Below are 144,179 nucleotides of genomic sequence, written 5' to 3'. Positions count from 1 at the left end.
TCCTCTGTAACTTCGCACTTGTGATCAACTACAGCCATTGTCTGTAACTCATTTGTGCCCGGAATATTAGAATCTTTGAATGAGCTGTTCATCCTCTCCAGCCTGTATTCAGATAACCAACATTCTCGCTACCCGAAATTAAACGAACACGCGGAGGAAAAAGCTCATCCTCCAACAATATCCAATGAGGATGAGGCTGATGCGTGACATCAACTGCAAAATGAACTTTTATCCCAGTCACAAGTTTAGCTGTGTATATGTTGTGTATGATGTTTAAATAGTGAATTGGTGGGAGGAAGATTTGTTTAGAAGGTGTAACTCACATTATGGTTGTAGGCTAGCGGGCTAGCTAGCAAGAAGCTACAGCAGCTACATTTTTAATAAATGTACCTGTAACCTGATTACAGTTTTTTACCCCTATAACTGTAATGGAATACAGTTTAAAAAAAATTGCAATCTGATTACGTAACGGCGGTACATGTATTCCGTTACTCCCCAAGCCTGGTTATTTGTCAAGACAACTCAACTATTTCTGCATCCTCATACCAAAAATAATACCCCAAACCAAAGCAACGGTTAATGTAAAATACATCCAAACTGTCTTCACATTTTGTAGCTATCAAAAGTTCTCTTCTTTGACTTGTTAAGTTAGTTTGAGAAGCATGTGGTGTTTTGCACATATTTACTCCCATTCTCTGTCTGTTGATTTGAACTCGTGCGCTATCTTTAGGGTGTTGATGTTTGACTGATGCAACACATGACCAACTGTGTGCTGCTTCCTTCCTAATGGGCTGCAATTAGCACAGCGGCAGAGACGTTCTGGAAACATTGTCACGGGAGACAATGCTTTTTCTTGAGTTGTTGTTGCACTGTAACCAATTGTTGTAATATCTAGAGTAAAAAATTACAATCACAATGCATTATGGGTTAAACAATGTGCATTATGGGTAAAAACAAAGTATAGTAATCTGCTGTATAACTCTGTGGTGAAATAGCCTACTGTAAAATTTACAGCAACTATGTTTTGCCATGTAGATTATGTGTGTTGCCTGTAAATGTTGTAAATAGTTTTGTCAGGTAGAACTTGCCAGAGAAGAGTCCCTGTAATGCCACCACACAGTATAGACAAGAATTCAGCAAATTGTTGATCATATTTTAACGTGAGGGCAGTCTGCATTGTCTTCACATCGCATTTCTCTGATAAATAGGCAACATTACAGCAAAAAAAAAAAAAAAAATCTTCTATCTTTCATTTTGCTAGATGAGAAATGTATCACTGCAAGCAGAGTGCCCATGAGAGTAAAATTCCTACCTAATTTAAATTCTTGTAAATTAGAATACAATAAACTAGGGGTGTCAAACTCATTTTAATTCAGGGGCCACTTACACTCAAATTTGATCTTAAGTGGGCCAAATCAGTATGTCTAACAAATATAATAAATAATAAAATATTTTCCTTTTTTTGGTTAAAATAATTGTATGTAAATTCTGAAAATATCCCCTATTTATTAGTAATAAAAAAAAAAGTGCAAATCTTTACACCAAATCTGAGTAACAGCCCAATTTCAGAATGCCATGTAAGTGGTTGTCAATGCACCCTCCAGTGGATAAAAATAGCAACAATTAATTTTAGTTAAAAACTGCAGTTCATATTCTGTCCTCACGGGCCAGATTTGACTATCCCAGCTGGCTTTGGGGGTAGTTGGCGGGGTACACCCTGAACTGGTTGCCAGCCTATCGCAGTTTTTTGTAATTGTTATTGTAAATTCTACAGTCAATGTGTTACAGTGTGGCCTAGATTTCTTCCACTTACAAGCTATATTGTACAGTCAAAGTTGTATGCATGCCATTCTTTTGCCCTTTAAACACGTTTGGACATTCGAGGTCCCCAGTGAAATGTTTTCTCTCTAGGCTGGATGGCGGCTTTTGAGGACACCACCAAGGGGAAGGGGGTGGGGGGGGCTGCAATCTTGGTGGGGGTTGGCGGGGCGACATTGACTAGACTCTTCTCTCGAGCTTCCAGATGTTCCCAGGTGTGCCTCGAGCAAGATCTCGCTCCGAGGTCATTCATCAACTGGATCAGCAGCAAGATTAATGTGCACTTGATGCACCGCTCAATGGATCGTCGGCGCTTGCCGAGATCATTAGCGCCGGCTTCCGTGTGAAAGGAAAGGTAGGAGAGGGCGGGTGTGGTTGGTAGCAGCTTTGCATGCTAAGTGAATGGGCCCATCACTGCCTAATTAAGGGATGATAGCAGACACTTGTCCACATCGGCGATATGGGCAAACTGAACACATACAGGTAAGCTCCACCTGCTTCAGTGGCAAAGTGCAAAGCCAAGGAAGGGCTGACAAAAAGCAACACGCAGGAGAAGGAGATGGTAACGAGTCATTGGGTACATAGCTTAGGCCAACAGCATGAACGCTTCGAAGATGATTCACATTCTCATCCTAAAGGTTTGGAACAGTCACACAAATTCCTTAGTTTTGCCCTCGGTTTGACATCAAAAGATGAATATGAGGCGAGCACCATGTTGGTGACCTCAAGGAGTAACTCGCAGGCCTGTTCTAAAAATAGCTCCTCAGTGATGGGACATTGTGATTTTCTAAGAATGTTTTAGAAATCATTTGAAAATGTGAACATTAGCAGAGATTTATAGAATTCTAAGGTTGAATATTGACATTTATGTGTGCTTGTTAGTGTGACATAATTGTCACATAGATGAATATCGTTTCCTAATCATAACAATACAATAACATTAATCAAGGTCATTTGAGCAACCTTGCTATTTCAAAAGTGTGAACTTTAACCTTCACAATTGTTTTTCATCCAGCCCGTAGAAGCAAGGATAAATGGTACTCTACAAACTACAAACCTCAAAACACGTTCAGCGCTATCGATTATTTGAAAATGAGGGTTAATAAGCATTGTTGGGAATATTTTTTTTCATAAACGGACTAATCTAACTAATTATTCTCCCCATATTTGAAACGCCGTTATCGTTGTTGTATGAGAAATGCTTTGCGTTATAATTTATTTATTAGATTCAAGGTTCGAAGTAAGCTTACAAGACATTGTGCGGTGACTAGCTCTGAAAATGTCCTTTGCGCACAGTTAGAGGCAGTGTTGTTGTTGGACCTCGTCACAATAAAAGTGTCTTGACAGCTGAAATATAGAGTGACTTTTATTTGGAGGTGCCGCAGGAAGTGTCTCTTGACGTGACGGACGTGTTGTCCTTCTTCCTTCTGGACTTTAAGGCTTAGCATATTTTAGCATTTTATCAAAAAGTCCACGTCCTCGCCTGGAACTGGTTTGACATCTTTGACATTAATCAAAAAATTTGCCGAAAAACGGCCGCCATAAGGAGCGTTTTGTTGACAATCGTGTTCCATCAAGAACCATTTTGCGACTCCACAAGCACCATAAAAGCGATAAAGATACCGGTAAGTCATAGCGACACGCTCGCCTAGTCTAATTAATAGCGCCAACAATTGTATTTCTCTTATTTATATTTATAGTGCTAAACATGTGAAAAGTGTTGAAAGAAATATACCTACACTCATGGAGGTGATGAAGTGACATTTGTATGTGAATGATGCATGTTAACTCTTTTGCTGTCAAAAACGTTAAATGACGTTTAGTAAAAACCTACGGAGGGCCGCCAAGGACGTTAAAAGACGTTCTCCAATTTTTTAATTTTTTGGGGGGGAAACGGGTGGAGGAAAGCCTTGGCCAGCTGTGGTGAAAATTTCAAGCAGATCTAGTTAGCCTAATGACTATTTTTGGCCCCTAGATGGCAGCGATGACTCTCATTTGACAAGATTGGGTAGGCGTCAGTAGAAGAGGTGAGTTGGAGCTAGAGGGGACAATGGCTGGGGATGGGAAGCGAAAATGGCGACCGCAAGCAGCTCACGCTTGAGCATTTTTTTCAAAGACGAAAAGCATCGACCAGTGCTAAAGAGCACATTGATGACGACGATGATCATCATCGATGATGATGATGGTGACTCCGAGGTTGGAAGCGTTGACGCGGCAGTAGAAGACGTGAGGCGGAGCTAGATGGCTGAGGAAGCAAACAATGGCGACCGGTTGCAAGCAGCTCATCGACCAATGCTAAAGAGCACAGTGATGACGACGATGATGATGATGGTGGCTCCGAGGTTGACGCCGAAGTTGGAAGCGTTGACGCCGAAGTTGGAAGCGTTGACGCGGCGGCTATGACCACGTCATAAAGCCTCACCGGCTAGCGATGCTAACACCGGAAAACGCGGAGCACAACCGAGCACGCTCAGGCGGACGTTCAATCGGACGACGAAGAGTGCCCCGAGTCCAATGCATATTTATCGGAGGAGTGGGTACAGTCTGCTACTTGCTATTCCCCGGAAAAAAAGGCCGTAAAGAAAGTGTTAACGTCTGCACGCGAAAGGGGCAATCGCAGTGAAATGAATCTGTTGTGCAAATCCTGCTCCGTCTTCTTGCACGCAGGGCAGTGTTACAAAAAGAAAAACTGTATTTGAAACATCCACATAATTGTAAATAGTACCACAGTTGCACACATTTGTCAAATTGTTACACTGTTGAATGGAAATAAACGTATTTTGCAATTTAAAAACACTTTTTCATTGTTGGTGGTGGTGTATTACAGAAGTAAAGTACTATTTAGGTGTTTGTGGCATCATTCATGGACAAAAAGAAGTGTACAATTCACAGTGCATGAAATAACATCGTTTCACAAAAAGCTCTTTTTCTCCTCTTTTTGTTTCAAAACAGAGCATTTCGGTGAAACTAACCATTTTCTATTGTTGATTACTGAAGAACGGAATAAGGTAGAAACAAACTTTTTTTTCCGATGAAAGATGAGAGTTCAATCTTTCATTTGGTAGTATGTGTGTTTGCATAGTCCAAAGACAACATTTTCTGTGGACCTTGAAAGATCAGTCAAAATGCTTAAATCGGCTGGCACTGGCGGCATCCCTTTTCTGAAAACGTCTGGCAGTCAAAGAGTTAAGCCTAGAGTTGGGCAGTTTTCTGACGTAAATCAATCATTAAACACGTCTTTTTATGTGTAGGTTTATAAACTGAAGATGTATCACCATACTCTCATATTTGAAAGTGGACAAAAGTATGTGTTTTTCAGGGTCCAGTGGAAGCTGATGATTCTGAGGAGTAAATCTAATAGTAGTTATGGCAATGATTAGCATGAAGCACTGTATATTTTAATAGGATTGGCAATTTTTTTTATCTATTATTATTTTAGCCCTCAACAATCATAAAAAAATGCCCGGGAAATCCTGGTGGGACTGTCTAGGACTGTCTACAATTTACCTATAGATGACATAGTGCCATGAAACACCATCTATCCAGTATTTATTTTATTTGTATTATTATTCTGATTGCTGTAGTAACTGGAAGTGGTAGAACATACATCACCACTCCAAATTTAATAAAATATTATTATTATTATTATTATTACTGTATGATGTGTCATGTTATGGAGTAAGACATTTGTGTGACATAAATACTCACAAAAATAACATAATTTATTTATTTATTAAAATATATATATAAAAAAAAAAATCCAAATAGTTTGATATAAAACTTTTTTTTCTTTTAAGTAGTGAAAATAGTTACTTTGCCTGGTAACTAGTTACTTTTTGTCATGATAAGGGGTGCGTTGGAGACGGTGGACCCAAATGCGGGGAGACAGATTGGAGGAGACAAGAATTTTGAACAAAGTGAGAAGCTTTATTAAAGCTTGTAGGGACTGGTGAGAGGACGAAGACTGGCTGCCGTGACTGTAGCTGGCAGAGCGTTGAGAACTACAGGACAGTGACAAAGATGACGAGACGACGAGGAGAGGGGCCAGACTGAGACAAAGGGAAACTTAATGGTGAGATGGAGGACTGGATGGGAACTAAGACAACTAAATGAAGACGAGGGTGACTAGACTGAAACAAAGATGACTTGCATAAACTCGGGGCTTGGCTTGGACGAAAAAACACACGCACGGATTCCAGACAAACTGCGACAGTGACACCTGACATAGACAATGATCCCACACCGACTGGACAAAGACAACAGACTAAATACATCAACACTAATGAGAAATACCTGGGAAACACAATAGGGTGTTTGGTCAAACACACAGGTGGACGTAATCAGACATAACGAGACAGGGGAAACATACAGGAACACAAGACAAACACAACCAACCCACCGAAATAAAACAAAACCCCAACCCCTACAAAACCGAAACGTGACACTTTTATTATGAAGTAATTCAATTACTCACTCAGTTACTTTTTTAAGCAAGTAATGAGTAACTATAACGAATTACTTTTTTAAAGTAACGTTCCCAACACTGTTAACAAGTCACTTACAGTATGTTACCAAATATGGTTCCTTACTTTATATAGCTGACCTTTCAATGAACGACATTCTTTTCAAGGCTTCTCCTCTAAAGTATTTCCACTCCTCACGGATGACAGGATGCGTTTTAAATGCTGGCCGTGTTCTTAAAAGATAAAAAGAGTTGGACGTCTCGGGGCGGGGAGCTTAACGGCGCACACAAGGGGGGAAGAAAAAAAAAAGAGCATCACACACGGTCAATGAATGATTGATTGAATGAATGAATGAATGAACGAAAATCATGAAAATGCTTTTTTTCCACAACCAGTATGAAGTTTCTTTTGGACTTGAGATTTAATTCAATGTCAAAGAGTCCACAAGGACATTAGATGCATCTTTACTTTTCCACCTAGAAGTGAAAGGGAAAAACGGGAGTCATGTTGGGGATAAATGCACCTAAGGGAGAAGCCCAATGTGTTTTTGTAGTTTTTTCCCCAGCTGGTCTGAAGGCGGCAATAAACACTGACCCTCTTGTTTCTTTCTGACATGTGCCACAGCAATGTGTGAAAGTAAATCCCAGCGCAGCAGTGCAAAAAGCGAGGATGGGAGAGAGAAATTCTCTCTGCTGGCTAAATCAGGTACGGAATCGCAGACAGCTGCCTCCGCCGCCGTCGCAATGCTGATGATATTTTACATTTCATTGCGCCATTGTTTGTCTTTTCCGTGGCACTTGCTCCGCCTTTCTTTCCACCGCCTGTGCCAAATCTTGTGTTTCATTCTGGATGACTAACCACCTGCCTTTGAATCAGACTAATCCCACTTTATCACTGACGTGAACTTCTTGTTTATCATAAGATGTGCAGTCGTTAATTATGCTGCCCAACAAGAGTCACAACATTGCAGCAGGCTGAAAATATACAAAACATCTTAAATTCTGCAGAAAAACATGAAATATGTCCGACAGGCAACACAATGAAGCCATAAATTAATAGTTTAATCAGCAGCCGTTACCACGGAACAAAGTTGACCAATTGGATTAATGCTTGGGACCTGCACTGTGTAAAAATGATCATGACGATCGTGTTGCCATCTGTCTTTGGATACTTGCTTGTGATTGGGGCTCATTTGGATGAATTGCTTTCCTTTCCACCCAATTTTTGTCCAATGTTGAAAATGGTATTGGAGGCTTTATTATTATTATTTTTTAAGTATTTTCCAGGGAGCACTACTGAGTGAGTTTGACTAAAATGCACATATTTTCATAAAGATAAACACAAATTGCTTAGTTTTCAGGTGTGTTGAATCCTTCGAAAAAGTGATTCAGTCACTTGAAAAGTTCTGGCATCAATCATCTTTTTGCAGTTCATCCAAAACAACATCAGTACACGCAGCCTGATGATAATGTATGCATTTTAGCGATGTGGAACATACAGCAACTTCTTCAAGAACTTGCTCAGCCGTGTTCCTTAAAAGTTTGAAAAATGTTGTCCGCATCATCAGTTTCACCGATCAACACTAACTTGGCTGAAATTGGAAGTATCCTAATCTGCACCAAAAAGTCTCAAGCGCTCAAAGCCAATCCAGTCTGAACCTCACAGCAACCGTCACCTCCGTGGTGGCAAATAAGCTACGAGCCATGCTAATAGCTAAGCTAACCTACGAGTGACATGGCTAGTGCATTTAATGAATTAATTAATTAAGTGCTTGGGTGATTTTCACAGGTGTCTAGCTGGAACCACTTTAAAGAGGAGCGTCCAACTTTGTACAAAGAAAATTGCAGGCAAATTAATAAATGTCTGGACTGTGGAGACAAAATCTACTCACTAAACAGAGCAGGAAAACGGAAATGAATTGCTGTACGTCACGCTACAAACTCTAAAAACAAACAAACAAACAAACAAAATTCCTCTTTCAAAACTAATCAGTGGTGCACCCAATATTTTTCGCCAAATAACCGTAAGCGTCTAACCGTTCCTCAACTGTTAGAATAAGAGAGTAGCATCTGATTATCTGTAGCGGACCACCACTGTAGCTGAAGCGCAGTCACAAGGAGGGAATGTGCATGCACGTTGCCATGAAAACAGAAGGCAAGCTCAAATGCTTGAGAAATAACTCCACTTTATTATTTTTATTTATTTTTTTTTTTTTTTCGTGAGCTTGTCTAATGAGTAATGCCTGCCAGCAGTCACTTTCATAAAAAAGAAAAAGAAAAAAGCTTACAGGCATTAATAACAGTAATAGTTTAGGCCACCCTGCCTGGCCTATCCAACAAATCATTTCCATGTGTTGGAGCAAGGAGAAAAAAAAGAAAAAAGATTTACATATGGATGAGTTTTTGAATGCAGACGCGTTTCTCCGGCAGCACTATTAAGGGAGTTCTCCGTTGGCTGCACACGCCTGGCGAACTGTATGGCATTCTAATCTAGTCATTTGAAGGGTTACGGTGCACACACATGCACAAGATGGGAGACTCTGCCAATCATCAGCTGCAGGAGGAGCGGAAGTGATCTGTTTGCCAAACACTTGAAAGTCAACCGGAAGCACCTAACAGTAAGTTAAGTTGTCACTTGGCTTTGTGATTTCGTCTTCTTTTCTTCTTCAAATGAGTTTGACATATGGCCAGCCCGAGACTGAGTTGTTTGTTCACAGTGTAGAAATGTACACTTCCTGTCCCTTACGTATTACTTTGAATGTACCGTACCCAAAACTACAAATGCATACAGTTACACTTTGTGTACATGCTGAATGTTTTTCCTTTAGGCCGCTCCAAATCAAGAATTGGAAATTGGGGCTGACGAAAGATTGCCCTCACCCTTGCAGCACATCACGTCACTGCAATGACAGCTGTTCTGTCAATCAGGACCCAGCGAGGAGGCTATGAAGACATGCGCCACGACAATCAGGGCCAGGAGAACTTTCCAGCTCTTACTTTATCCCGTACTGTTGCAAACAATTGCAAAGTATTTCATTAAAACACTGAATGATGAGTGTTACATACAGTATATTTTACAATCTTGGCATGGAGACATGCAAAAAAAATGAGGTTTAGCAAAATGACTATTTATTTATTTATTTATTATACAAAACATCATTTCTTTGTGCATCGAAGAATACTTTGACGTTAATCAAAAGTGAACATTGCAATTTTAAAGGGAATATTTTTCGTCACGCAAATATTCTCTTTAGGTTTTTTTCCCATCAGAATAATGAAACGAGCTTGCATTTTTAATTTTGTGAAATTGCTGTGAAGAAACCAATAAATACTCTTGTAACACCTCTATCTTCTTTGCAATATGGACACGAGCCAGTGAAGGAATCTGACACAATTTCTCGATTCAAAATCATTGTATGTACATTGCTTGTAATGTCCAAAGCCAATCAGTGATCATTAAAATGTATATAGACATCTTTGTTATGATCGGGGGGTAAGGACCAAAATGCAGGACACTGGGAGGGCGAGGCAGGCTTGCAGGAGGTTGAAACAAAAAGGGATTTTATTTCCCAAGGAACAAACCAAGAGGCAAACAAGGGACGTGGAAAAACTACTGTTAACCAAAAGATCAGATACAAAGTAACCAACAAAACTCATTAGAATAAGCAGGGCAAGGATGGCACTCAGAAACTCAAACAAACACCTACGAGCAAACGATGAACCAACAAGAACTGAACAAAAGACAAGAGACTAAGGCCCCGTCCACATGAAAGCCAGTTTCAATGTATCCTCAAGTTTCTTACCGCTTAAGCCGTTCGTCCACATGACGGCGCGATGAAACCGATCACTTTCGTGACCGGGCTCAAGAGTGGAAAGATTTCAATACGCGCCCCGTACGCGTCCGTCTGGACACCATATGCAGGATACTCCTTCAGCGATGACGCATTGACGCACATTGATGACGTATGCGCCAATGCTCGCGTCAGTCTGTCAGCAACAATGACGGATAGCCGTGTCGTAGTCGTTTTGCGCTGCCTTCTTAGCTTGCTTATGCTTTTTCAGCAAAATATTTTGCTTCTTTATTCAACAAGCGGTGTTGTACTTGAATCACCCGCCATTGTCACTTCTCCTGTGTTCGTCTTTTTCATGTTGTTTTTATACATGCAAAGCCATGTTTGTTCTGTAGATTGCAATAAAGTTAGGGGGAAAAAAGTCTTCTACGCATTCCGTTAACTCCCTGTGGCTGCGCTACAGCGCCACTTCAGACTTGGCATATACATTACAGCCGTTAAACGTCCTCAGCGTCTTCTTCTACACCGGGTGCGGCTTACCATGTGTAACAAACTCGAGTATTCCCCAAATTTAGCTAGCGCGGCTTATAGTCTGGTGCGCCTTGTAGTCCAGAAATCACTGTAATTGTGTGACTGATTTGGGCACCACTGGCAACAGGTGTAAACTTTCTTTCTCTCTCTGGCCACCTGTCTCTTTCAGTCTGCTGTATGTGTAATGATCGGATCATTTGCATATAGGAAGGTATGAACATCCAGCTTTGAGACTCTCTCTCCCTCTTGGCCCTGAGCAGGTTGCATTAGTCCATGCAACAAGTCATAGTTAACACTGCCCCAGCCTGAGTGGGTGTGGAAAGTTTAACTCTTTATGCTCCAACTTGGAGACACACCCCAACCATGAATGGCGTCATTCTTTTGGAATGCAGGACGACAGTTGTTAAGATGCCTTGCTGAAATGGACTCTGTTTGTCAACAAGAGACGTTGGGTGAAAATGCCCTCATGAATATTCAATTTCCACAAAGCTTTTGTAAATGTTACCAATAAAGGTTGCAAAATAAACCCCAAAAAATTCAGCTTGTGTTGGGAATAACTAGTCATGTTTCCGTCCACCTATTTTTATTCGAATTTTCAAGAATTGCAAAAAAGAAACTGAATGGAAACGCTAGAAATTCGCAAAAAAAAAACGAAATTCGCAAAAATGTTTTAATGCTTGGAGGGCGAGGATTTTAAAGTGTATTGAAAAAAGGGAAATGGGCATTTTGGCTATTCAAACAGCTTTTGCGAATAAGCGACTACAAGACCGGATATACGTCGCACGTTTTGACCGGATATTGCGTCACAAAGCAATGGCGGACGATAAAGTAAGGCATGTTTGGGGGGAAGACGAAACAGAAATCTTTTTGGAATTAATTAACGAAGCAAATATTAATGCTATTTCAGATGGAAAACAGCAAAGAAACGCTACGGTTTATCAAGAATTCTCAAACTCATACGACGTCATCGCACGGCACAGTCGCCTCCTGTTGTTCTTCTTTTTTTAAATTACTGGTGGATATCCAGGAAAAAATAAAAAAATAAAAAATTACTGGTGGATCACATCTCTATGGTGTATACCGCCACCTACGGCGACGGAGTCCCCTCCCAATATTCGCAAAAGAACAGATAGAAACGGGCATATTGAAATGGGTCTTATCAGTCACATGAAAAATGGGAATCTGATACTTTGATAGAATTAACAGGTTTGTCTTCTTAGTATGAGCACTGTACAAATTCCGAAAAGGAGGAACCACATTTGCTGGACTCAACTCAATAGTGGCTCAACACGCCCTCCACCACAGGACAATCAATCAGGATAACCTTTTAGAGGCACCCGACAATCGGACGGTTGACATCATTGATAGAAAGGAGGCAATCGGGATGAAATGAACCCAATTATTGATATTGGTGCTCACTTTAGAGACTTCTGATAATTGGATCTTTGTTGAGTTTGATCGGAAAGGGTGAAAATTGCTCCAGTTCGTTTTAACATGCATAAAAAAAAACAAACCTTAATGGAGCCATTTCAAAAACCATATTATTCTAACATTTAGAGGCAAAGCCATTCAGTCTCTAGTCACTTTTATGGACCATTCGTGCTCTTTTGGTTGGTAAAAGCTGCAGAAATGTTACATTTTATAGTCGTTCACGCTGCGCCGAGCGTCTGATGTGCTCAGCCGCCAATTTGTTTATGTCTCGCAGACGGCGTGTGTGTGATTTATCGTCGGACTGGTGGGGGCGGAAGCAGAGGAGGCCGTTGTGTTCTTCCTTCTTCTCGCTCTCGCCGCAACGTTCACCCAGATACGCAGCCTCGGGCGAGCGTGCCTTTCATTATTTCTTTTGAAACTTTCATCTGAAGTCTCTGAGGGATTAGCCCTCTTGATTCCTGACACAGTCGATGAAAAACAAGCCTCATATACAGGGAGGCTCACAGCCGGAAAAGCCATGCTGAGCACCCCCCACATCCCCCTCCCTTCTCGCCGCTCAGTGTGAACACACAGAATGGCTTATACAAGTGGGCAACTCCCCCAACCCTTCATCCCCCTCATTTTTGAACACATTGGCTTATTCAGATTTGTCTTGTCAGTGATATCAAGCAACGGCGCGGCAACAAACAAGGGTTGCTTTCCCATTTAGGATGCAATCTTACACCAAGCGGTTCCTATGGAAACACATCACAAATACAACCGCACAACCCGATTGGATACACGACAAGCGCTGCATAGAAAATGCTGCCTTTATAAAGATAATAATACTGACTATTGAGTGACATGGCTACAAACTGTGAGGGAAAGAGGGCTGTAGTGGCCAATAGAAAAAGCCATTCAATTTTGGTAGCAATTTTATTGTCATCATAGTTCGCTTGCATTGAGGGAACACTCAGAGTGTGCCATTCCCAAGCAGGTGTGCTGTGGGAGATCATTAGAGCCACGACAAATTAACCAATTTCACGTCATTTGTCTGAAAATCATCATAAATTACAAACACAGTGGTGCTTTGAGATACAAGTTTTTCCATTTAAGTTTGTCCCGTGAACATGGTTAAATCTAAAATCAAATTAACTTACACCATTCAAATAGACCTGAAAATGGAAAAGCAATTAATCTGTTATAGCACCTGGCAAAAAAGACTCCAAATTAGTATTTTATTTTATTTATTTATTTATTTTTTACATGTAACACACAGTAATAACATTTGCTGTCTGTATAACCTGCAAACACAGAACATGTGAGCACAAAACCCGACTGTTTGTATGTTATGCATTGTCTGTCCTTGTTCTTCTGTTAGATCTATTGGCAGTTGGCAAACTAGCTAAAATAAAGTATTCAGTTTACAGTTACAGCTCTAAGATGTCCTTTTAAAAAAAAAAAAAAAAATTGTTGAACACAATCTACTTTATTTTGGTACATTAAGAAATGTGCACCATGTTAAGTTTAAATAGATAAATGTTAACATTCTTCTTCTCTCTTAATCTTTCTTAGTAAGTTAGTGTCACTGTTAAGGTACACTGTAGCAAATTTCTGTAAAATCTACAATAAAAATTGACAGCATTATCTTGTTATTGAAATTTACAATATTTAACTAAATACCGCAATGCATTATGAGTAAAACAAAGTGCATTACGGGTAAAAAACAAAAACAAAGTACAGTAACTTGCTGTATGTTAGCGGTCAAATACTATAAATTTTACACCAACTATGTTTTGGCAAGTATATATTTGTAAATACTGTCAAGATTGTCGGATTTTGGCGGGTATATAGAACTCTCTAGAGGAGAAGAAGCAAATATACCGTTACGTTGGCCGTAACACGGACCATGTATTGTCGCCGGAGCAAGAACAAAAATTGAGTAAATTTTGGGAGTAATATTTTAGCGCGAGGGCAGTCTGCATCGTCTTTACATCCCATTTCTCCCATAAACAGGCAACATTACAGCTAACATTCATTTATGCACTGATTTTATAACGAGGGTGGCACGGTGGATTGCTGGTTAGCACGTCCGCCTCCCAGTGCTGAGGACGTGAGATCGAGTCCGGGCTTCGGCTTTCCTGGTTGGAGTTTGCATGTTCTCCCCGTGCTTGCGTGGGTTTTCTCCTACCACATTCCAAAGACATGCATGGCAGGTTAATTGAGTGCTGTGTCCATAGGTAGGATCGTGAGTGTGGATGGTTGTTTGTCTCTGTGTGCCCTGTGATTGGCTGGCAACCAGTTCAGGGTGTACTCCGCCTACTAATCCCAAGCCAGCTGGGATCGACTCCAGCACCCCTGTGACCCTTGCAAGGAATAAACGGTTAAGAAAATGGCGGGATGGATTTTACGACGACACACTGTGTTATTTAGTTACAGGAATTTAATTCCTGTATATTAGAATACAAGAAACAGTTGTAAACTAGATTACAGCGAACTGCTGTTTTCTTTTAAAAAATATATGTAAAAACAGTAACTGTAAATTATGTACAGTAAATATGTGTAAAAATACAGTAATATACTGTAATAGATTTCTTGAGTAATTAAATGAGATTTTACAAGAATTAGCTGACAATTTTTTTGCCAGTTCTCTCATAAATTCTACAGTCAATTCGTTACAGTGTATTTTTTGCACAGACCCGTGGGCTATATATTATCAAGATAAAAAAAAAAAGGTATCCGTGTTGCTTTGCACAATGCCTTTTGCCTCCCTTCTTCCCGTTTGTAACTGCTCACCTCTCCCCTTTCTGCTCACCAGAGGAGCAAATGATCTCTTCTCAAATTTTTAGCTCATCAAGCAGCCAAATATATTGTGCCCTGAGTAGAAGTCCTGCTCAAAAATGGAAACATTTGAACGTAGCCTCAGTTTAGTCCTTGCCTGCCCCCCTTGTGCCCCATCAAGCATGATTTGTTCATTATGGATTATTGCTAAAAATGAAATGTGACTGCTTTGATGTAATGTTTTGGAATATCCAATTATTTCAAAATATTCAAGAGGTGTTACTGACAACCTACCTGACAACCCAATGAGAACAATAACGTTGCCGGCGGTTTTCCAAGTGTGTTGTAGGCAGCACATGGAAACATTTGTCCAGACAAGAGAAAAGGAGGTTCATGTCCACATGGGCAAGAAATATGTTCCCGGTTGCTACAGTATGATAAGCGCTCGATGCAGGTCAAGTTTATCCATTCTGTCTACAGATAAAGTTTCTGCCGCAGGTTTTTCTATATTATGTTCTTATCTCTGCGGTGTGACACAGTGTGTGTGCAGAATGGAGTTGGGATTACAACAACATCTTTGTCATAGCGGATACAGTATATGCCTTAATGATGAGTCGCTATGCTGGAGTCCATTTTATCACAGGAAAGTTGCTTTTCCCATCGGAAATAATGCCAAAGAAATATCAGGCTGTACAGGCAGTGTGTTTGCGAATCTTCCAACTGTCATTAAGTGTAAGAAGATTTAAACCACTGGTAATACAATAGTAAAAGAAAAAAACACAACCTTAATATAAAAATTAAAAAAATGCACTGTGATGATTGATGATTGAGTCTTACTTGTTCTATGACTTCATTTAATTTCCTGTGTTGTACTACTACAGGACTTGGTGGTTCCTTACTTTTGCAGTAAACAAGAAAGCCAAGAAGTTTTGAATAACGGCATTTTTTTTCTTTTTTAATGACATACTCAAATAGAATTAAAAAATAAATAAATAATAATAACTAATAATTAAGTTTTTGTCACACTTTCACCTACAATACACCTTGTGCTGTTCATTCTGTTGTGTGTGCCTTGGCCACCTGGGGGCAGTGTAACAGAGACATATTAATATACACTTTTCACGGGTGTTGCGTTCCAACCCCCTCAAAGTGGAGGACGTAAAAAAAGGGGGGGGGGCGGGGGGGGTGTTGAGTTCCACTTCTAAAGAACCATAATGAAGCCACCTCACAGTTCCCACACTTCTAAACACTTGTTAACGTTGTAAATATAAGAAAAATAGCAGCATAAATGAAGAATCCAGTAAATCCGGGAGGGGTGGGGGGTAATCTCTGAAAAATCCACGTTATAGCGAGGTACAAACCAAGATAAACCCCGTAATATAGGAAATATACGCTTATTGGTTTCGTCCTGCCTAAACAACGCCTGATTGGTCCGATCGAAAAAAAGATCGGCTTCAAACGTATCAGTGGGAGCGGTACAAGATGTATTCTCCGGAGTTTGTGAACTCACAAATACCGCGAGAATTTAGCTTGCTGGCAAGGTTAGCAAGGGACTAGTGTACCGTGCTGGAGGCTCAAATCTTCAGTACGGCAGGTTTAGTCGTTTTTTTTGGGCAGAAATGCTGTATTGCACTATTAAAGAAACAATATTTGAAGCAAATGAAATTTTTGAGTGTTTTATGGATGTGAACATTTACCCCCAGCTAACTTTTAACACTAATACATCCATTTTAAATGAGGTGGACCCCTAAATGAGTGCGAATAAAACAAGAACGCCATTTTGCAGTCGCCTGAAGGTCACCAGGAGAGTTTTATTTTTTTTAATCTATTCTTGCCACGTTTTGAATGAAAAGCGACCCGAGCCCCCACTCCATCAATTCACGAGACTTTCAGCCGTCCTGCTTGGCCTTATCTTGCCGCCGCAAGAGCACAGAAAATGTGTCATTTGACAGAAAAATGGGATGAAAGCGTATGAATGTAGCCATCCTCAGAACCCACAGTGGAATATATCATCTATTTAAGAGCTAATTGCGTAATAATTCCAGCGCTCTGCTTATGTCAGGTCCAGTTTTATGCCTGATTGTTCCCAGTAAAAAAAGGTAAAACCAAAGATTTTGATTAAAGATGACATTTCAACTGCGAAGAGCTTTGTCTTGTGTGGCAGCAGGTGTGCATTTGGGAGCGGAATCAACCCCCTAATGGGACGCAATAATTAACCAGCATTATCAGTTTTATTTTTAACAACAAAAAATAAGACAATCGTCTCAACTCCTCCATTTATCACAGCGCGAGAGGAGATATTTGATGTTGGCAGTGATCTTTGAGTTTGATGTGTTCCATCACATCGGCCCGGTGTTACATCACCTTTAAAAAGTGGTGAGGAACTACTGGTGTCAGAATGAAATGAAATCATATCCAGCTGCATGCAACCTTTTCATGCTAAATCTTCAAAATGATCAAACTTTTGTCTCCATGCTCAGCCCTCATTAGATGGCGTCGGCAAAAAAGCTTAATAGCTAGATACAATTTGCGCTCATTCAGAAACGGAACACAAAAAGGCTGATTCAAACCAAAATGGCTGACTGCTAGGTGTGTAACAAAAACTGCTTTTAGCTGGACAATTGTATTTTAATTTAAAAGTTGTGAGTTCATCAAATCGAACCGAATCGTTCAATTAAAAAAAAAATCAAGTGTTGAATTTGTGTGTTTATACATCTTAGACGATAATGGATAATTTACAATACTAACAAGTTCATTTAAGTGTATGTAAAATGAACAGAGCTGGGCACTTCCTTTAATCGTCAATTCCCGTCGATGACGATGCCCACCGCATATTTGGCGAATGCTTTATGACGCGAAGGCGTGCAAAATTACATGGAATGAGAGGGACCGAATGTACTCACCCCGAACCACAGGCGTGAACGTGCTTCAGTCGGTGCCCAGTCCATGTGTTTATCTGACGCTTCGTGTCATTGTGTACTTGCCGCAAGATGGCCATCATCAAAGACGGGAATTGCCGATTAATGGAAGTGCCCAACAAAAAGTAATTGCATCATACCCTCTCGAACTGAGCCATACCATGTCGAATCGAATCGGAATTGCACGAGTCAAACAGAATCAAATTGTTCCCCTTTCAAACCGTATCATCCTTGAATGGTTTTGCACCCCACGTATCGAAAACCGCATTGAATTGTCTTTTGTGGAGCGATGCACACCACTACTGACTTCATGTTCAATTTTGGCATTGGAGTTAATGTCCATCAGTGTAATTGGTATTTTTTTCCATTCCATTTAGTATTTTTTTCCCTCAGCATTTGCTACATCTACTGTGGCAGTGATCTCTAACTGTGTTTGCAGCTAGGGATGGAGAAACCGAGGCTTTCCGAAACAATGAACCACTTTTGAGACAATTGCCCTGAAACGATGCACTGCTTCGAGGCACACTGCAAAAGCGCTATCTGCTGGTCAAATCTGCCCACATGGAATTTTCAGGATCACTATTTACAAAGCTTCATTCCTTTCTATCATGTATGAGCCTCAGCATTTCATAAGTTCAATAAAGTTTCAGTGGATGTTCTCTATCTTTTTCAACTGTGGGATCGTGTTGTCCTTTTAAAGTGTGATTTACACAAGTAAAGTAGACCTTTCAAGTCTGCGCCATTGTTTTTGTCTGTGGTGTTCAAAACAGTATTTTTAGAGTAGGCTAATATGTATTTACACTTCGAAGAGAATAAAATAAATAATTGAAAAAATTAATAATAAAAGCCTCTCATTGGTTGAGGACCGAACTCACGTTCTTCAGCTTTGGAGACTGCCACACTACCACCTAAGCTGAAATATCGTTTTTGGTCTCTTGGAGTCAGGAAGATTTCAGCTGACATGAGCTATATACTAATGCACATCAGGAGCTGCGTGGCTGAGGGTGTAGATCAGCTGTCTCCCAAGCTGAAAGTTCTGAGTTCCTTTCTCACCTTTTGACTTTTATTTTTTTTTTCAATTCTTTATTTTAGTCTCTTTCAAATGTAAATGTTACTCTAAAACTGTCTATTTGGTCCCACTCTAAATAGAGTCAAATTGACTCTACAGAATATAATGTATAGGTGCAGTGCTTGTGAACAGGGATATTGTTTTTATATGGTATACGTATTTCCATAATCCTAAAATGGACGAAATATTTGAGCCGAATGATCATAACCGTTCCTATTTCGTATCATGTAAATGGGGCTTTAATTACTGCAGGCATGTTTGTCAAACACCAAATTCATTTTTCCCGCAAAACAGGGTGAAGTCGCTGACACGTCTGTGACGTTTGAGGCCTCGTTTGATGGTCACGTGATTTTCGACATCTCTGAAGCAGTTGTCGGAACACTGCTTCAACACGCCTACGCTTCATTTGCTCGAATCAGATTTGAGCAGGAAGGCTCGAGCGTATTTGCAGCACAGTGCAGTTTATTTTACAGTTCAGTAAAGTTACAAGTTACAAGTTACAACACGTTTGCATTTATCATTAACTCTTTGACTGCCAAAAACATTAAATGACGTTTAGTAAAAACCTACGGAGGGCAGCCAAGGACGTTAAAAGACATTCTCCAATTTTTTTTTTTTTGGGGGGGGAAACGGGTGGAGGAAAGCCTTGGCCAGCTATGGTGAAAGTTTCAAGCAGATCTAGTTAGCCTAATGACTATTTTTGGCCCCTAGATGGCAGCAATGACTCTCTTTTGACAAGATTGGGTAGGCGTCAGTAGAAGACGTGAGGCGGAGCTAGAGGGGACAATGGCTGGGGAAGGGAAGAGAACATGGCGACCGGTTGCAAGCAGCTCACGCTCGAGCAGTTTTTTTCAAAGACGAAAAGCATCGACCAACGCTAAAGAGCACATTGATGACGACGATGATCATCATCGATGATGATGATGGTGACTCCGAGGTTGGAAGCGTTGACGCGGCAGTAGAAGACGTGAGGCGGAGCTAGATGGCTGAGGAAGCGAACAATGGCGACCGGTTGCAAGCAGCTCACACTTGGGAATTTTTTTCAAAGACGAAAGGCATCGACCAACGCTAAAGAGCACATTGATGACGACGATGATCATCATCGATGATGATGGTGACTCCGAGGTTGACGCCGAAGTTGGAAGCGCTGACGCGGCGGCTATGACGACGTCATAAAGGTTCACGGAATAGCGATGCTAACACTGGAAAACGCGGATTGTTTTGTTTTGTCAAATTGTTACACTGTTGAATGGAAATAAACGTATTTTCCAATCTAAAAACACTTTTTCATTGTTGGTGGTGGTGTATTACAGAAGTAAAGCACTATTTAGGTGTTTGTGGCATCATTCATGGACAAAAAGAAGTGTACAATTCACTAGAGTGCATGAAATAACATCGTTTCACAAAAAGCTCTTTTTCTCCGCTTTTTGTTTCAAAACAGAGAATTTCGGTGAAACTAACCATTTTCTATTGTTGATTACTGAAGAACGGAATAAGGTAGAAACAAACTTTTTTTCTGATGAAAGATGAGAGTTCAATCTTTCATTTGGTAGTATGCGTGTTTCCATAGTCCAAACACAACATTTTCTGTGGACCTTGAAAGATCAGTCAAAATGCTTAAATCGGCTGGCACTGGCGACAACCCGTTTCTGAAAACGTCTGGCAGTCAAAGAGTCAAGAACGGCTGGTTTTGAAACATGGTAAATGGTACTTCATTTAAATAGCGCTTTTCCACCTTACAAGGCCCCTCAACATCAGCATCGGGAGCAACTGGGGATTCTTGCTCAAGGATACTTCAACGTGGTCACAATGGCACGGGATCAAACCCACAACCTCTGGGTTGAAAGGCATGTACTGTAATTTTGAGGAGGTGGTAAACAACACCGAAAGATTTTCACAGTTTCAGACGAAAAACTGAATCGACATTTTAGAGGTTTACTGGAGCCAGAGCGTGCTCTCATCATCTCGATCGTTTAGTGCAAGGTGGTAATCTAAACTCTTTTGGATCAGTCTTTTCCTAGTTTTGGCCATACGACAATATCAAACCTATTTTTAATCCTCACTTCGGTCCACTGGCCTAACTGATGTAATTATGTAACTTGATGTCAACTTACACTTCTCTAATACTTCCATGTCATCCAGATTGTCAAACAGCATCATATAAAAGGCCGCAGTTTGTTTTCTGATTCAATTTACGGCCGCAATAAAATGTGACCGACCGGCCATCTGGACGCGCTGCATTAACGCACCGATTTGAGCGCGTGATGGACGTGTCTGGAGCACGTCCTGTGCAGATGTTCGCCCGGCGTTGAGCATCAAGGACGTCCGCGGAGGCGCGGAACAGTCCAAGTACTCCTCTGTCCAGCTCTCAAGTGTGTAAATCATACATCGAGAAGGCTGTCAGGCGTGATGACAGCGCTCATAAACAATGGCGACGTATGTCTTCATCAGCAAACGGACGGCGGGAAGTCTCCGGCATGGCGGCTCGTAATTGTCGTGATGCTGTAGGCCAAATCTGATTGCAGCGACTTTACATCATGCCGCAATGTGGCACAAGCTTTTATCATCATAAGCACACACTGGCCCTACTATGACTGGATACTTTTTTTCCAAGGCTATTATATTAATACACGTGAAGGAAGACAACATGGGCGTCATGCGGTAAAACGCAGGGTGACAAATATTAGGCAAGACAGACGCAATTTGATGTAATAATGCCGCTTCGGGGTTACTGACTTGCATGCTTTTAGTGAACAATCAAAGCAATTGTGTATGGATAAGCTGCACTATTTATCAGCAGCATTACCTGTTCAAAAGATGTATATAGTAAATGTTAGCACTTATATTAGACTACAGGGTGACATTTTATGATGAGTTTCAAATTCACTATCATCTGATATGTGAAATCTTAATTTGACTTTTTTTAACCTTTTGTGTTCACATCCATCTGATCAGTGTTTCAGTACTTTTTGCATAACTTTTGGTTAAGTTTTAAACACATTGAAAATGAATTTGAACCACCCCACAAAAAAAAAAACGAAGCAAAAAATGTATAGAAAATCTTAATACGGTACCTGTGTAGATGCATGTGCTTTTAAGAGGTGGGGCTTGCTGGGGGTGGCGTGTGACATTGAGGCCGTTCAATGCCAAATCACCACCCCCCAATTTATTTATTTTTTTTACCCAAGCATATTTTGATTTTAAAGAAACTTTGTGAACTTGTTGATAGTGATGGCACAACACTAAATATCAAATTTCAAGTCAATTGGCACGGGAGTTTGGGAGCTATGGCCTGCTAAATGTTGACATTTTCAGCAAAAAGTGTTGTGGTCGGCTTTTTTTTAACTACCGGGTCAATCTTCACAGAACCAGGATTGTTGGAAAAGGAAAACATCAAGGATGCCAAATCTGCAATCATTTAGAAGATAAAATGAATAATAATAATAATAATAATAATAACCAACCTGACCAATCCAGTCCAATAAGGACAAAAAATGTTGGTTGATTGATTATTTGATGGTTGTATAGGTTTGTGGTCTACCTATAAACACTTTAATACCTTTATTCGTGACACAGTTATCCGACGCAATTGTGACATAGGCCTTCAGTAAGCTAATTACATGCTTACACGTTGAAAATCCATTTGGGTTGTTTTCTGGCTGGCTGCTTTGGAGCGCAGTGAGAAGAGAAATGTAGAAGAGCAAATACTGTATTTGTCTATAAGTGACAGTTAAAAAATAAATTATTATCATTATCAATATAGCAATTTATCAATGAGTGTGAGTGTTTTTTGTCCAATAGCCACATTCGCCTGTACAACTTCCCAGTTCGGACTAATTGCTGCATCCCGATCAGCTCAGCAGTCAACGGGCATCCGCGTCCGATTATAAAGTTGGGATTCAAAAGGTCAACAGGAACTGGGACAAAGCCCAAAGGAGTCGGCTTGAAGGCGCTTGGCAACTGAATTTAATACACATCCATCACTTTTATCATCTAATTAGCGGCCCGCGTGGCAGGCCGGTCAACACTGCGGGGAAGCGGGATTATTGATCGACGGAAAGGACGGAATCTATCACCGCACCTCGCCATCGACGTGTCTTGGACGGTGCGGGGCGGATGTGCGGTGGTCGTGGCAGTGTGTCACAGGGTGAGTCACCGGGGTGACATTCGAAAAGGCGAGCGCATGCGCGTATCACAACTACGAAAACAGCAACAACAACAGCAGCGAATTGTAGAATGATTACAATAATACTGTACAACGTGTAGACTACCATCCTGCATTCTTAAACACGGAGCAACTCTAATTAAATCATATTTTGCAGAGGACACTTCATTAGGCACACCTGAACAATTCATTGAGATCCAATTGAAAACCATTGCAAAAAAAAAATCTCCCATTTATCGCAGACGATGTCTTATGGGGTAATCCAGGTATTGGTAGTATTTCTTCATTACTAATTTTTGATAGCACTTGCATTGGATCTCACATTCTTTCTTCCCATTGAAAATTACATCCATCCATCCATTATCTACCGCTTAATCCGGGGTTGGGTCGCGGGGTCAGCAGATTTAGCAGGGAAACCCAGACTTCCCTCTCCCCAGCCACTTCACCCAGCTCCTCCGACGGGATCCCAAGGCGTTGCCAGGCCAGCCGAGAGACGTAGTCTCTCCAGCGTGTCCTGAGTCATCCCTTGGGCCTGCCACTGGTGGGATAACCGGAACACCGCTCTAAGAAGGTGTCCAGGAGGCATCTGAACCAGATGCCTGAGCCACCTCTGTTTCCTTTCAATGCCGAGGAGCAGCGGTTCGACTCTGAGTCCCTCGCGGATGGCCGAGCTTCTCACCCTATCTCTAAGGGAGAGCCTGGACACCCTGAGGAGGAAACTCATTTCGGCCGCTTGTATGCAGGATCTGCGATTGGCTGGCAACCAGTTCAGGGTGTACCCCGCCTACTGCCCAAAGCCAGCTGGGAGAGGCTCCAGCGCCCCCCGCGCCCCTTGTGAGGACAAGCGGTTAAGAAGATGGATGGATGGATGCAGGATCTTCGCCTTTTGACTTAGCTCCTTCTTCACCACAACGGACCGATACAGAGTCCGCATCACTGCAGACGCTGCACCGATCCGCCTGTCGATCTCCCGCTCCAACCTGCCCTCACTCGTGAACAAGACCCCAAGATACTTGAACTCCTCCACTTGGGGCTGGATCTCATCCCCGAACCAGAGAGGGCACTCTTTGAAAGTTGTGAAACCGCTTTACACTTGGCTGTGAATTGCTCCAGCGAGAGTTGAAGATCACGGCTTGAAGAAGCCAACAGCACCACATCATCCGCAAAAAGCAGAGATGCAAAATAGGCCACCAAACTGAACCGTCTCAATGCCTAGAAATTCTGTCCATCAAAGTTATGAACAGAATCGGTGACAAAGGGCAACCTTGGCGGAGTCCAACTCTCACTGGAAACAACTCCGGCAATGCAGACAAAACTCTGACACCGGTCGTACAGGCACCGAAAAGCCCTTATCAGGGGGCTCGGTGCCCCGTACTCCCAAAGAACCCCCCACAGGACCCCATAGGGGACACAGTCAAACGCCCTTTCCAAGTCCACAAAGCACATGTGGACTGGTTGGGCGAATTCCCATGCACCCTCGAGGATCCTGCCGAAGGTGTAGAGCTGGTCCGCTGTTCCACGGCCGTGGAAAACAACACTGCTCTTCCTGAATCCGAGTTTTGACTTCCCGACGAACCCTCCTCTCCAGCACCCTTGAATAGGAGGAGTGTAATCCCTCTATAGTTGGAACACATCCTCAGGCCACCACCTTGGTCTGCCAATCAAGAGGCACTGGCCCGATGTCCATGCGATCAGTGTTGGGAGGGTTACTTTTAAAATGTATTCCGTTACAGTTACAAGTTACCTGCTAAAAAATGTAGTTAGTAACGTAATCCAAGTATCATAATATTTAAGTAATGTAACTTGATTACTTTTGGATTACTCCAATACCGAGTATGCTCATGAAGACAAAATAAAAATAAACATCACCACAATATATATTCCAAACAATGTGCTATTTGCGGGTGATAGTAACCCTACAAATAGGAAAAATCCTTGTGTAATTAAAAAGCATGTAGGCTATGAATAGGTTGATTGATTGACCATATGGCCATATGCTGTTTTCGAACTGTCACTCAAAACAACCACACCTCACAGTTCAGACAGACCGATCGATCATAGATAGATAGATAGATAGATAGGTAGATAGATAGAGTCATCCAATGAGGATGAGGCTGATGCGTGACATCAACTGCAAAATGAACTTTTATCCCAGTCACAAGTTTAGCCGTGTACATATGTTGTGTATGATGTTCAAATAGTGAATTGGTGGGAGGAAGATTTGTTTGGAAGGTGTAACTCACATTATGGTTGTAGGCTAGCGGGCTAGCTAGCAAGAAGCTACAGCGCAAAGCATGCCGCTGGACTCTCAGCTCAAACTTTCGCTCCTTCAGCAATCCGAGTATGTTGCAAACAGTAAATACCGGTCGCCATTTCCTCTACCTGTCCGTGAAGCTTTTTTAGACTGCCCGCGTGTGGAGGACAAGACTAGCCAGCCAACATGTACAGCTCCAGGCAGTAGCAACTAATTAATTACAGTGACAGTCCGCCGAGTGTTTTCTGTCATTTCCGGATGCAGTCTCTCCTCTCAGTATTCGCAAAACAGTAAAAAATGGAAACGGGGATAGTCGCATGTTGGTTTTGTGCATTTTCACTAAATTCGCTTAAAAAATTTTAAACATTTGGATGTCCACCATTTTTCTTTTTGGAGAATTGTTGACAATTTGCCAAACTGCTGCTTGTTATGAAGTGAGCTGATTTTATTGCACCATCTCAAATGTTTGCTCACAAGTCAACGCAAAATTAAGTTATCTGAAGGCACCACTGTATTTGTATACAAGTGATCAATAAGTTCATTTGATACCTCCTGTAAAAGGGTTCGCATGTCATCCATTTCTCTTGGGTGTGATGAGAAAATCATGATCCCATCCCTCTGCCTCACTCTATTAGCAGACATCCTCTGTCAAATAGCTGGCTGATAGGCCATAACTGCTGCTGTCAGCTTTAAACAGAGCTGCACGCTTCAATTACACTGAGGTAGAGGAAAGTAACACGGGATGCTTCGAGATGCTTATCTCACCCCCGCCACAGACTCCGCACAAGACAGAGTTCACCAGCGGGGCTGTTTTTTCTGCGAGGAGAGCCGAAAATCAAGGTGGCAGCGCTGCACCTCGCCTGCGAATGTGTTGCCAAAGTGCCAGCAGTCTGACGTATTTTGCCGTGACAGCGCGAGAAATTGTGCAGGTCCACTTGAGAGGGTTTTTGACAAGAATTGTCTCACAGTCTTTGGGGGTTGTGGCATGTGGCGCCCCCACCTCATCCCCGCGTCGCCTCATAGCCAAGTCTTGGCAGGTGTTGTGTGGGATGGCGGGCAGTGTTTAACCTCCGTACCTCCACCGACAGGCAAGCTTTGTCCCCAAGTGGAACACAGGCAGTGGTTGGCCTCTTTACTTGGAACAAGTCGAGAATAAAGAAAAAGTGATTTTCAAGTTTGCGGTGGCTTTTACAATAAGCAAAGACATTAATGATGAATGTTTGCCATATAGTTCTACAAAAGGACTTGAAATATATCGATATTTTAGTTCTTTTTTACTCAAATATTTTGTTTTCTTATTTTTTAGGGCTATTTTTTAAAATGAAATGTATATTTATATTTTATTTTTACTAGGGCCTAATCAAACATGCATATTGTATTTCTGGAGTGCATTTAATTTAATTTAATCAAATGCATTCAATTTACTGAAATACACGTATACCTGATTTATTTACATTTAGTTGAACTCAAATATTAACTAATAGCTTATTTAATTTTTGTTTGTATGTATGTTTGTTTGTTTTTAAATCTACTTGATGTAATTTCTTATTGGTCTGGTCCATATTTAATATGAACTTTATGAAGTTTAATTTTAAAAATACATTTTCTGTAATACATTTTTGAATGTTCAAAAATATTGGTCAAGGTTTTCTATTTAATCAAAATTGCACTTACAATTTAAATGCACTCACATATTAGTGTAGCAGCCTATATTATTTTTGTTTATTGATTTTAAAAAAATTGACTCAAAATAAAATTAGTGGTGCAATTGAAATTGCCAGGAGACAATTGGCGAGGTCTGTCGGCTGTTTGATCCCCGCTCTCCCGAAATCACATGTCGTTGTGTCCTTGGGCAAGGCACTTCACACACATTGTCTCCAGTGCTACTGAAACTGGTGTATGGAAGGTGCGAATGTTTGGTGGTGATCGGAGGGGCCGTAGGAGTACACTGGCAGCCACGCTTCCCTCAGCCTGCCCCAGGGCAGCTGTGGCTACTTGAGTACCGCTAGGGCTGTGCAATTAATCGATAATCAATTACGATTTTGATTATTATCCTCCACGATTACAAAATTGGCATAATCATACAAAAACGATTATTAATGGTAGGGCTGCAACGAGTCCTGGTCATTTCTGCCTCGGATACCCTCTGAGATAATCGTAGTCAAGCTAATGGCAGTATGCACAACAGTACACAGGGCTAACGCTGAGAGAAAACCAATTTCAAAATTAACCTGACAGACGTCAGTAAGACAAAGTCCTGAAGTCACGTTCAAGGTCCAGTTAAGAGTGCTAAGACATAATTATGTTGACATTGTATTGTACGGCGCCTGTTGCCAGCGTTTAGCGGCGACTGCTAGCTAACAGCGAGCTACCAGCAGCAAGCTAGCCTCGCGAGCTACCAGCAGCAAGCTAGCCTCGCTAGCTGGCAGCGGTAAAGTGCTCCAGCCATCTGATTACTTTTCAAAGGCATAAATACTACAGTCCGTACTAGACAGCTGGGGTAGGCTCCAGCGCGCCCGCGACCTTTGTGAGGATTAACGGATCAGAAAATGGATCGATGGACTGCGCACACTTTGATACTAACAGCCGGATTAATTTGCCGTTCCTACTGATCACTTATTAACAAACCAGGCTTACTCAAATGTGCTATTTATTTAGCCGACAAAATCGCTATTGTGGGTCTGACGTCACTTTAGTTCCATTGACCAAAATCTATGGGGAGGGATTTGTCTAAAATCTCACTGTTTCAGAGAAAAATAGTTTGCTGACAAGCACAGTTTAAGTAAAAAAAAAGAAAAAAAGTTGATTTTCTAAAAATGAAAACCAGTTGGTTGTTAATTATTACATGCAAATGTGTTTTTTGCCGTCTGTATTTATAATTGTTCTTTAACCAAGAAAGTATATATAGGTATATTTTTTATTTCTATCCAAATACCCGATTATTCGCTAGAATTTTCTGTAGGATATCGGAATACCAAAATATTCGATAGCTGCAGCCCTAATAATATTAATTTTGAGTTGTTTTGAGGCACGCCCACATGAGTTATTTCACCACACACAATTGTCAAAACTAGCTTGCACCCCACAAGCCATACTGCACACGATGCACCCCAACTTCAAATTTTTGCGAACATAAATAATATATATCATTATGAATTCTGTTTGGTCCAAAAGGAACTTACATAATTATAGTGTTTTAAATAATTTTATTTGTCTTAATATTTTCAAATGTTTAAACATTTTCTTGTTTTGAACAAAAAAATAGTCGTTTTGAATAATCGTGATTTCAATTATTATCAAAATAATCTTCATTTTTTTTCCCTTCCATAATCGAGCCGCGCAAGCCACCACAGTCTGAATGTGTGAATGCATGAATAATGTATCCATTCCATTATAAAGCATCTTTGAGTGTCTAAAAAAATGCTATGTAAATCCAATGCGTCATTATTATTATCATTATTAAGATGCGGGAACAAGAATCTCCCTTTTTGCCTGTTACAATCCACTTGCATTGGGGATCATGTGGGACAGTGACCATTCAGATCCAGCAGATGGAGGAACTAGAACTAGAACAAAACAGAACAAATGGATTGTTGCTCCATGGTGGTTTGACTGAAAACAGTCCAAGCTAGAGATAACAAAGTGGAGACCAGTTAATCATTCCAAGTGTAATATTGATAATTTATCTTCTAATAAGATGTTGTCTTGAGGTGAATGTTAATGTTCAGTATGTGACTCACAATAAAAGAGGCTCACATGGGTCTACTTATGAATGTAGACAGCAACAGCGCCATAAACAAAGAGACATGCTTTGAGCCATTGCACCTTGGCAAGTTTAAACACAATAATCATCCAATAACATTCACTACAAGAGCTGAATGAAAAAATACATTGTGGTAAACTACTACCTACTCAAATCAGTGCAACTATCGATTTTCCCTAGTTTTCACTATTTAAAATGGTCATAGTCAATCTTAATAACAAGTCTGTGATGTCAAAATATTCAAAGAATCAAGAATTGTAGCTCATTTATACTCTCTTTTAAAGCCTAGCTGGCCCCGTTTTGCAAGTCAGCCAGCTGTTCTGTACAATTCAGCTACTCACACCTATCTGCATATTTCTGTGACTTCTTCAAGGCCCTCATGGCACTCAAACACACTGCCCCTGGTTAAAACAGTCGTTAGCATTGGTTGGACGGAAGATTCCACTCAGCAGAGGTTTGACAGGTTAGCATCAGAACACACACACACTCATATATATATATATATATATATATATATATATATTAGAGCTGTCAAATTATATTTTTTTTAAATCAGATTAATCACATCTTAGAATTTTAATTAATCACGATTAATCGCTTAATAAAAAAAGGCTTTTTAATCAACATTTTTTTTCCCGCCAAATTTGAAGAGCACTGGTTATGTGTTCATCTATTTGACATTTAATGTTATGAGGACGTCTTCAACATTTTTTGATCTGCTACACGCTCATCCTCCTCTTTTTCTAATCAGTTAATTACTTGCAGAATTTAAAATAGAAAAAATGACCCCAATATTTTGACATGAACAAATCTTCTGAATGTGATACGCAAACATTTATTATATGCTTTACTTTAATGCATGCAATTCTGTTTATTGCTAAAACACAACCTGTGCTAAATTAAACGTAGTCATCCGCTGTCACGCTAAAGGATAATCTATGGTCAAAATTAATAATGAATTAATCTGCGTTAATTTATGATTAATGCGATAATTTTTTGTGATTAATTAATCAGTTTCACGCTTTAACTTTGACAGCACTAATATATATATATATATATATATATATATATATATATATATATATATGTTAGTGAGTTAATTTTTAGTTACCTTATAGTTCTTTTAACGCTACTATTTTTTGGGCGATTAATGACCGCCCCTTACTTAAAAAGCCTGTACTGGGGGAATTCTAATCACAACGCAGCAGACACGTCCAAGTCAAAATTAAGCAGTAATAAATTTAATAATAATGCATATATTTGTGGAGTCTGGGGTAAAGCTGTATTTTACATTTTTAAAAATGTGCAGAATTTCACAAGTTACTTCATGTCAAAGATTAGATAGCTCTTAATATGAAAGAAAATGCACTGAGCTGTCACCAATGTCTTACAAATGCAATGATGCCATCTAGTGGCAGAAAAACGACCTCAAGACATCAATATCACACTTGTTTTTTTACAGTACAATACATCTATCTTTTCAATTTTTAATTTAATTTTATGAATTATTATAAACTTACTGTATCAATGACTAAATGATGCAGCCACATTTCTATTAGTTTACCATCCCCCCCACACTTTTATGTTAACAAGAATAAAAAAAAATTGTAGATTCTCACTAAAGGCATCAAAACTATGCCGCCAACTATGACAACTATCGAACACATTTGGAGTTATGTACTTAACAAAAAGAAGATGAAAATAATAAAATGAATACATGAATGACCCTTTACACCGATTACTTTTTTTGCACATTCTTGGCATTCTTTTGATGAGCTTCAAAGGTTTTTGTTTTAAGTATTTAATCATGAATTGATGCTGCTGCTGCTGGTGATAATGATGATTGTGCGTTATGGTTCCTTTTCAAAGTTTTTTTTTGCACTGGCTGTTGAAATAAAAGAAAGTTGCTGTGAGAGACGGACAAGTCACAACTAAGTATGTAAGCATTTTTAAGTGCTATTTTAATGCTCAATTCTTTCCTATACAGTTGTGCTTATAAGTTTACATACCTTTTGGGATATGTAAACGTTTGAACACAACTGCAAATGTACAAAAGCTAAACGCCACTTATTGGCACAAAAATGCTATGAATCGTCACCAACATTCACACGCACATCCCTACTCATGTCAACTTCAACCTTTGAAAATGTCAAAACAATTACCACAGTATTTTAGATTGTATGGGCATTAAGCTTTTGTCTCACCATGCAGTACGCTCATAAGCTTTCAAGCACAACTGTATATACCTCCTAAGTTCTTGCAATAAACACGGTGTGCATGGAGCGCATGCAGAACTGTTGCTCCCCATGCATGCATGGTTGCTGTCAATGCATTCAAGTGCTTCAATGGGACACCAGCAGGGTGCAGACACGAGCTTTTGTGCACAACAATGTGAAGGAGCTTTAAAAAAAAAAATTTTTTAAATAAGAAGAATCAAATCTGGACTTTTATTGAGGGGTGTGTGGGTGATTTTAATGAAATTGACGTCATGGGAGCAGCAAGGGGTACTCGGGGTGTGATCCCCCTCCTTCAACTAAAAAATGAAGGCGTGTGTTAACACGCGTGTGAGTGAGGAGCGAGGAGCGAGTGAGTGATCTTACGCGGCGGACTGCGCTCGCGTCCACAGATGCCTTGGCGGCGGGAAAGAGTGGATGTGTTCCGCACCTCCTTTTGACTTTTTTTTGTTTTGTTTTGTCCCCCCCCCCCCGCCCCACCCCCAAGTGGCAAAGATCTTCTTACGGCCGCTGCTGGAGGAAGGATTGCTATGATGAGATTATTGTGTGGATCAGCTGTTCGGAGGTGGACGGATGAGATGCGCACTTGACCAGCATCACTTCTTCACTCTCTCTCTCTCTTTCTCTTTATTTCTTTGCGTGCGTGCGTCCACGCTCTCATTTGGAAGGACGCCAGCAACCACCGGGACCTCGCAAGTTGGCTCCGATAAATTCTGACATTGTCTGTCAAGCATCATCTAATCGATCCTCAAAAGAGAGAGGAGGGGGGGGGGGGGGAAGAAGGGAGGGACTCGGAATTTTAACGATCCCCCCTCTGTCTCTCCTCTTATAAATATGCAATTCGGTGTGTTTGGCTCGGCTTGGTCCAGCTTCACGCCTCTCTTTCTTTTTTTAAACAGCAGGAGCTGCAGCAGGGACTGATTCTTGCTGATTTCCTCTTTTTTTTTTGTCCATGCAAGACCTGCAGTGGAAACATGTCTGGCCACTTCCCTGAGAGGACCCCCGCTGTCAGAGATGGCATTCTGGTCCGGCACTGTCGCCTCTAAAGTGCCCCGGAAGATCTTGTTCATGTTCACCCTCTCCCTGTCTGTCACTTACTTGTTCTACAGCTTGATGAGCTGCTACAACTCACTACAGTTCCCGCTGCAGGACAACTTTGCCTACCAGGCACGGTCGGCCGGCACCGAGGAGACCACGCTGGTGAGGGAGCAACTTTATTCCACCTCGTCGGGCTTTGCCAAGGCTCAGTTTGGCCATAAGAGCACGGTGGTTTCCATCGTGGACCGGGAGGAGGGCGAGGACCATGCCTATACCGGGACCCAGCGGGCGTCCGCCACCGAGCCCACCCGCCTCCGGGCGGCCATGGAGGACGACCTGCGGGTCAATTGCACCTCGGATTACGGTGAGAAGAAGCTGCCCCAAGCCATCATCATCGGGGTGAAGAAAGGGGGCACCCGAGCACTGCTGGAGGCGCTCAGGGTGCACCCGGACGTCCGGGCCGTCGGGAACGAGCCGCACTTCTTCGACAGGAACTACGAGAAGGGTCTGGACTGGTATAGGTGAGTCGTACCCCAGACTATTGAGGCTACGATGGCTTACCACCTGAGTAATACCCTAAATGGCTCATCATGGTGTACATTAGAGTCGAAATGGTCCAAACGGTTACCTTGAAGTAAAAGCGTGGGGTCCATTTGTTTAGACTACCTTGAGAGGGACAATGTCATGTGACAAATGTGGAACCCCAAACAAGCAAGCAGCCCTCCTTTGACATGTAGCTTTTTTTTCCTTCTCTCACTCGAGGACATACTTGTACCTGCTTTGCTTGGAACTGTTACAAAGAGTAACATTGAAGACACATAATATAATAATAAACACTTAAGGAAGTACATTTATGTCACAATGTCTTGCCACCAGGGTGGTACCCTGAACCATTACACTTTCGTAACATACTATCGGGACAAAGTTACCATTGGAGCGCAATCAAAGTGTAGATTTTACATTTAGGTGTGCAATGTCTTGGTTCTTGAAAAGCTCTACTTTGACACTTGACCTTCTGGACTTGGTGGACATACTTTGACCTGCTTTGCATAAAAATGAGTTATCTTTAGATTGTATTTAAGGGGTACGATGTCTGCCGCTAGGGTGGGACCCTGAACAATTTCTGATCTGACACTTGGCTTCTACAACTTGAGAGAAGCCCGTACCAGCTTGGAATCAAAATAGTGAAATAATTATCCCTAAGGGATACATGAGTGTAGGCTGTGCCTTGGAGGGGTACGATGTCTGGTGACCAGGGTGCTATTGTGAACGAGTGCTAGTTTAAAACTCTTGATTGTTATAAAAGTACTTTGAGAACATACTGTCAGAACCAAGTTAATGTGGAGTGCAATAATCAGCCTGAAGGGATATATTAGTGTAAGGGTACAATGTCTGATCATATTTTTACACTCTAGGAACATTCTGTGCCTCGCCCATTTTGGTCCTGCACAAAGTTAGCTTGGATCCGAGTAATTAGCCCAAAGATGCGTATTATTGTAGATTACACCTTCTGAGGTACAATATCTCATCAATAGTGTGGCACTTTGACAAAAAAATTCATCTTTGACACTTGACTTCAACAATTTGGGAACATTCGTGGCTGGGAAAAGTTATAAAGAATTTCACGTACATGAGTGAATACGGTACTTTTAAGGGTACTGGGTCTACTTCTGCTTTGACATTTCATACAGTATTCCTGACCCATGGAAAAGGTACAAGGAGTTAAAATACACTCCAGTAATTAGCCCTAAGGGAGACATTAGTGGAGGCTGCACCATACATGATATACCTGCAACATAGCTCAACAATTTTGGACACTGGATAATTAGTCCTCTGTGGTACACGAGTGTCGATGGCTAGAAATAGACTCCTACTGTAGCCCTGACCCTGATACTGCATGTTACCGTTTTGGGGTCATCAATGTGGTGTGATGGAATCTCTGCAAAACAGTAAAAGGAAGCCAACATGGTTTCTTTTGTGCTTTTTTTGTCCAACACAGTCAAGAAAGGAAGCTTTTTTTTTTATTTATAAGGAATCGGCATCTCCTTTGAAATAAAGTGAGCTTTGTTATGTTTACTGCAAGTCTTGTGTAGTTGCTGACTCTGATATTATGCAGAAAGACACACAGTATGATGAACTTGAACTGCACCGCGCACACAGATAAGCCGACATAAGTCTATGCATTTGCATGACATTTGGAAAAAGTTAGGTTGCTTAAAACTACAAAAAAAATCTATATAATAAAGCGTTCTTAACAAATACAGATGCCATTGTACTGTAAGTTGTATAGTAAGTAAAGATTTTTTTTTTTGCCTCATAATGTCTCAGCCATATATAAAGCATTGCTCCTGTTACATTGATTCAAAGTTGTGAAATGAAACCAGCAAGTACATCTTTTGGGATCTGCCTATTGCTGAAAATCTGTCTATGCGCAACCCTTTCGGCACTTCCACCACAAAATTACGTCATGACAATGTATCGTATTTATAATTGGTGATATGTCTGCTGCATGCACCACAAGCGCGGAGCTACTAGACTAATTGACAAAGTGTAATTCAGCGGCTTAGTGATGAAATAGTGCGTCCATTTGGGAAAATACAATCAAATCTTTATGGGGATGTACAAGCAGCAGTTTGGCAGATGGTGACCAATTCGACAAAATGAGACTTCAAGCTGTTTATTGTCACTCCCAATTGAAGGGTATTGTCAAACTAAACATCAAACAAAGAGAATTGCACCTTGTGTATTTAAAACAACCACATAGATTATCTTACGAATGTCCCTTTAGGCTAATTTTAACAAATAACTCAAAATAGCACAGACAGGATATTAATAGGGATGTCAATAGCCATTGACATCTGAAACACAAATGATTGCACATGCATGACAATACTCACAGGAAAAAAATCTTTATCCTCTGCGAAGAAGAACTATTACGGTAGCTTACTGAAATGCTGTGACCAGGTCCATGTACGTCCTTATGTTGGTGTTATACTGCCCTCATGTGGCCATGGTGCACACACTAGAAGGAAAATAAAACCTTCTATTTAATTGTGCGATTACTGTATGTTTTAATAAAGTCCAATATTATAAAGTATTATTTATTGCATTAACCCCCCCACACACCAAAAAAAAGTTGGTTGTTTTTTGGGAAGACTGTAACTGTTGGAACAGATTAGTGGCATTTCCATTGATTTCAGTGGGAAAGAGGATTTGAGATATACAAGAGTTTGAGTTACAAGTGCAGTCACGGAACAAATTAAACTGTTATCTCAAGGTAGCACCATGGCAAAATCACTCAATTGCAGTTTTTCCCAAAACGGCATTCATTTGCAGTCTGGATGTGCAAAGGTAAACATCAGTCTCCAAATCTCCCCAAGTCTCAAAGTGCACCACACAAATTTGCTAGATTTGCTTTTTGCGAAACAGTCGCGACAGAGGTTGGAAAAGTTGCAAAGTTGGCAAGACTGAGTAGCTGTTTGCTTCATCACAACACCCAACTCCACCACCATTCAGCAGCATATCAAAAGATGTACTCAAGAGACAGAACTGCCACCTCAAAACTGAGTGATTTGAAATTGAGTATGGGAGGATATTAAGTGTCCTGTTATTCTTTATCCTTTGTGTATGTTGACAAGAGAGTGTCACTTCAACTAAAATGATCTTAAATTGCGGGCAAATAAAAGCATACCATGTCACCTTTAAAGGATACATTCATTTAGCCATTTTCAGCAAAAAAAAGTTAATATTTTCCTAAAAAAATAACTTCATTATTTTTCATAAACAATTAATACTTTAAAAAACGCATTTCCCACTTGTTTTTGACTGAAAATGACTTCGCAGGTGCACAGAGCTCAGGTAACGACCAATCAAGGCTCACCTGTTTTCTGGGTTTGGTCATGTGACGTTAGCAAACGGATCCCTGAGGACACGTGATGTCATTTTCAGGCAACAACAAGAGGCAAAATGTGCTTTAAAAAGTTTTACAGTGGATATGTGTTTGTGAAGAAAAAAAACCTTCTCACATTAATTACAAACAAAATATTACCTTCTTATTGATAAATGGCTGATTGAGTCAAGCATCCCTTTAAAGTATAAACTTTTGCCTCGATAGCAACCCTCTTGACAAAATCCTCCACATGATCTTCAAGTTATTAAAGTATTTGACATCCTGTACAGTATTTTCTAAAGTTGGGCCAATGCTTTTCTGACTCGAGTGTGTTTGTGTGTGTCTGAGTATGTGCGCGTGTGTTTACGCTGCCTTTCATCAGCCTCGCTGCCGCCGCTGCTACTGACATTCCCCCTGACTGCAGCTTTATTAGCCAGAAAAGAAGCCTGTACATCATCGGCGTGTTTGCCAGTGAAGAGTGGGGGGGAAATCAATTTGAAGGTTCACCCGTGGTCAGTCGGTCACGGCTCACTCGGACGCCGCTTAGGCTTTAATGATGATGTCGGACCGTGGGAATTCAACTTTTTTTGTTTTTTTTTTTTGCAAATGGAGTCAATGAGCTGTCGAGAATGGCTTGTTTTTATTTATTTATATTTGTTTCCTGAATAAAGCTAGATTGCTGCTGCGGATGCCCAAGCATCTGTTTGGTCTTCCTGCTCTGACATGCTTTTGGCTGCACATTTAGCCTCTGTTGAAAGCAGCGTTTTTCTTTGGGCGCATGAAGAGAGGCTCATTACGCAGAGAACATGACACGCTTACATAAATACATGTGACTTTTAGCGCTCATCAAATAAATCCATTTACAGGCCTCCATTTAAGTACAAATCTGTCTTGGCTCTGCACGTATTGTTCAAGTTAACATAATGTTAAGCATAACCCTTTATAGGCGGAAAAATAAAATATGTACCGGTATACCAGGTTCTGCGGTCCTTGGTGTATGGTGGAGTTCTATTTTGTGCAGTGGCAAAGTAACAGTAATTTGTATACAAGTAGTAAAGTCCTAATTGTTGTAAGTACTTGCATTGTAAGCATGTTTATGCCAATCAAATATAAAAATTAGGTACGGCCATTACTAAGCGTGCCGATTTCACATTCTGCACCAAATAATTCTTTGTGCGCTTTTTGTAACACGAAATCTCATATGTCGATACCGCCCTAATTTGAGGACCCACTGTTTGTCATTCAAGGTATAAGTGTCATGGGTCACCTGTTGCTAGGTAGAATTTGTGCTTTTTCTTTCGCTTATTTTGTATGAAAACATTCCAATAGAAGGACCTAATCTGCCATTATTCACTGAAAAACGTATCTATTCAATTTTTTTTTTTTGCTCGGGCCAAAGCCATGTCTCACAAAAATAGTGCTTTGCCGCCATTGTTTGGCATCTACCTGTATAGGCAGCAGTCTTGTGTGGGTGTCAGTCACTTATGGATTTTCACTATTCACCAAAGGGTTAGCTGTACTATCATGATGCATTCAGGAAAGGGAGGATTTTTGAGCGTCTTTTGTTTAAATGCTCGGTACGAGCAGGTCAGCGGATTGCAGCATCAAGGAGAAGAAGTTATGCTCTCGTATGAGTCACCAATGAAGATAATTTATGCAGACCACATTACGGCTTGTTTGTGAATAATGCATTTTCACGCACATCTCCACGCCTGCCGACACCCGGGCCAATGTGCACTTAACGGACGCGGAATTACGATGGGTTACAGATGTTTGCAACCATTTGACATTGGCGCTCTTAAAAAAAAACTCGTAAATTTGAGGCGCCAACACCTGCTCGTGACGCCTGTGATAAGTAAAACTGCATGGAATAGAATGCCGACTCGTCAAGGCATGATGAGAGTGCTTATCACACGGATTGTGTTTCTGGGTTAAACTGGTGTTACGGCGAGAGTATAGTGATGACAGGTCCTTAACCCTTTCGTTCAGGTCAAATTTCACTCGTTTTGACATTTGACAGCAATCATCATTCCCTAAATGATTTCATTCTAGAATTGACCTGACCTGGAGTCCACAAAAATGAGAATACTTCCAAAAGCATTTTTCATTACATCTATATTTTTGCAATGATGGTATGAAGGTTATGTTATAGACAGTTTATAGAGAATGTTTCTTTTTTTCCTTCATTGCCAATAGGGAAAACAAAAGCTGAATAACTCCAGAATAGACCGGTTTATATTATAAGTATTTTATTGGTGGGTACAAATAAAAAGCCTTACATTTCAGAACTTATAAAACAAATACTGCTAATGACGGTAGAATCACTTCACTGTCCAAGTGAATTAAAATCCACTCATTGGAAAATAGTGGTAGATTCATGAAGTTATTTTAAGCTTCACACAAGGCTTGGAGTGGTTTGGGCCTTCTCAAACGGGCTTATCTTGGCGATCGTTACCTTTTTTTTTAGTCTTTTTATTTTAGCTCTCATGGACACGTCCTCCTGTGTGTTTTGGGATTAATTAGCAATGTAGCTCTATCTTTACTATGCACAGAGGACTTCCAGCCAACTGGCACTTGGAACGTTCTAAGAGCGGAGCTACCGTCGTGAGAATTTCAACTCATCTGCTCTCCTGAGCATGACTCAACCTCACTTCGCCTATCTGTGTACCAGAATTAATATATAAAAAAAGACATTACACTGACAAATTTGCATGCACTACATACTGTATGCAGCAAAGTTCCATTTTGCATGCAAGTGACGCCGTCGGCCCTTATTTTCATTTGCGGCGGATCTCCTCGGATCACCTTCAACAGTCCTCCGAGCTCAGAAGAAGGGGAAGAAGAATACGTGATTGTTTTGACACGACACCCGGACATGATTTCCTCGCTATAAATGTCGTCATTTTCCTCACGTCTGATTAATCCCCATTTTAGATGAATTCCACTTGAAAATCATGTGTGACCACATCGTATAAAAGGCACGGAAGACGAGAGGTTTCCCACCCCGCCCGGGCTCAATGGAAGTGTGAACCGCGTCAAAGCACACACATTCTCTACTCGTCTTTTTAATGGCTTAGGATATGCGGTGCAATAATAGCATGAAAGCCAGTAAGGAATCTGACATATCCTCAAAACATCCTCACTGTCATTCACAGGGAAATTGCAGTTAAAGGTTTAACTTTAATATTTCAAACAGTGTCGGCAGTCAAGGGCGTTAGACAACAGCTCCGTCATAAGTTTTCACAAGTGTACATCCATTGCATTGGCGGCGTGTTCAATATATATCCGGCAGATAAATCAAGCAACGGTGAACCAGAACAAAAGTGCTTGCGAGGTTTGCGAGCTCTAATATCTCTGTGTTATTAAAATGACATTTTAACCCCCCTGTGCAATAAAAGGCGAGGGGCCGAGCCTATAAATCTCTCTTACCCCAACCGCCTCCTTCGGGGCTGCGTGGCAAGCGTTGAGAAATGACTCATCGATAGCTTCCTGCTCCGCGGCGATTAGTTGCAAAATACATTGTTTTCATTCCCGCACACTACTGTTTTATTGTGAATATTACAGTGGAACCTTCAGACTTTGCATTGGTTTGGATTTTCAAAACTGTTTTACATCTGAAACTTTTGTAGCTGCATTGGCTTTCCAGTGCGGATGTTCTCGTGATTTTCTGGGTACTTCAGCTTACTCTCGCATCCCCAAAACATGCCTATTTGGTTCAGTGAAGACTCTTAAGTCATCCATTGCAGTGATTGCTGGTTTGTGATTCAGTGACCAGACCACCATGTACCCTGGCACTTGCTCAAGGTAAACTGGGATGGGTTCCTGCTCATCTGGGGCCCTAATGAGGACAAGGGCAATACAAGACTGCTGTCTCCTTTAACTTTCCTGAAAATTGTGGCCAAATTACATGTTTGAGCTTAGAGGTTGCAATGTATTTTGCCTTTGGGGCCCGGGGGTTGTGCCTTGGCGCTGCCGTGGCTTGGGTGGCCCTGGGGGGTTGTGCTTGCTCTGTCCTGGCCGGGGTCGACGGCTCCTCTCTTTGGTGGAGGTTTTCATGCATGCCAGATCCACCACACCAGCATCTACCGAAATTCAAACACAATCTTCTTCTTCCTCTGGTCGTTGAATGGGTGGAGGCTGATGGATCTCACTCTGCTTCATCTATGCTTCCTTCCTTTCCTTAGTCTTTCCTTTGGTCTGTTGAGGTCTCCCTAATTTGTTGGGATTTAGATGTTTCTGGGGTTGGTGAAAGATTCTGGTTGGTAACCCGGTGAGTAGTAGGTAATGTCTGGTCGGTGCTGGATTTCACTTTCCTTTCTTTTCTTTGATCCTTCCTCGGGTCTCCTGACAACCTCACGACTCTAGCTGGATTCTAAAGTATTCGGTTTAGGTGAATGGTATGGGATTTTTAATAGCTTTTAGGTCAATTAATGAGCACGCACATATGCACAAACACACACATGCACATACTCAAGCACATACAAAAAAAAAGAAAAAGAGAAAAAAAAAGAGAGAGAGCAATGATGATGACATGTCGAATCTGTAGAATTACCGAATGAACAATACTGAGCTCTGAAGAAAAATATATATATATATAAAATTTAAAATAATTCATCCTCTGACTTCAGGCTCTGACTTTTTCCTAAAGAATTTCCAGCTATAAAAGGCATGTCACAGAACAAACCGTGGCATTGTGAAGGAGTTGTGCCATCTTGCTGGCCTGATGTAACAAAACATTTCCTCAGCAGTGCAGCGGAGCACATTCAAGCGTGAAAAAGAAAGTGATTCTGTTTTTGCGGGATTCGGGAGATATTGCAGTCCATTCATGGCGACGCTGTCAGTAGATTGTGCGACTGTGAAACAGCGTGTGCTTGCGAGCGCAAACTGCGGTCAGGAGGCGAGTGCCAGAGTGACAGCAAGAAGATGGATCCAAGTGTGTATCCCAGCAGCCGCAGGTCTAAATCCAGTGTTTATCCAGGGCTTAGCTCCACTTTTCCTGACCTCGGCGGCTTCCCTCGCACATGGACCCGGTGACTCCTCATCAGCGGGGCCGCAGATATCTCCTGAGTGGTCGCTCGTTGTCAATTCCAGCTGGAACCCACTGGCTCCCGGTTCCTTCCCGACATAGAGGGAATCTGTCGACACCTGATAAGACGGCGCCAGGGCTCACCGGGACACGCGCTGGCTGCCGTTGTGGAATTTCTTATTGAATTTAGCAGCGTGCCACCAGACCTGATGGAACACTGCCTTCAGGCTCATCCTCTTCCTACTTGATTGTATTCCCCAAGGATGGTGGCTCTCCAATTTTTGTGTTTTGAATGTTTTGGCATTTTTAGTTCCAATCAGCCAGTAGGGCTATCTGGAAAGTAAAAAGAAAAAAAAGCTCCTGACACACATTTGACAGACTGACATTAAACTGGGTGGTCATTTCATAACAGGACATTCAAAATTGAACAGGAAGTCAGCCATTTTGCCTTCAATCAGCCATTTATCATTCATACCACTTCCTGGAAATCGACACAAAAATGAATGAACATGTCCATCAGGACAGGGCGCATGAAAATGTCTCAAGCACCCATGGCCAAAATTTAACAGGTAGTCAGTCATTTTGCTTTCAATCAGCCATTTCCTCACTCAGGAACACAACCTAAAATGTTAGAAATAACAAGCTCCCGACACCAGTTTCACAATTTGACATGAAATTGGGTGGACACATGCAAAAGTCTGCAGGACACATGCTTGAAATCGAAGAGGAAGTCATATCCAATTCGGCTTCAGCAAGTCTCATCAGTAGCACTCCCTGGAAAGTTGTGTGTGTGAGGGGTGGGGGGTGGGGTGATCCCCTGATGCCAATTTGACTGATCAACACAAATATTGGTGGACATGACTATCATGATGCACAAAAATGTCTGAATCAAACATGCATGAAATTAAACAGGAAGTCTGTCATTTTGGTTTGAAGCAGCCATTTTGGGTGAATTCCAGGGCAAACTTCTACAAGGTAATTAGTCCTACTGAGGCCAAATTGGCACAAAGCCCAAGCTTGATTATTTTGAATATTCACCATTAAACAGTGGTTTGAGGGCACATTCATCGCTGTTTGTGTCCAGTTTTGTGATATATTTTTTAATGTATTTATTTATCTATCTTTTAACGGGATGGAATGTCTCCGAATGCTCTCGACCCCAGGCCATTAACAGAATAATGCTGCATGCATGTAGGAAAGACCATAGCAAAATCTCATAGCTGACGTCATGTTGGTGTTCTTCACACAGCAGTCTGTTGAGATTGAGAAGGAACCAACAGCGCCTCCATTGGTCAGTCAAGTAGTGTACTCCATTTTGCCTCAATTGCTTATCATGAATCAATTCTACAGAACCAAAAGAATTTTGGACAATCAATTACTTTCTTCATCATTTTTGCTAGTGCACCTAATGTATTTCCCACACTTTATTTTCATATGGAGGATGTGTGTTTATTGTGTGTGTGTGTGTGTGTGTGAGAAATAGGCTGACATGTCTACAAGGAGAGCACACCAACAACAATTGGTCGAGCTGTTGCTGCATCAACTGATTTCATCTTGAAAATAAAAAGAGTGCAGTATTATCACTAGTTAGGCAGACACGGGTGCTTAGCAACCCTCCTCCTGCAAAAATTACACGCATGAAGGAAATGTTGGGCCGAATGAGTGTTTTGAAGGACATTTAATTGCTGCCTGGATTCTGCTCCATCTCTTTAAGTGCAGTGGTTGGCAAGAAACATTGTTCTGTTCTTTCCCTCGTGTTCTGTTCTATCCACCTGTTGGTCCTTTACTCGTTTTCAGCAAGTGGATGGATGGACAAGAGGTTTTGTTCAAATAAGATTTATGTACAGACACTCTTGCAGAAAAGTTGTATTGACAGTTTAAATTAGCCGGTTTTATAACACTACAAGTATAGTTGCCAGAGGCCCATCACAATCTGTTCCAGTGGCTGGCCTGCCATTTATTCAGATTTGAAACAGCTTTTCAATAAATAATTTGTTTCACAATCAAACTGTCAAACAAATATAAACACTTCTCTTAGTATTAAGTCGTACTAAACCATAAAACAGTCCTAACTTTGAGCATTCATAAGTACTAACGTTGGATTTGGGTTGGATCTCAAACATGAAAACGACTAATCAGTCACCTTTACACTTTGATAACAAGTTACAACTTCACGCATGTCTAATCAATGCCTCTTCTCATCAACTTCTTCTCTTCATCTTTCATCTTGATATTGTCCTTCTTGTGGAACAATAGTCACAAATAATGCCAAAGGAAAAGTAAAACAGGCAGTGAGTTATTTGTTGTAATGATTTTTTTTTTACTGAGGCTGCTCCTTCTTGTAAAATAAAAAAGCCAAAGAAAAAGCAAAATAGGCACAGTTTTTTTTTTTGTTGTATAGGTTTTCTGCTTATATCTCATGCTTTATTTTTTTGTATTCAAATTTAAATGTTATTTACATTTATTTTACTATTGTCTTTATAAGACCAATAATGTGAAATTTTCATCACGTTACATATCTACTAAGGTTTTGCTTTGACCCAATAGAGCTTCAAATTTGCTGTGCGATAAATGGGTTTGATCTTATTGTGCTGCTGCAAGTAGCAATAAAACTCTCTGGCCTCTTTTTGCATACTGATGGTAATAAAAAAAAAAAGAAGAAGGTACTTAATGGGCATCGCCAATTTCCTCTTTTGGTCGTGTTCCCAATTGATGCGCCATTCTGCTCCCACTCCGGCAGTCACACTCGGATGCTTTAAAGTGAAGCTCTATTTTACTTTATTTATTTTTATCCCACTCCTCTATTAGTGTAGTAGCCGTGGGTTATGCTTTTCCATCGAGGCTCATATCTACTTCATGTTTGCGTCCATTAAAAGTGATACAAGATGCATGTCTGGAAATGAAAGTGACATGGCCCCCGTCTGTCAAATCATGTAGCGTCCATACGGAAAATTCATATATATATAAGATGACGTCATTTTGATGCAAGGGAGGCAGAAACGATGCTGCGCTTTACACTCGGGCACGTCTGGGCAAATAAGTCTACCTCGGGACAAATGCATGTGCCAATCACACTTGTCAAGATTCCAATTTTCTCCCCACATCTCTACATGCAACGTATTGGCTGCGGGGGATGCTGTCTCATGACGCAAGCTCATGCATTTGTTCAGGAAAAAAAAAATGACAGGAGCGGTGCCGGAGCCAAGATACAGTCACTGTGGGGAATATGCTTCCGAGGTCTGTCCATGAGCTGACTACTTAAGTAATAGGCCGAGGGACCGGGTGTCATTATAATATGTCCTATTACATGTCCGTATGGCTTTGTCCATCATGAAGACATACTTGATTGAGCAAATTGGTGATAATGTAGAGAAGATAAAGTACTTCATCAAATGTATTGATCCAGATATTCTTGAAACTAAACAGATTTTGCTTTGAAAATATCAAATGACAAAAAGTTAAAAGATCGATTTGAGAAGAGAACCTTCCTTGCTTTTTGAAATCTGCTAAAAGCTTAAAACGTCATGAAGCAACACTCAAAATGGAGTACACTACTTGCTTTCGTCCAGCAGAGGCACTCTTGATTCATGCTCGATTAATTTGCACCGGTTGAAGCAGGTTTTTGTCCGTCGATAGGGGTCGGTACAGACCATCCTTTTCAGTCTGTGTATTTTTTTTGTGTGCCATAAAACACTCGCCCAAAATGTGGGCATCTGTCAACAACTGTGCCGACGGAGAGACAGAAGTGCCCTCCTCTACTAATTTGCTGTGCAATGTGTAGTCAGAAAAGTGCTGAATTTTAACATTGCAATTTTTTTGAACATGTACCGTATTTTCACGACCATAAGGCACACCGTATTATAAGGCGCTGTCACAGTTACTGGTGCTATTTCTGTGTTTAACACACTTATAAGGCGCACCGCACTATTGGGCGCACGCACGGTTAAACATACGCTAGCTCAAAACATATGGTAGCACGCTATTATGCTAAAACATATGCTAGTGCTAGTGCAGGTTTTTAAAAAGGCAGCGAACGGAACAAAACTGAATTTGGTTGAAGTAACCATGTAAACAGTGAGTTTAGTTGTACTTGAAATATATAGCAATGTACTCACGTTGCTTTTGATCAATCCTAATCCACAAATCAGTCATAGTCCTCATGATCTTCTGTATCCAAAACAAACAACTGGGCAAACACGTCGTCTCATAGTAAAGTCAGTCTCGTTTGTCGTGTCCTCGGAAATGATGCCGGCTTTTGCGTTCGCCCAGGCATTCACGATCCATTGACAAATTGTGGCATAACTTGCTGCCTCCCAGTCTTGGTAAAGCTGTGTTCGCCAGACTCCGGGAATGATAGCAAGCTCTGCGTTCATTTGCCGAACTTTATTTTTCACAGCATCTGAGAGATGTGCGCATTTGAGTCACAGAGATAAGGAAGGAAAGGTAATGTGTGGGGAAAAAACAATCTGGTGTCTTTAGTATGTGGTGTGATCTGTTTAGCTACACTTTGTAGACTTGCACTACTTCAAAGTGACTTTTGCGATGTCTGTTGCTGTAAGTGCTTGTTGATCAATAAAGCATTTTAAAAAGAAAGGGAAAAAAGGAAACAATACACTACTGTATGTAGTAGTGTAGCCTGGACACCCCTTTGCATTTGGTATGTTCCATCTTCCTCCCTCTGTTTTGGAGTGAGCTGTCAATCAAACAATTAACTTGTAAGTGGCTCGTTAAGCTCTGGAACAAGAAAAAAAGAGGACACATGTTCATTGAACATGCATGCTTAAGCACCATGGCATAAATTTGAAAACAACAAATCACGATTGGCAGAGCGAACACATGGTGGTGGTGGGTGGGTCAGGGGGAGAGGGAGAGGAGGGGCTGGAGAACTCGCTACCAAGTTGACTCTTCTGTGCTCTCATGTCAGCCCTCAGTCAGGTCCGCCTTTCTTGTATATAAGCAATGTGTGCGGGAAGTCCCCTCACACAGTCAGTCAGATTTTGGACATTGCTCCACACACAAGGCGCACCTCACTATTAGGCGCACCGTCAATAAAAAAATAAAAATAAATTAAAACTTTAAAGTGCGCCTTATAGTCTTGAAAATACGATAAATTACCCCACACATTGACAATTATAGGTCACCTGCCTCAAACCAGCTGTCTGGCGTAGCTTCAAGACTAACCTGTGTGAGGAAGTGTGGTTGGTCAATTGGCTATTCGTCCCCTTTCACGACATCATCAGTCTGGGCCTGGCGGACTTACGTTGACCACACACAAGAATTTGCGATGGATAATCTTGAACAGGTTTAAAATTTTTGATCGTTGGCCCTAGCTGTTTTGCCGAACAGATCGAGGAGAAAATAACATGATTAACACACCCTACGTAACAAGATAATAGCAAGAGGTGCGCAATTTAGAATATTTTGCTGGACTGTCATTCGTCAGCACCCTGGGCACCCTTTCGCCATCGTCAGTCCGTCCTTTTACAATTCGTCAATCGTCAACAAAACGGGTGGCCGCCAGTGATAGACTGAGAAGCCCGTCGGTACTTGACCCGGTTAGTGATGATTACAGTGACAGACAAAAACCCACTTCTGTCAGTGCTCGGCCTTAAAATGTTTTTTTGTCATTCGTCAGCAAAATGGCCATTCGTTAGTGACGGACTGTCTGTCAGTAGCTACTGAGAGAATGCCTACATCTGATAATAGCTCGAGGTAATGTTTTAGAAAGCATCGGACAATCGGACCTTTGCGTGAAAATTAGCGCTGGCATGAAATCAAGAGTTCATAAGATCAGAGCGTGATTTTAAATACAATAAATCAATTACTGATTAACAATTGTTTTTTGCTTTGACACACGCAAGAAGGATTGTTATTGTCAAGAATGAAGCGCTCCAAAGGCAGTGGTCCAAGGACAACAGCTTTAATTGTCAAGGTGCTTGGAGACCATTTAGGACAAAAAAATGCATATTTTGCTCATTGTTCAAGGCAACTCCATTCAATTGCGGCTCGAAAGACTCAAGAGGCACAAGCTAATTCTTGTGTTTTCGCCCTCGTGAGCAAGTGGACAAAGACTATAACAATCCCATTGGCTGCCAAGTCTGTTGCCGCCCGTTGCTTTTCAAGCTCCTGGTGGCTTTATGTTGTTTACTTATTCATGCTCCACTCGCTCCCCCAACATCACCGCGGGGTGTTCCGTTCTACTGGTTTTAGCTCAGCGTGAGGCCATGTACTTCGTTGCTATTGACGCTTTGAAGAGCAGTCGCTTCCCTAATGCTGTGATGATTGCTGGGTGTGAGGGGGTGTTCAATCTGTGTGATATACACTGAAGGATTTGAAGACATTTTACTTGAAACTTTGATAAGTAATCCATTATTTGCAATGCACGGCTCTTTTTCATATGTGCTGAAAGAGAATTAGGTGCAAAGTTCATAGTACTTGACAAATCTACATCAAACAAAGACTATGTTCAGAGAAAAAGCATCTATATATGTGTGTATATGTAATTGCTTTATTTTATGTCAGGCCACATCATGGGTGAAAGCAGCGTTAGATCAAGGCAAGTACAGTATGTAATAGTTACACGACGAGTCAACTAACAAAACATAGAAAATACCGAATCCAAATCAAATATAGGGCAAATCAAATCATAGACTGACACAGATTTTCAGAACAAAGGCTGCTCTTCACGATTCTGATGATTAATTGGATATTGTGCCTTCTACCAGCTTGTGCAAAATGACAAGTCCTACCTCGTGGGCATTCTCATATACGAACGTATCAATAATGCACGGCCCGCCCACGTACAATTAAATCAATATTGAATTGTGCTTCCGAAGAGGAGAAACTGGTAGCACTTTCAGTACAAATAGCGCTTGAGGGCACAAGGAGGCATCGCTCCCCTCTGTCTGTTGCTCCTTTTGTTGTCAATTGATTGTATGCTCTCCTCTTTTAGGATGACATCATTGCAAATTGCTCTCATTTGATAGTGGTTGTCTGTGTTTGTACAAGCCACTAACAAGCGGCCCGACAATCTCGAGTCATTGACCTCCAAATATGCTTTTTCTTTGCAGCAACGCAGTGTGAAATTTTAAAATCAATCTTTCTAATGTTGCTGCTGAGCATAATTAGGTTTGGTAATGCAACGTGCAGAAGCCGTGCGCCTCATAACTTCAAATTGGGACCAATGATCGAATTCAAAGCGTTTGCTAATCGTGCAGTTCTATTGCAAACGACACATGCTGAAACATGCACGTATGTAGCCGAAGCCACTCTTGGAAGCTGCAACCCAATTAATCCGAGTTAGCCACAATGCCTTAGCAAGCAGAACCATACTCGACAATACAATACACACACACATAGAGATAATAATTAATTAATTAAGATGATTGATGCTAGCCTTCCATTATAGCTTGACAAACCAACAACAAACGTGGGAGAAATGAACAATGAACTTGAGAGTAAGTTGTATTCAACAACAACAATGCAGAGGAGGAAAATATCTGAACAGTACTAAGTGCAATCTTAAACCAACAACGTGGAGGTTCACGTGAAACCATCTTTTAATAAAGAAAAGCAACACCCCTTTTATTCGCCACCTCAAAATTACACACTTAAAGGTGTGCAGCAGTCACTTGAAACTAGAAAGTGGTTTTGGATACAGCGGCCGACATCTAGGTTACTATTCGTTGTTCGTCGATGGGGGGAGGGATTGCGCACAGTGGCTGGCTGGTTAGGATGTAAATTATCAGCACTGTTACCTAAGAGTGGGGCGGAAGTGCAGAATGGTTTGCTCACTCTCATTCTCAGAGACATTCTCAAAATGGACAGGTGTTTAATTTGATTGACTTGATTAATATGGGTTAATGTTTGGATGTACAAAAATCCAAATGTTTCATAAAACTGTAAGCCCTCAGATTATTTTTATTTAAACCTTTTTTTTCATTAGCTTCCTTAGCTTTAGCGGCTCAACAAATGTGCATTAATCACCATCCGCTTTTTTTCCCTTACTCCATTGGATTGAATTTCACAACACAAAAGATCTGAATTCATCGGTCAATTTATATTCTCACCCACAACAATAGTTACCAGAATGCCTTAGTGACTGTGAGAAGTTAAGTCATCGGGGAGTTCAGAGTTGAGCCGCTGCTGAGGTGGCTGGGGCATCTGATTAGCATCCTTGAGCGCCTTCCTCGGAGGAGGCCTCGAGGACGACATAGAATACCAGAAATACTATGTCTGAGAATGCCTCGAGTTCACCCCAGAAGAGTCGGATGAAATAGCTGGGGAGAGGGAAGTCTGGGTTTCCTTGCTTGAGCTACAACCACCGGCACCTGACCCCAGATAAGCGGATGAAAATGGATGGATGATGAATGAATGAAACAGTAGGGGAAGGACAGGATCAGGAAATCACAGTTACAGTTTTATAGTCACCCCTGAAAAGTGCATGATTGACGCCATTGAAATGCATTTGGGGGAGTGTTGTCTTTATTTATTGTTTCTTTTTTGCAAAGTATTAGTCAAAAAAAGCTTAAATGTGCATGAATAAATGTTATCCACGAAAAATGGGGTAGGTGGGGGAAAAACATCCCAATGGCTCAAGCGATTTTACATTGTCACAAGAGGGAAGAATGGTGAATTCTGACTGTACCAGAATTCTAAAACAACATTAAAAAAATCACTCAAGTACAAGTAAAAAAATATTCGTTGAAAAGAATACTCAAGGTTGTTGAACGGGTCTCTATAAAGACTCAGTTCCCATCGTCACATTGAAAAGCCGTTCAGAAGACTTGATTTGTTCGTGAACATCACATCACTTTTTCAAAAAGTTACTCAAGTAAATGTAACAGAGTAAATGTAACTCGTTACTACCCACCTCTGGTTATTACTCTTTGTTTTGAGTAGCTAATAAAGCCCCTTTTTCATTTTTCTGAGGCAGACTGGTGGTTATTTTGGTGGAGCTTTATTGATTTTAATTATGAGGCTTGTAATGTCAAAAACGTCATCACTCACATCTAGCAACCTATCTTTTTAATCTTTTTTTTTATTACTATAAGCCAACAATAATACCTTGAACTGCGTCGCCAGTTCCAGTGTAGCAGTAACATGGCTCCTTTTAGCGGGGGTGGGCTGGTGTCGTTCGGACTTGCTGTTTGAAACTGCCGCGCCATCCAGCGCAGCGACCACTTATCGTGATTCATCATACTCTCGTTCAGCTTCGTCTTAGAATGTAGCTGTAAAGTCTCCTCTGTAGTATAGTTTTTTTTTCTCGCCATGATGATGTAACTTGTATCCAAAGCCCATGCCTCCTTGCTAAATAGTAGTTGCTACGGAAGCCCAGCGGCGCAAACCCGCAGGTCCCAGCGACGTGAAAGAAAAGAGCCGTCAAATTGTCGGTCGCGGAGGTAATAGTAATAATGACTCCTAAATATGACTCCTAAATATTTTTACATTTTTAATACAATAAAAATGATACACATACAGAGAGAGGAAATGTCAAAATGCCAGGAACAATGTTGATCTATGTAAACAGAGTAACAAGCAATCTAATTCTGAGAAACGTCAAAATGACAGCTGTTAACTGCTCTTTGCATATGACTGTAAGTCTTGATTAAGTAACCGTGAGCTGGGAATAGAATTAATTGTTTGTCAGTGAGATGAGCATTCAATGGATGACTTCAATTGTAGACTATTTTAAGGTAAAACTCCTTCCAGTTGCTTTCCCAACCTATTCAAAGTCTGGTTTGCTTAATGTATACAATCCAGTAGGCGCCGCCGCCACCTGCTCCCCAATCCTAAGCATGAATCGACTTTTCCCCCGGGCATACATTTCCCTTTAAACACCTGCAGAACACGGCGGGCCACTCTGCGCAATGAGGCGGGCATCCTAATTGATTGGCGTAATGAGCGAGAACACGCTGGTTTTTCTTCTGGACTCAAGGTCACTTTTTTTTCTTTCTTTTTTTGCGGCAGTGGCGGTCCAAAAGCCGCATCCTCATAAAAGGACCTACTTAGCATGAAAGCGTAGAACGGCCGAGGTGAGGAGGTGGATGCCGTAACTAATGGGTTTATTTAATTCAATTTATTGCCTCCGTACGAGACGCGCCGCTCGCTGGAAGATTGAGCTTCCTTCGTGAAGAGAAAGAGAGAGATTAAGGCCCCGCTACCTCCTCTTGCGAGCGGCCACGCTGCTCCCTCATGTCATGCTGGATTTGGCCGGCCAGATAGCAGCATGTATAAATCCGCAGAACTAAATGAATATAGGTCCGCGCTGAAATGGGACTCGCAAGCCTGTTTGGTACAAGGCTTCTCAATCACACGGGGGCTGTGCTCGCCCCGGCTGGGAATTCATCATAAATGAAGGCTTTGTCAACACGTCCGCAGAGAAGAAGCCTTTGGAATTCAGTGTGGCGGCCCAAAGGAACACCGTAGCGCGCAGGCTAGCTCCTTTAGCATCAAGCACTGACAAATGTCTTGTTTTGAATGAATGTTGTACACGGACATGCCCGAAGCCTGACTGCTATGACATTAGGGTAAAACTTTACATTTTGTTACAAACTTAGAACTTCATACAAAATGCAACTGAAAATAATACTATACTTAGCCTAATTGCTTCAAAATGCTGGACAACTTTTTTACAACACAATTCTGTTGAATACATCTCAATCACGAGCCTGAATGTTATAAAAAGCCGCTGATTAGTTGTCGTTATTTTTTTGTTGTCTTTAAATTATGCCAACATATAAAATTATATCACAATATTCTGCATATCTATGGGAGAAGAAGCCTGTTTATCGATGGTTGCATTTAATAGGATGACGTACAAAAAATAGAGGTAATAGAGTAAATAATATATTCTGTTATGAATAATAAAAGTTATGTGGAAAAATAAGGTATAAAATATCCAACTCATGGGTTTGATTTTAGTAGGATTTTATGCAAAAAGTAAAGGCAACAAGTAGAAAAATGACAAAAAAAGAACCAAAAATCTCATTTGTATTAATTAGGCGTAAAGCAGTTTGGGTTCAACAGTTTTGGTTGGGTTCGTTTACATTCCGTTTGGTCCATTCACACAACAATTGTTTTCCCTCATAAGCGCTAAACCACGATGGCACAAAATGTGCCCTATTTTTCCAACGACGTAGCAGTCAATCATATTGCGTCTTGCATCGGAAACTTGTTCAGTTAGATTCATAATGTCACCGTTGTGCCACTACTAGCGAGTCATTATAATCTACAACTCAAGATCTCTAGTAGATAAAACAGCCACTTGAAATTACAACTCACTGGAAATTATGTTTGTGACTGAGAAGTTTTGATGATCACAGAATCTTTATTTAACCCGGGGTAAGCATGCAGCTAGCCGGTCCCCATCATTAAAAATGGACAGACATACGTTCCATATACTCACTGCTATACTACCTACGGTGTTTACCTGATTTGGATACTCTAAAATTCAGAATCAATCAAGAATCTTTATTGTCATTATGCACGCATAACGAAATTTTGTTGCAGTACATCTTGTTCATTTATTTTCAAATCTGTTTTGATGGTGTTTTGAAGCAAAAAGTTACTTTATGCTTCATAATCATTCATGAATGGTTATAGATAGAAATAATACATATACTTTCCCTAAATTATATGCATTATGATACATGTTCGTCTCTGTGCATCATATAAGATAAATTCAATAACTTGAGCTTTTATTTAGGAGCGTAATGATTAGATCAGTGTTTTATAACCTGTGAAGCCAGAGCACCTATTTTATGTGAGAAAAACCTCATGGTAAACCACCAAACAAATATAGAGTTCAAAGTCAATTTTATTGTCAATTCCTTGACATATGCTGGGCATACAAAGCAATCGAAATATCCTTCTTCGCATTCCCAGGTGCTGGCAAGACACGAAAAACACAAGATATAGTCAACAGTAAAGTGCTCAGGCACTGTCTGAAAGGGAGTATAAAAACAACTAGTATGCAATGTACAAAAAAAGTATGCATACTGAAATATTGATCTTGTTTAATATCATCAGTTTAGTCACAAACGTACCAGTAATTACTCAGTGGGAAATCTGGACATGTATACTTGAACACAAAGCTTATATACTTGGCAGGGAGCAATGATTTGTTACACAGCTTGATCTTCCGTTCATATGAACACTTCAAATCAGCGGTGCCCAAGTCCGGTCCTTGAGAGCTCCTATCCAGCCTGTTTTCTATTAGTGTAGGAGGAGCCAACCGTCAAAAACATGGAGAGGGGCTCTCGAGGACCGAACTTGGGCACACATACTTTAAATCGTCCTTAAGTGTTGAGTTGAGTTTGAGTTTATTTGAACATGAAAAAGAATAAAAAACAAAGCAAAAACAATTAAAGTAATAAACTTACAACAACAAAATAAAATAGCTACAACACAGGCAAAATTCAACAAAGTGCACCTAAAACGATTTTCCATGTTCAAAAGGGACTGGAAAGAAGTCGCAAGACTTATTAAATCCCCACCATTCTCCACAATTTTTTTAGTTTACATCAATGGTAAATAAATAAAAAGTACAAACATATATTGCTGAGGATAGCAAAAGTAACTAATAATGAACCACTCCATAATAATTACATAAAATAAATACTCAGAGAGCTCATCATTATAAATCCACTGAAAAGATAATAAAGTACAACCTAGATCCAAAAAGCCAACAATAACAAAACGCAAGACACGAACCATAGTAAACATAAATACGTAGTCAACAAATCAGCAACACTCCTAATCACTTAGTGGTTGTCTACCCCCCTGTGTGAGTATGAAGAGTCATTTATGGGGACCGAAAAATTAATTGGTCGATCTCCTCTCTTTTAAAAAATCGGTTGATTTATTTTATTTACACAGATTTTTCTCTCTGTTGTAAAATTCAACAAATACTAAAAAACAAACAATGGTAAAAGAGTCAAATGTTTGGACTGTAATTCATATCATTGTTATTTTAAGGCACACACCAAAAAGTTTTTTTTTTAAATTATATATTTTAGGAGTGTTAGAAAAAATTGATTCGGCAATATATCGCGATATTACAGCGCGCAATTCTCGAATCGATTCGATATGCGGCCGAATCGATTTTTAAACATCACATTTTAATGGAAATATTCAACAAAATGTCTTCCTGAGGGTTAGGATTCACACATTAAGCATGGAAGAATGTTATATTAATGGAACACTAAGCCTTAATATTTGATTTCAGTGCTGATTCAGTCACGCTCAACTTTTTGGCATTGTTTTCCCCGATAATTTCTCCTGAAAGCTTATTGAATTCATGCCCATCTATACCATTGTTCTCACAACATGTCACAGCATATTGGGCTGCAAACAACATTGTTTCCAATTACCATTTCCCACATTTGTGATACAATCTGCTGTGCACAATCGAAGCACTCCCTGTAGCCGTGTAGCGAAGGCCCTCTTCTCTCGCTTTCTCGCTCGCTCTGCAATTCGTTTAGTTTTTCCCAGAATAAACTCCGGCAGGCTGCATGCACATTGAACTCCACAAAGGCTTTCAGGCTTCTGAAAATTAATGTGCCATGATAATTAGTTGAGCGGCAGAGAGGGAAGAAATTTCACACCTTGAGTTTGATCATATGTCGTGCAATTTGTCCTGGTTTAATGTGCACACGTTGGCTCATATTAGCCAACACTTGTCGAGTTTCACGTCTCAACGGACGGATTTGTGCAAAAAGACGCAATGGCAGTTGTCTGCTTTAACAGGCGGGTGATTGAGAGGATGTTCTGACTGCTGGGGTCTTCCGACATAGTCCTCAAACGTGGTTTTGGACTGTTTTGTTAGTAGAAAAGAATTATCTGATATCTAAACCTACAGTAGTGAGGATAAGCGGTTCAGAGAATGAATGTGCGAATAAATTATGACAACAAACATTCACCAAAAGAATATCCACTGTGTTGCTCCATTCACTTAAAAAACCATCATGAAAATAAAACCCCCTAAGGCTAATTCCTTTGAAATTCTGTAGTTTACATCTGTATGGAATGACAGTCTTTTTTTAGGCACCACGATTTTTTTTTTTTTAAATAACATATATATACTCAACAAAAATATAAATGCAACACTTTTGTTTTTGCTCCCATTTTTTATGAGATTAACTGAAAGATCTAAAACTTTTTCCACATACACAAATATTGTTCACAAATCAGAATAAATCTGTGATTGCGAGCACTTTTCCTTTGCCGAGATAATCCATCCCATTTTCCTGGTGTGCCATATCAAGATGCTAATTAGACGCCATGATTAGTGCATGGGTGTGCCTTAGACTGCCCCCCCCCCCCCAAAAAAAAACTCTGCAAAGTGCAGTTTTGTTTTATTGGGGGGCCTGGGGACTCCAGTCAACTGACTGGTTGGGGGATGAGATTATCTCAGCAAAGAAGAAGGGCTCACTATCACAGATGTAGATTGGTTTGTGAACAATATTTGAGAGAAATGGTTGTATTGTGTGTGTGGATAAAAAATGGGAGCAAAAACAAAAGTATTGCATGTATATTTTTGTTGAGTAGACAAATGAGGGTTACATAAAAGAACATTTACTGTATTTGACTTTTTTTTTTTAAACTGAGAATAGACATTCCAACAAAAATTAAAGGGTACCATTATAAAAAAGAAACATCTCGGATTTAACCAGAAAACCTTACAGAAGAAAAGAAAAATAAGTCAGTTCTGCCCAAATAGTAGAGAATACTGCCAATTTTTCTGTTTTGTTTTGCTTAATATACCCTGAGCCAGTGTTGGGCAAGTTACTTCCAAAATGTAACATATTTTATATTACTAGTCACTTGCATTTGAAAGTAATGTTTCTTTACAATATTACCATCTGTGTAGAATTACTCAAGTTTAAGTTACTTTTGAGTAACTTTTTTTTCAAACTTTTCGGGGATTAATTTATTTGTTTACAATCATAGCTGGTAAAATGAACTTGTAATGAGGACCTTTAAGTAGATAGCGTGTGGTATAATGTTAAATATTTTTACTCTATTGGGTGAGATCACTAAGTTTGATTCATATTTGTATTAAGATGTATATTTTTCCAAATACAAATATTGGAACTGGTATTTGGTCCGGTAAATAAATAATCCCAGACTGTACACGATGAATAAAATTATCAACATACTTAAATTAATTTATATACAAGGGAAAGATGATTCATATTGCCAACGTGTGCCCCCTTATCAATAGCATAATGTATTATTATTATTTTTTTTTACATATGGTAAATTTGTATGTAAAGAAATTGGCTAAAAAAATAATAGTGATAAAGTATAATTGATAACTGCTCTAACAAAATGGATGGATGAATGGATGGATGTGTGTAATAAAAGCAAAAATATCTTTGCTATGTTCACACTGCAGCCCAATTCAGACTTTATTTTTTTTTCACATATTTGTAACATGGCTTTGTTGCAACATGGCCCTGGTTGATCTCATACTCTGCTGCCACCTGCTGGCCGTTTTGGTAATAGCTACCATTGCTTCAAGCATTCTCTTCAGTTCAGAGGCTGCATCAAAACCTTCTGAATGCTCTAAGCATTAAAAAAACAAAAACAATATGTCTTTGGGACCATGATAATATTTAATAGATAGAACATATTTATATGTTTTTGGGAGCAAATAAGTTAACAAAAGGCTTTTTATCAACATTTTTGCCCCTCAAAATTGAATTATGTGTTAATTCTTTCCACATTTTATGTTATGAGGCTGTCTTCCACATTTTTTGTATCTGCTGCATGCTCTCATCCTCCTCTTTTTCCAATCAGTTAATTACTTGCATAATTTAAAATGAAAGAAAAAATCATTTGACATGAAAAAATATTCTGAATGTCATACACAAGTATTAAATGCTTTACTTTATTGCATGTAGTTGTGTTTATTGCTCTAACACAACCTATGCTACCTTCTGCTGAAGGACCATCTGCGGTCAAAATTAATAGTGTGATTAATCTGTGTTTATACATGATAAATGCAATATTTTTTTGTGATTAATCATTGAGTTAACACTAATTTTGTCACAAAATAATGTCCTATTCATCGCAGCAGGAGCACACCCGAAAGTTTGCTAAACCTCATCATGTCTGTAAACGTGACACACATGTTGTCTTGGACTAATTTGTACTATATTGGTTGAAACTGTTTGGGGTCTTGCAAATTCCAACAACAAACACAACATCCGGCGTGTTGCTCTGTTCACTTAAAAATGCATTTGTCTGTCTTGAACGATGCTCAATGCAACCCCGTGCCCTCGCCCACCTTCCTGCCTCCTCGCCATGCGGGCTGATTGCAGGTAGAAAGTGTTTCCTGATTACATGTTCAAAGTGTAAAGCAGCAGGATCCTCCAGTTCGGGTGGGAGAAGCAGTCAGTACTCATCACCTTTGCCCAAATTGGATGACTTTAATTGCCTTCTAATTATTCCGTTTTCTTTAATACAGCTTGACAGATGTCCCCAAATAATAAAATGCATCATTTTCCAGTAAAAGGAGTGATGACTGGGGAGATGTACTGGCAAATTATTCCCACTTTTAATGAGGCTGTGGGTTGCATAGACGTTTTGACATCAGAGAGGTTGTGTGCCCAAGTGCTACTCCATTGATTTGCTACACGACTTAATTGATTTTAAAGCTTTTTTTTTTTTTTTTTTCGTTGAAAGGAACAGCACAAAATATCCAAAGCTTTTTTTTCTGTCAACTTTTCAGTCACCGTTAATTTCTCGGGCAAAAAAATGAAAGCAATCATCCAACCTCCTGTTGTTGTCAGGCAATTAGCACAGAAGCACAAAAGGTCTGGAATCAAATAAAAGAAAGTCAACAAGTACAAGTACTCAAGTAGGGGGAATTGGCATTACCTTTACTGCAATGGCTATAAAGATTCTAATTATAAATTCTCTTTGTAAAGCTTCAGGCTAGTGCGCAGAGGGACTTGTAGCTCCTGTTTAAGACCAAATTTACCTTGGAATGCAAAGTGCTTTAATTTATAGGCAACAGTTTTACCCCAATGCAAAGGGTTGTGCCACTAAGCACACACACAGATAAAAGCCAGGCCTGGACATGTAGATGAATGGTAGACCACCATAAAGTAAAGTTGGCAGAATGACTGTAAATGAAAGTAAAGAACGACTGTCAAGAATGTTGTTGCACCAAGCAAAGCAATTACAGACACAAATTGGCTTCTTTATACTTTCCACAAACAGGCATCTTAGCTTCATTGAAGACTCACTTTTGTAAAAGTTGTACAACAACTGTTGTAAAAGTGTGCCTTGTGGTTTTCTGGTGAGCAGTTCAGGGTTTTCCCCGCCTCTCCCCCCAAGTCGCCTGTGATCGGTTTCAGCTCACCCCAGACTGCCATGAGGTCCAACACTAGAAAATGAATGAAATGTTTTTGAGGTGACAGTACAAATGCTGACCATGGACAAGGCCACATGGACAAGACAGTTTTCAGTTGAAAATATGCTCATCTGATAGCTGACAGCATTCATGAAAACAGATACATATTTATACTGAAACTACTATGTATTCAGCGAGGTCTCAATCTTAAAGGTTACACAAAAGCTTTTGACAAAATGGCTGCTTTTGAAGTGAAGTCAGGGTCAAATATTAAATGGATGGAAATGGAAATCACATTGTAGCAGTATGAGAATTGAGCACAAATGTTGCCATTTCACAGTACTGCAATTGCAGTAATTAAACAAGCTACAGTAACTTCTTTTTATGAACATATGGAATATTTTTGACATTACCAAAACAATAGAATTGCTCTAAATGCAATTAAAATGTAATACAGTGCAAAAGTACTTGAAAAATGGTGGATCAAACCATTTTCAATCAAATGGTGGGTGTAGTGTATTATTGTTGCTTAAATATTACTTTTAAACTCACTTACTTCCTCTTTTTGTCCGTAAACCCTTTTAAACAGGCCGCGTGCCCAACATGACGTCAACAAGTCTCTCTCTCTCTCTTTCTCTCTCTCTCTCTTTCACTTTCTCTTTCTCTCTCTCTTTATATATATATATATAGATATATATATATGTCATGTTTGGGTTCTGTTGTGTGTCTCCCTTGGTCTTGTTAAGTGTAATCCTGCCCTTCCTCGTGTCAACCAATCAGTGCCCTCAGCCACTTGTGTCTTGCCACAGGTGTGTTTTGTTGTGTCATTAGTGTGTGTGTGTGTATGTAGTCTCCTGTCTCCCCTCTGTCTGTGTCGATTCATTGTCGTTTTCCTCCCGTCCAGCTGCCAGTTTTTTGCCTTGGTGTCCTCCCCACGTTTTGTTTCCTTGCCATTTGGAGTTCGCTTTTGTTTTGAATAATTAAAATCCTCTGCCTCCTTGCCCTGCTTCCCTGCGTTTGGGTCCTCGGAATTAATCGGTATCGAATCGAATCGTGACCTATGAGTCGTGATACGAATTGAATCGCCAGGTACTACGCAATTCACACCCCTAATTTATATATATATTGTATAGCTATAAGTTTCTAGCTTGTAAAAAAACATCTATATATTCGATATATATATAAATTTGGGGGTGCTTCAGCACCAATGACAAAAAGGGGAGGCACTGTGTTTAGTTGCTTGTACTGACTCTTAAAAAAAAAAAAGGGGGGGGGGGGAACAAACAAACAAAAAAACAGCTTTAACCACCTTCACCCCACCCCATATAGCCTACTGTTCAGGCCGATGCAGAGTCCATATTTGGTTACCTTGGTGACTAGGGGTGGAGCTAGGGTTGCACTTTCACTCCTGAATAAAAAAAAAAGGACAATATTTTCCAGCATGGATGCAGCTCTTCATCACCAATTCACCGTATGACACTGGACACCTCCTCAAACACAAATATGTCGATAAGCATCACTGTTATGTAACAGAAATAGGTAAACAAAATATTTACTCAGTTGTTTAATTCAACACTTGATGAGCAGTCCGCCACTGCAGAGACTACTATTTGTATATAAACTATTCAAAAGTCAATTTGCCATAATACTGTATGCCCCGTGTAAACAATACATGCATTATGCATTTCCTGCCAGTAGCAGATAGCCTACATCTTGCTTATAAGAGCGCTGCAGATCATTTCAATGCTGTTAGACCACAAAAAGCAACAAAGATGATGAAATATCAACATTTTGGCGCTGGAGTGCAAACACGAGCACGTTGGCTTGGACTGCACGCACGCCTCCGGGTGCGATCCTGATGCTGTTTGCTTTGCCTTCGCCGGCCTCTTTATTACCACGCTCCCTAATGCTTTCGTTTAATGTGCTCTCTCAGGTCACATATCGCGCTGGCGGCCACACACCGCTCCCTCCAAATCCGCCCCGTCAATGCCAGCCAATGAAGGCACGATCCCGCGTCAGCGTACTGGTCCTTTTGGGGCAAATTTGCAGGCATTTGCACTTCATCAAGAGCTCAAATTAATGAACACAGTTTTCAGAAAGGACAGAGAGGCTTATATGAGATGATGTAGATTGTCCTCATTTTTTGTTAATTGTAGTCATTACGATTAAGTAATGATCTTAAAATAATCACATAAACAAATAATATTAGATGAAGCCACACTTGCAGAAGCACTGATTAATAATAATAATAATAACAATAATAATAATAATAATAATAAAAATAATAATTTAATTATTGGCAAATATCTTACTAATCTTAAATTATTTTACTTTATTATTTTAATACAATTACTCTTTAAATTTATTATTTCAACTTCTTTAAAAATGTAAAATTTTATAACAATTATATTTTTGACAAATTATATTATTTACAATAAATTGGTTAATTCATTAAAAATAATAAACAATTATATTAGGGATGTTCAATACCATTTTTTTCCCAGACCGATTCCAGTACGAGCACTTAACTCTTATGTCGTCAAGATGCTTATATCGAGTACTATTTCGAGCTCTTGATCGTAAAAAAGGCCAATACTGATATTGTCGGAGTATCGATATCTTAAAATAAAGGGTTTCGGCCCGATACCAATACCTGGTATCGATACTCGCCCATGCCTGAATTTGACATAAACATTTAACATGCATTTATTCCCTTAAAGAATAAACACTAATACAAAAATGTTTATTTTAATAATTTGAATTATTGATTGATTGATTTATAAATCACATTTATTTTAATAACTAATTGACTAGTTTAATGACATATTGCTAATGGATTAATAAAAAAATAAATAAAGAATGAATAATTACATTTTCATTTACCAATTTTAGGGGGAAAAACATCTTAATCAATGCAGCAAATTATTGCAAGATCCTAAAACGTTGGTGGGTCGAAATAAAGAACGGGCATTGGCGTTGATTATTAGCAGATTTGTGTTCATAAACATTATTAAATCAATGTCTTTTATGCTACGTATCGTAAATAGTAGTGGTGGTGGTGGGGGAAGCACCCAATTGAGTGTGATGGATGTTTAATAAAACATGTGCTCATCGGCAGCTGTGTGTACGTGTGTGTGTGTGTGTGTGTGCGTCTGTGTGTATATTCTATATAACCTAGTTGAAATTCAGCAACGGATAAAATGAATAATTCTCATCTTAGAGATTAGCCTTTTTTTTTTTGGTGTGTGTGTGTGTGGCCGCCCGCTTTTTCCCGCAGATAAACATCAGATTTCATCCGATTTGATTGTCCTCATCCGATGATACGGACGCCGTCAGATGCCAGGCGTCATTTTTGTTGTTGGCTCGCATTTTGCTCAATTTGGCGCCGTGTCAACTTTGCCCAGCCAGCACCTTTCAATCAACACAAGCATAAACATGCCACCAATGTCCTAGCATGCGTGTGTGTGTGTGCGCTTTTCGATTGAATGATGTATTATCCTGCTTGCTGGCCTGTAACCGGGAGCTTGTTTCTGCTACAGAATTTGAATGATGATGATGGCGACGTCTCCTTTTTGTTTGACTGAGATTAAAATATTGGAGAGCAGACAAGTAAAAGATGAGGAGATGCGTCCCAAAATTTAAATGCGACTGATTCATATTTGGCCAGAATGCAGTGAAGTGGACTGATTTATACGAGCTTTTAAGCCCCTGCATGTAAAGCCTTATTTTCCCTGTTCAATGGAGGACATGTTGTTTAATTCAGCGGTGAGGACATAAAGCTCCTGGCTGGCAAGGTTTTCTGCTGGGAGGCTATGTACGCGACACAAATTGCCCGAGACTAGATAAATAAATATATAAATAAGATACAGAGAAACATGAAAAACGCACAAGCTGGCGCCGTCATATATATTGTTTATGTCCCATTAATATCTCACAACATCACCGCCCCTGCTCTTCACTTCATGAAAGCGTACAGCACACATTGCTTTAGGCTATGCTCGTGCACGGCGCTCGCCGTGCTATGTGCTTGAATGCAACGTGTGGAAAAATAACTGCTCCCCAAGAGCAAACGCATTAAAAAATTACATTGCATTCTCACGGTTGGAGAGATTTTCTTTTTTAGATGTAATCATGGTGCCCAAGGGCAATTTTGCATTAAGTGTGATACACATACACAGTGATACACGGGGCACATTTGAACATTTCCCCCCCTTACCTTACAATCAAAGAGAAAAAGTTCAGTTCTCAGATGAAGATTATCCTGGCCGGTTGTCCTGTGGTGTGGGGTGGGCAAAGAGATCTGATCAGTAAACAGTTGGACTGACAATCACAAATGTTAAAACCAAAGCTGGGCAAAACCGTTGTACGTTGGCCCGTCAATCACAATGCCTGCCCACCTTTTGGCGAGTGCTTTATGACGCAACGCCTTGAGACAATACATGCATTGTTCACCGACTCAAGCAGGTTTACGTCCGTAGATCGGGTTTAGTACAGACAGTCCTTCTCAGTCCGAGTATTTATCATAAAGCACTCTTTTGCCCACCTCTGGTTAAACCTGTTCAATATTTACGATAGCAAATCCTTATATGCATGGTCAACGGTTAAGAATGCTTGTGTGTGACTTGAAATGAAACCACGCCCAATCAGGAAACTGGTGCCAGACACAAAAAGGATAGGAAAACCTCCCTCAAAATAAACGTTTTGTTTGTCAATGGCCGCGCATTTTACAGCGCAATCCTTGTGGGAGCAGCAGGGGTGCATGGCCCTTCCGTCCGGCGATCTCGAGGAAGCTCCTTCCGAAGCTGGAGGTCGGCATCGCGTCCAAAATCTTTTCGGGTGAACCGATGATAGGTAGCAGCCAGGAGTGGACAGAGTCCAGGATACGCCACAATGGAGTACATCCATGCGGTCGGGAACGAGAAGTGGACGAAGCTTGTTCCAGCGCCCGTTTTCGTTTCACCAGCTGGCCCCCGCGTTTACCCCGGCAACGCTGTTAACGCCGGTATGAGTTGTTTACGTTTTTATATTCCGCCCCCGGAAAGAGGTTGCCAGTTGACTTTAGGAATAATGACTACCACGGGGAATTACTTCTCGCGCATGCGCTGAAGGTACGTAATAGTCGTGTCGGTGCGGTGTGTATTGACGTCATTTTTCTACGCGACGTGCCGACGTCTGGGCCGACGCCACGGTCGGTAGGCGTTGGTCACATTTGGCCGACGTCGGATTGGTGTATCTAGGCCTTTAGGCCCTGTGATGTCATGTTTAGTCGACAGCTGCAGTGGCTGTAAATGTCAAAATGACCGTTCCTTCAGATGGACAAAAAGGGGTGGATTTTTCTGCTTAATTCATGCCCCAAAATCAGAATAGAATATAGAATAGAATAATTTCTATTGTAATTTCTTAAGGTACAATAACCATACAAAGACATCTAATATCAGTACATAATGTTTTAATAAAAGGTGCACGGAAACTAGTGATTCCCTATCACTCACTTTGCCATATATCTAAATATGTAAATAGTGAAGTTGTGACATATCATGACCTAACTGTTTTTCAAACGTGTCTATATAACGTTGTCGTTGGCAAATAAAAGCAATTATCATGGGCTCAAGTCACTAAGCATTCCCAGCCATCGCTCACCTCTGTTGTGCTAGGAAAGAGTGTGTGTAAGGTACGGAAAGCATGGAGCTCGACACACTGCAATTCATTGTGTCAAGCGAGAATCGGAATGGGAATTCAAGGGCCATAAAGACAAGCATGACCGCACTATTTTCTATATGGACAGCAAAGATGCACACACCCCTAAAATGAAGCCTTTCTATTTTCTTCCCCTCTTCATGCTATTAAAAATGAATAGCGTGCCAACATGGGCCTCGATCCGCTAGGCAGCCAATGAACTCGGGATGCGCGGCGGACTCGCTCGCAGATGTTAAGATGCATGAATTATGCAAAAGCCGACTATTCCAATATTCCCCACAATGTGCAATCGTCTCCATCGCATGGGCGACGCAGGTGCCGCGACATGGCGTATATTTACCCGTCATGCCAAAAAAAGAAAAAGAGAACTGTGTCCAATTATGCAATTTTCACTTCAATCGAGGTAATCTCATCTGAACTCGGCAGGCAGATTAAGTGGATGCAAGGAATACTGGCGGGGGAACGTGATCGACCGAATGGATCTTGTGCACGCCCGAGGCATTGTTTAGCCATCAAAACAGGCCCTGTTCCAAGCCCAGCTCACACAAAGAAATCCGGAATTAATTGGCGACACCAAAGTAGAGGCAAACACAACTTTTCCTCCCCGTGTCCAAGCACTCTCTAGTACGACTGACTGACTTTCATGTCTCATCCTCCTCTCTTCCCATGCCAAGGCTTAGCTGCTGAGCGCAACGGTTAACCTCGCCGCCCCCTGCTTCTCCGGGAATATCCTGGCTCAAATTTAAAGCGATGAGGTGGTAATTGAAAGATTGTGACTGACGCGCCGATAATTGGGGTCCACCGCAAGTTTTGCGTCTTGTGTCTGGGATCCGGGGCCAGGGGCTTACTCAGCAGACGCGCTCCCACCTTCCGCGGGTGCAATAACGCTCTCCAATGACTTGTTTTAACCCCATTTTGCAAGTTGCCCTCCGACGTGGCTATCGGCTGTCCCGCGCTCCGAGTGCTGAGGCCTGTGGAGAAGCGAGGCTCGGCGGCGGGGGCGGGCGGGGACTAAGTGTCGCGACTGGGCAGCAGCCATGTTTACCCGTGAGCCGCTCCACACTGTGACACGCGGCGCGTTGGCTGCGACTAATAAATCACTGAGGGTCTGATGTGCGTCAATGGCAACGTGGTGTCACTTACATACTTGATTAGCATGTCTGTCACTTTGCCTTACGCTTAACATAACTCCAGCTGCGAGAGTCAATTCACGCTGCCCACGGGCATGACGCTGATGAGCGATCCCTCAAATTGACAATCTGCCACAACGTGTCAACAAATGTGCGTCTCACACACATAGTATTTTTTATTTTTTTGCATATGAAGGATCCATTTACATATGATGTACACTCCCCTCCAAAAGTATTCATCTTAAAAGGCACATGGCAATACAATGCGCTTCACATAATCAAAAGTATAACATTTAAAAGCATTAACAAACAAGAGAATGAAAGACATTTGAAAGCAAAGTAAAGTAAACAAATAAAAAGTAGATTCCTGAAAATACTAAACGCACATACACCACAAGCACAAGATTTCGGAGAATGTGATTTTAAAAATGCTTTGCAACACTTTAATAATATTAATAATAGGTATGGGAAACCTGGACTTCAAAGCATTTACTCTTGGGGCTGGTTTCACTTCTATAGGCAGCTCATTCCATTTATGTGCAGCGTAACAGCTAGGTTTCCATGCTAGCAGACTTTTTTTTTTAGTTGTTATGTCATTGTTTTAAAGAGAAAACGTGCAATTCTCTTTGTTATGAGCAGGGTTGGGAGGGTTACTTTTAAGACAGACAGACAGACAGATAGATAGATATCCAATAAATATGGAGAAAAGGGACAAATTATGCTTTTAAAAGCACATTTCCATTGTCATTTCACCCCCACGCACGCATGCTCTAATAATGCTATGAGGATGACCATGCGTGACATTAACTGCAAAATGAACTTTTATCCCAGTCACGAGTTTAGCCATATTGTGTATGGTGAATTGGTGGGAGGGATATTTGTTCGGAAGATGTAACTCAGATTAATGTTGTAGCGGCAGCTAGCAAGAAGTTCAGCGTAGCATGCCGCAGGATCGACTCTCATCTGAAACTTTTTATTTGTTAAAGATAAATCGGTCCTTCAGCAAGACAAGCATGTTCCAAAAAGTAAATACCGGTCGCCACTTACTTCCTCTTTTTGTTCCATAAACCCTTTTAAACAGGCCGCGTGCGCGACATGATGTCAACAAGTCTCTCTCTCTCTCTCTCTCTCTCTCTTTCACGCTGGCTCGCTCTCATCGTAGAACTTGTCATCCCTCGAAATAATCCCCATTTCTAATAAATGTAACTGTAATCTGATTACATGTTTTGTCCTGTAACTGTAACGGAATACAGTTAAACATTTTTTTAATCTGATTACGTAACGGCGGTACATGTATTCCGTCACGCCCCAAGCCTGGTTACGAGTAGTTTGATGGTAAACTTCAACTGGGAGGAGCAAAAATATGCTTAAAGCAAGTCAAGTCAAAGCTAGATGAATATTCATCAACGAAAGATTAAGCAGACACTTGTAAGAATGGTTATTTCGGGAAACATGCGTTCCTTGGCAGTCGAGTCTTAAGACCCTCAAGAATAGTGTGTTACACAGTTCAATAATAACTTCAGTTTTAACGTACTGTACAGTATCGCCAATCTGGAATTGTCGAACAAAATTTTCAACATTTCCTTTGGTAAGGGTCACTACATATCTTGCTTAAACTATCTCGAAATGCTTTGGATGGGGCATTGATCAAAGTAAATATACTGTCCTAAAAAGAAGCGTAACCAATCTCAAGCATACTGAACAAGCATTATAGCGCTAACATCGAAAGTTGTTGATAGGATGATTAGCAAGCGTTATAGCCAGCAACATGATTGATTCTCTCCCCATGTTTCTGCCTTTGAAAAAGTCCAGTGTTTTGGGCAGAGAAAAGTAATGACTCAACATTAACAAGCAGCTAAGCTGCACATTTTCTTCTTTGAGCTCCAATTTGGCGATGCTAATTTTGTCGCGCACAACAGATATGCTCAATTCTCAGCATTTAAGCCCATTTGGCATGTAAATATATGTAAATTTAACTTAAGAGATGTTGGCCCAGGGACTTACATTTGATATTCTATTACAGAAAAGTGAGTGAATACCATGACCACAAGTCATTTAGCTTCGTCATTGGACCAAAGTGTAATTAAACAACTTATAGGTTATAAACAGTGTAACCTTGCATGTTTTACACCCTTGTTTTATTTACACACTATGACTCACTGATTCAGTCGGGCTGATGTCACGCCCGATGCTGAAGAAACGTGTATTTTATAAGTAGCATGTACTGTGTGTGTGCGTGCGTGTGTGGTTGATAACTCCTCTCAGAATGTTATGTAAACAGCATGCCTGTGTTCAGATATGGGAATTAGTGTCCCGCCTAAGCGTATGTTAACTTGCGCTCGCCTCAGTCCCACCCATCTGTCAAAACTTTGGTGGAAAACATTGCGAGGGACGCATATGGCTGAGTGTGATGGCGGCTGAGGAGAAACGTGTTCCATGGAAAAGGTTTATCTTGACTGAACACGGAATAAATAATCAAAAAGTTTGACGGTTCACAGTTTGACTGTTTTTAACTGAATATGTTATTTTCTTCAAAGGCCAATTTGTTAAATATACCTTTGATGCGACGAGAACGGCAAAGCAACAAAAATCAGGGTAATCAAGAAATTCTGCATCTTCATTTGCTGCTTGGCAGAGGCCATTCTAGGATCAGAGGTTTAGGGGTGCTATAAAGAGGTTTAGGGGTGCTGGGTAGCTTGTCGTGGTTTAGGGGTACTTCCCGCTCCCAAAATTGCATGGGAAGTCAGTGAGTAAACCGAAGTGAACGGCCAAAGCGGCCACTCGTTTTTCCAGCTGTGCAAGCAGCCATATTCCACCCTGCTTTAGAGATCCCTCAAATAAAGAAAACAGTCCATGACCAGTAATTGAAACCTTGACTATTCAAAGCCACGGTAAACCGTCAAACCATAATCGGCACATGCCTACTTGGGAGGAAACACTGAAGTGTCCAGAAGAGACGTCAACTGATATGTGCTTGCTTTTGTAATTTCTGCAAGTAGTTGAACTTGTGACAAATCTGTGCAACCAACATGTAACCAACAGTGGTAAAAGTCAACCCTTGTACTACTAATAGACAAAACTTGGAGTTGTATAGACAAACATACTAGAATACTTCCTGTGTTATATATTGGGAAAAAAACATATATGTTAATAAGTGCACAGTGACTGTCTGTGGAAAAGCATCAATATCGTATCCATCTGAGAAAAAAGACAGCCAGCACTTGCATGTGAATTTTGTCACTGAGATCACTGAGAAATTAATTATTGCCTGCATCAGAGTTTCATGTTAAGTATAATGACTTTCTTTGGCCCACGGCATCGCAACAATCTCCTTCCTCCAAAATGCGCACTCTGAACTAAATGTCTTAATTTCCCTGCGTCCTGTAACATCATAATGATGTAAGTAAATGCAATCTTCAGCATTGCTTTGCTTAACTCGTAATGCTTTTGTCCATGCCATGTGTGATACACAAGAAAACAATTTTGTGTCTATTCCAAACACAAAGAAAGTTAGTGGTTGTTTTTAGGCCACAGAGTCACAAAATTGGGACGTATTTTATCTGTAAACGAAATAATGGTAAAAGGAAAACTACGCTGCAGCAAAATGGCGACTGTGATGGAACAGTGCAAAATCTTCAGCACTTTAGCGGCAGTCGTTGACGTCCCCCATTGACCAGATACTACAAAACGTACCTGCTTTTGTCTGTGGAACAGCATCAACATTGTGTTGCCACCTCTTTAATATGCCTGAATTTCTCATTGAGGGTCATGAATTAATCAGAGAAATTAATGATTGCCAGATCAGTGCTTGGTGTTCCATTACACCACAAAAGCATCAATAGTGTATCCATCTGAGACAAAAAGACAGCCAGCACTTGCATGTGTTTGAATTTTGTCACTGAGATTCATGTACTAATCACTGAGAAATTAATTATTGCTTACATCAGAGTTTCATGTTGCTTCACACCAAAGTATAATGACTTTCTTTGGCCCACGGCCCCACAACAATCTCCTTCCCCCGGAATGTGCACTCCAAAATAAATGCCTCAATTTCAGTCTGTTCAGGGATGCTGTTGTTTAATATTAAACACTCCGACAGCTTTGTAATTAAATGTTATCAGAGCAAACACGCTTTGCGCAGCGTCAATGGGAGCCTTTTATTTATTTATTTATTTTGAAGCGACGGTATCCTCCCAGCAGGAGGTGTCAGCGTGTGTTACACGCAAGAAACTGTTTCATGTGTTCCCCTTGGATGCGCCCGCTTGCCGACCCGTGTCGGTAATCGCCTTGCGCAGATCTGGCCTCATCCCTTTTCTCAGCGGGAGAGGCGTGTTGACCAAAAACAAATCTCAAATCAATGCAACTGCTTTTTTTTGTTTTTGCTACGACACTTGTGCTATCCATCTTCATCCTGCACCTGCTGACACTCCATCATTCCTTGTTTTTTTTATTATTATTATTATTTTTTTTACCTTTTCTCCTGGATGCTTGTTATCCTTGCCCAAGCTCTGGAGATCAGCCTGCTCCCTCTTTGGATGATCCCCCTCCCCTGGCCCAAACCCACTGCTAAAGGCCTCCTTGTCCAAGCACATTTCCAGAATCACGATAATCTTGACTGAGACGCATGAATTCTGAACGTAATTTTCAGCTAGTTATGAAGTCAAACTTTAATATAGACCTCCATTCATTATCTCTCATCATGCCAAAATAGTAAATTGTTAGTTCGTCACAGATAACCAAGGCAATCCCAAGATTATAACTAGATATCGGTTCTAGATCGGTTCAGATTCCAGACCCAGAAAATGTTCTCTTTTCTGGGGAGGGCACATAAACAAAAATAATTGGGAAGCAATTCATCAGTCGCATCATAGAGGGATTTGTGTTTCTCATTGGACAACAATTTGATACAAACAGTTTTGTATTTCACAGAGTTGTAATACCACACCTGCCCTAAGCTGTCTATAGACCTCTTCAATTTTGACCTTTTCCATGAAACATATGCAAACTGATATTATTCCCATTTTCAAAGGTCTAAAATAATGAAATACACCAGTTATTTTTTTCGAAATTAATGATAATTATGTCCTTGTTTTCATTGTAGCTTCCCAAAGGTTGATGCTATAGCATTGTAAATAGTACCAAAACAAAGCTAATTAAATTTCCTTGTATATGTGTGTTTTGTTTGTTTGTTTGTTTATGGAGAGATGAGATAAACGGCATCATGACATCATAAAATTTGTGGAAACAATCTTTCAACCTAAGGGATGATTTTATAGATTAAAAATGTCATACTTGTGTATTAATAATTAAAGTATTTACCTTTTAAAATAATAGCACATCTGCCTTGAGCATTTAACATATTTTGTTCTTAATTGGTTTCAAATCTGTTGAGTCACGATCTTACTATTAAATGTAGAGTTAAAGCCGTTTTTTTTTTTGTCTTTTCATGGAAAAAGAGCCTACAACAACACTGTAAATACACATTTTCTTCATATTCTATCTGCAAGAACTGATAAGCAATCAATTGTTCAATGCATTTAATGAAGTTAATTAAAAATCATCCTGTGGGGCTTCTGTTTGTGTTATTGGTAATCACATATTTTCAGATTGACGGACAAAAAATATAGCCTGCTCCCCTACGATGTAGTAGTACATAAATCATTTAAGCTGAGAATCGTAATAGTCAAGCATTGAGAGGTTTAAAAAAAAGACAAGGCAGTCAGTCAGTATAAATTCTCTTTTAGCAAACATGATTAGAAAACTCCCACCGGACGCGTCTGGGTTTGGTGTTTTTCCCCCCCCTCTGATTTCCATCCAGAGTGCGACCCTTGCTGGAGGGCGTGTGGCCTACATGGTATTGAACTAAGTAAATCTTTGCCTCCATCTCTGGGGGCGTCTGATTCAGATACATAATGGACACACAAAGAAATGCTATTGGAAAGGAAAGCGCTCTCGGGTACCCAGTCCTTTTGTTGTGTGCCTTCCGTCTGCATTCTAATGACTTAGTGGGCATGCTTGGATCCATAAAGTCTGGATCTATGCTACTAAAAACTGGAAGAAAATAATATGTGCTCCACTTCACGAAGCTACTGAAAAGCTTGAGGAAATGAATTAAGACGAACCAGTAACTCGCTGGCGTGATTACGTTCATTCTTCTACAGTTGTCAGGTGGAATTTTCATTTAAATGCCATTTACATACACTGACTGTATAGATACAGTATGTTCCTTTTTGAAAGCCAGTGTACCGTCACAAGTACTTTGGATGTTATTTTAAAGCCAATTTATCTTAGCATGATGTTGGCTGGAAAGGGCAGGAGCAATTCCTTTCATAAGTGTAGTTATACTCAATGTTGAACATCAATGCTAGCATTAACACAATATGGGGTGGATCATATTCCTCTTTTGCACCCCCATTCTTTTAAACCTGTCCGGAAGTTGCTAGCGAAAATCGATCGTTTACCAGCTGGGAGTCTAACAGCTGGATTGTAAACAGAGCAGGACTTCTAAAATACAAATGTTTTGATAGCTCGACATTGTTTTTACATTTCAAGTAATACATACAGCAAACGCCGTTTCAACACCGTACATTTATACACATTTAAAAGTCACTGCAAATATATGCTGCAAACGAGGCAAATGTGGGTTGGGGGGTTAATCCCACTCACCATAGTGAGGATTAACAGGGTCAGTCATATTTGATTTTAATTTGATCCAACTTGAAATATGAAGTTTTCGTAGAAATAATCATCAGCAACAAATCTAAGTGACGTGACGTCATCTTTAGATGCCCTAGTCTAGATCGTTTTAGGATTTTCTCGCTCGCCTCCTCTGTTGTTCTCCTTGCTTCCTTGATAACATACTAATGTAAACAGAGAAGTGAGGACCTAGGAAATTCAAAATAAAAACCCATGGTTGTGTGCTGGGTGTAGTGTTAATTTTATCTGCCATTTTTAAACTTAGTCTCAGTTTTAGTCCAGTTCCAATCACGCTTGATAGTTTTTATTATAGTTAGTCAACCTTATCCTGTTTTTATTTAGTCCTTTTTTAGTTGACAAAAAATTTGCATTTTAGTTTTTATTTTAGTCCAAGAAAACATAATTTTATTTGTCTAGTTTTAGTTAACAAAAACTGTAAACGTTGTAGTCTTAGCCATGTCAATCATTTCACCCCTGTATTTTTTTTTGTCAGCAGATTATGTTGAACGTTTTGGATCTAAAACAATTTCACATAAACATTTCTTCTTTTTGATAGAAAAACTCCACACGCGGAATAATTTTGGTACAGACCTGAAAAGTCACTTGCTGACTTAAATTTTTTTTTTAAAAGCAAAGTTCAAGAAAAGTATTTAAATCAAACATGAACTGGTAAAATTGCAGAAATGTTGTAAATGTTTCCGATGTAATCAGTATGAGTGTAATGAAAATTGTATATGTGAGTTTGGAGGATGCAGGCCTATTATGGTGTATGCCTATGAATTTCATGTACGCTGCTGGTAAATGTACGTACATGTCAAAGTGCAGTTGTATACATGAGTAGGTTTATACATTTTTTCTTCTTTCATTGAAATATATTAACCTATTGTATCAATAATGAAATCAGTCAAAACATACAAAGAATAACAGGGGTAGGACTAGATACATTTTCAACTTCTTCCTACTCCCTTTTGAACATGTTAAGGGTTTTTTCTTTTACATTTTTATTTTCTTTTTCTGCTACTTGCTTATATGTTCAACAAACAAACAAACGTACAAACAACTCCACACACAATCACAGTGTATCAACAAGAGGCTACTATGGCTTCATGCTATGAGCTAGTAAATTAGCTAGCATTATTTAGCGGTCGAATTAACATTATTGTTGGAACATTATATCCGTTGGATTATTATTATGTTATAACTCTAATTTACGTTTTGTGTTTTAACCTTCCACTTCCTTTCTGTCCCATGTGTTTGTGCATGTTGCACTCGCTAGCTGCACATTTGAAAGTGTCATAGTGACAGATTAGCAGAGACAAGATTTTATAAAATCATATACTTTTCGTCTAGTTTTTGTTAGTGAACTAAAATGCCGATAGATTTTAGTCCAGGTTTTATTAAGTGAAGTACATTTTCGTCTCGTCTTCATTAGTCAAAGAAAATGCATACTTAGTCCAAGTTATTGCTTATTAATGAGGGTTTTAGTCTACTCGAGTCTAGTTTTAGTCTGGTGAAACGTGTGTTGACAAAATTATTTTTGCTTAGTTTTCGTTGACGAAATTAACACTAGCTGGGTGGTCTATTGAGATGACCACTCAAGTAGCTGGTCATCATAGCAATGACAGTGATGCTAATCACAACGATGTTGAAGCTGTTATGTCAAGGTCAAACTATTCCAAATCAGTTTTAAAGTTTTTGAAGGAACGGGGATGGCTAGGTTATTGCTATGTTGGTTTAATAAGTGCTAGCATTGAGTTTAAAAGACAATACGAGAAGTTTGTGCTCATTCATGCTGGACTAATTGCCTGGGGAGGCTGATCAAATAGTACACGTCTCAACCAGCTTTAAACATGGGCAATACAGCACACGTGGGCGAGCGCTATTCTAAAGAAAGAAATTAGCCACACTTCCCACGTACTCGGGTGTGTTTACTTCACACGCGGCAATGGCATCAATGGCACTCACATGTTTGATGTCACCACAGTTATTTCGGGGCAGGCGCGGTCTAGCGACACCTAACGCTACAGGAAGCGTCCTCTGTCCGCGTTGGCACATCACACCTGCTCGCGGCGCTGGAAACGTGCGCTTCCCCCATGTGGTGGAGTTGTGAGGAGGAGGATGTGGGAGCAGGATATGTGGAGGTGGAAGTAGCTCGCTCAGCTCATGATGCTTGTATTGTACCTTGAAGGAGATTGTATTCAACACAGACTAACTAATAATATTATCATAATATTATCTTTCCGTTTGTCCATTTTCCATGATAATTGTTCTCATTGGGGTACATACTCGCTGCACTAGTGGCCCAAAGTTCACATGGGGCATAGTGGCAGGCCGTGCATTTGGTACCAGGGGCTTCAGCGGGGACTTAATTACTGGGAATATACTGGGAAAATTGGGAATAACGGCGTTTAAACTAACAGCATTTTTTTTTCTTCATAAACGGACTAATCTAATTATTCTCACCATATTTGAAACGCTGTTATCGTTATTGTATGAGAAATGTGTTGCGTTACAATTTATTTATTAGTTTTTAAGCCTCGAAGTAAGCTTTACAAGACGTTGCGGAAAACTTGATGAAAATGTCAATTGCGCACATTTAGAGGCACTGTTGTTGTCGAACCTCGTCACAATAAAAGTGCCTTGACAGCAGAAATGTGTAGTGACTTTTATTTTGGAAGTGCCGTGGGAAGCGTGTCACGGCGTGACGGATGTGTCGTCCTTCTTCTTTCTGGACCTTAAGGCTTAGCATTTTAGCAAAGAGTCCATGTCCTTGCCTGGAACTGGTTTGACAACATTGACAAGAGTGACATTAATCAAAAATAACAGTCGAGATTTGCTAAAAAAAAACTGCCACCATGAGGAGCGATTTGTTGCCAATTCTGTTCCACCAAGCAAGAACCGTATTGCGACTCCACAAGCACCATAACAGCGATAAAGATACTGGTAAGTCATAGCAACACGCTCGCCTAATGGAATTAATAGCGGCAACAATTGTATTTCTCTTATTTCATGAGTGCTAACCACGTGAAAAGTGTTGAAGGAAATGTGCTCACACTCATGGAGGCGATATCACTCAATGATGCACGTTAAGCTTAGAGTGGGGCAGTTTTCTGATGTAAATCAATCATTAAACATTTATTTAAATGTGTAGAATTATAAACTGAAGATGTATCACCATACTCTCTTAATTGAAAGTGTACACAAGTATGTATTTCAGAGAGATCAAGTGGAAGCTAATGATTTTGAGGAGGAAATGGAATAGTAGTTATGGTAATGATTTTGGCCATAATAGCATTAAGCACTGTATATTTCATAGCATTGGAAATTTATTTTATATATTATAGATTATTTTAGCCCACAACAATCATAAAAAATGCCTGTGAAATCTTGGAGGGACTGGCGAGGACTGTGTACAAATTACCTATAGATGACATATGTACCACAAATCACCATGTATCCAGTATTTATTTTTATTTTATTATTATTATGATTGCTGTAGTAACTGACAGTGGGAGAACATACATCACCACTCCAACTTTAATAAATTATTATTATTATTATTATTATTATTATTATTATTATTATTATTATTATTATTATAGAGTGAGGCTTTTGTGTGACAAATACTCACAAAAATAAACAAAAACACCCTATTTAGCCTGGACATAATTCCTTGTATAATAATAATAATAATAATAATAATCCAAATAGTTTGATATAAAACTAAACTAAACTTAAAAGTAGTTAAAATTGTTACTTTGCATGGTAATGAGTAACTTTTATTATGAAGTAATTTAATTACTAACTCGGCTACCTTTTTAAGCAAGTAATGAGTAACTATAGAGTAACTATCAGAGTACCTATAACTAATTACTTTTTTAAATTAACATTCCCAACACTGCTTAATTAGGACTGAACGATTCGGAAAAATGATAACATTTTTTTCCTTTATATAGCAAGTGCGATTTAATCCTAATAAGTTTCACGGCCCTCTTCACATGTATTTTTTTTAACATAAACAAGCAATAAATTAATCTGACAATAGATGCGTTCGGCTTTTTTCTTTTGCTTTTTTGCATCTCACAAACCAAATATGAAGCGGCCAAATGAAATCGTAAGACCTTGGGTATTACTTTTTGATATTCTTTAACTTTTTGCATTATGACATAAACCTAAAGTAGTTTCAGTCATGTTTTTTGTGTGTGTTTGTTTTTGTACAAATTATTCCAAAAAAGAGGTTTGCCAAGGCCAAGTGAATGACCTCAATAGGCTGGAGTCAATCAGGCTGTCGAGTGTTAATGTCTCTCCTATGCTTCTTGAGAGTGTTTTCATTTTGTAGTTGAGCGTTTGCAGAAATTTTTCATAGGGGTGGCCAGATGGGCACACTTAAAATCTTGGGGTGGCGCACCAAAACTAAAAGCCATCATTTCAGGGTATCATATCATGATAGTGTTATAGTTAACTGGCCAGTAGTAAGACTTAAATGCCTACTAAAACATGTTGGTTACTAATGATCTTATGTGTAAAGAGTAATAATAGTACAGTTAAAATTTTGAGTTCCATCGGCCAGAATATTGGTGCCTTGGTGGCACCATTGAGTGTTTGACTGTATCTCACTTAAGATCACTTGTAACTTAAAAAAATAAAATAATAAATCAAGGCACCAACTGTATTTAATTTTATTTTTCTTTTGCGTCTTGAGATTTTTTCTATGCAAAATATGTGCTTATACTCACTAACGGTTGGATACTGCCATAGTCATTAAACAACTAACAATTGAAGACTGTTAATTTCTTTGTCAGTGAGCAAGCTTACAAATTCAGCAGGGGATCAAATAATTACTTCTCCCTACTGTAGTTGAAGCTTTAACTAGTGTCTTCCAGCGGAAAAAGGCTGGGAATGCCCGTCACAGTCGGCTGCACAAATGCGTGGCGTTGCCGCACACATGTCGAAAAGGGACTGCTGTTTCGTGTCCCGCCGTGCATAATTCAAAAGCACGCTGTCCTAATTGCTTAGTCAATACCAGCCACACTTCATAGGCTGCAGCAGTGACCCCGCGGTGAGCACCAAAGATGCGCTGACCCTTGATGTTTTGGGAGCTTGAAAAGCGCCAGCTACATTCTTTCATTTCAATGCACTCGCTTACTTTGGCGCACCATTATGCCTCACTGGCACCGTGACGTCACTGAGTGCGGCCTGTATCCAGGGCAGAAATAAGGATATCGGTAGTGGTAGTAATGGGAAGGCAGACAAAACGTCCAGCCTTGGGCAAAGAACAGTGGCTGCTACGCACTAATCTGACCACCTCCTGCTTGCGAGCCGTGTACTCGCAGTTTGAGCTGACTGAACTGCGGGACGAGCCGCCCTCCATCACTGTCACGTGGCACTCTAATGAGTGCCGTGGGGCACGGGGTCAACGGCTAAGATGATTTTCCTGCTGATAAGTGAACGCCTGGAGATAAGCGCGGCGGACGAGCTAAAAGAGATGCCAGATCTTCATTCTCCCTTTCCTGGCAATTTAAACAAAAATGCACAGTGTGCCTGTATTTTCTATTTAATACAGAACGTCTGGCATGTGTTTTATATTAAATACAGTGCTCCATTCATTTGCAAAATTTTAACTGCATGTTGGCACTCCCAGTCGTTTATTAGATTATATACTGTATGTACAGTGACAACAAAACTCAATATACTATATTCATTTTCAAGAATGCGTTTCATATTGATGGAACTGGTGAAATACAGTAAAGAGTACATTTTATTTAGATATGAAAAGTTGTAGATGACCACATTCATTCATACTCCACTACTCTACTGATATAGAGTCAATTGAAATGCATAAACACATTGCTTTTCTAACATACATTTTACATTGAATACAGCGCATGATTCCGTTGCTGTTCTAGGGGATAGAGAAAAATCTCTGCCGGGAAAAGCGAAAATCTGCAAACTAACTTCCTGCTGCAGTATATTTTTTTCTTATTACATAAAGCTCTTTAAATCACTTCAACAAAATTTCTTGGCAAGACAATTATATACACATATATATTAGTGGTGCTGCGATTGATCGGCCACTGATCTTGTCGGCCAATTTCCATGGAAAAGTATGTGATCAGCATATGGTGATCAATACCTTTCATTGCTGATCACAAAAACTGATCACCCGCAGCTCATGCTTTGCAACTTGCAGCCCACAAGAGACTAGTCAGCCTGTGTGCAGTTTAGCTTCCGCTCTCCTTTTCTTGAACACTGCACATTACAGACCAAACCAGTAACTGAATCATATTTGTGCATTTTCTTCACTGTCAAATTGAAACAAATGTCCTGTTTTCTATATACATACACACGCTACTTCCAAATGATTTACATTGGGTGTTAATGATATATACCAAAAAGCAAAGCGCTCAGGAGTTTCATTGATGTTGAAGTAGTACTGTGCGTGCCCTCCAAAACACGAGACAACGTAATGACACGTGTGATCTTATTTGAGCCTTTTTAGTGCCCCGAGCGCACCGAGCGGCTCCCACTCTTCATCATCGTGGTGTCTTTGTTATTGCTAATGACTGAATGAGTGATTTGAGCGTTAAGTGGCCCCGCGGTGATGTCGGACCGCCACTCACAGGTAAGTGATAACAGCCCCCAAACTCATTTGCATGTCATTATGCAGCCGTTAGCACGTGCAAAGGAAAGCGAATCTGTAATCGTCTAACTTTTAAGCGTGCAATTATGCCGCCATTTGCTTTTTCTGTGGTCTGACAGAGTGCCGCGTGGCAGGATTAATTACACATTGGTGATTTTATGCAACAAAGTGACGCACTGAGATCCACAGTATATCAGAGAGCACATTTAACGAGGATAAAAGAAGCAGAGTGTGATTATGCTATGGCTTGTCGAGCTGAAAGTGTTCTCATCGTTGCGCTTCCATCTTATCTCTGTCTTTTAAGTTCAGCGCCGCAGATGTTTAATCTTCCTCAAACGAGGTCCAAAAGCATGTGAGGCATGGCCCGTCCTAACCAAGGTGTTTGCCATTTGTATAGACGAGAGGCTTGATGCCTTCATTGTGCCCGCAACGCGGGATATCGGCAGCTCTCAGCAAGAGTGACGGCGGCTGTAATCAATCAGGTCGTCCAATGTCAGAGGTAGACAGGCGAGGCGGCCGCACGTCAAGGGACAAGACCCAAGAAGACCAGCTTCTCCTTGACAGAACCAGGGGCGGACTTCACATTGGGCACACAACATGTTTTTTTTTAGTTAACTAAAACTAACGAAAAAACTAAAATAAAATAAAAATAATAAAAAAATGCATTTTTTTTTTAAAAACGAAAACTAACTGAAACTACATTTTATGTTTACAAAACAAACTAAAACTAACTATAATTATAGCAAAAATGTCCTTTGTTTTAGTCTTTGGTAATCAATTTAATGCATGAGCCTTTGGGGATGATTTATTTTGATATTAACCGGAATAAGGACATTTGAAAGTGTGTCAGACAAAAGTGACGTCATGTAGCAACAGCCAATAGAAAAGCACCTTCAGATGACGTTGCTCCCTTGGTGTTTTTTAAATATTGCGCACAAGTAATACACACTTAAAAAAAAAAAAACTGAAACTAACTAAAATTAAACTAAAACTAAGCATTTATGAAATAACTAAAACTAATAAAAACTCACAGAACCACCCTGAAAACTAATGAAAACTAACTAAATTTAAAAAACTAAACTCAAAATGAAATAAAAACTAACTAAAATGAAAAATTCCAAAACTATAATAACCCTGGTCCCTCAAAATTGATCACTGCTAAGTTTTCTTTGACTTCAATTATCTTAAAACTACGACTAAAAAAGACAAAATAGTAACTTTCATGGAGAAATGAGAATAAAACAAAAAGAGGACACACATTGCAAAGAGTCATTGTGCAAGATGAAAGGATAACTCAACAAGAAATTCGATTCTTGCTCCACCCCTCACTAAGATTTGAAATTGGGCGCTCATAGGGGGTGTTACCTGCAGGACCGTTGGGTTGCAAATGGGGAGAGCGTTGGCGTGGTATTAGTTAATTAACCAATAATTGGTTGGACATCAGCAACTTGCTAAGAAGGCGTTTAAGGAGGCGTGTACAAGACTGAGCCGGTGAGTGGCGGGAGCGACTACGTCACAATCTACAAGTGACGTAGTCAACCACTTCTCATGTATTGAGAGGAAAAACAGCCAAATTGTGTTTATCCCAATGTTTAACCTTAAGATGGCGCCAAAAACACGTTTTTTGCCCTAAATTCAAGCTTTCAACAAACATGCAACAAAACGTCAAAATAATGACCAGGACATGTAGACAACATTAGTAAACACCAGTTTATAAGCAAAAAAAAAAATAGAAAAAGAAAAGAAGTTCAAGTACACCTTTAATGGTGTAATACAAAGCCACAGCATCATTTGGATAAAGTTTTGTACTTTAAGCAAAGATTTGAATATCAGAAGATAGTTGCAACATGAGAACAGTGGTATTTTTTTCAAAGTTCAAATACTATGAAGAAATCATTTTACAAAAAACAATTATTACCAAAAGCGTAAATTAAACAAACAAAATACAACATTTACAGTAGTATTTACAGTACAAATACAGTAAGAATAAAATCGTAATCTGTCTATTTCCTTCTTCTTCTTTTTTTTAACCAGAAAAAAAGTATAAAAAGTCATTGTGTGAGAGTAATTGTGATAGTAGCAATATTAGGAGTATACATACAGAATTTTGATGGACTCGCAATATTACAAAGATGAAATCTTAAATTTCACATATATATATATATATATATATATATATATATATATATATATATATATATATATATATATATATATATATATATGTGTATTTAACATTTTCCATCTATAGTTGTTAATCATTATTAAATTAATTAATCCCAGAATCTAAGTAATTTAAACTTGAGTAACTCATTACTCTACACAGACAGTAATGTTGTAAAGAAACGTACTACTTTCAAATGCAAGCTGTTCTTCCGTGTTATTTTCCTTGAATCCAGCCCTACTCTCTGTTGTTACTTTGTATTTTTGTAAGGCCCGTGTCTTGTCTGTTTGGATCCTAAAATCCTGCAAAAAAAAATCCTGTTGAATAAGATAAAAGGTTCCAATATTTCAAAAATAAATGCAATCCTGACCATGAAAAAGCAATTATTCGCCGCCTCCTCTGTGGTGATTGGCTTTTTAAGACCAGTCGGTGCCATTAGGACGCTGTTAAATAATGCAACAGTTACACCGAGGAGTGTTTTTTGAGGTGCGTGTGTGCGCGCGTCTACTTTTGCAAATGTCCCTGAAAGATTTAAGAGGCTGCTGCCGTGGGGAGGCTCTCACACATCGCAAGGGTCACGGGCTGATGTGGTTCATGGAGGCCCGCGCGGATGTGCTTAAAGAAGCGAAAAAATGAGAAAGCGAGGAATAACTACAAGGAGTAACAGTGTAAAGGAGAAGCTGGTTGACGTCAATCATCAGGGGAAGGCTGGATTAACTGCAGCAAGACGGCAAGCAGGTGTTGTTTGTTGTCAGAGCATTAAATAAAATCTCACAAAATTGATCAAACAAAACTTCCCAGTTATTTTTCACAGAGCTGCATGTTTTTTGTTGCAAGCAGAAAGTGCCAGAAAATGTTATAATTTTTTTTATTTTTTACAATGTTTCTATATGTTTGAATGAATCTTCTTTTTCAAACGTGGAAATGACATAACAATTAAACAGACAAAATGAAACTAACATAAAATTACAATTTTCTGAAATTAGATTCGGCATCTTCGGATTAAATCCATGACTTTAGTTTGGCTGAAGACCACTTCTTTCTAAAATGGCTAGTAAGCCCAATTCTTGACTGAAAAACTCGACGAACTGCAGACATAAGAGGGCGCACACACACGAGTCTTCTGCAGCTTTCTTCGGGCATCCACTGCTGCATTCAGCTTTACCTCACCATCTTGCAAGGCATCTGAGCATCTTTCTTGTTCTCCAAAAAGGACTACTCCCTCCGAAATAGAGTAGGAGGAAGTAAAACTTTACCACTTCCTTCAAGGCGAAGTCGACGGCATTTTTTTTTTTTTTTTTTTTTTTACAATAGTATGTTCTATGCACTCCCACTAGTCGAAACACAGCATTCCAATTAACATTGCGTTTGTAAAGAAGCAAATCCAGGTTTTTCTTCATCTAATGGGGTGGCCCTTTTGTAACTTACTGTCGCCTGAAAAGGACATTACAGTTGCTCAGAGCTCAAGTAGCGACTAGTGATGAGTCGTAATGTGCCGAGTTGCGGTTGTTTCAAATGGTAAAGGGGTTTTCACTTGTCGAGCGCTTTTCTACCAAAAGCAATTTAACACAGCATCAGGAGCAACTGGGGCTTCACTATCTTGCTCAAGGACGCATTGACTTTAGCCACAAGGTTGAGGATTGAACCCACAACCTGCCACCTTAGACATGCTGCCTCTTTCTAAAATTTTGCTTCACTCAAAAACATATGTTCTGTTGGGTGCAGGTTTTTATAGCATAGCAAACGACAGGAAGATCATTGTCCAACATCGTGCTATGATACGCTGTGATTTATTAACTGCTTTCGCTGGCATTTCGTCAGATGAAAACTAATTGCAATTCCAAGTACTTAATGTTATTTCCTTGTTTTATATTCCATTCAAATTGCAGGTGCTACATGCTTTTTCCGTGTAATGACTGACGAGGCATGCCGACGTTCCCTGTGGAACGAGCCAAAACTTCACCAGTCATGTCAACTCACAGAGGCACTTATTTCCAATTGAGTTTTCGAACGTGCGTGCAGAGATGGGAAAAGTACTGACATTCTCTACTTGAGTAAAAGTACAATTACTTGTGCAAAAAACAACTTTAATAAAAGTAAAAGTACTCACTCAAATATTTACTCAAGTACGATTTAAAAAAGCACAGTCGCTGAAATGTATGTGACGAGTAGAAGTAAAAAGTAATTTTACCGGGTGTTTCCTCCTACGTCAATTTGAAAGATATTAGATAATGGAGCAAAAATGTCGGCCAGTTGACTTTCTGATTTGCTCTGCGTCAAAAGTGTTGAGTATCACTCGCTCATGTTGGTCCACTCCTCGCTGACATGATTCAACCATCTTTCATAATGTTGATTGACAGTCTGCAGTGTGCTTCTTCCCAATTTCAAATGATCCTATATTGTGGCGGCGCACAACGCCCTCGGGTTGCTCTAATCGAGCCGATTGCACGTCATGTGATAGCGTGTCGTTGAGCCAATCACAAGCTGGGATGTAGGGGACTGGGTGTAACGCTTCATGTGATTGGTGGAGTCAGGAGACATTGACGGCTGCTCTTTTTTCCAGCTCAAATATTTTAATCGATTCATGCATTTAAAAACAAAAGTGACGACCTTGTTTTGAAAATGTATCGAGTAACAAGTACGGATACTTATGTTAAATTGTAACGGATAAAAGTAAAAAGAAGTCTAAAAAATAAATACTCAGGAAAGTACAAAGTACTGAAAAAACTACTCAAGTAAAGTAACAAAGTATTTGTACTTAATTGCTTCCCATCTCAGGTTGCGTGCAGTCACAACATGTATTTTTTGTACATTCTTTGCATTCTTTGCTTCATGCGTGGACGGAGTGAATTTGAAATATCCTACCGTGGGAAATGATCAACTTTCACCTAATTGATCTGAAAATATTTACTACAAAAATATGTCATACCACTGTATATACAGTACTTTTAGGACATTTTTCTTTGGTTTTCAAGAGCAGTGAGAATTTTCAAATCAAATCAAATATGCGCCTTGGCTTAATAAATATTGGAAAACACTAGTATGTTCTATAAGAAAGCATGACATATTTGTAAGATGGATAAACAAATGAAATCGAGCTATTCCTTTGCTTGTGACTAATGTAATGGAGGGCTTATAAAGAAACGTCATTAGCTTTTGAATATTTATGTGGAAAGAAGTAGCTGCGTGGGTGTCATTTATAACACTGAAAACTATTTAATATGCATTACCTTTAGAAGCATGCAGCAATATTATTATTTTCCTCTGAATAATATTGACTCCGTTATGCTGCTGCTGTCCCATAAATGATGCATGCGCATGCAACGCTGCTGGTCTTTCCACTAGTGACCCTCCGCAACACGGGGGGCGGGTGGCGGGCTTAAGAAAGTGCTGTTGACATTTTTGCAGCGAGTGATCCGCAACAGATGTCTTTTAGTGGTGTGTTGGGTTGTGTGTGTGTCCTGCGAGTGTGTTGTGTCCTCGCAAGAGCCAATGTCTCGCTCGCCAGGTCGGTCAAGTTATCTTGAAGAAATTTCCTCCCCCATCACCCTTTTACATAGTCAGAAATGTCAGAAAGCACTCCACGAATGCACTTAAACAACAGAAGATGTATTAATTGATGCGCTGAGGATGAGTGCTATTAAATGGAGGTCAACAGATGTAAACCCAGGCTTTGTGCTCCCTCAATGATTTCAAGTTGACAAATTTAGTTTTAATGTCTTGTGTACAAACAGTTGGTGTGCCCACACTGGTAGAACACTCCATCTTGTAGCTCCTTCGGCCTGCGCTTGTCTGCAAAATTACCAACATCGGGTCTAAGCTGCCTCTGTGCAGAGTACAGTGCACTATGGATTTACAGTACGCCAGTCACGAAAATAGAGCCCTCATCACTTCATGTCTCAACATGTGCACTGTGCCAAGTTGGCTACGTTGGTAGCATGCCACATTCATGTTGGAAAATGGCCAAACAACAGGTCCTCTACTAGGACCGTCCCATCAGTGTTAAGCTGGTGTTCGGGGAGGATTCAAAGGCACTTTGTGTTGAATATCATTCAGTCATAGATTTGAAAAAGTTTAAACTTTAAAAGAATGTTACGTTTATTGCAAGGGGCAGTTATCCGCATTTCCGCATGAAAGATTGAACTCTCATCTTTCATCAGAAAAAAAGTTTGTTTCTACCTTATTCCGTTCTTCAGTAATCAACAATAGAAAATGGTTAGTTTCACCGAAATGCTCTGTTTTGAAACAAAAAGCGGAGAAAAAGAGCTTTTTGTGAAACGATGTTATTTCATGCACTCTAGTGAATTCTACACTTCTTTTTGTACATGAATGATGCCACAAACACCTAAATAGTGCTTTACTTCTGTAAAACACTTACCACCAACAATGAAAAAGTGTTTTTAGATGTAAAATACGTTCATTTCCATTCAACAGTGTAACAATTTGACAAAACAATTTCGCAAACTATTTACAAATGTGTGCAACTGTGGTACTATTTACAATTATGTGGATGTTTCAAATACAGTTTTTCTATTTGTAACGCTCCCCTGCGTGCAAGGAGAGGGAGCAGGATTTGCACAACAGAGTAGTTTCACTACCGATTGTCCCTTTCGCGTGCAGACGTTACACTTTCTTGACGGCCTTTTTTTCCGGGGAATAGCAAGTAGCAGACTGTACACACTCCTCCAATGAATATGCATTGGACTCGGGGCACTCTTCGTCGTCCGATTGAACGTCCGCCTGAGCGTGCTCGTTTGTGCTCCGCGTTTTCCGGTGTTAGCATCGCTAGCCCGTGAACCTTTATGACGTCGTCATAGCCGCCGCGTCAGCGCTTCCAACTTCGCCGTCAACCTCGGAGTCACCATCATCATCATCGATGATGATCATCGTCGTCATCAATGTGCTCTTTAGCGTTGGTCGATGCCTTTCGTCTTTGAAAAAAATTCCCAAGTGTGAGCTGCCTGCAACCGGTCGCCATTTTCGCTTCCCATCCCCAGCCATTGTCCCCTCTAGCTCCGCCTCACGTCTTCTACTGACGCCTACCCAATCTTGTCAAAAGAGAGTCATTGCTGCCATCTAGGGGCCAAAAATAGTCATTAGGCTAACTAGATCTGCTTGAAACTTTCAGCACAGCTGGCCAAGGCTTCCCTCCACCCGTTTCCCAAAAAAAAAAAAAAAAAATGGGTGGACGTCTTTTAACGTCCTTGGCGGCCCTCCGTAGGTTTTTACTAAACGTCATTTAACGTCTTTGGCAGTAAAAGAGTTAATATTGCAATGTTGCTAATGTTTCAGTCTACACCTGTACTAAAATGTATGCATTGCGAGACCACAATATTCTTCTTCATATAAAGGATACATTTGATCTGAGCGGAGACTGTGGCATTAAATATTCCATCCATATTTCAGTTGAAACGTTACATGGCAAATTATGACCGACGACGCACGCAAACATTACAAACTGGAGAACATTCCCATCGTGTTGCTGTCGACTCACGTTAGCATCTTTCGTAAACGTGTTCAGACATGTTTGCAAACTTTGCTGGCGCTTTAAAAATGAATGGCGATGCTGTAATTGCTCATACTTATAGTACATAGAAGCATAAGAGACATGTTAGCATATTGTGGAACAGGATGTTGGCAAACGCTTGTGCTCAAGTTCCACAATCCCCAAGTAAGGTCAGAAATGAAATGCTACATGGACCATTTGGAATTTTAGTTGCCAGCCAATCACAGGGGCAAATCCCAAAACACCTATAGATAGGACTCTTTTGAAAACAGCTTTACTATTAATGTTTGGTAACATGTCACAGTTGGACCCTCATGCTGAAACATCCGGTGAACAGACTGAGATGTGCTAACACTTCAATGTTGAAAATGATCGTATGTTTGCATCTGTGCCGTTCATCCCGCATGTTTTAGCTTTATATGGAGGGTAATGTGAATGAATCTGAAAGTAGAACAGTCATCATGCACGCTACGTGTTCGCTAGATGGGGAGCAGGTTATTAATTTAACAAGCTATAATTGAAAACATTAGTAATTTCGGGTCGTTAACGCCTTTAAGAGAAGGGAGATAAAAAATAAAGCTGCAGGTAGCAGCTCGCGCTGGCAATTATCGCAAGCCTGCTGCATTGCAAACAAATAAACGTAACAGCGGCGACGTCAGGGTCCAGAAATACTAATTACCTGCTGTTTTCTGGTCTCTGCGCGGCCCACCTTTCTCAGGACAATCAATAATTACGCACAAAAGGGCCGAGGGAATGAAATCAGCCTGATCGCCATTAGCGTAGGGAGCGGGAGGAAGTTCATTAGCCATTCAGCAGGCACGCTGTGTAATTTCCAATACTGGAGACAACTCGCTCCCTTACCCTCTTTTGCCTTTTGTGCTCAACCTCTGCACCAAGAAGCCATTTTTAACTCTGCTTTTACCTTTTTTGCTCATTACAATGTTTATCAGCTTGTGATAGAGGAAGACTTTAGGCAATGTTCACAAAATTTTAATCAGGGTACTGCAAAAGCCAAGGAAGAACCCATTAATTTTTTTGTAGATCGTTTTTGCCACTTTTCTGGGCATTTTCCACATTTTGCTTAATGTCTTGCTTAATATAAATAATAAATTAATCTCACCACAACATCTAAGCATGTGCTGAAGGTATGCAATTTGATGCTGTTCCAAATTAGGATTGAGAGTAATCTACATGTAATGGGGACAAATTTTATGTTAAGCTACAACTGCAAAAATAGCCAAAAGTGAGAGCAGAAACGATACTGATGCAATTTAACTATAAAAAGCATAGTTCTGGGTAACATGAAAAAATTATTCTTATAATAATTTTTAAATATACGTTATAAATGATAAAAAACAATAAAACAATAAATGCAGGAAGCTGTCTTGCTTTGGAGATCTCCATTTTTCAGTGGGACTTCGCACAAGCGTCAATCTTTTACAGGCTGGACTCGAAAAAGGTGAGCACAGTCTCCAATACCAGTCTCCAAATACAGACCTAGCTTTCTAGATTTGTCGCTATTTTGAAAAATAGAAGTGTCAGAAGAGTTGATACACACAGTATAGCCACCACAAAGTCTCCAAGTTGCCCACTCTGCATCCACTGCAACATCCTGGAAAGGGAAACATTATACTGTGTGTATATATATATATATATATATATATATTATCTTCTTCATTATGCACTGGTTGTACGTCATTGGCTGTACGTCATTGGCTGTACCTCACTGCGCTTTCCTGCGCCTCACGTGTCAAGTGCATTTAGCGCATCACTTGATAGTCTCGCGCTTGCAAAGCTTTTAGAAGCTTGTGCTCCGCAAGTTAGCTCGTGTCGGCTTCACGCTCGTAACGTCAGAGCTCAACACTACTCGGGACAGGTGCGGATGACACAAAGGGACAGTACATTGGCGGGAGATAAATAAACCAAGAGGGATACGTTTAAAAATTGAACCAGTTAGCTGCACTTTTTTCCCGCTGAATGACCAAATGACCTAAGCTGCTAGAAAAGCTTTTAATAGAAGAGGACAAGGCACGAGGGCAGTCATTTGTTGTGAAGGTTTCACATCACAGCAGGGGGCTCGGAGTGCAACCTCAAAGTTTGACCAAACAGAAGTTTACCAGCCTATTAAGGAAGAAATAAGAAATAAACCCTTCATACTGGGGTTGCTTTCATCACCATGACAACACACACAAATCCCACCATATTGACAACTTTACAGAGGAATAAAAGACAAGCCATTTATCAGAAGCTAATATTGTAAGCAAATGCTAATTCCATTCCCCAAAACATGTGCAGCTCTGCTTACCTTTTGGCTTTAACATGGTAGCATGTGCATGTGCTTGAAAGTGGCTCTGGATCTTCACCCAGAATAGCTTATTACATTATGGGGGTGATACTCGTCTGATTTATGATGATTTATCCTCTTTTGTGTATAACAGTCATAACGTCATGACTCATTTCAGAAATAGTAAATATTTACTTGGTTGTTTATTTCACAGTGGATCAGTGGACAGGCACGCCAGAACAAATCATTCAAAAGTATATTTTCCATAATCATGTTTGTCCAAGTCCCTCGTCCACAAAACATCATCTGAAAGTCCTATCATGCCAGTGACCTTGTGAGGTAAGTCCCCCCCAAACTTTGGTTGAATTTTAAAATTTAGCTGCAACATTATTTTTACAATATTTTATGGAACTGCATTAAGGACCTAAAAAGCACTTCACTTAGTCATAGTCATACTTATTCACTGTCATTTTCAGAAGCAGTTATCTCAATTTTGCTATTGACGTCTATGAGAATCCATGTAACTCTTTGTGCATTTAAAGGTTGCGCCATAACACTTTTGATAGCACTTTTACTTTAGAAAACACACGAGACATCAGTGAAGCGCAGCATGCACGTATTTGCACTGACAAGCACTTTTCCCCGTTCCTCGACAACAATAAATCAAAGGCGACTTCTTGCTGGCGCTCCCGCACAAGCTTCAAGTGCAACATGTAAAACAAAGTGGAACATAAACAGCCATCTTTAGAAGCACGAGAGGGTGCTGTGTGGTAAAACGCTAACTACGTCGCCTTGGCTGTATAAGTGATTCATTTAGATTTAATCTCAGATGGGACAAAAGAGGAGCTCTTAAACGCAATCTTTCTGTATTAATTGCCTCCACAAAACCTCTTTAAATGTGTAAAAGTAATGCACGACCCATTGAACGGCGCGGCGTGTTAAATGCGGCTAACGTTTTCCACCGCGCGTCATGTCACAATGTTAATATATCACCGGGGAAGGACTTTTCTCCTCTTTAGAAGCCCCTGAAGGGACGCAGCGTAGAAGTGGTTTTCTGTAGCGGCGCTATAAATCTTTGCGTTCACTTGGAAAATGTTCATTATTCTTGGAACCAGATGAAATGTTCCTTTTAGTGTATTGAAGCAAAAGTAAGTGAGCTTTTAGAGTCCTATTTATTACGCACATGGTTACTTGTTTTTATAGTTTTTCCTTTGCTCCTGCAGTGCATCTATGATGACGAACAAATCTCAATCTATAAAGCATATTATGTTCAAAATTAGATAACTGTAATCTCAATTTTTTTAGCATTGCCAATCAGTCTAGGATGCAAACATCCGATTGGGGCATATTTGGGGGAGGAGTTTGTCAAAGTATGAGTCACTAAAATTCACTTTATTTATTTTTTTTGTTTTGAGCATGGGTGCTGTCTATGGTAATTGCATCTGATTAGGGTCCATTTGGATACATTGCCTACAAGGAGCTTATCAAAGTCTGAGCTTTGGAATTAACCTAAAAAGTCTATTTTGCTGTTCAACTTCGAGCGCGGGTCCCTGAGATGCATCCTGTTCTGAAAATCTGGTGTTGGAGGCAATTTTGTTTTCTAAGCGGACAGTACAGATTGAATTGGGGGTGGGCTCCTATTATGAATACATGTAGATTAGGGCATGTTAAAGGAAAATGAATCATTTTCAGTCTTTGGCAGACTTAGGTACTACAGGTTTGCAAACGCATGACATGTTGTGAGAGTGAAAAATGTACCCCCCAAAGCCAGTTACACTTAGCAACATGAAATATGGTGGAATGTCGATCGTGAGTAGATGACAAAGAAGTCTCAAAACCCCATGCTCGAAAAGTCAAAGGACATTTGAAATTTAAAATAAGAGGTCATTTTATTCTCTCTTGTCTATTACCTGGGGTCCTTCAAACAAATACTGATCCTGGAGATTTTGCTAACATATGTGAAACATATATACACGACAAGTGGATGGGTGATTACAAATTATGAAAATCTTGAGTTTTTGTCATTGAGTATGAAATGACCATGCAGGAAATTTTTACTGTTGCTTGCAATTTTAATGAGATCTTGAGCACCAGTTTTAGGACTCCCCTGGCCTCTACATGCCTACAAACATACCAGTTCTCCCTAAAACCGACTCAGCAGCATCCCCAAGATAGCTAATAAAATGAAATTGGGTGGAACTATCTAACATAACAGGACAAATGAAAAAGTCTCTCGGACCCATGACCAAAACTGAGTCTGCCTTTTTGGTATGAAGAAGCCATTTTGAGTGAAATTTGAGGTTTGTGTTTGAACAAAGTCCTGCCTATTAGAATGCTGCTCCAAATGAGCTCTGATCCGAAGGAGACATCGTACATAGACAGGTGATGTTAAATTTGTGAGTCTTTTTTGCAAATAACTCACCAGAAAATCAGTTTCACCCATTAACCAGGACTAAATGAGCATACCTCTTCTTCTGATTAGGGCCGTAGCAAGCAATCAAATTACAAGTGTCAACACCACAAAAGAAGAGTATGAGCAACAGTTTGTATACACATTTGTTTTCTCTCTCTTGCAACAATAGAGATCCATTTTCCTCTACTTTCATTGGGCACCCACTTGCCGCTAAAAGGCTGTTTTTCAGCTCATTTTGCACTCACACTTTTCATAGCGAAAAGGATCATTTGCGGTGTGCCTGAGGAAGTTGGCTTCACTCTTGTAAAGCTTTTCTCTTTTCAAGTTGCTTTCTACGCCACACTCTTTCCCACTCTCTCCTGAGATTCATTTTGTTTCACTTTTGTGAAAATCACAGTTTAGTGGAGAGGGTGTTTTAGGAAGGGCACTTTTAGGATGTTGTTTACTGGACTACAAAAAAACTCGAGAGGAATCCTGTCATAAAAGGACAGTCAAACGGCTCTTTTGTTTTTTGGTTTGGAAAACATGACAACGTCCAGGCCACTGATGTCTGCCTCACGCCGCGTTCAAGGTGTTATCTGCCGCGATGATGTTGCCAGATAACCTTTGGGCGTGTTTGACCGCGTCCGCTCGGATACTGGCCGAGAGTCAAAGAGCGTCTGAAGAACAGAGGCGGCGTTGAAGTGCTCAGCAAGCCTCCAGTGACACTATCTCAAGTGAGGACTTACTGCAAGTGGACAAGAACACAAAAACATACAAAAAAAGATAACACCGGTGAAGCGGCAAGGGAAATAGGATCCTCCTTTAGAGTCATTTTATCGTTGCTTTGTTGTCTCTGAAAACGTGCTGAAAAATAAATTTATTATTTGGGCCAGTAGTATATGTGGCTGGCTAAATGCACGGAACAGAAAGACCCTGCTTTGGGGTTAATTTTAAAATGACAAAAAAATAATGTTTAAGGTGTGAGCTATAATTCTGTGTGTGTGTGTGTGTGTCTAAAATGTGTTTGTACTCTTTAATTCACCTGAAACCTGTTAAAAATCCTAAACCCTTCACCTTAACCGGATACTTCAGTCCCGCCAAAGTCGTGAAGATGTAAGGAGACCAGAGAAAGGATCAAAGGAAAGAAGGATGAAACAAAGTCAAATCCAGCACCAACCAGACACCACCTACCACCCAAAGAGTTACAAAACCAGAATCTTTCACCAACCCCAGAAACATCTAAATTCCAACATATCAGGGAGACCTCAAGAGACAAGAGGAAAGACTAAAGGAAGGAAGGATTAAATGACTCCTAGGGAGTCAGAAGGATTATAGATTAAGCCGAGTGAGATCCACAAACACCAGCCTCCACTGATTGAGGTGTGAGCTATAATTCTTAATCCTGAGGGTAGTTTGACAGAAGAATGTCACATACATGTAATCAAGACACCTACTGTAGGAACTATTTTAAATTGCTTAAAAAAATACATAATATATCTTAAGATTCGATTGATCAATGATAAATTAAAGATGTTTGTTTTTTCGAATATTATTTTCGATGTTTAATTGCAAAGGCAAAACAGCAGTGGCTTATGACAGAGCCCTGTGGGACACCAAAGATGATTACCAGTCTATTTCAGCAGGAAAGACCTTAATCAGAAAAAAAGGAATATGCCACTTTACATAAGTCATTACATTTGGCTTCTGTAAACATGCGTAACTTGCAGGCAAGAGTGTAGAGCAACTCCCTCGCATTTAGCGCTTTGGTGAGTTGACAAGTTGTGAAGGGGGAGGTTTTTTTGAGGCGAGCAGCAGTGGAGATTGTTTGCTTGCTCGTGCCTATTCTATGATTATCCATTGTGCCTCGCTCTCCCGTACGGATTAGCCGGAAATCTTTGTGTCTTCATACACAGTGAGAGAGGGAGGGAGCAATAGAGAGAGAGAGAGGTTAGCCTACTTGACAGTTCCTCCCCTATCTTCCCAAAATGACAATCACAGAGCCGCAAGCCTGCACCAATACTGTTTGGGTTGCAGTTTCCCAGGTAATTAAAATGGACAGGCAGCCGGCTCCCTAATGTCAGAAGGATTGTGTTGTTATCAGCGCCACGTGGTGCAAAAAGTGTGTGTGTGCAGATGGCTTAGCTGCGCATATTTCACTCCTAGGACTCGGGGGCTGAAGTTGCAGTTTGAGATAAGGTTGGCATCCCAGGCTCCATCATTAGAAGGTCGCAGACCTGCACAGGCCACCCCTCAACACCAATGATCTTGCCAACTAACAGTAACAAGAACAAAAGATTTCATTTCTCAGATGCAAATGTTTCATCAGGCGCAGCAGCACTGTCACACGGCTCGATGCAGGTCTTATCTTAATGAAGCTGCTTGCTAATGAGCAAGTGTCGAACTACAGCAAATGGAGGGATAGAGTCCTACCACAAATAGGAAAAAAACGAGTACAAATCTTCTCATTTCCTATAAAGTGGACGGCCGCATACTTACAATTTGGCCCCCGCAGATTCATTTATTATTTGTATTATTATTTTGTATTAATTATTTTATTTTTTTCTTCCGGGGGTATGTGAGCCGACACCTGTTTTTTGTGTGGTTATTTTTATATCTTATAATAATTACCCTTCAATGGATAAGTAAAAGGCTTCCAGATGCTTGAGCAAAAATCCTACAAAAACATGCTTTAAAGACTTTACATAGCCTCAGCTAACAACCCAGGCTAAACAATTGCTCCTCACTGACACACAAAGATCTCTCAATGGAGATGTATCCCTTCAACACCGGTTACTACTTTTCTATTAGCCAGGGATTCTGTGAGAGAGCACAAAACTGTGAAAAGTTTGAGTTTTTCAGTAAATTGCCAAGGACAGCAAGACAGATAGCCACAGGGGAGGGGGAAAAAATACATATATTTGAACTTGTGAATAGCAAAGGCAGGGATTGACATTACATGTACTAACTCGTTATTAAGTGAAGGCTTCATAACATACCTTATCAATGCAGATTATGCTTTAGTATGATTATTCCGACCGGGCTACTAGCAAATCCAGTATAGTGGTGACAAAAAAAGAGCGCCGGTTTCATTGTGAAAGCATTTAAATGATTTATTATTAGTGTCTTTTTCCATAAAGGCTACGACTGCTACTTTATTGAAGTACTTCACCTTGGCAATCATTTCAGAAACGGATGACTGTGACCATTAAAAACCCACAGTATGTATATTTGCAAAATGAAGGCTGTGTCAAAAAATACTAGAAACATGAACATGCAATGTACTAACCTTTGGACACCTTTGTTACCACATATACAGCATATGTTTAAAACAAACCGCTGTATGACAATCTTTTTACGTGCACAGAATCTGCAATACAAATTTGATATTATTTTTTGCTTGAATTCCTTAACCAACTTTAGTTTTGATCCCTATGATCAAAAATGTTATATTTTTAAGGACGTAACCATCAAAATGTTAATTATTTAAATGATCACTCTTTTTCAAAATAATAAACATGTTAATTATTTTGAGTGTTGATTCAAGTCCCGGATACGTCAAATATTTGCAGCATTTGATTGCAAGAGGATTTTTGCATTCTAATTCCAAATACTCTGTAAATCTGCTCAGCGTTTCTCATGGGCTGCAATTAAAATCACAGTTATTAATCCTCTGCCAATAAAGTGTAGAACCAAGCATCATTTTATTATGTATTAAAGACGTTAGAGAGCTTAGTACTTCCACAGTTTTTTTTTTTTTTACATTTGTAACTTATTACTGATGACAAATTCTAAACAGTTGCTATCTTAGGAGAATGCTTGCTCAAGTCATTCAACAGTGATGTGTGGAGCCAGAGAAATGAAAGCCACCTAAAAAAAAAAAAACTACACTTTTATACAGCTTCACACTTGACTGCAATATGGCGTTCCGTGTTTAATCATTTCCTGCGGTAGCTGTCAAAACAAATGATTGGGTGGGAGGTAGATACAACCTTTTGTCAAGCTTGTTCTAAAAAATGCAGCGGATCTGGAGGCAAATGGGAATGCATTTCAGTATACAGTACAGCAGTGTGGTCATTCTGAAATGCAAAAGTCGCCAGCCTTGACAAATCAGAAGGACACTTTAATAGGCGATTCTGTGAATCACACTTGTGGTAAACGCTGAAGGTGTCCGCCAAAGCTGTGATTCAGATTGTGTCATAACAAGCCCGAATGCGTCATTTAGTATATAAAAGTCCTCCTCCACTTCCTCCTACCTGGCTAAAGTCTGGCTCATGACTGTGGTTGTAATTGCGCCAGGTTTCAAGTGGCTCTCAGTGAGGAGGGTCACTTGTTGACATGGTGAGCAGACAACTAAAAAACCTACAAATCTCCTACCCATTCCGTGATTGCTGGCTGATGTCAAAGTTGTTTAAAAATAAAAATAAAATCAAAAAGTGAAGTAAATGAAGCAAGGATGCTTGTCTCCTTTCATCGATGACGCTGATATGGTGAGATTGGGGGAGGGGCAGTCCACATCCAAAAAGTGGGTGGGACAAAATGTGTGAAATGTAGTCATATAAAACACATTAAATCTATACAGAGTTTTTCACGGGGTTGAATGTTAGTGCTGACGTCATTTTTACATACAAATCTATTATTCATCCCAATCAAGTGTCCCATTAAAGCTGCATTGTGGAGTTTAAAATGTTAATGTTAAATCATTTTCTACATCCTGCATGCTCGACCATTTCTGTCATGTTTGGGTTCTGTTTTTCCTTGTGTGTCTCCCTTTGTCTTGTTAAGTGTAATCCTGCCCTTCCTCGTGTCAACCAATCAGTGCCCTCAGCCACTTGTGTCTTGCCCCAGGTGTGTCTTGTTGTGTCATTAGCATGTGTGTGTATTTAGTCTCCTGTCTCCCTTCGGTTTGTGTCGGTTCATTGTCATTTTCCTCCTGTCATGCTGCCAATTTTTTGCCTTGTCCTCCCCACGTTTTGTTTTACTGCCATTATGAGTTTGCTTTTGTTTTGAATCATTAAATTCCCTTTTTGTACATCACCTCTGCCTCCTTGCCCTGCTTCCCTCCGTTTGGGTCCTCCACCAAACTTTACACTTGTGACAATTTCTCAGATGAGTACAAAGAGCCCTGACTTTTAGACTGCAACCTATAAGCTCATTTCATGCCTTCAGTGCGTAGTGTTCGGGCAAACTCTCCGCTGTCTCTTGGGACGTCATGATTGTCCCCGTGGACATTTAATGTTAGCATCTGAAACAAATTGGGGTTTAAACTAAAAAAAGAAAGAAAAAGAGGCAAACTGCAAGGACAGCCCAAACTCCAGCAAAGACTCCAAGAAAACAAAAAAAACCCACAAAAAAAGAGTTTATTTGAACGCTTTTTTTTCTCGGGGCAATATTCCGAGAAAAAAATTAGCAAATTTGCCACTTTATAAACTTGCAAATTTACAAGTTTATAAAGTGCCAAATTTGAGAGTTTATAAAGTGCCAAATTTGCAAGTTTTTTTCTCGGAATATTGCCCCCGAGAAAAAAAAGCGTTCAAATAAACTCTTCATTTTTTGTGTTTTTTTTTTGTTTTCTTGGAGTCTTTGCTGGAGTTTGGGCTTGGAAAAAAACAACAAAACTTACGAGAAATACACGTAGCGTACTACTCGACTGTTTGTGCCAATACTTTTCGGTCGGGTTTCCAAATAAGGAGATAGGATTTGCTTTAGCATAGATTAACCATATCATGTTAAGCATTCACTCTTTGAAGCGTTGTGTACGGCCACTGGCCAGCGACAAGGACGCCTCGCTTTGCGAAGGTCCACACCCGGACGATCAAGCATTTAAGTTAATTTGTTAAAATGTATATTTACTTGTACATTTATGTTTCCAGAATTATTTACACGTTCCTAATTTTGGTATTTTTTGTATCTAAGTTGATGTGTCGAATCTGCTGCTCTCCGTCATTCACTAGAATTTACCTAAAGTATGCTAGCATCTGATTGGTTAGTGTTAGTCAGCTGACAGGAGATCAGGAAGTGTCGCTCTAGCTGCGGTGAATGACGAGTAAAGTTTTAATTTAAGAACGAATCCGTCTCAATCCTGTCTTTTCATTTTATAAACAGTGTCCCTTTAACCACCAACAAATCCTCATGATTAGACTATAGCTACGCTACGTGTATTTCTCGTAAGTTTCTGAGTTTATTTCTCGCAAATTTGCCACTTTATAAACTCGCAAATTTGCCACTTTATAAACTCGCAAATTTGCCACTTTATAAACTCGCAAATTTGCGAGAAAAAACTAATAAATTTGAGAGTTTATAAAGTGGCGAGTTTTTTTCTCGAAATATTGCCCCGGCCCTCTAAAAAAATATATTCATACGTGGCCCTAATACGCCGTCGTAAAGCGCACATAGTCGCATACACGCCATGCAGGAACCTGGCACTGAGGCTGCAGTTATGCTTTAGGCCACAGGTGGCCGTCCCGAGTTAAAAAGTGACAAACTCGCCTATGCATCTTTAAGGTATGAATACTGAAACTTGTTTTTTACCATTTGAGTCACTGTGACATTAATGCAACCTGTCCACCCCCCAAAGTCCCATCTGTTCATAATCATCCATAAACCACGAAGTAGATAGACTGCTAATTAATGAATATTTGCACAAACGAACATTTTTCCCCTTTCATTTTTCTTATCATTAGCACCTCTGCGAAAACACCTAAAGCAATGCATCTGGTTTGTCCAATGTTTTTGTGATGTCTATATCAAACAAATGAATAAACTAAATAATACTGGAGAAAGAGATTTTGCAGTTTTCACTGCATGTAGCTAGAATAATATTCAACTATTCAACTTTTCATGTGATTTTGCTGTCATTATGAAGGAGGATCAAGAGTTTTAATGAGTTATTTTTACTGGCCATCAATGTTTCATGGTCTCCCTTTAACCAGAGAGGATGTAACTGATTTGTTCGAGCTGAAGCCTAACATTAAATGCCCAAAATGAAATGACCCACTTTGGAAAGTTTGATGAGAAATAAGAATGAGAAGATGTACGGGTGTGGAGGAACTCGATATGCAGTCTCGCAAAACCTGTTTTTATTCCCCCATGCCTGTGAAAATCCATTCTACTTCTTCCTCCCTCTTGCTTTTAGTTTAAATGACAAACTTCTTCCCTGCCTAGCGCATAAAGCTTTTAAACATTGATAAGAGGTCATTGGGGGTCCATCCGGAGGGGACCTCAGGTGGTTTCTCCTGGGCACCTGTCCCTCAAGGCGGACGTGCACCGGGAGTCTGCACTTCTTCATAATTTGCTTTTAGACAGACGGTGAGCGGCAGACCCACTTTCTGCGACGTCTGATGACATTTTTTCCCTCTCTTTTTCTCACCACTTCCATATGTGCCTTTGATCACGAGCTTCTATTTTTACTCGTTGTCACTGAGAAACCAATCGGTAGTAGGGTTGAGTATTTTACACTATGCAAATACAAAAGTGATTTGAGGGTTTGCCTCAGAGTTTCTCAGTTGGCTGCTGTAGTGCTTGCTTGAAGCCCAACAGCATACAAGGAGAAACCATATGGCAAAAAGACAATAAATAACCTTACGTGAGATTTGAACCACAAGCCGTTTGAAAATCCCAAGGGCGAGACAATACCAATTGACAAGCGACTGACGCCTCATTTATTATGTTTGACTTGCCATCATACCTCATTGACTGTAGTTTGAGGACACACAATATGTCAGGTCAGTCGTTTTAATAAGTGGTTAGCAATACTGCCTTACTGTCGAGACGAAAGATCCTGGGTTTGAATGTCAGCTCAGCTCCTTCTTTGTCGAATTTTCTTGTCTTCCCTGTGCATGTGGTATTCCAGATAATCCATCTCAGGTTTGAATCTCATTCTTTCTGTGTGGAGTCTGTATGTTCTCCCCATGCTTGCATGGGTTTTCTCCTAAGGTAAAGGACAGAAAGTATAAATACCTCAGAAACCTCATTTTGCAATGGCAACAAATGCCATTGATGTTTTTATAGTGTAATCAATCCGAGTGTTCAAACTGCAATTGCCATGTTCATTTTTATAAAAAGAACATTTAACATTCAACGCTTGCGTCGGGTCGAAACTTCTCAAGTTACAACTTTGCAAATTTCACATTTTGTTAAAAAATCTAGACTTTTGGTCAGTCCACATGTGTGGGTATCATTTTTATAAATTATTGACCACTCCAAAGTGTTGAAAATGTCTCACTCTCTTTGATAATGCAATGTTAATGGTTGAACAACATAGTGACGATTTCGGAGGTACAAGGTTTTAGCCCGCCGCCAGCGTTAAGCAATTATGCATTATATATACAGTATTTATCGTTGGAGTCAGGCAGAAACCTTGTACCTATAAAATACTGCATGTTTGTTGAGACATTTCCAGATTTGTCAATAGTTTGTAAAAATAACACCCACACGTATAAGTCAGGAGTTTTTTTTAAATGTCATTAACTCTAAACAGTAATTTTGGGCATTATGTTATACCTCTAAGGAGTTAAAAAAAAAAAAAAAAAAACTCAACTTTTGTGAAAAAGTGTCACGCTTGAATTTCAAATCAAACCAATCTGCCCTTACATTTTTAATATCACCGATCCCTTGGGGTGAGGGAACCCTCTTCTACAACATAGTAATTAATGTAGTGCACACAGCATGACCCTTTGAACGGCCTATGTAATCTCAAATAGGGAATATTGCATTTTTTATGATATTTCTCAATCCTGTCTGCTGGCTAACGTCGACTGGCGGCAGTCAAGGATGGGCTTTGGTTTACCTACTGTAATTCCTCCCGAATTTGTTGGGTTTTAAAGGATTAGCGAGGGAGTGCACCAGCTCTGCCGGCACTCTAAAAATGTGCCGATTTTGTAATGATTGATATTTTATAATCTGCGGGTGCTCTTTACAGTAATGGCCGTTAATCTTTGCAGGTTATCTATCATTTGCAGATTATTAAGTGACGCTGAACTGACTGTCAAGTGATGCTCCTTTTTAGAGAATATTATAAACCAGTGTGCACAAACCTTTCCCATCATGCAGAAAAATGGTAATGGCCTCTTTGAAATTAGAGAAACAAAAGGGAGGGAATTATTGAACATCTGAAATAGCAGTCAGTGTAAGCACAAAACTGTTGGAGTATTAGCAGTGCCGGAGCCAGACTTTTATAAATGGGGGGCGGGGGGCAAGGATACTTAGTATGACGTGCGGTCAGGATTGCAAGGTAGGCACTACCTACCCCAGGCTAAAATGAAAGTTGAAACCGTTTGGCTTTTTCTATTTATTAAAAAAAAAAAAAATAATCCCATTTCCGAAAGCCTACACTACCTATAGGTTTAAAAGTGACAACATTTGGTGATTTTCATACCTCAATTAAAAATGACTCATTACTTCGTCTGGCCTGCAGGCAAAAATGCTGCAAAAATTATCCTCCTAAATGTGTTTGCGCATGCGTGATCAGTTTCCCAGTAGAAAAGTCCTTTACGCAAATAGGCAAATCGCTATGCAGCCTTTTTACGTCGCTGGATTATTCCTGTCAGTAAATGGGGGCTTTAGGACCCAGATGCGGGAAGGCAGAGCGAGGAGGCAGAGATGTAGTCCACAAGAAGGATTTAATTTCTATTCAAAAACGGATCTTCAAAAGTACAAAATAAAACTGATCTAACAAAACATGAAGCAAAACATGGCGAAACAACTTAGGAAAAACTAACAGCATGACAAGGTAAATGACGAGGGGCAAAACCGGGCAGCATGACGTGGCGGAAAAGACAAACAACAACAGCAACAATGAACCGACACAGACAGGAGGGAGACAACCGACTAAATACACCAGTGGTGTCCAAACTCGGTCCTCGGGGGCCGGTAGTCCCGCAGGTTTTGGATATTTCTCTCCTCCAACACAGCTGAAGCTCATCAGCAAGCTCTGCATAAGCATGATAACGACCTTGTTGATTGGAACAGGTGCGTTGGAGCAGGGAAACCTCAAAAACCTGCAGGACTACCGGCCCTCGAGGACCGAGTTTGGACACCACTGAAATACACCAACACTAATGACGTAACAAGACACACCTGGCTAAGGGCACTGATTGGATGACACATGAGGGTAATGGGGAAAGGTGGACACAATCAGGGATCAGGGTTGACAAAGACACCAAACAAGGAAGGGCAAGTGACCTGAAACGAGAGGAGTCAGACTTTTCACAATAAAACAGGAAATGACAAGACAAGGGGAAAACACAAGGAAAACAGAAGCTAAACATGACAGGGAGTAAACAAGACTGAAAATAAACATGACAATTCCTATGCGAACGTACGTTGGCACGGTGCATTCGTGAATTCAAAACACACTTAGTGCACAGCAAAGCGGTAAGATGACGCCACTCTGGAGAATATAAAACTATTTTCACGCCTTTCTTTTGAGGGAAAACGCCATCTTTTGAAGGATGTGAAACCAACGCCTTAGCTACCGGATCTTCAGCAAAGTAAGGGACAAAGAATTATTCGCATTTTTCACAAAGAATGATGCAAAAGGAAAAATTGGCTTTGTGGATGTGCTTCGATTAACTTTCACTTTACAGGGTGTTTGGCATTGCTATTGCTAGCTTAATTTTGTGAGGAATTAGGCTGTTTTATAGAGAGATATTCCCTTTATTACATTCTTTCCGGGCGTCCGGGCGGGTTTGAAATTGTCCGTTTTTTGTTGTGGCAAATGGGAGGCAGAGTGCACTGCAACATTTACTGTGGCTGACAGACGCACTGACTGACGGTGGTCCAGAACATTAGCTGAGTGGCAAATGTTGAGCTGCCGCACCTGAGGCGATGGGTACGAACCCCGCTCGGAAAAAAAAGATTGCGGAGCATAAAATGTGAAACTTCAAAAGAGAGTAAAGTTTTTTTGTTTTATTTTCTACTCATACAGCCGAGGCATATGTTAAAATAGTGTATCAAGTATCTCGAGGTCAGGCTGAGTGCCCTTTTTTTTTTTTAATGAAAATATGGTCACCCTAGGATACGTTGTACACTTGCCTGCCCACACACAAATTTGCAATTGGTGTGTGCGTCTCAATTTGTGACTGCCTGCCTACCCAAACCTAGAGCTCACTGCATGTCACTGTTAATATGCATATCAAAAGATTATGCCAAATACTTTTGTTTTATAAACAATGTATTTCAAACGGAGTCTCTAAATATTGAAATATATTTAAGTACATATTATAGCACATGTAAGCGGTTCAGGAAATGTGTGGATGGATTATAGCACACAGAAGGTTTTTGCCTATAATGTGCTGGACAAAATGTACAATATTTGAACAATAAACAATTAACAGTGTTTAACATTAATTAAATTTGCTATTTGTTTTGTTTAAGGAACAAGTCATATTTTCTTGTTTAATTTTCCACACACCCTATGAAAAAAAAGGAAAAGTGTTACTCCTAGCACTTTATTTACAACCACATAATGTTATTAATGTTATTATTTAATAATAATGTTATTAAATGTTGTTATTAAACCCCCCACTTCTAGACTAAAAACGTTAGGGCATATATATATATATATATATATATATATATATATATATATATATATATATATATATATATATATATATACACTAAGTGAGTAAGTGCTAAGCTGTATTCTTCAAGCTGTTTTGTGTGTGATGTTTAAATCTCTTGTTTTGAAATCAATGCTTTTAATTTGGAAGGCCGCTTCGTACTTCGTTTCCTGTTTTAGGTCTTTGTTTGTCATTCAGCTCATGGATTTATTTTTAGCTTGTGCAAAACAACTTTAACTTATTGATGTCCGTTCAAAACAATCTATCTGAATATAAAATATTTTAAAAAGTCACTCGCATTTCACGGGGAAACCAACATGACATTGCCAAAAACGTGTCATCTTGATGCATTGATCTGAAGTGTCTTGATGAGATTCTTCTTCTTCAGACTCCTATTGAGGTGGATTACAACATATTGTGGTATATAGCGACACCTACTGTGCAGGAGGGGCACAACAATTAGTAAGCGTCTGATTGAAAAAAAAACTATGGGGGGGCTATGTGTTTGTGTGGGGTGGTCAAGAGCAGAGTGCTACCAGTGACCTAAAAATCTGTTCCACTGACACAGCTCAGCGTCTTATTTGAATGTTCAGGAAGTGAGGTGCGTAAAAAGATGACCTATTTCTTTCATTAAAAAAAATGTCACTGTAACAACACATTTGTCCTGCAATGAAAACCGGACATATTCATGAATTAAAAAGAAAAAAGTCAGTGGTCACCCTCACCAATACAGAAGAAAGAATTCACCAGTTTTTTTTGTTTCAAATGCTTTCTAAAAATGTGTCTGCATTAATCACAGGAAATAATATGAAAAGTTGGATCAGAGATTGGTGCCTAAAAATATAGTAAGGATATTGGTAAGCCTATCAGACAATGCAGGTAAAATGCGGGAATAGTGTCTCAACCCAATTTGGTGCTTGCAATGGGGTCAGGCAAGGGGGAATTCCCCCCTCACTTCTTTTTAATCTATATATGACCGATTTGTCCAACGACTTGCGGCCCAGCAAACCTGAGTGCATGATTGGAAATTTATAAGTGAAACCATATCATGTATGGATACTCCCAGTAGTGAAGGCCTCTAATGGATATGAAATATATGTTCAGAGTACGGTGTACATCATGATATGAATTAATATGCTGCCAAGAGTGTTATCTGTAGGACCAAGCGAGAGCAACATCTACATTTTCTTGACTTTGTTGAAAAATAATGAACTCACAGTCAGTAAAGAAAACGTATCTTGAACATCTCATTACAGAGCAAATGACTGATGATGAGGACATTTTTACGTTTTAAATACAAGGAAAAATGCTTGGACGCAAGTTAAATGTACGATGTAAAGTTTTCTCTCTTCAGAGCATTCTGCACTTTAATCTAGACAGCACATTTGTGGTCAAATTAAAGTAGAATTTATCCAGAAAATGATGCTCTGAGATTATTGCTTAATAGACCAGGCTTAATAGACCAGATTAACCCCTGGGCGTTATTTTATTTTGAAATGGCTTGGTCAGAACCAACAAAAAGCCCAAAAATGGTCAAATAACGCCCAGGGGTTAAGTGCAAATAAAATATTAAATTAAATTATCTGACTGATAAATGACTAAAACAATAAAACAATTCAAAGCTAAGTGCCTCTTGCATGATGGTTTTTGGTAAATGTATATGATTAACCATGTGTATTTGTATATATTTTTTTTTTATATTGTGTATCATGTGTGTCTGTGCCTGGACCTCAAGTGTGTAAATAAAACTGATTGATTTGATTTAACGAATGAAATGCCGAGTCAGTTCAGGCAGTTTAATAAATCATTTCCAGCCAGTTTTGTGACTCATCAGCAATCCATTAAATGCTGGCCGAGAGCTACGCCTCGTTACGAGCAGCTAAAAAATTCATAGTGTTAGTGTTTAAGCAACAGTCCACAATTAAGGCTCGCAGCGAGACAGGCGACGCAAATTAGCCTCGGGCTGCAAATAACTGCCATGTGCGCTGACTCTCTCTCCGATCAATCGCCCGCACCCATACAAGTTTTATTGATCAGAGCTGCTCGCTAACAGGGTGCATCAGCACCACAGTTATGTTTGGTTTCCAGAAATACGATAGATTTAACTCATTCACTGCCATTGACAGCTATAGACTTAAAAAAAAAAAAACTACTTCTATTAGTTTAACATTTTTGTTAAGATTATGAAAACCTAGATTTTTTTTGTACATTTAGAACAGATATAACATTTTTGATTAATCCTGAGTTAACTAGTGAAGTCATGCGATTAATTACAATTACAAATTTTAATTGCCTGTTGCCTTTTTACATTTTGTAATAATCTGTTCTTTTAAACAAAAATCTAACATTTCATTTTTATTTTTTAATAATCTTTTCTTTTTAAGAAAATATTAAAAATTAGGGTCGCCAGGCAATTACAATTTTTAATCGTAATTAATCGCATGACTTCACTAGTTAACTCACGATTAATCACAAATTTTATATCTGTTCCAATACAATAAGAAAAAAATCTAGGTTTTCATACTCTTAACAAAAGTGGGAAAATATGTTAAACTAATAGAAATAGTTTAAATGATTTTTTTACGTCTCTAGCCATCAATGGCAGTGAATGTGTTAAATGTTACCAAAAATTCGCACATCATTAAATGTCATAAAATGTCAGCACATGATAAAGGATATCAACTCGATTCAATTCTTTTTTTTTGGCTTTTTAGGGAACATTGCCTCAAAGGGTCAAAAATGTGAAAACTACGAGTGGGAAGTGCAAAATTGAGGTTTTATGGCTGTTAAATTATTTTGATACTTCTTATGTAAAAGCATGAGATGCATCAAAAATGAGTTTTTTTTTTGATTATTTCCATTCATTTTCGAGAGCTCTTGTCCTCCTTGTCCAGCATGAGGAGAACTCATGTAAAATTATACAAGGCCAAGATTGGAACCCTAAACAACAGGACTGTGAAGTACTGTAGACATGCTAACCACTGGCCAACCCCGGATTACCTCTATAATTTTCCTTTGGGAAATTTTGTTTCAAATTGGTTGTTTTGCTGTCACGGTGTGGTCACGGAGCGGCGTGGTGTCTGTCGGCGTGTGAGGTGGAGGACCCAAAATGCAGGGAGGCAGGAGAACCACAGCAGGAGTGCTTTATTTTACAAACAAACACTAACCAGGGTACTGGTTAGTATTAAAATAAACAAGGAACTGAAAAGGTACAAAAATCAAAATGACAGACAGAACTCCGGGGGTGACCGTGACAAGCGGCAATGATCCCACAAGGAACTGATCCCCACCCGGGAATTAAATACACCCACACAAATTAGGGTAACTAATCACAGCTGGGGTCAGGCACAAGTGGCTGAGGGCCCGGATTGGTCAGCCTGCGGAAGGGCAGGAATCCACTCAGGACCAATCGGGATCCTCAACCAAAGCCAGATCTTCCCAGACATGACAGTACCCCCCACTTAAGGGACGGATCCCAGACGTCCCAAACAAAGTCAACGTCTGTAGCGGGACCCGGATGAAGGCTCCGGCGTAGAGTCCAGGGGCTGCAGCGGCTCAGGAGAGGATGCCAGGGGCTGCAGCGGCACAGGCGAGGATGCCAGGGGCTGCTGCCGCACGACGTGCGCCGCCGGAACGGGAACCGGTGGCGGCCGCAGGACGTGCGCCGCCAGAACTGGAAGCGGGCGCTGAACGTGGGCCGCCAGAACTGGCAACGGGCGCTCAACTAGCGCCGTCAGAAACACTGGCAACGTGCGCTCCGCGAGTGCCGCCAGAACATCGGCAACAGGCGCTGCCATCAGCGCCGCCGGAAACACTGGCAACGTGCGCTCCCCGCGAGCGCCACCAGAACATCGGCTACGGGCGCTGCACGAGCACCGCCAGAACTGGCCACGGGGGTTCCACACGCGCCGCCGGAAACTGGAAGCGGGCGCTGCATGCGCACCGCCGAAAACTGTAACGGTACCTGCCTCTTGGTCCGCTGGATCCGTTTATGGTGGGATCATTCTGTCACGGTGTGGTCACGGAGCGGCGTGGTGTCTGTCGGCGTGTGAGGTGGAGGACCCAAAATGCAGGGAGGCAGGAGAACCACAGCAGGAGTGCAGGCGAGACTGGCGTGCTTTATTTTACAAACAAACACTAACCAGGGTACTGGTTAGTATTAAAATAAACAAGGAACTGAAAAGGTACAAAAATCAAAATGACAGACAGAACTCCGGGGGTGACCGTGACAATGCGGCAATGATCCCACCCGGGAATTAAATACACCCACACAAATTAGGGTAACTAATCACAGCTGGGGTCAGGCACAAGTGGCTGAGGGCCCGAATTGGTCAGCCTGCGGAAGGGCAGGAATCCACTCAGGACCAATCGGGATCCTCAACCAAAGCCAGATCTTCCCAGACATGACATTTGCAACTGTAATTTACTTTTCACTTAAACATTTCATGGGTAATCACTTTCTTTAACCTATCCAATAACTGTCTGTCTAATTTGCATATTGTAGCGTTTGGAGAATATGCCCCCTGGCACTCAAATGCATCTTCACAGACATCAGATAAGACACCGAAGGGAATTAAGTGGGGTACAGTAATCGCATACTGATAATCAGGCCACATTTTAGCTTTTTTTTTTTTTCTTTCGTTACGATCAAAATGAGCAAAGTCGGATTGTCATGGATGTCTCTTAAAGATTACCTAGAGTTGTGGTGGGTTGTGTGAAGAGTAATTCTTTCATCTACAATCTGCTCAGGAACTCAAACGTTAATGTTCAGCATGTTTAATTTTTACAATTTTAAATCCTTATGTTTGTTGTCAACAGCAAGTTTAGTCAAGCCACTCACACCATGACTGTGGCGTGAAACGGGAACCTAAAACCTTTTTTTTTCTTTCTTATTAAACATCATTTCACAAAGAGAAGCACAACTGGTTGTGCTGGTTGTTTAAAATGTTCTCCTAAATTATTTACAACAATACAAAAGACAAGAAGAGTTTGCGACTGCAATGCTGTTACCAGATATGATAACAGTTAGCATAGCTTCTTCTACTCTTTCGCCTTTGTAGTTTATGGTATTCTGCCTCTCAGAGGTTAGTCTTGGTACTACACTCGACAGCTGGTTTGCAAAAGGACTCACAGTTTTCGATGGAGACTGTATATGCATGCTGTGTTAGCACATTATAACCTGTCCATTTTCTCCTCATCATGTGTTGTCTTTCATATTAAAAAATGTGTTCAGGTATTTCACGTCAGTGCTACTACTACTAGGAATTTCGAGACTAATGTGATGAAAGTCAAGTTCACTTTTGAGTCGCTGATGACATAATAGATTTTTTTAACTAAAGTATTATAATTAAAAAAAAAAAAAATCACAGATGAGGTGATCTATATTCACTGAAATGCTTGTAAACTGATTTTTTTGCTTGCATATATATTAGAACACATCCACCAACATGGGCTGTGTGAAGGCTTGCCCGCTGTAGTGCAATAGTATTTCCAGCCAGTAAAAAATAAATAAAATAAATAAATAAATAAATAAATCCCCTCGCTCGATATGCTTGCCACTGGGACAACCAGCTAACCTCTTTGTGTATGTTGGAGTAATTTCCCGCTCTCTTTCCACTTAAATAGTGTGGGCCAAAATGTTCAAAATATGGCCTGGCTTTTTTCCTACTTGTTCTCCTTTACTCACCAAACTGCAAATTCAGAAACCTGACAATTTTAATTTTAATAAATTGTGGCAGGAACAATTATTGGTAAAGTCAACAAATCGAGTCGTCTGTACAACATTGAGCATGTACTCCGCTTTAGTAATCACTTTTACTGTTGTGAAGCTTCAATGTATCATATGTATTTTTGCTATAGCATAAAACCATTTGGCTTTGACTCTGTCCTCTGTATGAACCTTGCCTCTGTGAAAAATTCATGACGATAACATATGTATGTTTCAATCCATTGTTTTTCCCTTCCTTAATAAACAGATGGCCCCGGTATGATCCTTCTCACTGTTGCCGTGGTTACCACACAGCACAGGTGCAAACCAACCGGCTCTTAGTAGATATAAGGCGTGTGCTTTTCTTTTCTTATTTATTTATTTATTTTTAGTATGCATACAGTCCTTATTTTGATGATCTTTTTCTTGGCCTGATTCTCTGTGTATGGTGGAGAGGAACAAATAAGCCCTGAGGCGTAACACACGCGGCATACAGACTCACAACTGAGCAGAGGAGTTGATGTAACTTACAAAGCAATATTGCACACTCATCATTCACCAGTGTGCGCTGTGATGTCGAGTTTGTACTTTGAATTAGCACCCGAGCTCATAAACCGGTGATGGATAGGAGCATATGAACAACACCGACATTTGACCCTATTGGTCACTTTCACGGGCAGACTCCAGTAGAACCGTAAAAACTAAAAGAAGAGGTTGTGAGGAGTTGGGGGATAATTCTGACAAGACGATGTCTCCCTAGACCATCTAAATTATGAAGTTACTAAAAAAAAAAGCTCACCTGGCTAGCCGACGGCCATTACTCAGCTTAAGTACAGGATGTAGGTTCTTATCTGAAGCTTAACATGAACATTCATCGAAAGCTCCACTGTCTTTAATTGCTCAATCAAGTGAGCAGTAGATATTCCATCCCTTTACTGTCAACACGTTTACGGGAAAATCAATATTTACATCTATTAAATTCACAGCTGTGGCACGGAAGCGTATTCACGTATTGGAAGAAACGTGGCGAAAAAGCACTATAGCGGAATAAATTAGATAGTAGAATCAATCAGATTGTCGGTTTTTGGCCTCCTCGGCCGGTATGCGTGTGGATATTTTTTTTTGCTGTGATCATATCCTCTCAAAGGACTGCATTGTTTTGCTTCAATAACCTTTGTCTCAATCGCCATCCATTACTTGCTCAGATACACTTTACAGAGTTGAGAAGAAAAGGCATCCATATTTAATGTCACTGTTTGTTTGTAAAGTCATCCTGGCCAGCATTACATGTGCACAGCATGCTGCACTGGACTTATCACATCTTCAACTGCTTGTAAACTTTGGTGTCCCTCAGGGTTCTCTTTTTGAGCCACTGGTTTAAAATAAAATGAAATAAAGAATTAAAAGCTACCAATAATGTCAAACTGCATTGACAAATACACCAATCTGACGTCGGCCAAATGTCACCGACGCCTACCCTAGCCGGTGGCGTCGGTCCATACGTCGGCACGTTGCGCAGAAAAATGACGTAAACACACACTGCACCGACCCCGACTATTATGTACCTACAGCGCATGCGCGAGAAGTAATTCCGCTCCGTACCATCGGCGGCGGTAGTCCTTATTCCTAAAGGCAACCAAAAACCTCTTTACGAGGGCGGAATATAAAAACATAAACACGCATACTGGTTACTTTTTCTCTCACGATGTCCTCCCACATGAATGAAACCCTTTTTGCACAGTATTAAACACAGTGTTATCCAGTCACTTCCCCATGTCATGAATGACATAGTTTGGCTTTCATACCTTTGTCGGCATACTCTTTAACGATAATATCATACAATGCCGGTCTCTCTTGAACCAAAGAAACAAAGTCCTCTTCCCAATCTTCTGTTCAGACAGACATTGTACGCTCAAATGCGGAGTGTACAGCAGGGTGACTATGCGCAAAATGAGCTGGGGGGAAAAAATGGTCCAGGCTTTCTAGTATTACTGTTTATCCGCGTTCGTCACTTCCTCTTCTTGCCCCATTGATCAAATGCCCTGACGCCTGACGCCGATTCAACATGTCGAATTTGCTGGGAATGCCCGCCCCCTCCACGTATTCCAACTTGATTTGAGTTTACAACAGTAATTTATCCACTGATTAGACGGTGTATGCCGTCGGCCCAAAGCTGTCCGACTCCTGACGTTGGATTAGTGTATCTAGGCCTTTAGAGTTGTATGCTTCTGACTTTGTGGGAACGGCATCAGGAAAGTTCCATTTTCAAGAGATGCAAATCGTAAAAAAAAAATTAAAAAAAATTATCGGAAAAATCTATTTGAGGCTTTAGGAAGGTTTCATAAGGTTTTATTTATGAAACTATTCAATGTCCACAATACTCACAGTGCCGTTCAGATTGGCGCACTCTTAAATCGAGGATCTGCATTATTGATTTCCGCCAACCGGGAAAATCCAGAGGGTTGGCATCTCTGCTTTTTTGCTCTGAGGCGTTGGACACCAGGGGGAAAACAAAGTCAGTGCTTTACTGTGCACCCATCCAGTCTGTGTTATTACCATCATTACGCCTGTGTAATTTTCAACGCACCCATTTATCAAGTGTATTTGTTGTTGCCTTTCAGCTACACGTTTTATCTCAATTCCCTGGCGCTGGGACAGGAGTCAAATGATTGCAATAACGGGTCAATTTTAACAGTCTTTGGAGATCACTCAAAAGGTCAGGCATTGTTTTTCTGCTTCATAAAAAGGCCACTTGCTGGATCACTGGAAAAAATTAGGTGAAAAGTCACTGGTACCCTGCATTGCCTCTTTGCAGAGGTCATAGGATCGGTTCTAACAGGGATGTGAACAACACTCGAGCAAAAAAGGTCATCTGTGAGTATCTCAGTCTCCACAACTTTGACTCAACAGCAGGCTAATTGCCATCTTGCGAACGTGCCCTCATAACCCAAAGTCCTTGGTGTCAGTTTGTGGCATAGTTACCTCTAATTGGCTCTAATGAAGTTTCAAACTTTGATCCGCATTGTGTTTTAGTTGACATTTAGCTGCTTTGACTGACATCAGCCTTCAATTGTCAGATTTCACAAGGCCATGCAGTCGAAACAGACATCAAAACACGTCTGCCTGCGAGGCTAATGGCCGTGTGGTTGCCTTTGTGCAACCTTTTCAACTTGCTATGCGTGGGGAAGATGACAGCCGCTTAGACAAGGTTCCTTTTTATGTTAAAGAACAATAAGTGGTTGCCAAGGATTGTGGGGAGGGAACGACACTCGGATAACCTTGCGCGAAACAAAGTGTGTTTCTTTTGAGGCCTTCAGAGCTTGACAGGAAGAATGACAACACGCTTATACATGCTAATACTGTACGTCAGAAACATCGGGCTTTCATCTTCCGCTTTGCCTTTGTAGCATTTCTTGGCAGATTTAAAAATACTCAAGGATCTGTCATCGTTATGCAGAGCAAGACGGCTATTTCCGACCGGCCATTTATGTGATGTGATGCAACGCTATTCCCTATAGAAAATCCAATTGTTTGCTGATGATGATTTTCAGTTGTTTTAATGAAGAGGAGACCGTCGATCTGCTAAAGCCACACGTTCAACAACTCCTATACGGGACGGTAGCCTATATTGTTTACGCCGCACATTTCATTTGCTTATCTTTATGAACACCCACTCTTCTCGTGCTCATCAGAATGACAATCCAACATTAATAGGCACTCCAGCCAGGGAACGTCAGGAGTGCTGATGAGCTAAGCTCCAAAGCTCTTCAACTGTTTCAGTCACTTTTATTGCTGACAATCAAGTGGATAGAAGTAGCAAGGTCATTCTATGCATTGTACTTCCCCATATTTGAGAACCCTTCACTCATTGCCTCTACCAAGAAGGTTATATTTTCACCGTGATTGCTTTCACCTTCTGCTTATCCTAACTTCACTTGAATTCCTTTGGATTTCTATTAAACCGATTTTATTCTGTGCCCGTATTTGAAGGTTAGAGCCTCTTAAGTTCACTTGTATTTGTTTGCCAAAACCTTTCCTGCATTTCTTTGTATGTTCGTTTTACCTCCAAAACTGCACTTTTTTGTGCTGTACTTTGACATACCCTAAATCTCTACCTCTGCATAAAGGTCATTTTCCTCAGATTTCAATTATAAATGTATTTATTTCTGCTGATTAGGGGAAATTCAATGTACATTTTGTGCTGGAAACCACTGACAACCGGAACCAAATCACACAAATGCAGGCCTACCAGGAGAGATTGAATGAAAGGTGCGCATAAACAGTGCACAACACTCCTAAATTGTGGGGGTTGAACCAAGACCCTTCAGTTCCAAGGCTCGAACCCCAACAGATGCACTACTGGGCTTGTCTTTACGGGCATTTGTATATTAATCTGTTATCACTACGACTACAAACGAAGTTCATTCCGGGTGCTTGTAATGGAAATTTACTAATACAGACTGCTGCACGTGATCAGAAAATAATATGTTTGGCATACCAAGGCCATTCCTGTACAGAGGTCTTCGCGTCTGTAAACAAATTACACGAGTCTGCTCCAAATGTCTCATCTGCCGCTTTGCCAGTCAAAGGACCTTGGAAGTGTAGCACACCCTGCAATGTGCTCTATATCCGACCTCTCCTCTTCCATGCGCGGTAGGGCTGTGTAATTAATCGAAATTCAATTACAATTTCAATTATTACACTCCACAATTACAAAATTGGCATAATCGTAAACAAACATAAAAGATTATTAATACTAATTTCTTGTTGTTTGAATGTATATATTTGCACTTTTTTTTTTTAAATAACTAATTTAATAAATCTTGTTTGGTCCAAAAGAAACTTGCATAATTACTGTTGTTTCAAAGAAATTAATTTGTCTTAATATTTTTTTTAACGTTTAATCATTTTCATGTTTTGCACGAAAAAACAAATGATTATCATTGTGATTTCAATTACAGTATTACCAAATTAATCGTGATTAATAATTTCTTCATAATCGAGCAGCCCTAATGCGTGGAATGAAATACAAGAGCCAATCCACTTTATTTCTATAGCACATTTTATAAACATACGTTTCCAAAGTGCTGCACATTGAGATCCAAACACTACCATACACATACAATCTAGTAAAACCAACCATGAAAATAAAAAACTGTCAATAAAATACTAAAATACAATAGGTAAAATAAAAAATAAATAGCCATAACTAATAATTAGTTTAAAAAATAAATAAATACTGCATTTCATTGTTCAATCCATAAAATTGTCTTTGGTAGGTATGTAAGGATTTGGTTTTATAGTTGTTTGCATTTTATGATCTGGATTTTTTATTCATTGGGTTGTCAAAGCAAACACCTGTTTTTAAAGGTGCCATAAGATTCTTCTTCTTCATTATTATTATTATTATTATTATTATTATTATTATTATTATTATTATATCATGCCACCTAAAACTTCCATTAAACCTTTTGGTGGGTTATACACAGACCATGGTAGGGCAGCTCCACGACTATTTTGTTTGTTCACCATGGCCAATGGCATTATCTCTGTAAGTTATTAACCGATTTTTTGAAATGAACACCCCGCAGTATTGTTGTTGAGCATAATCAACAGCAAATCTTTAAAAATAAAATAACAAATAAAACAATTTCATTGGGATCTAACCTGAACCTTGAAATTGAAATTCAACCTGGACTGATAATCACTTTTTTGCCATTTGTTGTGCCGCTAATGATCTTATTACATTTCCTTTGGATCCAGAAATATAGTTTCCCTTAGATGGAGGTTTACACTCAACTTGTTTCCCTTTACAATGCTGCTCTTAGCAGCCTAGTCCCATTAATCAGTTCACATGTTCATATTGGAGTTTCTTCTCTCTGGGCGCTTACAGTTTGAGACAACAGCCATGACCTTTCGCATGCATTGTTTTATCACTGACATTTTGTTACCACCAAGAATAAACCAAAGCTTGATAACTGTTCGATGTTTACAAATTCTCAGTTCGGTCTCTGCGGCGATGACGACGCTGAAGGACTTTGACACATTTAATGAAAACTGTAAAACACAACAGATTTAAGTGTCAGCACAGCTGTTAATTATTTGGCTCGCCAAGGCAGAGGGGCTATGGTGGTGTTGGGGAGGGGCGGTGTTACTGAAAAAGCCTCACGCTCAGCAAATTTAGGACGCCGCATGTTAATTGAAACAAAACAGTGGCAACTAGTTCAGTGGCGTTAGCTTGCCAACCAGCGCGGACTGCTTAGCAAATGATGTGTTTGCTCCTAATCACATTTAGAGGTCAGTGGAACTACTTCAACGACGTTGGCACTCGCTTGGCACTCGGGCCGACGACAACGGGCCAACTTGTTTATTGTCGCGCTTGGATGAAAGCATAAACTTTAATGTTTTGATGAAACACAAGACATTAACTTGGAAAATTGATCACTGGCACCAGCTGGAAGGTTTAAATGTTGAGATTTTATACCCTGGACTGTGTAAAAATAAGTAGATAAAACTGGGAGAAGTGAAACCAGTGGAGCCTTAAACCCAAACTGTTTTAGCCTACCATGTTGAATTTTTGGAGTAAATAAAAATAGTCTGTAGGAGTGTTAAAAAACACACATGCATGTGCGCACACACACACAAAACACACACACACACACACACACACACACACGCACACACACACACGCACACACACGCACACACACACACACACACACACACAGTATTTGGGTTTAATGAGTTTAGTTTACCCCTTCATAACTGTTAACATGTTCAAATGCTTCTTTCAGCACTACCTGTAATCTTTTTTAAAGGATTTATGATGTGTTTGACTCTAGGATGGATTCATTTAGTTTACACTAAGTGAACCATACCACAATATTGTATATTAAGACATTTCCTACGGAAAAGGATTATGGCCAGTGAAGAGGAAAAAGGGTTTGGGCAGGATTCTCACTTTATTCTCAGAATTGTGACTTTAAAATGAGAATTCTGACTGTAAAGTCAGAATGCTGAGAATAAAGTCAGAATTCTGCCAACCTTTTTTTGTCTCTTCACGGGCCGTACATTTCTGTAGTGATTTTTGTCACTTTTTTGTGTGTGAACATCTCAAACAAGGAACCATTCACAACACGTGTTTGATCCATGAATGGACCTATACATTTCGAGGTTCAATTACAGTTGTTATTTTTAAACAGTCTTTCCAATCACATTGTTCACATTCTGACATCATGAGAGCAAAACGATACCTAATAACTGGTCAACTGTGCCTCGCCATTGCAAAGGCTTCAAACAGGATGTGGAAGGAACTGGCCACTCAGCTTAGAGTGGCATTAGCAAGTTGCAACAGACATTACATATAGAGACGTGGAAGTCCTTGGAGATGTGCCATTCAGTGCATTTTTGTTTCATCCTGAAATTGTACCTGAAAGCTTAATATCCCCCAAATACAACATTTTGTGAGGCTTTATAAGACTATAAAATGTGAGTCATTAGAAGACTGTACCACCCTACTTCTCTCTTCATTTACAATATTTTCTGTAATGTGATAATCATCTAGGCTGCAGGTTTGATATTTTATTTCATGTACACACACACACACACACACACACACGCACACACACACACACATATATATATATATATATATATATATATATATATATATATATATATATATATATTTATTTATACATAGTTTTTACAGGTGCTAGTCTCATTTGAAGTGGAAAATGTGCTAAAATAATTTGTGCTTGAGGCTATGGCTACCTTGTGACTTGACAATTTGCCAGCACGGCGTTCCTAATCAGCATCAAGTCACTCCAGTGCATACTAAACCTTTTGGTCTCGATCCGGTTGAAAGATATCGGATAGATATTTTGATATGAAAAGGCGAAGTCATAGTGTCGGTATCACTCAATTCAGTGTGACATACATTCAAAGAGGTTGAGTGTTGTGCCTAGATGAAAATAATACATCAGACTAGAGGCGGAGTAATGTGTCAGCGGGGTGGTCGGAACTCGCTACGCCGCTTGACATGTGCAAATTGCCGCAAGCAACCATAATGATGCACTCTGACAGCTATTCAAAACTGTCGCAAAACTACTGTTTGAGACAGCAGAGGATTTCTTCTAAGAGTGTCAATGTCGGAAGTGAGACAAGCAAGTGTGTGTGTGTGTGTGTATCCACTGTGTGCTGTTTTGTCAGTCGGGCTAAACAACAACTACACAGCCGCTTTTTGTCATGCCACTCGAAGCGTAGGTGGAGAATTGTCATCTTAAACTTCTACAAAAACAATGCAGAACATCATCAAAACGCCTCTGAAACGAAGTCAAAGCGATACCTCTGGAAAGATTAGGGGGGGGGGGGGTGCGTTCCAAGTGAAAGAGAAACACCAAAGACATACATCTATGCTTAAAAGGGCTTTTTACAATTAAATTACTTGTTATTTGAATATTTTACAGCAGTTTTCAAAGTGGAACAATCTTTGAAAATCAGACCTGCTAGATCTCCTCCAAGCAAGCACGTTTCAACTGCTTTGTTTCCAAAATCTCTTACAAATCTAAAAAGTAAGCAAGAAGCAGAGGCTTATGTGCTAGCAAACTGTTGTTCCAGAAAAATTGGGCCAAATTTACCATCAATTATGAGTTAAGAAAATACTGTAAGGGTTGTAACTGTATGAAGGGGGAATCATGTTTTTTTGTATATACGTTGCTAAACAGGGAAGTGCTTATCTTTTGAGTAGATCGGAATCGATTTATTTGATTTGGATTTGAATATAATAATTTACAGATAATAATTTACACTTAACATAATTTATTTTATAATTGTGTTCATCATGTCAGGAATTTCCCTCCCTGGAACACTAATAACAGTAGCAAAGTTACTTTTACGACAAAGCTATGTGCTATTTGAAAGCTATTTGAAAGGGAAAAAAAGAAAGCTATTTGAAAGTAGACCTTCACTACAACCGTGATTCCCAAACATGGCCATTTATAATGGCATGCGATTACAAAAGTGCAAAGTCATCTATAACAGCAAACACTGTCCATACAGGTTCAACAAAATGGCATCTTTTATCAATACTAAGCTAGCATTTACACTGTAAACAAGCTAAACTTAGCCACAGCTGCTACTTGTGTAGCATCACTACTGAATCCTCAGTTGCCTCACTTGTCTGAGGTCCCTTGCTCTGCTTCATTTTAGATTTATCCCGAGTTGTTAGCAAACTAGAGACAAGTCATTTCTCTTGGATATTCCAACATAGTGGTAGCAAAACTCCTGAGGCCCGAGGTAAAAGATCAGTGTAAAGCTGCAGGGGTGTGCATGGCAAATGATTGACAACTCACCACTCATAGTTGTTTTTCCTTGGACCCGATGGTTTCTTGAAAATCAAATTGAAAGAGCAAGATGCAACAAAGAAAGGGATGATTTCTTTTCAAACATCATTTTACTACTGTATAATATAAATACTACTACTACTACTACTAATGTACAATAACTACTAAGTTTGAAGAAATGTGACTTTTTTTTTCCAGCAAACTACCAAACTCCCATTTTAAATTCTTATTGGCCATGAATAGAACAAAAAATGGTCGAAAAACAGTGAGTTTAGCAGTTAACTGAGTATGTCTTTGTGTGACGGTGAACCACTGTTTTACATTAGTGCACAAACTAGTTAATTTCGTTTCACATCGTTCGGAACCTCGAAACACCGTATGTCGTGACCATCCTAAGCAAAGGAGCAAAATATTATTTAGCAATTTAGCATTATAATGTCAACTTTAAAAAAGTGGCCATTTTTCTTTGCTTTGTGCGTGTTTGCTTTAACAGCCCTTGGAAATTAAATATAGATTGTGCATGTTTGCGATGCTCATAATATATGCATCTCTGAGTTTTTTTTTAAAGCGGCTGTCATAAAGCAATAAGAGCATAACAGCAAAACAAAAGAGAATGCAGCCTTTGCAGAAGATGCCATTTGAGTGGGCGCTCCATCAGGATGCATTTGCGTGCGAGGATGTGGCCATAATCTTGAATCCTAATGCGAATGATCTAACTCCTCTCTGCTACTAGGCAAGGCCATATAGTCTCAACTTTTGCCATTCAGAGGAACATATCTTGTATTTTATACAGTTGCTGCTTCCCCACCTGAAATTTCCAACTGTGTCAACAACAAAACAAGCTCAATTTTCTTTCCAGGGCAGCACCGACAAGTCAGTCAAACCCTGAGCTGTTCTACTTGAGAGCACTTAAGCAACATGAATAATTGCAGGCTTTATTGCCATGTTTGACAAAACGCTTCTGAGATTGGCTGCGCTTCTCACAAACTGCACGTTTAGCACTCGTAAACATAAACGGGAGCTGTCCAAATGGGACGCAGAACATATCTTTATCTAATCTTATAAGTCGTTCTCTACCAAGTTCATCACCGTGTCCTTCAAACTCTTGAGGGGCGTTTGATTTGTGTTGTGTGCCGCTAAATGAGATAATCAGTTGAAGAGCTGCAGACTTTCAAAGTTATCTGTTTGTTAAAATGACATCAGTGCAATGGTGCCTCATAATTCATTGCCTGCTGAATACAAATTAAGCAGAGGCAAGCTACTGTATATGACATTTCAAATTACACACACACAAAAATGCCAACTGCGAGCAACAAATCCTCAAATAAACGCGAGTGTGGATTAACTTTAGTGTGCAAAATATTTTAATTGAATCAATAAGTATTTTTCCCTCCATATTGTTAATGTTCAAACTGCATATGGATTACGATGACTTTAATACCTTTCAGAAATATAACCTTGCCCTTTTGGGCCTAGCATGCTGATGTATTTTGGTCATAATGGTGGCGCTTGGAGAGTTAAGTCGTTTTGTTATTTCCCGTAACGTGACCCTGACATCCACTTGGCTCACCCAGCTGCCCTCCAGACAAGCAGCACAATGCTCACCGGGATGCTTACAGACTGCGGAATGTAATATGCCGATTTCAATGCGAGCCATGCAAATTGCTAGCAGGTTTAGCGCAGCAATCCACGTGATTTGAGATTAGCAATGACCAAGCGCGCGGATTAATTGAGGGGAAAATACTCCCTGACAAGCTTTTAACTGCTACGTCCCGATATGAAAAGTGTCCATTAAAAAGTCACTCCGTTGAGATTATCCCCACCCCTCCACGTTCCAACACTCTATTTGTGTTTTCTTCAAGATCCAAGTGTTTGGGAGAGGCCAGCAGTTTGATTAGGTTCACTTCAGGCTATGAAGCATAAACATCCTTGTAATATGAAGGATGACTGCGGTGTGTAAAATTAATTACGACAACATCTGCTCCATTAAACCTCAGCAGCAACAAAAAAATGAACGTGCTTGGAAATCTAGAAAACAAAACTCCATATTTCTTTCCATGTTCCTTTACTGTCAGCACAAAGTGATGACCCACTACTTTTGTCTGTGTTGTTACATACAGTGCATCGTTAAAGTTGTAAGGAAATTTCCCCTATTGTAAGTCACCGGTATGACATTACATTGACTGCATTTGATAATGAAAGTATGATATTCTGGGATCAACACTGTCGTAGACTGACTGACAGACAGATATTTGAATGCAAAAACAGTGGAGCAACACATCTAGACAGAAAATATAGCAATACCAACGGTCAAAAAGATGACAAATCTTGCTACAACTTACTGAGTCAGTTGTGAGACTCTTTGTGCAATGACTATTCCAATGAAGAAAACAAAACGGCAAAAACAGTTTATTTGCATTCTATTTAATTGTCATTATCATATGATATGAAACAGTAAAATATTCTAGAGTGTTATGTTTCTAACAGACAGAAAGACATGAATGAAATGGAAGTAATTATTTCTCCAATAAATAATTCTAAATAAAAAATGTATACTATAAAATCAATCATTACATTAGTCCTTGGTTTACAAAGGTATACATTTCACGGTTACAAATAGCACATAATTACCTTTTTTTGCGCAGTGGCATACATACAGTAGACGCAGTCACACAGCACAAGAAGGTGAGTTCAATTTATGCTGTATTTTACTTTTTTTATTTCATTAAATTTTTATATACACTAATGTAAGTCTAATAGTGTTTTTATACAAATACTTAATGCAGTTATGACTTAACTACATTATTGTAGGCTAGTGATAGGCAATGCAGTATTATAGCTTATGTAAAAATTATAAAGTTATAGTTCTATAATGGCGGCACGGTGGCTGACTGGTTAGCATGTCCGCCTCCCAGTACAGAGGACGTGAGATCGAGTCCAGGCTTCGGCCTTCCTGGGTGGAGTTTGCATTTTCTCCCTGTGCCAGTGTGGGTTTTCTCCAGGTTCTCCGGTCTCCTTCCACATTCCAAAAACATACATGGCAGGTCTATTGAACACTCCAAATTGTCCCTAGGTGCGATTGTGAGTGTGGATGGTTGTTTGTCTCTGTGTGCCCTGCGATTGGCTGGCAACCAGTTCAGGGTGTAACCCCGCCTAATGCCCATAGCCAGCTGGGATAGGCTCCAGCGCCCCCCGCGACCCTTGTGAGGAAAAGCGGTTAAGAAAATGGATGGATAGTTATGTAACTGTGTAAACCAAGAACCTCCGTAGTTAATATTTTATACCGCGTAAATATTTCCTTTTTTAATGCAATCATGCCAAAGGGGCATCATAGAAAGCGTTTACGATTGCTCACTCACAACAAATGCATTAGATCAATGCCATGGAATGTCGTTAAGATCTTTTTGATACTGGTTTTCCCTTCAGCAACACAGATGTCGTGACTGTATCATGATATTGTTGCCGCGAGTTACTCTGCGTTTCCCACCTCCTAATAATAACACTCATTGACATTCGGCAGCACAGGTGTACCGGTAAATATTCCTGCCAAGTTTTGTAATTTGACCTTTTAGCACCTTTCTAGAGTTGTAATGAGGTGATAATAAAGAGCTAAAACCTTCAGCAAAAGTTGTCAGGAGCTTTGCCGCGTTTATTGCCGGAGATACATGGAATTGGGAGGGAAAAAAGAAAGATTGGTGAAGGATATGTGAATGATACGCTCAAGCCTTCCCTTTTGTCTCGGCAAAAGACATAAGCCTCTCAGAAGTCGCTATCACCAGAATATATCGGCCGTGTGTGCAAGAGTCATTAGGCGATTAATTCATTGTACAAAAGTACACACCCTAGTGTCAAATTCCATTTGCGAGAGCCGACTGAAGTGAGCGGTTCTTTCAAGCGAGAGGGGGGCTGGCTTCGGCTCGGCTGCCGGTCCATTTCAGGGCTGTGCAGACAAAGGATGATGGAAACCTGCTCTCCGAGATAAAACACACGTCTTTGAATAGACGTGTGGCGCACGGCGGATATAACACATTTCGTTAATTAAAAAGACTGCTTCTTTCCTAGCTTTCTCTTTGTGCTCGCATCAGCCAGGGGAGAAATGACAGAAAGACGCAATGCAGTTGCCCAACCTGAATTAGGTGTCTAAATTGAATACTGAATGCATCCTCAAGTAATTAATACAATCTAGTCGGTCCTTAAGGATCATTTGTTTTACCGCATGTATCCCCTCGGCCTAATAATTCAGACTGTTCAAACTGCTGCTGTTGCACTTGTCTAGATCCTTCATTTCTTAAAGACAAGACAATCGTTACAAAAAAAGTAGGCAAACTGATGATGTTGATGTTTCACATCCCAAAGAAGACCTAATAGTGATGTTGCACTTTCCTAAAAAGAAAATATTTTGGATGTTACAAAATAAATATTGTACTTACCGTTTTTTTTTCATGATCACCGCTATCAGTTTACTTTATGAATTTCAGTTGTACTAAATTTTGAGAACCCACACATGACAAGCAAGAACTTGAAATCACCAGGAGTGTTCTTATTTTGTGTGGTGTACATCAAATGACCAACATAGCAGCACCACTTAAAACCTTACTGTAAATCCACGGACATTCGTAAGTCTCCTCCCCCAAACCATCCGTAGCCCTGAGACTGATGTGTGAGAGGCAGTTTAATATCCATTTGTGTAGGGCAACAGTGGCAGCTTCAGGTTGCATTCTAATTGGCTATTGATCAGTTTTACATCACAGTCAGAGTCGGTGGATCAGCCACAGCCATTGTTGTGCGTACACAATAGGATTTGCAATCGTAAATATTGAACATGTTTAACATTTACGATTGTTACAAAGGAAAATAATCACTCGTAACACACCCCACACCACTAGGTAATCATGCAACATCATTTGTTGCAGACATCAGGTGATTTGTCCTTTGCAGACTTTGATCAACGGAGAGGAAAAAGCTTAAATTTGTCGATTGTCTGGATGCACTAACACCACTTTATCGCACCATGTGAGCTAAACTCTGTCCTTAAAAGTATGCATTTTGACATATCGATACTCAGTTTCCATTGTTATACACTTGCAAATATGAGATAATTGACACATTGCGATCCCCAATTTGTTTCACCAACGTAGTTAGTGCGATGGGAACAGGATTTTCTGTCTTTTAAGCAAAAAGCGTGTAGGAAAGCCCTCCTAAGTCCTCAACGGGTGGGAGGTATTTAGTTGGTTATTGTCCGTAATTATGCTGGTACAGACTGCTGAAGGCATTCACTGCGTTTACAAGCGGCAAATTAAAACATGGTCGTTGTAGGTAATCTTTACCGCGGAACACAGTGAAGCTCGACGTCGTCAAGTGGAGAAAATATGGCGCACATTACTGAGAGAGCATAATCATAAAAAATATTATTAATACAGCACAAATTTTGAGTCATTAAAATGTATACATTTCCACTTATAAAAATAACTAATAACTAATTTAATAAATTTTGTTTTGTCTTAAAGGAACTTGCATACTTATAGTGTTTGAAAGAATTATATTTGTCTTAAAATTTGTTATGTAAACATTTTCTTGATTTGGACCAAAAAATAAATGATTGTCCTAACCGTGATTTCAACAACAAAATAATTGTGATTAACTCATTTGCTCCCAAAATTGTATGAAAACATTTTATTTTAAATATTGCCATGGTCTCAAAAACGTATTCATACATTTTATTATTATTATTATTATTATTATTATTATTATTATTATTATCACAGAAGGCTTTGATGCAGCCTCTGGCCTGAAGAGGTCGCTTAAAACAATGGTAGTAGCAGGTGTCACCAGAGTATAAAAAATCAACAAGGGCCATGTTGCAATAAGCTCTTTTTGACAGTGTTTTCAACAGGTTTGTGGATAATGATGAAATTTAGCTAAGAAGAGACTCTAATCTTTCTTTTGGTAGGTTCCTTGTTTTTATAGCAATACAACACAATATTCTGTGGGCCTTGCAAAATCAGTCAAAATCCAGTAAAACAGCCGGGAGCGAAGGGGGTTGCTTCAGTGAAAATGGCTGGGAGGAAATGACTTAATATTTTCTTCATAATTGAACAGCCCTAATACCAATCATTTATAATTGGCTAGTTGAATGCTTTGCAGCTAGTCCACGTTGACAAAAGAAAAATTGCTGAATTGCTGAGTCATTCAACAGTTGTAGCCAGGTGTCATCAAGTGCCTACAAGACTAAACGTGGCATATTAGACATCCAGCTCAAGCTTTATTTATAGCTTGCAAAGTGTGCCACTGATGTTTCTATTTAAGTATGTATTTGATCCCAAGTACAGTAAACCGGAACATGTGAGGACAATAGCAGAAAAAAAGAAAGACTTGAGAGATTACGGTTTAATTTTATCTATAAACATTTGACACATTTTCCTTTAAACTCTGCCGTTGGCAGCCTGGATTACACAAGTTAATCTGTGTATCAGCAAAACATTATCCTGCATTTGTGATGAGTGTTTATGGCAGATTCGCTTGCTGCGTCAAACTACCTCTGGCAGGCAGATTATGCGCGTGTGCGTGTGTGTGCGTAGAGGGCTCTAGTGGAAGTGCTCAAAGGGAACTCTCGCCAGATCCATTCAAGGATTACACCCTCGTATCTCCTCCCATCTGCACTATTGAAAAGCGGGGAGTCGCTTAGTTTTGCGTCAGCCATTTCACAGCTGAGGTGTCGCCAGTCTATTTTCTTCGGCGTGCAGGGGCGCTCCTGCTGGGAATGAAAGACGAGGCGGCGCCGTGGCAAACAGGCCGGGGCCGCCGACGCTTCATGTCGGCCAGCGTGTCACACTCGCGAGCAAGAATTCTTTGATCCGGTGAGAGCGCGAAGGTGCTCGCCCACGCTTTGATCCGGACAGCATTAAATATACATAGCGGGAACCCAAAAAGATCAGATGCCATTAGATGTCACTCTCCAAGAGAGAGGCACTCGCTTTTAATGGAGTGCTTGTTTTCTGGCTATTACGTTTGCTTTCATAACTGCACTGAAAACCCATTCATACTGTTTTTTTTGTTTGTTTTTTCCCTCCTACATACAGACTCTTCTGACTTTAATCCCTTCATACTTTTCGCAGGTGTAAAACTCCGGGCGGAGAAGCTACCCGATGAGATTAAGGTGTTAGATTAAATCTAACAGTGATTAAATAACCAAGCGTTTTATAGCTGTAGCAAATTAATTTCCCCTGAGTCATGTCAGCCAGGCGAGCTTTGTTCCCGCCGAGTCGACTGCGCGCTGCTGATATTTGCTATCATGGCGGCCGCCGACTAAAACGGTTTACTAACGCCTAACCTCAGTGCAAAAGGGCACACAAGCAAACTGAAGCACGCTTGAAGCCGCCACTGTGTTATGCCATGTAACATGAGCTGACAAACCCAAACTTTTACATGGGAAAGTGAATACAGTATTTACTGTAGAAGTTTACTGTATGAATTATTTCCATCCTTTCATTTGGGTCACATGTGGTTAGAACATCCACCTGTTAAGAAGGCGTGGGTTTGAATTCAGGCTCCGGCTTTCCTCCACATTCCACAAACACGCAGACTTGGAAGCCAAATCCGATTATTTAATTATTCAACAGAATAATTGATTCTAAAAATATTTAATAGTGATAACCTTTGCTGACAAAGGGCCCTATTTTCGTGTCCAGCGTATGTCGAGTGGTGCGCATTCCAACTGTGCACAAGGGTGGTGTTTTCTTTTGTTGTTTTTTTGCTAGACTTAGAATTAGGCATAAATGGGGCATTTGTAGAATTTTGCGCCGTTGTGGGATGGAGCGTAGCCGATTCCTGGCCAATTGAGCTGGCTCCTTTCATTCCCATTAAAATCAGGGCAGTGGAAGGGCACACGTTTGAAAGTAGAAATTGACTCGCTGGGTTCTGAGAGATAAGATTGATGCAAGCTAAGTGCGTTTACTTTATACAGGTAAAACCACAAGATCCCCCCTTGCGGATGATGGAGTTGGCCGGGCATGTAACAGTGGCAATTAAGACCCCTGAACGTGCATCTATGTGTGCGCCCACCCCAAGTTGTTACAATCATGGGGTTCTATTAAAATATTTAAAAAAATCATAATGACAATAATTTGTTCAATGAATTGGTTTCTACAATGATTTAGAGGCATTGTCATATTTATAAATGAAATCTGATGACATGCACCACAAATGTCTGGCGGAGTGCCAAATCTGTCTGCCTGAACCTTGATCAAATCTACCACTCGAGCTACTAGTTAGACTTGCTTTTTGTGAGTCTAAAATCAAGTGTACTTTTTGTCAACAACCAGATCGCCTGCTGAGGGTTTACCACATCTACAACCACTTTTATGCCAAGCACAGTCTACTTTTTGTCGCCAAATTACAAGATGTCCCGGGGACGTGGCAGCCGTGTCTACCGTAGACTAGACTTGACCTGGTACAAAATGAAGGTGTGCCCATTTTACACCGAGCACACAGGCGGCTGTCTACGAAAATAGGGCCCATAGTGTCAGGCTGGTCCAGCGGCACTGAGTAGGCCTGTCAGCAAATCGGTTAGGGTTAGAACATCATGAACAGTGGCCTCAAGGGAATGAACTGAAGGAGCATCCAGGGAGCAAAAAAAACAAACCCAAAAACATCCAATTCTTTCCTAGTGCTGCTTTAAATCTTTATCTGAAGTCGTGCTTATCACTGTCATTCGGCACGTTTAACACCGATGTAAGCATGCAAACGAGCTGGCATCCGATAAAAGCCTTTTTAAGGCACTCCAAACGGGTCGTAACAGGCATGCACATGGCACCAGAATGGGACATTAGAACGCTTGTAGATTTGAGTCAGGTGGGGGTTATGAGGGGGGAATAGCTTGTGTTCTTTGCGCACATATGACACTGCAAGATAAATATCTCTTAAATGCTAGCGGCTCACACGGCAGGTGAATTATGCTTGCGTTCCCCCCCCTGCCTCCCACCCGGCTGAGCGTCTGAATTGAGCAATGCGCTGGCAGGCAAAGCACAATTTGGATTAGCGAAAGCCCAACTGATAGGTCAGTTTAGCCCATAATGGAGCAGCTTAGGCCGTGTCTGCATGATTAGAACATTCTTAGCAGCCTGTTTCTTTACATCCAGATGTTGTGGTGCAACAAAATGCCCCCCCTTTAGCCCCCCACCGCCCATTTCCACTTTCCCTTCACCTCAGGTAATATGACGCACCTTTTTCCTTCTAGTATATCTCTGCAAATGTGATGTTGTGGAAAAGCAGCTAAATTATTCATACATGGCTTATTTAGATGGATGTCAAATGACGAATTTTGGATGAACAAGATCCATAATTAGGCATAGTCATTTATCTTACACTGATAACTCTTCAAGAAAAGTACCAATTAACTGATCCATTTTTACATTTTGGAAAATTTCCTATGAATATGAAATATATAGCTCAATGTCTCTCAGGTAACGTGACGTTGGGACTTAACAACCGGTCGCAGTAAAGTAGTGCATTACATTTTGCTTGAGTTACTGTAATGGGGACAAAAACTCAGGAGATTAGAGAAAATCCGTAACTGATGTCATACCCTATATATACCCAAACCATGATCCCTAAATACTTTAACATGATTGCAAACATTAGCATTGCACATAAATGGCAAACTGCAAGTATGTTGCCTTCACAACGCGTAAAAATAAAATGTCCTACCTAATTTCTTATTAGCTAGCACTTTGGCAGCATCTTGTGGCATATTAGAGAGTTACAGGAAGAGTAAAAATGCATTGAGAGCAGCGAATAGGTGAGTTCAACAACATTTTTTTTTTAGCTGAAAAAAAAAACATGAATAGGTTGTATGATGAATGAACTAGTACTCTGCAATTAAATTCCATTCGGATTCAATTAATCTCCTTTTTATAAATGATATTTTGTAAATACTTTTTAAACTATGTTTACTATAAACGTACATGTGTGTCATTAAATAATAACATAACAACAACAATTCTCTCTCAAATTATCAAAAAATTTACAAGATGTTTACAAACTAACATATTTCAGATGATGGAAGATGTTGAGAAAAACACTGTATATTGTTTACATTTATTTGCTTTGCCTATATATGTTATATAAACGTACTGTATTGTGTTATGAATCTAAAATAAAGCAAACACAAATTTTACTTTGTTGCAATGTGTCATAGTATCTTACACTTAATCAACAGTAAAGCCATCATTACAGTAAATGTTTTATTTTTTTATGAAAAAAAAACCTTTATGCTATGACTATGAAAGAAATTAAAAAGTGTGTGTGTAACTGCACCTTAACGAATTCTGCTGCAAAAACTAATTGGTCACATCAAAACCTCGAACGTCGGGACCATGGAATACCTCGCAACTCCTTTAACTACAATTCCACACAAATCAACCAAATGCTAAATCAGTTCATCCTTATTTTACAAACACTTAAAACATTTATGTTTTTGTTTATACAGACTAATACAGTATGTTTAGCGTTATAAATCTATATGAGTCTGAAATGAACAACTGCGTATTCACAGTCATGTTGCATGTTTGCATGAAAAAAAAAATAGTTTGGACCGGTGTATTTTAAACTCATTCACTGCCATCGACGGCTATAGACGTCAAAAATTAATTTGAACTATTTCTATTAGTTTAAAAATTGTCCCACTTTTGATAACAAGAGTATGAATAAAGCAGAAAACTGTTTTTTTTTATTTCTTAATAATTTTTGGGCTTTATCTCATATTAGATTTGTCTTCGACTTTTTGGCAAACTTACTCCAAAAGGTGGAACGCAACAAATTTTGTTAGGAAAAGAAGACTCCAATGTTGTCATTAGCGGTATTGCATCAGCAAATGTATGTACAGTAGACCTCTTTGCTGCTTTAAAGTGGTTAATTTCTTCTTGTGCTAGTCTGATAGTTAAAAATGTTAAAGGGATCATGCCTGATTAGTTGGAAATTGGAAATAGCTTAGCTGGGTAAAAGAGCCTAAAGGTTGAAAAATACACTTCTATATTGATTTATTGCATTTTTAAGGCAAGATTTTCCCAGGAATGAGGACATCAATATTGGCTGCTAATTACAGACGTGGGCAGGGCTGGACTGGCACAAACAAAAATTAATAAATAAAACAGCCCTGGCAATTTGACTTAGCCACACGCATGCATGTGTATTCACGCTGTAATTTCAGGCGAAAAGATGGAATTCAAACCAGCCGCCACAGCAATTGTATATCCCGTGCAATGCGGCAGATTGCTTCTGGCGTGTGCATGGCCAACTTCAAAATAACTAAGCATTCATGCCCATGTTATTATTGTTTAGGCTTTTATTTTGAAGTTGGCCCTTGGCACATTGTCGTGGACAATCGCTGTGGTGTCCGTTTTGACTTTGATTTATTTTGTGCCTGAAAACAACATTCGCACTGCAACTTCCTCACCTGAAAGAGGATATCTCACTCGAGGCTTGTTTGGTCGGGTTGCTGCCAAACCATGCAGCATAATGCTTTCAGGATCGACACTAGAAGCGTTTGCGTAGACATTATCTACTAACTGAGCTTATATCATGCACAGGTGACGTCTCTATCAATATATTGGCCACATGCTCAATGAATATGGACATAATAATAACAATAATTATAATTATTATTATTATTATTATAATACTATTATAATACATGACAATAAAGTACCAGATATCTTTGCTTTTTTTTTTTTAACAGTTAAGTTTAGGGTTTAAAAAGCCTTGTAGCGTTAAGAATAGGTTTTAAGATGGGACTGAGAAATCTGGAATGGATTTGCTTTTGCTACAGTATTTCTTTTGGGAAAATGTGTTATTGAACCAGCTTGAACAGACTGTGTTCAACCTTAGAAGTGTACTTTCACAATCTGATTTGCAATGACAAAAGAAAACAAACAAATCCAGAAAGATTTTTTTTTTTGCTGTGCACAATTTTGGACTACTTCAACTCCACTGCAGTTTATTTTATTTATTATTTATTTTATTAATTTTTACAATTGCACCATTCCACATTGATAATTTGCCCCTTCATAACACGCCAAGAAGACTTAAACTTGCTGTGTTGCGTTGTTTGATTGCTCTTTAAGGTGCCTTTGCTACACATTGGCATAAAACAGATTCAAATCTCCAATGCTATAAAGATTAATCATTCCCTTTCTGTCCTTTGGGATGAAAAAGAAAAATCTGTGAGTAGAGAACATAAGCGCATATTTTCCACATTCAAGTGCGATAATACGGCAGGAAGTCTTTCTAACATACATTTGTGTTGCATTCTTGTATGGAGACAGTACAGCAGGTACTGCAGCAACATGCATGATTCATACCATATGTAAAATGCAGTATGCTAATTAACAAGCAAGCGCAGCACGCCTTCATTAATATGACATTTCTTAGTTAGAAATGGAATAAATTCACGCCACATTCGACACATCCACTAAAGTCAGTTTTTTTATAGCATAAATTATCATTCAGAATTCTGATCTCTTAAGTAAAATACTAAAAAGCTAAAGACGAGGATGATTGATTACGTTTTTTGCTCAAGTAGCCCAGCACCACCTAGTTCATCAAGACTTTGTCATCATTAGCATAGCGATAGTCATTCCAATTATTGTTCAGGTTTTATCTTTTACAAATTGCCAATTAGTCCGCAGAGGGAGTCACATTGCACTCATAGGGCTTACATGTAGCATCAAGTTACCACTTTGAATTCCACGTCTGACCTCATGATTACACTAATAATGGCTTAAACTCAAGTCTTGTGCTCTGACGTGTGTGGAAAAAAGATGTAATTTCATAAAAGAGAGAGAAAATAAAATAGAGCATATTTTTCATAATGCTACAAGATATTACCAGAAATGTGCTTTAGTTCATGGAATGTTACTATATTATTAATGTAAAAAAAAATGCATTGTAATCCAGAAACAAAACCCTGAAAAACCTGAAGTTAATACAGTAAAGTCGTATTTTTCCGAGAACAATTCATAATGCTACAAGATCAGGTGTACATCTTATTTTGAAAAAGTGTGTTTTGTCAATCGCTAGATAACCACACCTTAAGCTAGGTTCTTTCTGAAACATTTCTGGATCATTCTGCCAACGTTAACCTCAGCGAAACTCTTTCCTACTGCAAAAAGATGAAATAAAAACTGTTTACAGCAAGCTCTCGCCCAAAGTAACAGAAGTTTTTTTTTTTTTCATGTGATGCAGCAGCTTTGACAGCACAAATACTGTTATATATACACCCATCTTGCCCTATAATGCTCCACAGTACTCAGTGCATGTCAACACAAATAGTTAGCTATTGTGTGGGAGAAACATTTTCCTTAGTGTTTTTTAAAATTTTTATTCAATACCAATCTCTAGCAATAAATTGATGTTGATGTGATGTGAGCTGTGTGTTTTTTTAGCACTGGTGCGAGTTTAGGAAGGAGAAGCAAAGTTGACGTAGCAGCATGCTTCAATGCTGAACGCAGTAATAGCATCTGGGAACAAACCCCAAAAGTGTCCTGTATTATTCAGAGCAGGTCTTGCAATATTTATTTGGTGTGCTCGGGATATTTTGTGTGTATTTCATGGCAGCTAGCCAACAAACTTGTACTGCTCGTGTATAACAGCTTTGGAAAATGTTGGTAATTACGCCATCGCTATAATTTAGCATTAATATTGACGTGAAAGTGTTTGAAGTGATTCACAACAACTTAATGGTGCACTTTTTCCCGTTGACGAGCTAAATTTGTCCTGATATTTCTTTGCAAGGAGAAAACTGCTGAATCACATTATTTGTTTTCTTGCACTATAAACAATACTTGTTTCTGTGTTTGTGTGATGGTGTCACACTGACCTTCAGGTCCAGAATGGATTGAGCACAAAAACGAGGAAATGTGCACTTGTCTCAGAGAAACAGTTCAAAGGGCAGGTGTTATTTGTAAAATAAATTTCTCCTATGATACTTTGAGGGTGGAAGCCTGTATGTGGCGTCTATTGCAGTGTTTCCCAACCACTACTTAGACAAGTCACTTATTTTAGATAAGAATAATCTTATGGTGCACCATCAAACAAATATGTCACAAAAGTGTATACAGTACACCGAAATGATGATCGTGTATCAATTTATTCACAAACTTATTTGTATAGTGGGCCTGTTAGATAAACACACAAAGCTGTCTTGGGACCAATTACATTGTCATTGGATTATTTTCCACATCACACTTGATGATCTTTCACGGTGCACACTGGTTGGGATTCACTGGTCTAATGTAAAGGAGGTCCATGAAAATAATCAAAGGTCCCGCATCTGTTTCAGTTAGCTTATTAACGCATTCAAACCCAAAAACGTATAAATGCGTTTTTAATACTTTGTCCTTCACTCACAAAAACGTATTCATGTTTTGTTTTTTTAATGTTCTTTTATTTTTATGCTAGAGCATCCAGAAGGCTTTAATGCAGCTTCTGACCTGAAGAGGTTGCTTAAAACAATGGTAGTTATTACAAGAAACGTCCAGCTGGTGGCAGCAGAGTATAAGAGATCAGTCAGGGTCGTGTTGCAACTAGCTCTTTTTCCCCAGTGTTTTCAACAGGTTTGTGAATAATGATGGAATTTAGCTATATTCTAATGCTAATGTCTGCAAAACGGAAACTTGTTTTCCGGATGATAGAAGAGACTCTAATCTTTCTTTTGGTAGGTTCCATGTTTTTATAGCAATACAACACAATATTCTGTGGGCCTTGCACAATCTGTTAAAATCCAGTAAAACAACCGGGAGCGAAGGGGGTTGCCTCAGTGAAAATGGCTGGGAGTGAATGAGTTAAGCGAAGGTAGTGTGATGAAACGCAATAAAATGTATATATATATATATATACATACATATAAATATATAAATATATGAGCATTATGTTTGGAAAAAAAAAGGATTTTGATGATAAGGCTACAAGGATTACATGGACACATCATTAACGGGATGAGAGCGACAAAAGGAATTGTCAGACTAAATTATCTGTATGTGTGGCTGTAGCATTTCTCATTATAATTGCATTACATCACAAATGCGCCATCATGTCAGATCATTATTTTTGGTTTTGTTCTATTTATTTCTAGAATGGAAATTGGAAAGCAGCGCCTCCTTTGTACAGTGTAATGTGGAGACAGCAAAGACGGCAATATCCTTTTGAGAATTTGATTGGAGATAAGATTGCGCTCTCATTGTCTCTACAGACTTAAGTTAAAAATAGGCATCTTTTTTTCCTCAGTCGATTGTTGAGGACTAATGGTGCAGCGTGGAACAGCTTTGCAAACATCCTCACAGCTCTTCTCCCACAAATTATTTCAGGATGTTTCATGTCCAAAAAGCCTCAGATGTGGCTGCTACAGTCTGGCAGTTGCGCTGAGAGAAGTACCTGGCTGGCCGGGTGCCGTTGGAAGCGTGACGGTCTTTAGGGGATCACGGGAAGAGTTTGGGGGAATAAGGTTTTTGATCAGGACCAGCTGTCACTTCCTGTCCTCAAATGTTCTTGACGTTTACAGTCCTGTTGGGCAAATAATAATTCATCATCTTTAGCTATTCTTTTGCTCACAATCATAATATGGATTATTATGAAGAGATGCTGTCAAATATGATCACCTGCATAGAGATTCAATTATTTACTGACAGGAAAGAGAGACAGCGCATGTTGTTTCTGGTGACAGACATATTTATCAAGGGATGACTGAATGTTGCTTATTTTTTAGGAGCAAACTGATTAAAACATTTTAACATTAACGTAGTTTGCTTCTTAGACGAGAGTTACAGTGAACCATCCCCCTAACCATGTCACTAAAACTTGACCCTATCTCTTAAAACTTAAACCATAACCGCTAATCCTAACATCATAAAACATAACCCTATCCCTAAATCCCCTAACCAGACCCTGACTCTTAACAGTACTCTAAATCCTAAACCTTATAAAGCCCGAAAAAGCAAACAATTTGATTTTTCAACATCACTGGTCCTTAATTGCAAAACGATTGTGTGAAAACAGCTGAGGATGTTTTCCTGTTTATACAGCATAACTTTACATTTCTAATTCATGGATTAGAAATAATTATTGGATAAAAATTTGAATTATAGATAAGATTTGGTATTTAGGTTATGATTTGAAAATTAACCAAATGAGACTTTGGGAAGCAGAAAAAGGGACTCATTTTTATCAATAGGTGAGGGAACACCCTGGGAGAGAGTGAAAAATGATACAGGGCAAAGAGCAATTGGAAAGACAGTGAGTTGACTGTCTGGGACTCTTTGGAAACCTAGACTGTCATGACACAGGTGAAGGAACATCACATGGAATGGTCAAACAGAAGGATCAAGAGAAAACTCGTAAGACAGGTAAAAGAACACCAGGAACAGAGAAATGAGCTGAGACCCAAAGGAAAAGAAAGGAATAAGAAAGAAGTAAGAAACAACATGACACGTGAGAGAACATTCTGAATGGAGGGCGGTTGACTAGCTGGAAAATTTAGAAAACAAAGACTGAAGTGACATCGGTGGGAGAACACCCGGGACAATACCAACATGAGCGCAAAAGACTCAAGAGAACCGTTACAGAGTAGCTGGGATGCTAACGAAACTAGTAAGACCTGACGTGACACATGTGAGAGAACGTTTGGAATGGCAAGGTGTTGATTGGCTATAACTCATTACGAAACGAGATAAAGACTGATGTGACGCAGGTGATACAATAGCGAGATGAGTGCAAACGACTCAAAGAAACAATTAAAAAGAAGCTGGAATGCAAAGTAAACTAGTAAGAACCGACATGACACAGGTGAGAGAATTTTTGGAATGGTGGGGTGTCGATTGGTTTGGGCTCAGGAGACTGATATGATACAGGTGAGAAAAAAAACCTGAGAAAGAACGGTAATGCTTACAAGACAGACAGACGACAGGTGTAAACTTGTTTAAGATCATCCAAGTTTGTAGTATTATTTGACCAGTGCTAAAAGTCTTTATGAGATCACCAAGAAAAACATACTCCTGTATCTTTGTCAGTTTGGAGCGCTATTATTATATATATAAGCATTTGAGAGCCCGGGGAGGGACCCAAAGTGCCAAATAAAACACTTGGCGCAGTGAATAAGCTTCAAGCTAAGATGCTCTTAGCACGCACACAGGTGGAAAGTTCACATTCAGGTTTGGAAACAAACACAAACAAAAGCCATCTGGATCCGACCGCTCGCATCATTACTGCACTGATCGCCGTGAACGGCACCGCTGTTTTCCGCCTAAAAAGCTGCACCTTAAACTGTGACAACAACAATGCCTCCCACTCCATAACAGACCCGGCAGAAGCCTTTGCACTGGCCTGTGGGCTTGTGTTCACGTGTGTGCCGAACAAGAATGCATTCACTTGTTGAGGAATGACTCATTTGGAGTGTTTTCCTCCCCTCTCACTCTCAGTGTGCTCAGAGAAGCAATATCTTGGTGATGGTGCTTATCACAAACATGTCGCTCAATACGCAGCCATGTCCTATTCATTGCAGACTGACCTGACCGCAGCATCTATCGGCTCCTGACCGATTGTTGTTGATGAATAGCCGGTTATAACACCGGGGAACACCCGAACCATTCATTTTGCTTTGCACCGAAGCTGCTGAGAAAACACAATTATTGCTCAAGGTTCTTGTCTCAAACTGCTATTGCATACGATTCGATAATACGGAAAACTGTAGCAGCCTGAGGGAGTGGGGAAAAAAAATCTACATTATTCACTGCAAAAATCCTGCTTTCTTTTTGAAAGGAATAATTAGGAGCACATTTTGTCTGCTCTCATAAGCGCCGGCGTCTTTCAGATTTTGCTCTCGGAGGATGCAGTATCAGTTTTGACTGAGACTTCATTGGGATAATTGATTGTATTTGACGTAGAGGACGCCTGGCGTATCGGTGCAGATCAATCCTAACCGGTATGACGAGGAAAAGAAGTGAGGGTAGGCGGAGGTGTCTATTTAATCTTCCCTAATTGTTGGAGACAGCTGAGCTTCTCAGGAGGAAAAACTTTTTCCGCCACAAACAGCTCAGACCGATTAACAGTTTCTACGAATGTAAATTGGCTCTCACCTCGTTGAGCCTGAAAATGATTCCCTAGATTCTGCAGAGCCAGAAGTTGTGCTGGGATGTTGGAGTCTACAGCATTTAAACACTGCACTCACTCAGTGGGCCTACCTGCATAATATAATGAGATCCAGTATGAGATATATCAAAAACTTTACGGACAAAATGTTAGTTGCTCAGACTGTGAGAACTTAACTGCACGAAAGTCAAGTCAAGTCATAAAACTGAACATTATTTCTGTGTGCAGAAAATTGGGCACACCCGTACAGGATGAGAAACAAATCTAGTATGCTTTGGAGTCGTCCAGTTCTGGTCTTTGTCTTTGTAAAAGGCACTTTCTTGAAGCACTATACAAAATGGTGAGCATCTATTTCATCGCCACACTTTTTGTTTATGTTGACACATTTTTATGAGGTTTATATTCTAAATGGCCTTCGTCAGTAAACAGCAGATGGCGAGGAAGGCCCGTTTAGCACCATCTCTTTAGTCACCTACCCACCTGAATGACCTGCGTCAAGCTCAGCCGCTGATGTGAAAACAGAAATAAAAATGAACAAAAACGAGGAGGTGAGAGTTTGCCGTTATTTACCGCGGTTCCACTCGACGGCCATGCACCCATTTGCCATGCACGGAAGAATTAGCTTGTTTATCGGTTTTCTGATTTCCTTCGCTGCTGACATTTCAGACGCACATGATCCATGACTGATAATGGCGGTGATTGTGGTGCGCCATCAAAACAGAGAGAGGGAAGTGTTTGGGCTTGTGTTGTCCTATAATTAAATGTATAATGTTCAGTGTTGCGTCGGATGAGGACAATAGGGTTTTATGCCTCCAAAAAGGTAACCTTGAACGATTGGACATGCTTTGTGAAACGCACGGCACATTACCAATGATGTCGTGTCTGTAGAGTAGGAAATTGGTTGTTCCAAGGTGATTCCATTTAAGCTTCTTTTTATGACCATGGCGCACCACCTAACAGAACTTTTTGAACAGCGAGAAAAGAGCACGCCTTTAAAAGGCTGGAAGAAAAGAAACAAATCTTTAGCCATTCATTACTAGTGGAAAGTGAGGGCACCTAATGAAAGTGAATATTCTCTCTGGTCACTTTGCAATCTGCAGATGCTTAATTTTCCTAACACGCGCCAGGGAGTATGCGCAGTACCATACTGTCGAGAGACAAACACAACCCAGAGGGAAATTACCCATCAGGAAGGCAATACTGTTACTTGAGATGCAATTACCAGGTCACTTGCAGGATTTTCAGCCTGGAAACCAATGACCATGTGTGTGCGCCAGCGTGTGTGCGTGAGCGGGTGGTCGATATGTGCATAACCGCATCTTATGTTTTGCTGGCTAAATTGGATTCTTCAGCAGAGAAGACTTCATTTAGAATATGTCCACGGTGCAAATGATTGATGCAACCATATCGTTCCAAGTGTAGGTCTGAAACAAGGTGGGGGTGGGTGTTGTGATATCACAAGCGAGAGTGAAAAAAGGAAACTGCTATTACAAACAGAATTATGGCGACTTTTCCTCATTTCCGAGACAGTAACAGACGCAATAATTGCACTTTGCTCCGCTCGTTTAAGCGCTCATTTAGCAATTCGCGAGGCGTCGTTTTGAATTGTGCTTTGCAGAAAAGCTTGCACGTTTATGTTTGTGATCAGTTAAATAAGAGTCATCGAGGATTTAATGGACCAATTTAGCGGCGGGATCACAGAGTCCACAAAAGGAGAGGGGAGCGCGGATTGGAATGAGCCACAGTGTAAACATTTAAAAAGCTTTGCGCCGGAAGCTATTGCTATGCTGTATTATTAGTGGCACCGAAATAGAAACAACAATGCCGTCGTCACTACTGCTGTCGTTGCCACCTGGGTGAGATGAACATTGGCAGCCATGGCAAATGGCTTTCAGTGGGACGTATTCCTCAAGTGAGGGACGTTCCTATTGTACGACAAATAATCACCTTAAATCTCCTAATGAATTACGTCGGCCTTCATTGAGCAACCGACGAAAAGACCTCCCCGCACCCATTGCAGGGGGAGGGGGGGGGGTGTAGTGAATAAAGCTGCCTGTAAAGAGTGAGAGCATAGCATGCATAATAAATGTATGACAAAACAACACCCCGGGCGCCTCGGTATTAATGATATGCAGCCGAGTCATTATTAAAGTTCCAAAACAGCTCCTGGAGTAACACAGATGGAGTCAATTAAGCAATGAGCATGCTCGCTCGGCTGCCGTTTCATCTTCTTGTCTTTTATCTCCTGCACATTACTCCATGGATGTAATTATTTGAGTTATTAAGATATGTTGCTCATCACAGCATAATACTCAAGTGTTAATAGTTGAAATTGCTTTGTTTGTCTTTTTTATTCTTAGCTAGTCTTCGGTAACAGACGCGAAAATTAGCTGAGTTGCGATTTCTTTCTTTCTTTCTTTCTTTCTTTCTTCATTCAGGCACTGAAATTAGTTTCACTTGGCCACATGGAATTTGGTAGACATGTCTATCATGAGTAGACCCACAACAAGTCTTAAAACCAATGCCCTCAAAAAGAAGGAAGTCTGCAATTTTGGTTTAAAGAGACAAGTTTATAATAAGCGTATTTGGCCTAATTCAGTTTAAGTTACAAACATGGAATTGGTGGGCATGTCCACCATGAGTAGACCCACAAAAAAGTCTCAAGACACTATCCTTAAAAATACGTTAATAATAAGTCTCCTATTTTGTTTTGAAGCATCCATTTTAGGGTAGTTTTGGGCATTTCCAGTGGGCCTTGCCCCCAAAGACAGTTTCACTAGCAACATGACATCTTATAGGCGTGTCTAGTAAAAGGAAACCCACTAAAAAAAGTATCAATAATTCGGCAAGTCAGCCATTTTAGTTTGAAATTAGCATTTTCAATCATTTGTGTCCATTTGGTCAAAATCCAACTTGCTCTTGAATTCTGTTTCACTTAGCAACATGGAATTTGGTTAGCAAGATGTCCATCGTGGATAAATCCACAAAAAACGTCTCAGGAAACAGTTTGCTATTTTGGCTTCAACCTGCCATTTTGCATCCATCTTCAATTGTCTTTCAAACCCAAACGAGTCCTAGAGATTTTGTCTGGCTGCTACCAAATTAGAAGCACATGTATACGAGACAAATCCAAACTCAATAGCAAAGAATGAGTTTTCCTCATTGCGTGCGGGCAAAGAAATGCAGCGAAATGTCTGAAACCATCAATCCATTTCTGGTTGCACACTAAGTTGTCTGTTTGTATGTTTCCTTCCCAGAGACCTGATGCCTTCAACGCTGGAGGGGCAGATCACCATGGAGAAGACCCCCAGCTACTTTGTGACCAACCAAGCCCCCAAACGCATCCACACCATGGCCAGGGACATCAAGCTTATTATCGTGGTGCGGAATCCCGTCACCAGAGCCATTTCGGACTACACGCAGACTCTGTCCAAGAAGCCTGAGATCCCGACCTTTGAGGTTCTCGCCTTCAAGAACCGAACCCTGGGGCTCATAGATGCCTCGTGGAGCGCTTTGCGCATCGGAATATACGCGCTGCACCTGGAGAGCTGGATGCAGTATTTCCCTCTTTCCCAAATGCACTTTGTCAGCGGCGAGAGGCTCATCGTGGATCCTTCGGGCGAGATGGCCAAAGTCCAGGACTTTTTGGGCCTCAAGAGGATCGTCACTGACAAACACTTTTACTTCAACAAGACGAAAGGCTTCCCTTGCCTGAAGAAGCCCGAGGACAGCAGCACTCCTCGCTGCCTGGGCAAGTCCAAAGGGAGAACTCATCCCAAAATCGAGCCGGACGTGATCCGGCGACTGCACAAGTTCTACAAGCCCTTTAATATGATGTTCTACCAAATGACAGGCCAGAACTTTGAATGGGAGCAACAGGAGGAGAGCATATCTCGAGGCTCTCTGGTCTAACAGGACCAGCCGCCACCAGCCTTCTACGAACCCAACTAAACAAAAACACTCCTGTTCTGTTTCCGTCTTCAGAGGGCAAGCTTGGACGCAATCATGGCACTTTCCATTTGCTCTCTCTACCCCCTCAAAAGTAATGTTGATGATGATGGCAGATGAATATTGTACATACCAAAACAGAAAATATATTTATATTTGTGAAAAAGAGATGATCTTTTTTTTTTTTTTTTCAATGAATAATGCAGATTTTTCTTCATGATAACTCACAGAAGAAGTATGTGAAGAAGTTAGGCTGCCCGCACAAGATGGCGACACTGGCTAACCCGCTAAAAAGTTTATCGTTATAATAAAATTATTACTGCCGACCTCTAAAGTGACAAGGCAACAAAATTTGACCGTGCAGTTCTTTTCAACGAGTCCCAGTTCTGACCTTATCGTCAAAATATGAGGGGTAATATTCCTGTCAATTCAAGAAGCCTTTTGATATTGAGTGGTGGTGTCCAGCCGCCAGCTGGATGGCGATAGCTGAAGGCAAACGGAAAGTTAAATGTTCCATAATCTTCAGGGCTCTTTGTTGATGTCTATATATCAGCTAAGGAAGTATATTGATTTTCCAAAGGTCTGAAGTCTCTCTTTAGCTTCATCAAGATTCTTGCTGAAGAACCCTATTTATTTCAAATTATAGTATGGAACAGAGGCAGGTAAGATCAAGTATGATATTCCTTTGTTTATTTTCTTAAAAAATGTATTATTGAAATTTTAACAACTTTTCAAGTACTATTTTTGATAGTTTCTTAAAGGAACAGTAATGTGCATTCATTTTAAAAACCCACTATATTATTAATTTCAATAATATGCAAAAAAAGTTCTATCACACCAACATACACATTTTTTTATATAATCGTAGGTCTAGTCATCGCTTATTATATCACATAGGTCTCGCCGCACCTGACAGGAGGCTGACATGTTTCGCCGCCATCTTTCTGCTCCAAATACCAGAAGGAGAAGAAGTTTGTGAATGTGGTAACTGGTGGTAGGCTTTCGAAGTCTGGTGTCTCTGAGACACTCTAGTGTGTGTGCTTCAAAATGCATGCGCTTTGAACGTAGGCCTATCAGTTCATCACCTAATGGCAAAATTTAAAAAAAAATAAAAAATAATCTACACACTGTCACTTTAATAAGAACATAATTCCACTGGGCATGGGCCAATATTGGATCTGACAGTATGATAACTGCGGCTAAAAATATTGCCGTTTCATGGTATCATAATCACAGGTCTAAAATGTATTATTTTGGATATATAACTTATTTCCATTGAATGTGCTCCACTGGTGCATTAGTAAACATAAATAGAAGATGAACATTTTTTTTTACCTAAATGCAAATATAAAAATCAAGCATAAAAGTACTTTTTTCTCAGGAAGTGAGTAGCTACTACTCTGCTCCTCCCTGCTTGGTTACGTATCATCAGGGTGTAAATGGAAGGACTGACGTTAGCCATGCCTCAGCTGCAAGCTTTTAGTATTTATATCACCAATTAGACACGCTAACTCTTGCCGCTGGTTGGTTGCAAATGTTAATTTCAAGATAGTTATATTAATATACACTCACCGAAATATTTAAAGCCTAACTTAAGATTTATGTAATTTTTTACAGAGACAAATTCCCATTAACTTTTTTTCATATTTTTTTTTAGATAATTTTAACACAAACAAACTTACATGATACAGTACATATTCATTTGTCTAATAAAGCCTATTAATTTGAAATGCAATTAAATATACGGTAATTACTTTTAAAAAAAAGTTGTTCATTTTTGCCATTCAGTTTCATACCAAAACCATACAAATGTAAAAAATAAATAAAATAAAAATAAAGGACATAAGTGTTTTTCACATAGCAGTATATTTATCGTGTATTGGTAACCTGATTGTTATGCAATTTAAACAATATACTTTATGCATTTTAAATAAATACTCTCATTATTAATACTTAGAGTAATTATACTTTATTAACACTAAATACATAAACCTGATGATTATGCATTTCAAATAAATTGGCTTTATTAGACAAATTAATATGTATCATATATGGTTTACAGTGTTTGGTAGGTTTGTGTTAAAATTATCAAAAATAAATAAATAAATAAATAAAAGTAAATGGGAATTTGTCTTGTAAAAAAAATACATACATCTTAAGTTAAGTTTGAAATTGTGTGAAATCTGTGAGTGTACTAATGTGTATTAATGTTCCATCCATCCATTTTCTTAACCGCTTGTCCTCACAAGGGTGGCGGGGGGCGCTGGAGCCTATCCCAGCTGGCATCGGGCAGTAGGCGGGGTACACCCTGAACTGGTTACTTTGTATTAATGTTACCTTGAATTTGTGAAAGAGTGACAGCCTTCCTCTTCCAAGCCGCGGTACAAGCCTCTTCCAAGCCTGACTTACTACTTGCACCAACAAGAAGAGGGAAAGAGATCATCACTTTGCCTTCACTGATGTGTCCAAAGCAAAACACCCCAAAAAGGAAAAGAGTTCATTCCACTGATGGAATTTTTTCGTGCTTTTGAAACCTTGAAATCGTGAAGTTTTTGTTTTTTTAAACGTTGAAATCATATAGATTTTGTCGGCTGGCCCTGTGAGGATCAGGATTTAAAACATGATTGGTCAAAGAAGAATGCCATTGATACCTTAGTTTATTTTAGCTCGGCCAGCACCACTGATTCTCAAGACACTGAGCAAAGTAAAAAATCCGCACACATGTGCTGGAAGCAGTGTAGGCAAATGGAAAGGTGAAAATTGAAAAGAAGGGACATTTGGGAATACATTAATACAATTTTATGTAACAAATGCATTAATTAAGGTTGTAAATGTAAGGCAATGCTAGTGATAGTGTTTTTTTGCTGGCCCTCCCATCACTGGCTAATGATGACCATTACAATGCTTTTCCATGCAGTTTCCATGGAGGCTGTGCGTCGCTGCTTTGACAGAAAAAGATAAAATGATTAGTTTTACGATGAGGAACAATAATTTAGCACACGCAATGACCTTGCTGTTTACTAACGCATTAATGTGCTCACTATTCTCGCCGCATCACACTCATTAGTGGCGCCCATATTGAATAAGAGCACTGACGTATCATGAGCATTAGCCGATAATTGGAGTCTCTCTGCGTGGTTGACATTAGCATACTGATGACCGTGCGCGGCGATGATGTGTTGCCGGCGCCGCGTCGCAAGCTAAACGGCTAATTGCTAATTCCCCTCCCTCCAAGGTAGACAGAAGATTCTAAAGAACGCAGGCGTATTCAGCACAGTACCTCATAGCAAGTCTCAGCTACTGTTTAAAGGTCCTCACTATTAGCTGTAATTAGCAAAGATAAGCGCTAATGTTCTGCATATTGCTATGATTCCATTGATTGGTTGATAGAGTTATCACAATGTGCATCATGATGAAAAGAGGAAAAATTGTCAATTTTGTACTGTAAACATTTTAGTTTCGTGCCATGACTCACCCAGCCGCCCATCTACTACAATTTGTATGTTGCTGCGTTTGTGCTTCTTTCACACACATATACTGCATTTCTTTTTTCTAAAGAAAAACAGCAGTCAGTTAGCTCATCAATTGGTGTTAAGTAGCATGCTTTCATACGACTACAGTAGGTTCTCAAAAATAAAGCTCTCGTAAAAAATTAATATAGGATAGCCCTTTGAGTAACTGTTTTGATTTTCAGTTTTGCTATTCAATGAGCTTCAATGAAGTGCAAAATGTAAATTTTGCCTCGCAAACTGCAATCCCAAACCACTTAGCCTCACTTACTACACATTCAAACAGTGCTAGAAAATGGCTAACTCAGCACTATACCCTATTGTTATCGTTGTGAAGCATTGATGAGACATATCTACAAACACTCAACACAATGAAGTTGCTCCACTTTTTGTGTCTGGCAACAGCAGCAGCTTCAGGTCGCTTCCTGATTGGCTGCCATTCCATTTTACATCAAATCACTTGAATCCGTGGCTCAACCCAACTTTGGCTTTGATTACACATATTAGGATTTGTCATCATAAAAAACAGGTTTAACCATTTATACGTACCATGCTTAACATACAGTATTTATAGCCATTACGGATACAAGCTGCACAAAATGGTAATAAGTGGGCATTCAAAACTGTTTACATGCAGTGAAACATCATTTTCAAACTTAAAGCTTGTTTTATTATCAAAACACAATATTTCATGACAAGCATGTGCTCTGTAGAAATATGACAAATAAAAATAAGCAGCAAACTCCTGCAAAACTCTGCAGCACTTTGCCTCGTGACCCTCTCGTCGTCGCGGCGATGCGTGAGGTTGAAGAACGGCACCGAAGTGCCCCGCGAACGTTTGTTAACAAACATCTGCTGCCACGCTCTCCTCTGTCGTTAGAGATTAATGGCTTGTTAAATAAGCTGCTGCTGCCGGAACGCTGGCAATGTCAGGCAGTGTTTGCCGTCA

At 39.9% G+C, this 144,179-nt stretch overlaps 1 protein-coding gene and 2 long non-coding RNA genes across 4 annotated transcripts in view; 1 reads left to right on the top strand and 2 right to left on the bottom strand.

Moving 5' to 3' along the window:
* Positions 1-10,388, bottom strand: part of LOC144042940 (uncharacterized) — an 11,669-nt gene extending 1,281 nt beyond the window's left edge. Inside the window, exon 1 of the long non-coding RNA XR_013291020.1 lies at positions 10,084-10,388. This is a non-coding gene — a long non-coding RNA (uncharacterized LOC144042940). The remainder of the gene's footprint in view (positions 1-10,083) is intronic.
* A 21,295-nt stretch (positions 10,389-31,683) lies between these two features.
* On the top strand, positions 31,684-140,021 carry hs3st4 (heparan sulfate (glucosamine) 3-O-sulfotransferase 4). The gene is made up of 2 exons (XM_077559610.1): positions 31,684-32,755; positions 139,031-140,021. Exons 1-2 carry the CDS (start codon positions 32,211-32,213, stop codon positions 139,683-139,685), a joined length of 1,200 nt encoding a protein of 399 aa, XP_077415736.1. The 5' UTR covers positions 31,684-32,210; the 3' UTR covers positions 139,686-140,021.
* Positions 53,171-59,188, bottom strand: LOC144044910 (uncharacterized). Of its 2 annotated transcripts, none has more exons than XR_013291386.1 (3): positions 59,071-59,188; positions 58,408-58,547; positions 53,171-54,697 (listed from the first exon to the last, which is right to left on the bottom strand). It is a non-coding gene; the product is annotated as an uncharacterized LOC144044910 (long non-coding RNA). The 2 variants fall into 2 exon arrangements; XR_013291385.1 differs by lacking the exon at positions 53,171-54,697 and adding an exon at positions 57,224-58,284.
* Positions 140,022-144,179: the final 4,158 nt, after the last annotated feature.

This window comes from Vanacampus margaritifer, chromosome 2, assembly GCF_051991255.1.
Source record: "Vanacampus margaritifer isolate UIUO_Vmar chromosome 2, RoL_Vmar_1.0, whole genome shotgun sequence".
Taxonomy (NCBI): domain Eukaryota; kingdom Metazoa; phylum Chordata; class Actinopteri; order Syngnathiformes; family Syngnathidae; genus Vanacampus; species Vanacampus margaritifer.
Note: the sequence above shows the minus strand (reverse complement) of the source record. Positions and strands in the feature narration are given on the sequence as shown.

What these genes read in the sequence shown, in the direction of transcription:
- hs3st4 (XM_077559610.1), top strand. Translation starts at nt 32,211, where the DNA reads ATGGCATTCTGGTCCGGCACTGTCGCCTCTAAAGTGCCCCGGAAGATC. An exon ending in AAGGGTCTGGACTGGTATAG is followed by an intron (nt 32,756 to 139,030) that starts GTGAGTCGTACC and finishes TTTCCTTCCCAG; the next exon opens with AGACCTGATGCCTTCAACGC.